Source organism: Corylus avellana, chromosome 2 (assembly GCF_965113065.1).
Source record: "Corylus avellana chromosome 2, dhCorAvel1.hap1.2, whole genome shotgun sequence".
Lineage (NCBI taxonomy): Eukaryota > Viridiplantae > Streptophyta > Magnoliopsida > Fagales > Betulaceae > Corylus > Corylus avellana.
This window is the reverse complement of record NC_142491.1, coordinates 21477034-21597626: the sequence shown is the minus strand read 5'-3', so window position 1 is coordinate 21597626 and position 120593 is coordinate 21477034. Positions and strand designations below refer to the sequence as shown.

The window sequence follows — 120593 nt, the reverse complement described above, 5'->3', positions numbered from 1 at the left end:
GAAAACTGGAGCTGGTACACACGGATTTGTGGGGTCCCGCACCAGTGGCATCTCTTGGAGGCTCGCGGTATTACATCACATTTATTGATGACTCAAGGAGGAAGGTATGGGTTTATTTCTTGAAAACTAAATCTGATGTATTTGAGACTTTTAAGAAATGGAAGGCCATGGTTGAGACTGAAACGGGCTTGAAGCTCAAGCGTTTGAGATCAGACAATGGAGGAGAATACGAAGACATGGGGTTTAAACAGTTTTGTGCAGTGAATGAGATTAGAATGGAGAAAACTATCCCAGGAACGCCGTAGTAGAATGGCGTGGCTGAATGCATGAACAAGACTCTTAATGAGCGTCCCAGGAGTATGAGATTGCATGCTGGGTTACCAAAGACTTTCTGGGCTGATGCAGTTAGCACTGCTGCATACCTAATAAATAAGGGGTCTTCCGTTCCCCTGAGCCATAGACTACCGGAAGAAGTCTGGAGTGGAAAAGAGGTAAATCTTTCACATCTGAAAGTTTTTGGTTGTGCTTCGTATGTCCATGTTGAGTCTGATACTATGAGTAAACTAGATGGTAAATCTAGTAAGTGTTTCTTCATTGGATATGGAGATGAGGCCTTCGGTTATCGATTTTGGGATGATCAAAATCGGAAGATCATTAGAAGTCGGAATGTGACTTTTAATGAGTGTGCTATGTACAAGAATGAGTCAAGTGCAGAACCTGAAGTTACAGAGCATGAATCGAAGAAGTCTGAGTTTGTTAACTTAGATGAGCTTTCTGAAAGTACAGTACAGAAAGAGAAACAATTCGTGGAGGTGGAGCTTGATGAACATTGTTCACTCACAAATGAATGTGATGACAGAGAATCTTCAAGAGACTTACAGCACCGGGAAGAGTCTTATTCTTTAGTAAGAGGCAAAGAGAAACGTGATCAAAAAGCAACAAAGAGGTATGGCTTTGAGGATCTGGTATCTTTTGCTCTGACAGTTAGTAGTGGAGATCCATCGTCTATTCAAGATGGTATGCAGAAAAAGGTGGAGTCACTACAAAGTGGTAAAGCTTGGGAATCGACAGAATTACCCAAGGGAAAGAAGGCTAAAGGGTGCAGATGGGTCTACAAGAAGAAAGAGTCATCAGATAAAGCTGTATGGTTGACGGGGCTGATAGGGAGGCATGATGTAATGTCTAAATCAGGTCCTACACTCAAGATCAAGAGGCGCTTGGACTTGAGGGACACTTGTGAAGTGTGATTGCCCTTGGGGGCTGAGGCGGAGACATCCGAAGGAGACACGTTTTGTTAGACTTGATGGGATTCAAGTCAAGGTGGAGATTGTTAAGGGTGACATGAACCCATCTATTTGCTAGTGGGCCCGTGAGGTGGCTTCTCCTAGTTGGCTTTGTAGTAGGAGTATTGTTTCACCGACTCTTTCTCCAAGTCCTCCTAGGTGTAGGAGTTTGAGATTGACTTGGAGAAGGTTTTAGTCCACCTTGCTTTTGGATTTCCTTTGACCGACTTTGAGCCTTATAAAAGGCATGCTTCAGCTTGGTTTTAATGTGTGCCAAGCCAAATAGCTTTGTGTGTGCCAAAAACCTGAAGCACCAAAGGGAAGAGAAAAAAGAGAGAATTTGAGAGAAGGAGGTACAAGGGCAGCAAGAGTGTTTTCTTCTTGGTGGTTTTTTGGAGGAGCCAAAAACAAGTGATTAGAAGAAAAAAGGGTGCTGCAGAGTGAGAGAAGAAAATAGAGATCAGCCGCCATCTGTTCCAGCAAAAGAAGAGTTTGTACATCTGTCTTTTGTATTCTATTTTATGAATAATCTCTCTTGTGTGATAGTGAGATTTTGGTGTATTGGGGCTTTGGGATCTGAGTGATTTTCTCTCTACTATTTTTGTACTCCATCTTTTGATAGTGGATTTTTTCCGGGTCGTCTCCGCCAGTGGATGTAGGCTTGTTAAGCCGAACCACTTAAATCTTTGTGTCGTGTGTGATTGCTTATCTTTGTTATTCCGCATTCTTCTTATTTTTCGCATCTCACGGGTCTTGGGAAATAGGATTAATTTCCTAACACCATCTATATGTGACTTGGAGTTTTATGTCATGTACAGTCTTTGAAGCATTGACGTCTTTACCTGGTGTAGAAGGAGTACATCTTTATCTCTAGTCATGAGGCCCTCATCAATGGCCAACAGAACTTCAGCTGCAGATATGTCAAATGGGTTGCCTACCTTTAGGACTTCACCTTTTCCTTACGTACTTCTCATGTGTATATCATGTAAAAAGACTAAACAAGTATGAATATCAATTAGGAAGTCTACATCAAACCAAAAAATTCCTTAACAGCATCCACATACCGAATCCTGCATGCATAAAATCTACTTGTTTAATCAAATAGATCAAAATCTTTCCTTTATCCCACAAGCTTGTGTGATAAAGGCACATGATCTTAACAATTTCCCATTCAAATTACTAAAGACACATGATCTTAACAATTTGAGCGATAGCTTCCGATCACAGAGAGGAGAAATTAGGTAAATTAGATTATAGGAAAGAGAGATCCCATGAATTGATTATGGATATTTAGAGCTCGTTTGGGAGTGCGTTTTTAAAGAAATAATCTGCGTTTTTAAATCAAATCGCAATTTTGGAGTGTTTGAGATTGCGATTTTAAAAACGCAAATTTTAAAATCGTGAAAAAATTTTGTGCGATTTTAACATGTTTTATCTAACGCCTGTGCGATTTTAAAAAGTGACGATTTCAAAAACACAATTTTTAAAATCGCACTTATTGAAATTGCACTCCCAAACAAGCTCTTAATATTTTTCTCCTATTACGTACCAAAAGTGATGTCAGATTTTTCCTTGTCACTTTTGTTTCCTGCTTGCTCTTTCCATATTTTGATGTAGAAAAAAAGAAAAAAAGAAAAGGAATACGATATTCCTTTATTTCTGATCACATTTTTTTAAAAAAAACAAGTCCTATATATTTCTGACCCTAAATCTAAACAGGTAACGCCCCTGCTTCAAATACAAGGCGTAAGTGGGAAATGTCTGATTTTTCCACCCAACTCGATTATAAAATATACCAGAGTTTCTAAGTCATAACATTACTGTCAAAACAGGCCACATGAGGGATATATATATTCTAACATCTACAGTAAACTTTGCTCAAGTCAGCCCTTCCACAGGTAGGGGCCTGATGCTAGTCCCACGGAAAAAAAGTCCAAATACACTTGTTGGTTTTCATTTTCTTAAGTGACATTTGTTAAATTACCACAATTTTACTGGTAGACGTGTGAGTTATTTAGTAAATACTAGCACATAACCCACGCTATGCGCAGGATTCTTCATTGTAATTTAATTTAAAAACTTAAACGCATCCCATCTTACTTTTCATTATAAGTTAAAATAGGTGTATGAAAAAATCTATCACGTCTCTTTTAATGAAAATATATACTAAAAGTTATACACAAGTACATTACTGAACATGTACTTTTTTTCTTTTTTTTTGAAGTGTACTAAACATGTACTTAATGAAAAGTATAAAAGAAAAGAAAAATACCAAGAAGAAAACATGAATTCTGATTATCAAAATACTAACCTGAAACTTTGATATTGTTGATGAGATACTTATTATATTTCAATACAAATAAAACCCGTAAAGTTCTAATCATTTCAGAAAAATACCGAGTAAAACAAACAAAATCTTCTCCCTTCTTTGTAATACAAAATAAAACACATATTTCACTCAATATTTAATGCAATGCGCGGGGTGTTTTATCATTGTATTAATTTATATTTGATATCCACATAGAAGCACATTTGTATATATATATATATATATATATATATATAGCAACTGTCTAAATTCCAATTAATGGAAAAAAGAAAAAGAAAAAAATGACACTACAAAAAATTCATGCTTTAATGACTACCCATTAGTGACGTTTTTAGGCCAAAAAAACGTCACTAATAGGGTGGTGACATGGGAGTAATGTCGTTTTTAAAATGGCAAAAACTAAGAGATTGCGAATGGGGTTAATGATGTGTGGCACTATTCACACGTCACTAATTGGTGACGTGTAAAAATCATCACGTCACCTTTTGAAGGTGACGTGCCAAGCTTCACACGTGAACATTCTCAATCATGAGTGCATTAAAAAAATTCTTGAACATTCTCATGAGTGCCAAATTTTAATGTAAATTTGGTTATGACACTTGTCATTTCTTAATGTATTGAAGACTGGCTCATGTTTTGAAGCTTCTTATGCTCATATTTTGAAATTTTCTTATTCTTCAAATTACTATGTTAAGTATCTTGCTTTCGTTTGCAAATCAATTTGATTGGGATGTCATTATCATCTGATTTTACATCTTTAATAGGTGAAGAAGAATGTTGAGGGAAGATTTGTTCGTCTTCTATTTCCTGTAATTATTGAATTTAATTAGGAGATGCATCAAATTATGTAGGAAAATATTGTGTAGATATAAAGGAAAAAGAAAAAAAACACATATAATGAAATGTTACCTTTCGGATCTTAGCTTCATGTCAAACATGTGATCCAAAGATTCTTGTAACAGTATAATTCTCCAATCCTTTTTTCAAATTATAATCATTAAGTCGCAATTGGAATACATGTTCACAGGAAACTATAGTTTCGATTTCTCTTGGCATGATATTGTCGTCCAGTATAAAATAGAAAGAAAGAAAACAAAAAACATAATGTTATAAGAGATTAGTATATATATATATATACTAATCTCTTATAACATTATGTATATTACTTTATTTTGTAATAGTACTGTAAATTTTTTATGTATCCTATATCTTTTTCATTTCGTTTCTATTGTCCATCATACTCGGAGAAGTTGAATTCATTGGTTGAACCATGTTGTAATTTCTAAGTTGCTTAGACCTACTTCCACCACTCACACTAATGCCTCAATTTGTTGTCTTTCATAATACTGCATCTTCTCTGTCGTGAAATTGTTGCATTTTCCATTATGTTTCTATTGCAAAATGTTAAAGAAAAAAAAAAAAAATTAATGACAGATTTTTACATCCTTTCATTTAGTTCATCTAATTCAACTAAAATATATAACATTATTTCAGCTAAAGAGAGTATAATCAAAATAATGCAATAGGTAGAATATATACAAAATAAATTGTTAGCATCATATTTCAACTAAAGAAAAGAGTATTAATTATATAGCAATTCAATTCATGAATTAAAATATTGATATAGCAAGGAAATATATTGAGAAAATAGTAGACTCACAACATTAAGAAATTAATACTACAAAAAAAAAAAAATTAAATAAACTAAATAAAAAGTTAAGAAGACCAAAAATACCTCTACTCTTGTTGCAAATTATATCAGAAGTAGGCAAAAGCAATCACCTGTATTCAATATTTATAAACTTTAATTTGAGAAAAAAAAAAAGAGAGAAAAGAAAAATAAAAAACAAATAAGTGCATTAAAAAAATTTATGAACATTCTCAATCAATTTAATTCGTTTTAGAGATTTTTACTACATTGTTCAAATAAAATGTTTCTATTATCTAACAATGATTAATGGGTTTGGTAGCTTTCGAAGAAGCAAGGCCGATGCACTATCAAAGTTGCACCCAATCAATAGCTGCCGTCAAGAAGTATAGAAATAAAAGTTGAATGTGAAAACTATGGGTTCGCTTACCATTAGAAGGATTCGAAGAAATGGTATAAATATATACAATATGCCCAAAATGCCTACATATCAAACACATACATGCAAAGCTAATAACATTGTTTAGAGTAAACTATCACATGCGATTTCCCTTTGGTTGCCTCTTGAGAAACAGAGCAAGGATACGTAAGAAGAATTGTACCTGGAGAAGGATTAATGCAATCAACAAAAGCCGTCAACTTTCAGTTAAAAAAAAAACCCACCTTCAAAACCTCTATGAATCAAACACCTATAGAAACTTGTTTTTGATGACATATCTCGATGAGTAGGATCCTATTGAGCACTAACAGGAATATATGGTTGCTTCCAAATAAACTAAAATTATATAACCCATATATAGAATCAAGCATATTTAATACTCAAAGTGAACACAAATTTAATATCTGTAACAAAGAAAAGAGTGGGTACAAAGTGGTTCCAACTTTCAAGTCTTCCTAATTCTGATCGTAATCCCCATCAGCGTTTCTTTAATGAAAATCAAAGCCCAACCCATCTCTGAAACTTCATACATATATATTAAAAGTTGAAAAACTAAGAAGACTCCAATACACACTCAAATAGGAATAATATGAGTGTTCAACCAATATATGCGGAATTAAAATTATGCAATCAATCACCAAAATATGCAAAGCAGTAAATTAAGCAAACACATATTTTGGTGATGAAGAGGAAACCTTTTAGAAACCGTTCTAAAAGTAAAACCTCTCCGGGGCAGTAAAACTCAGGAAATCACTATTAAGAAAATATTCCAGAGATTACAGACACGGGGACACTTACAACTCTTTGCAATTCCTTGGCTTTGTAAGATCAACAAGCCTCCAACTTGTCTCCTAGATCACAATCTTCTTCATGTGATTCTCCTTTACTGGACCCTACCGATATACTTTTCAACCATAGTTTATCAAGGAACTACTTCGATCTAACAATCACACCAAGAGAGATGCTTTCTAGCTCACATAAATAAAACTCTCTTAGCTCAGCCTCTCATGAATTCTAAGACAGAAATTTATAACAATACAGATATGTAGAGATCTATTTAAATAGCCTAAAGACCCCTGGTCTAATTGAAACACAATTACATGGAATTACAGGCCGTCCGGATGGTAAGTGATCTCATCCGGACGGGGCTAGTTTAATATGGGAGAAACTAGTTTTGATCATGGCCCATCCAGACGGAAGTGTGCTACCTCGATAAAAACAACTGTTCTTATTAAAGACTCATTATGGTTAAAATTTCATAAAGTATAGTTTTGAAACAAAAGACCTAAGCCCTCACACAAAACCAAGATTTCCTAAAAAGCCTTTAAGCAAAACCTAAATTCCACCATTTCTGACTGTATGTACGCCCAATAGTACCCGTACGTACGCACCTGTCTTCAGTGAGGACGTACGCCAAGGGGACCACCCGTATGTACGTTGACTAGTCTTTGACCTAGTAGGCAATATCCCAGAACGTACGTCTGAACCCTTTTACCCAATTTGTAATTACCTGTATGTACGCTAACGCTCTGAAAAGGATTTTTAACTCATTATCCACTTTTCCAAAACACACCACGCCTCCATCCCCTATATAAGGTCCCCATTCGACCTTCAGTCACCCTTGCACTCAATAAACCCTAAAACCTAGTGTGATGAGTGATTTTGTGGAGAAAGGAGGAGATTGGATGAGTTGGCCATTTTCTAAGGTAACCCCTTGCCCATTTCCATAAATTTCATATTGTTTTTACTACCTTTCTTATGTTATAAGTTTTAAAGATACCATGACAAGCTTTTGTACTCATTTTCTTACAAAACTAAGAAATGTTTCCAAAAGACTTTAAAGCGCCCCTTTAATTCTTTGTGTCGCATGATATTGAGTTTTCTTACGATGTATGTGTTTGCTTGGTAGTCTAGGATGAGATGTATCAACCCTTATATGGAATAGAAGCTTCAAAACACAGTCAAGAGCTGTTGACCGAAATACCTAACTCACTGGCCGGACGTACGCTCTTGAGGCTGTACGTACAACCAGGGAGTAAGGTATCTGCCCCTTAGTTCCACTTGTGTAAACTTAGGGTCCAACAATCCCTTTCGTTAGATAGAACTTACCACCATTCTCGTAGAAGTCCTCTAGTACTGTGCATAACGTACAATGTGTCGTATTTTGTTATGACAGGGTTTTGTGACGTCAGAGGACTTAAGCAGGCGAATGAGGTAAGTAAACACTTACGAACACTTTCCTTAAAAACGTAGGATATGTCAATTGGCTGACCACGTGTATGATATAAGTATGTCTACATTTTTGTAATAACTTGGTAATTGCTTTAATAACTTGTTGATAAGATGCATTGTATGACATAGTACACCGGTACGTGCGATATAATGGCCATGGGCTTACTATATAGACTTGATTCTATAGTCAAATGTGTGCATTGTTATATTGGCCTGGATCCAATGGTTGTTTCGTGACCGGCTTAGCCTTAATGGGCGGTCACTACATGACGTACATCATTAGTAGCATGGGTCACCTGAGGTTGGACTCGATTGGGCTGCTATTGTTATAGACGGTAGCGTACAATGGTCAGGGCACCGGCATTGTATTACAGGTCCCTCGGGACAGTGCCAACCCTGCTGAGAATGAATAATATCTCGGGTAGACCATAGATGATAGTTACGACCTATAAGAATTAGTTTTTTTGCTTTAAAATGCTATGGCGATTGCCACCGGGAGTACACCACCTTTTATTAACCAAACAATACTGTTATGGTGTATTAACGGAGACTACACCTCTTTTCAATGATATCAGAATTGCATATTTATTTCCGTATAATAATAATGACCTTATTTTATACCCAATTGTGAGGTTTACTTACTAAGTCGTTAGACATACGCTGTTATTACTCTTATAGAAAGTTAGTTTCTAGAACCCAAGAGTGGTACGATTACCCTATAGACTTTGTTGTAAGACCTCTATGCTATCATCAGGCTTGTTTACTATTATTGTTAGTTGCTCAATGTCTTTTAATTTTAAGGATTATACTTGTGTCAGACTGGCCAAGGTTAGCATTGGGGGCATTACAGGAAGGAACACACGTCCGGACGGCACTAGGTCAATATCCCAAACTCTAGTTCTCTAGAGCGGAGCGTCCGGACGGCTTGCAGACGAAGCTCTGGGGAAAATTGATTTCGAGGGGCGTCCGGACGGCCTTGCGTTGGTGAAGAACTTTTTTCACTTCAAGGCATGGAAATGTACATTTTGATCACTGAATTTGGCCAACAAAAAAAACTAACAAAAGTGACTACAAATTTAATAGAACACAAACTTAATATGTAAAACCCATCTCTGAACACCATAAAATTTGATATATATATATATATTTCCCAGTTAAAAAAAAAAAAAAAAAAAAAAAAAAAAAAAAGATAAAAAGAAACTAACCTGCTGCAAGAAAGAAAGAGAGATACAAATCAAGAGACTGTGGAAAGTGGAAAAAACCTTATTTATAGGTTGAGTTATATAGAGATTGAGGTTGGTAGAGAAAATCCTAGAGAGGCTAGGATTGGAATTAGGGTTAAATAGATATTGAAGTCGATGGAGAAAATCCTAGAGAGGCTAGGCAATATAAAACAAATTGGTTAAATTTTAACAAACCAGTCCAAATCAGTGTTAAAAATTGCCCCTTTGTTGCAACACCAAGAATCAAAAATCAAGAAAACTCACCATGCCTTGGGGAAAGCAGGGGTTAGCGTCTCCAATCCAAAGGTAGTGTTTTCCAAAAGATCAGCAAACAACCTCCATCCTTTGGGATTGAAATCAAAATGCAGCTTATACTTGGAGAAAAATAGAGAGAGATAGAGAGTGAGAGAAAGAGAGAGAACGTGCCTTAGAGATAAAACATGGAGAGAGAGAGAGAGAGAGGGAGAGAGAGAGCATGCCTTAGAGGAAGAAGAGGAAAACAGAGAAGAAAGAATAAAGTGAGGAAGAGAGAACGTTGTTTCCGTCGTTAGAGAGAAGGAAGAGATGGCGTCAAACTGAACCGGTTCAGTTTTTAAAATAATGTATTAAAAATCTGGTTTTGACTTAAAAAATAAAAAAAGTTTATGTCACGTGTCGCAATTCTATACTACCTCTGAAGAGTGATTATGCTATATATATATATATATATATATGATAAGCATACTAACAATTTTTATAAATAAGCCCTCACCTAAAAAGACCTCTCATCAATATTTATAATAATAGATATCAATATACAGATTTTTTGGAACAAAGTTTGCTACCAAAGGACTTAACCCACTTGAACTTCCATCAGTTTTGCATGTTCCTCCAAAAAGTTCAAAAACTCTTAAAGTTAGTGTATTAAACTTCTAATTTTTTGCAACGTCATCCCTCTATTAGGGTTTTCATTTAAATCCTAAAGGAGGGGTGTGGAATTTACAAAACACCATTATTTTTATTTGTTTTGAAAAAATGAAGAATGGTCTGGGGGGGTCAAGAGATCCACCTTGTGATCCGTGGGTTAGTAGACCCATAGCGAGGTCATCACCAGGCCCTGCCGTCGGTCTGGTCGTGGAGCAAACCCACATCGGGGTCATCACCAGACCCAATCATGACCCAATCGTGCAATTGTTCTTTGTTAAGAAATTAATCCTATTTCCCAAGACCCGTGAGATGCGAAAAATAAGAAGAACCTGGAATAACAAAGATTAGGCAATCAACACACGACACCAAGATTTAAGTGGTTCAGCTTAACAACCCTACATTCACTGGCGGAAAGGACCAGGAAAAAATTTACTATCAAAATATAGAGTACAAAATAGTAGAGAGAAAATCACTCAGATCCCGAAGCTCCAATACACCCAAATCTCACTATTACACAAGAGAAATTATTTCCAAAATCGAATACAAAAGACAAATGTACAAACTCTTCTTTTTTGCTGAAACAGATGGCGGCTAATCTCTATTTTCTTCTCTCACTCCGCAGCACCTTTTTCTTCTAATCACTTGTTTTTAGCTCCTTCAAAAACCACCAAGAAGAAAAAACACTGCAGCACCCCTTTTACCCACTCTCTCAAATTCTCTCCTTTTTCTTTACCCTTCAATACTCACAGATATTCACGTTTGGCACACTCTAAAGCACAAGGCTCAATGCCTTTATATAAGTGCCCAAGGTCGGTCAACCACAAGAACTCCAAGTCCAAGTACAGATAGGAATCCCAAAACCAATAGTATAGGAATACAAGGAAAAACCGGTTGAAACAAGAACCTCTCCTACTTGGAAAAGGACTAATGCTGGGCCCACCGTATTACTGGGTTGAAAAAGTCACATACTTTAACTATCTCCACCTTGACTTGAAACGCATCAAGTCTAACAAAACGTGTCTCTTCCGGATGTCTCCACCTCAACCCCTAAGGGCAATCATACTCCACGAGTGTCACTCAAGTTCAAGCGCCTTTTGAACTTGAGCATAGGACCTGATTTAGACATTACACCTTGCCTCCTTATTAGCCCCGTCAACCATACAGCTTTCTTCGATGACTCTTTCTTCCTGTAGACCCACCTGCACCCTTTAGCCTTCTTTCCCTTGGGTAATTCTGCCGATTCCCAAGCTTTACCACTTCGGAGTGACTCCACCTGTTTCGGCATTCCATCCTGAGCAGACAATGGATCTCCACCACTAGCTATCGGAGCAAAAGAAACCATTTCCTCAAAGCTATACCTTTTTGTTGCTTTTCGATCACGTTTCTCTTTGCCTTTTGCTAAAGAATAAGACTCTTCCCGGTGCTGTAAGTCTCTTGAAGATTCTTTGCCATCACATTCATCTGTGAGTGAACACTGTTCATCAAGCTCTACCTCCACGAATTGTTTCTCTTTCTGTACTGTACTTTCAGAAAGCTCATCTAAGTTAACAAACTCAAACTTCTTCAGTTCATTCTCTGTAACTTCAGGTTCTGCACTTGACCCATCCTTGTACATAGCACACTCATTAAAAGTCACATTCCAACTTCTAATGATCTTCCAATTTTGATCATCCCAAAATCGATAACCGAAATGCCTCGTCTCCATATCTAATGAAGAAATACTTACTAGATTTACCATCTAGTTTATTCATAGCATGAGACTCAACATGGACATACGAAGCACAACCAAACACTTTCAAATGTGAAAGATTTACCTCTTTTCCACTTCAAACTTCTTCTAGTAGTCTGTGGCTTAGGGGAACAGAAGGCCCCCTATTTATTAAGTATGCAGCAGTGCTCACTACATCAGCCCAGAAAGTCTTTGGTAACCCAGCATGCAATCTCATACTCCTGGCACGCTCATTATAGTCTTGTTCATGCACTCAGCCACGCCATTCTGCTGCAGCGTTTTCGGGATAGTTTTTTCTATTCTAATCCCATTCATTGCGCAAAATTGTTTAAACCCCCTGTCTTCGTATTCTCCTCCATTGTCTGATCTCAAACGCTTGAGCTTCAAGCCCGTTTCAGTCTCAACCATGGCCTTCCATTTCTTAAAAGTCTCAAATACATCAGATTTACTTTTTAAGAAATAAACTCATACCTTCCTACTCGAGTCATCAATAAATGTAATGTAATATCGCGAGCCTCGAAGAGATGCCACTAGTGCGGGACCCCACAAATCCGTGTGTATCAGCTCCAACTTTACAAGCTTAGGTGCTTTGCCAACTTCCGTGAAACTCGCCTTCTTCTGTTTTCCTAGGATGCAGCCTTCACACAAATTAGACTCAACTGACTTCAACTCCGGTAGTTTCTCCTTTGACATAAGTACCTTCATCTATTTCTTACTCATGTGCCCAAGCCTTAGGTGTCATAGTTTTGAGTCAGCACCCATATCTGCAACAGCAACTGTATTCTTGCTGTTCATGGTCATATAAAGAATACCCGTCTTATGACCACGAGCCAAAATCCTAGCTTCCTTGCTAACGTTCCACTTTCCGCCGTGGAATTGAATTGAATGCCCTTCCTCATCAAGCTATCCCATTGAAATCAGATTCTTCTTCAACTCCGGAACATGCCTGACCTTCTGTAGCTTCCATACCGAGTCAATGTGAACTCTAATTAACATTGCCTAGGTCCATAACATCCATCGCCGTTCCGTCAGCCAAATACACCTTCCCGAAATCTCCATCAAGAGAATTTCACGGATCGCTGTCGTATGAAAAGATACTCCTGAGTCTAAGACCCCAAGAATCAAGGGGACTGTCAACAAAGAGAAGTAGGGCATCATATACTTCTTCTGTCACTACGTTTGCATAATCGTTCTCAGTCTCCTTCCTTGATTCCCTGCAATTCTTCTTGTAGTGGCCAGTCTTGCCACAATTTCAACACTTAGGTTGTTGGCCGAATCTAAATTTGCTTCTCCTTTTTTTGGAAGTTGATCTACCTTGACCAGAGTTTCTGTCTTGTCCTTTGCCCCGAGTCTCGAGCTTTAAAGCAACACCAGAACAAGAGGCTTCACCCGCATCTCTTCTTCGAACCTCTTCATTGAAAATCAAATCCCTGATGCCTTCATAGCTCAGTTTACTCTTTCCTACAGAGTTACTCACAGCCATCCTCACTGTTTCCCAGCTATTTGGCAAAGATGCCAAGACGATCAACGCACAAACCTCATCATCAAAATCAATTTCCACCGAGGACAATTGATTTGTGATAGTGTTGAACTCATTGAGATGATGTGCCACCGAAGCCCCTTCTGCCATCTTTAGGTTGAACAATTTCTTCATCAAATGCACCTTGTTGTTAGTCGACGATTTTTCATACATACTTGATAAAGCCGCCATTAGACCTGCTATGGTCTTCTTCTTTACAACGTTGTGTGCAACTGATTTTGACAGTGATAACCTGCTAACTGTTAGAGCTTTACAATCAAGCAGAGCCCACTCGCTATCATCCATTTCGTCGGGTTGTTCTTCCAAAAGAGGTTGATGAAGATCCTTCCCACAACGAATATCTTCAATCTGTACTTTCCAATACCCAAAATCTGTGCGGTTGAATTTTTCGATTCCTATCTTTCCTTCTTCACTTGCCATCGCTCCGACTCAAACCAAAAGCTCTGATACCAGTTGTTAGGAAATTAATCGTATTTTTCAAGACCCGTGAGATGCGACAAATAAGAAGAATGTGGAATAACAAAGATTAAGCAATAAACACACAACACCAAGGGTTAAGTGGTTCAACTTAGCAAGTCTACATCCACTGGCGGACACGACCCGAAGAAAATCCACTATCAAAATATGGAGTACAAAATAGTAGAAAGAAAATCACTCAGATCCCAAAGCCTCAATGCACCCAAATCTCACTATCATACCACAGAGACTATTCCCAAAATCGAAGACAAAAGATAGATTTACAAACTCTTATTTTACTGGAACAAATGGCGGCTAATCTCTATTTTCTTCTCTTACTCTGCTGCACCTTTTTCTTCTAATCACTTATTTTTGGCTCCTCCAAAAACCACTAAAGAGAAAAAACACTGCAGCAGCCCTTGTACCCACTCTCTCAAATTCTCTCCTTTTTCTCTACCCTTTAATACTCACAGATATTCACATTTGGCACACTCTAAAACACAAGGCTCAATGCCTTTATATAAGTGCTCAAGGTCGGTCAACCACAAGAACTCCAAGTCCAAGTACAAATAGGAATCCCAAAACCAATAGTGTAGGAATACAAGGAAAAACCGGTTGAAATAAAAACCTCTCCCACTTGGAAAAGGACTAATGCTAGGCCCACCATATTAATGGGTTGAAAAAGTCACATACTTTAACATTCTTCCACCATTATTATACAATGATAAAGAGAGAGAGAGAGAGAGAGAGAGAGAGTATATATAAAAAATAATCATTTTATTTCAATGAATTTATTGCTATGACGTTACAACAATGGAATTAAATAATGACAAACTAGATCCGAGCCATCTAATGATTCAATATTGGCTATTACACATATTTCTTTAATTATTGTCACTCTGGAATTTTTTCTGAAGATAATTGACCACATTCCTGTCGAGTTGGAAGGCCTTAGCAAGAACATCACGATTGACGGGAGGATTTGATCCAAATACTGCATTTGCTATGGTGATGAGCCCAGGATTCTGACTGCTGAGACCGGCAAAGGCAATAGCATTGGTTTTCCCCACATTAAATTGGAAGTGAATGAGACCAATTGGGAAGACAAAGACGTCTCCTGCGCTTAGAACTTTGGAGAAGAAGCGGTTATCTGGGTTGGATGTGACAAAGCCAACTAATAGAGTACCCTCTAGGACTACAAGAATCTCGGTACCACGAGGGTGAATGTGGGGAGGATTTAGGCCGTACGGTGCAAAGTCAATGCGAGCCAAGGATATGCCTAAGGTGTTGAGGCCTAGTATTTTGTCGACATTGAGGAGAGTGACATTCGATCCGAGTGGATTTGATGTGTCTCTGGGAGTGTCTAGCCCTGAGAAGAAGAAATCATTGGCACTAGCAAGCTTAAGGTCCTTGCAAAACTTTCCATTAATGAATACTGCAATAGGAAAAAAAAAAAAAAAAGAAAAGCAATTGTTATATATCGCAGATCACAAAGGGCTTCCAAATGATGAGTGGTTGAAATATATATATATATATATATTAGTATGTAGAGTCCTAAGATGAATGAGGGGAAAAGAAGAAGATCAAATGAGTGATGATATATACCAGCATGATCAGAAGAAGTATCGTTAATGGCAACACAGAAGTCTTGAAGAGGACTGGGGTCGAAGGCAGAGGTAAGGGAGAATGCCCAAGCCAACAAGGCCACAGTTAGTAGCAAAGTCTTAGGAACACCTTTCATCATTTTTGAGGTTATCTCGACCACCACCTTAATTTGAGTGTATATGCTAAGTATTATCTTGCTGTGAGAAATGTTGCATTGGAAGACGCCTATTTATAGATGGAGGGGAGTCACTGATATGAAGGAAGGGGTCTTATTTTTAACTTCAACGGAGATAGAAGATTTCTAATTGAGACTTGGTTCGTAAGTCTTCATCAATGGATATTTAATTAATTAATCGGTGAACCATTCTTTCAACCACTATTGACATTTTCTATTAAAAAGCCATTTCAAGCTTAAGAGAATGATAGCCCACGATTCGACATCTAAGAACTCAAGAGGATCATGCATGATCCAATTATTCAAATACTAGCATACTATTTTTGACCTTTTCTTTGCATCACACAAAATTTAATTGGCAAAGTTAAACAAAACGTACACTCCAAAATTTTGATATCGAATTAATGTGCGGTTGTAGGACAAAACTGTCATTTCCTGATGATGGGATCCTATTCCTAATGTTCTTTTACTTTTAGTGGCACCAATCCTAAATGGCCTATGGTTATTTGGTTCTTTAAGTTGTCAGCTTATAGACTTATTGTTGTAACTGCACTTATGAGTATTGAGTCATACACTAAAAAACTATAAAGAAAAATAATACTTAATATGCATAAGTGAAACTAAGTCTATTAGCTTCGGCTTTTGGGTTCGAGTGGATTTTTAGATTATGCATATATTATGTTTACTTACATTGTTTTAGATCTTTTTTTCTTCACAATTCACTCATTCTCTTGGTTAAAAAGGCAAAAATTATGTGAAATCAATATATTTTAAAAATATTTGGGCTTCAAAAAAAAAAATTAAAACAAGTCGAAAACACCAGAAACTTGCCTAAATTATTTTCAAAATTATTTAAAATATGTCGTAATAGAGACCAAAAAAAGTAAGTAGGCCAATTACTTAAAATGCTGATAATGGATAACTGCATTTAATAATCGCAATAACCGCGCGGATACGGATGTAGATATCTAAAAAGTGATATCTACATTTTGCGAATAAGGGCGAGGATATTGCAAATAACTGCATCCGCATCTGCATGTACACTCCTAGTCAGCGTATACAATACATTGAGAAATTATTTCAGCATTTTTTTGCTATTTCTCGATGTTGCCGGATGATGGTCGGTGATATATTCTCTTCTTATGAGTGTCCACTAATGGAGTACAACCTTAGCTGGGGGTGATGCTGAATCCTTCGCATATTGGTAGGTTAGGTTGTAGCTAGATTCTGTATAAAAATCTACGCTTCCAATTACTAGTTAATGTTGATTTCGCCAGAATTAATTTTTGTTGAAACGTTGTCTCTAGGACTCCATTGAAGTGTTCAACCTACGCATTAACTTTTGTTGAAACGTACGCCACATACACGCATATTGGGTCAATTACATATATATATATAATATGAGCTCTTCAGCCATTTCAGTTTCAAAGAGATGCATCAATGTTAATTGATATGTGCATTTTTTGAATTGGCAAACGAAAAAGAGCTACAGTAGAAGAGCTGAACTATTCCAATATTAACCAAAGCCGTCAAATTGGGCTGCATCTTCTCTTAATTAGTATATATGTATGCATATGTGCGTTCAGTAGTGGTTAAAGAATGGTTCACCCATTAATTAATTAAACAGCCAATATTAATTACGTACCAAGTCTTAATTAGAAATCTTCTATCTCCGTGGAAGTTAAAAACATAAGACCCCTCCATCTATAAATAGGCATCCTCCAATGAAACATTAATTCTCACAGCAAGATCAAATACACAGCAGACATACTCAAGTTAATTAAGGTGGTGGTGGAGATCTATAACCTCAAACATGATGAAAGGTGTTCCTAAGACGTTGCTTGTAAGTGTGGCCTTGTTGGCTTGGGCATGCTCCCTTGCCTTTGCCTATGACCCCAGTCCTCTCCAAGACTTCTGTATTGCCATTAACGATACTTCTTCTGATCATGCAGGTAAATATCGTCACTCATTTGATTTTCATCCTTTCTCCTCATGCATGTTAGCGAGGACTCTACATACTAATATATATTTTCTGCATCACATGTTAGATATCAACCTTTCATTTGGCAGCCCTTTGTCTGTGATATAACCAATTGCTTTTATTCCTTTTGCAGTATTTGTTAATGGAAAGTTTTGCAAGGACCCTAAGCTTGCTACGGCCAATGATTTCTTCTTCTCCGGACTAAACACACCGAGAGACACCTCAAATCCACTTGGATCAAATGTCACTCTCCTTAATGTCGACAAAATACTAGGCCTTAACACCTTAGGCATATCCTTGGCTCGCATTGACTTTGCCCCGTATGGCCTAAATCCTCCTCACATTCACCCTCGTGGAACTGAGATTCTTGTAGTCCAAGAGGGTACTCTATTAGTTGGCTTCGTCACATCCAACCCAGACAACCGCCTATTCTCCAAAGTTCTAAATGCAGGAGACGTCTTTGTCTTCCCAATTGGTCTCATTCACTTCCAATTTAATGTAGGGAAAACCAATGCTGTTGCTTTTGCCGGTCTCAGCAGCCAGAATCCTGGGCTCATCACCATAGCAAATGCTGTCTTTGGATCTAATCCTCCCATCAATCCAAATGTTCTCGCCAAGGCCTTCCAACTCGACAGGAATGTGGTCAATTATCTTCAGAAAAAATTCTAATGGAAAAATAATTAGAGAAATATTTGTAATAGCCAATAATGAATCATTAGATGGTTGGGATCAAGTTTGTCATTATTTAATTCCCTTGTTGTAAAGTCATAGCAATAAATTCATTGAAATAAAATGATAATTTCTTATATGTACTCTCTCTCTCTCTCTCTCTCTCTTTGTCATAGAGTAATAATGGGCGAAGCACAGTTTTCAAGATTAAAGTTAGGTAGAATTTGAATCCACAATGTTTGAGATATAACTTCAAACGTAAAGCCCTCAAATCTGGCCTTGACCAATTTGGTAGGATTACTTGTAATTACCTATATTCAACTAACCGGTAGCTAACTGGGGAACCGTCCCTCTAAGTATAATTAGAGTAAATACATGAGAATGTGAAATAAATATGAGAAATCTAATCATCATAATAATAATATACATTATCCTCGTTTATAGACATGGAGTAACTAATAGAAATACAGATAATCTGATTAAACCTGATAACAACAAGTGGGTCTCTGCTTCAACTTAATAAATTCGAAGTGGCAATATCACTACTATCCTCTTACTAGAAAGAGATTTCCTACAAAATATCACTATTATCTCATTTTGTAACTTCTAGATTTTGTAGCTCCTTAGTGCTATGTTGTAGGGTGGTTGATTAGTTTGACAATTATAGCCATCCCTTTCGGAATTTGTAACCATAACATTGAATGCTATGATGACTTTGTATTAAGGGATATGTGTATACGGTGATTAACAAAAAGAAAGTGTGAAGAGTTGATAGTCCTTTTCTATAATAAATTAATCTTGCTTTAAAGAAAGTGCATATTCTTTGAGAGTGTCAAAAGTGTTTGTATTTGTGTGATATAGTTTGAAAATTTACTTCTTAACAAATTTACTCCTTTCTTCGATTCTTTTAGAGTGTCAAAAGTGTTTGTGTGAGAGGTGTAAGTGATATAGTTTGTAAACTTATCACGCTTATTTATTTTGGTATTAGTTTGTAAACCCACTACCAACACTGTAGTGTATCGATCTTTTGATTTTTCAATTACCCCCTTCGTTAGGATTTAACAGATTTAATAATTTTTTGTTAAATCCTAACGGAGGGAAGCGAAATTCTAAAAATACACTCATTTTCTATTAAAAAAAAAAAAATTCAAAAAAAAACTCCTGACCTATAGGTTCACGGGTGGATCTAACTCACCCGCCTTGTGACCCACGGATCATAATATTATTATTATTATTATTATTTATATATATATATATATATATATATATATTAAAAAGGGACCCATCGTGGGTCGCAAGTGACCCAACAGGGAGTCACGTGGCTCATCTTGGTGATCCATGACGGGTCACTTTTTTTTCTTTATCTCTTGTTTTTTTTTTTTTTAAAAAAATAATAATTTTTATTATTATTATTAATATAATAATAATAATAATAATTTTTTATTTGTAAATAGGGTAAATTTGAAATTTTTAAAAATTTTAGGCGTATAAAAGTCTTTTTACCCCTTCTATCATCTGATTTAACCCCAATCTCTAGCCGAATGGGGGTAATTGGAAAAAAAACAAAAGATCAATACTCCAAAATAAGATTTTTTAAACTTTGAAGGGGTGTTTGCAAAAGATGTAACATTTCAAGGAGTAAGTGAAGTTACCAAAAAATAAAAACACGAAATTAATGTTTATTTCGTCATATGAGACACATATATATAGGATATGCTTAAATGATGTTTGTTCCAAACTTCCACGCAAAGAGTACTTAATACTCTTACATGCTTGAGTGCTCTATAATTAAATTATGCAAATTAAGGATTAGGGAGGCGTTTTAAAAAATGTTAACAGTGGAATCCCGAATCATTAAGAGACTTTGAAGAAAATAGTAACATCCCCGGTTATCCGTTGGGACTTGATCATCGTATGTCCGGATCGAAAACCTCATTCTAAATACGTTTTAAATATAAGTAAACCTCATTCGAAAACCTGTTCGGACTCTTTCAGACTAGGGCAATCACATAATGGTTCGTTAGGAAACATGAATGTATTTTGATGTATTTTACATGTTCCAAAAATAAAATATGTTTTCAAAGAAAATGATTTTTGAGAAGTAGCTAGTTAAGCTTTGGAAGGAAAACTTAATTTGCTAAAAAGAACAATGTTACGTGAAATTATATGTAGGTAAAAATAAAAAAAAACAGATATGCATGCAAAAGACACGGAATTAATATTGATTTCGTCAGATGAGACATATATATATATATATATATATATATATATATATATATGTTGTCTCAAGGACTCCACTGACGTGTTCAATTAACCCATGCATCAATTTTTGTTTAAACGTACGTCACGACTCACAAGTGTATTGGATCAATGATGAGGGACAGGGTCAATTATATATATATATATACCAACGTTAATTGATATATATGTGCATTTTTTATGAGTGAGGGACAAGGGCAAATAAAAGAGCTGAACTAGTCCATTAATTGAAGCCGTCAAATTTGGCTGCATCTTCAATTCTGCGTGCAGTAGTGGTTGAAAGAATGGTTCACCCATTAATTAAATAAATATCTATTGATGAAGACTTAATTACCAAGTCTTAATTAGAAATCTTCTATCTCCGTGCGTGGAAGTTAAAACATAAGACCCCTTCCTCCATATCAGTGACTCCCTTCCATCTATAAATAGGCGTCCTCCAATGCAACATCAATTCTCACAGCAAGAATTAATACAAAGCTTATACACTCAAATTAAGGTGGTGGTCGAGATAACCTCAAAAATGATGAAAGGCGTTCCTAAGATGTTGCTACTAACTGTGGCCTTGTTGGCTTGGGCATTCTCCCTTGCCTCTGCCTACGACCCAAGTCCTCTCCAAGACTTCTGTGTTGCCATTAACGATACCTCTTCTGATCATGCTGGTATATATCATCACTCATTTGATCTTCTTCTTTTCTCTTCATGCATGTTAGGACTCTACATACTAATATATATATTGCAACCTTTCATCATTTGGAAGCTGTTTGTGATCTGCGATATATAACAATTGCTATTTTTCCTATTGCAGTATTTGTTAATGGAAAGTTTTGCAAGGACCCCAAGCTTGCCACTGCCAATGATTTCTTCTTTTCAGGGCTAGACACTCCTAGAGACACCTCAAATCCACTCGGATCAAATGTCACTCTCCTCAATGTCGACAAAATACTAGGCCTCAACACCTTAGGCATATCCTTGGCTCGGATTGACTTTGCACCATACGGCCTAAATCCTCCTCACATTCACCCTCGTGGAACCGAGATTCTTGTAGTCCTAGAGGGTACTCTATTAGTTGGCTTTGTCACATCCAACCCAGACAACCGCCTTTTCTCCAAAGTTCTAAATGCAGGAGATGTCTTTGTCTTCCCAATTGGTCTCATTCACTTCCAGTTTAATGTGGAGAAAACCAATGCTGTTGCCTTTGCCGGTCTTAGCAGCCAAAATCCTGGGCTCATCATCATAGCAAATGCAGTCTTTGGATCAAATCCTCCCATCAATCCTGATGTTCTCACAAAAGCCTTCCAACTTGACAAGAACGTGGTCAATTATCTTCAGAAAAAATTCTAGTGGGACAATAATTAGATAAATATATGTAATAGCCAATAATGAATCATTAGATGGTTCGGATCAAGTTTGTCATTTTTTAATTCCCTTGTTGTGACGTCATAGCAATAAATTCAATGAAATAAAACGATAATTTCATATATTTATCCTCTCTCTCTCTCTCTCTCTCTCTCTCTCTCACTCTCTCTCATTGAGTAATTGTGGATGAAGAATAAATGTACGACTCAGTCACGACTTGACCCATGGCAGGGTCTGGTGGTGACCCCAATGTGGGTCTACTTCACAACCAGACCTACGGAGGGGCCTAGTGGTGACCTTGTTTTACGTGGGTCTACTAACCCATGGGTAACACTACAAGAATTTAGGTCTTTAGTGGCGACATTATTTTGACGCTAAAAGTCCTAAAGTGAACGTTACTGACAACAGCGTCAACTTCTGGACCCTAATCGTCCGACCCTAATGATCAATTGTGTGAATATCAGAGTCCACTTATAACTGGAAGCTGATGATCACTTTTAGCGTCGACAATGTGGACACTAAAAGTCGTGGATTTTTGTCGCTGAAGCTGGAGTCAACAGAAGGCAAAATCGACGCTAGTGCTCCACTATCAGCGTCCACTCTAAGTGGACGCTAATGGTGGACTATTAGCGTCCCCATGGACTGGACGCTAATAGATAACTATTAGCGTCCACTTGGTCCTAAAAAAAAAAAAGAATCAACCATCAACGTCCAAAGTATAGTGGACGCTGATGGTTAACGATTAGCGTCGACTAAAGTAGACGCTAATGCTCCCAAAAAAAAAAATCAACTATCAGCGTCCAAACTGGAGTAGACGCTGATGGTGAACCATTAGCGTCCACCTGATCCCAAAAAAATTAAAAAAAAAAAATCAACCATTAGCGTCCAAACTGGAGTGGACGCTGATGGTGAACTATTAGCATCCATTAAGGTAGACACTAATAGTTCACCATCACCGTCCAAACTGGAGTGGACGCCGACGGTTGCACTATTAGCGTCCAAACTAAAGTGGACGCTAATGGGTCTGACATTCTAAAAAAAATAAAACAGTATTAGGGTTAATTCGACCCTAATATTGTTTTATTATTATTATTATTTTTTTAAAAAAAAAAATACAATTTTAAAAGATGAGGTCATATTCAAAAGATATATAAATGATCATAATGAAAATAAACAATAAAAAAGTCATGACAAAAGAATACAAAAAAGGCAACCAAAAGTTTCTAGCCATGAATATTGCTTATCAAATTGAAAAATCTAAAGTGAAATGATTACAAATACAAAAATTTAGTTTGCCGATAAGAGAAATATGAACATTACAATTCACAATGTCCAAAAGAACTTAACCAAAACACCAAAAGGAAGATTTTCTAATTTGTAAAGGATAAATATGAAGATGCACACAATAACGCCATTACCAAGTTACTTTTCCACTTATCAAGAATAACTCTTTCAAATCAACCATGTCAAAGCTGTAACAGTACATATAAAAGTGAAGAAATGCAAGAGAAATTAGCAAAAGAACAAACATAGTTGTGGTAGTTAAGCTTATTTCCTAGAAAGCAATTTTGTGGTAGTTTCAGTACTAAACCTTGGACTAAAACCTAGGATCTGATTAGCACTAATGAGTAATGACTATTGTTTTAGTTAATTAAATGAATGTTAGGTGTCAAATAATTTGTTCACCATTTGGTGGGAAGGTACATTGGAAGGAGAGAGACCAGGAGGAAAGAGAACCTACTTTCCCTCCATGTGCTCAACTGCATAAGGAGAAAGGAGAGAAAGAAAACCAAATGGTGAGCTTAGGTTGGGAGAAAATATTAAATTCATCATATACATTTTTGTACTAATAGCACCATTGTTAGAATAATCTCTAAACCTTTAAGCAAAATGGCAAGTTGTTTAACATACTAAAGGACACATGATCGTAGGTGATCAAGCCATACCAAATTAAATGCAATAGACAAGGAAATCTCAAGGAAAATCATAAACTAGACCCATTCGAATCAAAACATATCGTAGAGGTTACATTTGAATTACGAACCTCTCTTTAGAGTGGATTCAACTAGCTTATTAACAGTCATTTACTTACAGATATAAAATCTCATATGTTGTATAAAATACCATCGTCCAAAAGTAGTTTAATGAGTCAGATTGCAAACTTCTTCCTCTCTCTTCTTATTTCTCTTCTGATGCACTCTACTTTATTTTCTATGTTATTGCTAACTGTTTTGCTCTCTAAACAACAATTCTAATAACCGTGTAAACAGCCCCATAGATCCCTAATTTTACTTCCAAACTCTATTTTGTTGTGAACCCTAAGTACTCATAAGATCCTTCTCTCTACTAAAGATTAGTAATCATGTTTTAGAAGTTTGTAACAGCAAACTTTCCTAGATGCTACTAGTTGCATGTGATGGCCTAGACCTACACAAGAAAGAAAAGAAAAGTATGCCATGAGCTTATTTCTTGACCAACAAAAGAAAAAGACAAAAAGAAAAAAGATGACAAAGACCATAGAAAACTTGAGCTTAGGGCATTAGGCAGTTGAATCTGACAATGGTTTACAATATATTGGACATTCAAATGTGATTTTATAACTATAGGTACAACTTTATTATTTTTGTAGTAAAGAATTAGTAGAAAATGTAGGGGGCACTAATTCCTATTCTTTATACTCATTTCTTCAATAATTATTTCTTTTCTTTGAAGTATTTCTTCCATCATTATTTCTCCTTTGTTTATGAGATGCATACACTCAAAATGATAATATTAGGCACAACAACATAGAACTACAAGAGCAAATTTATGTATGTGACTCCAAATAGAATACCTCCATGACTATCTTATTGGCAAGTTCTCAATGGATAACACCCTTATGGTATAAACACTACAAAAAAAAGGCCATTTCTTCACGTGGCAAACAGTAAATTTTTTTGGCACGTCAGTAAATGCTGACGTGTGAAAAGTAGCACGTCAACAAATTATTTACTGACGTGTTAAAAGTTACACGTCAACATTTACTAACGTGTTGAAAACAACATGTCAGTATTTCCTGACGTGTTATAATTAACACGTCAGTAAATTTGAACCAAATTTAATCTGACATCATTTTAAATTTAATTATTAATTGATTGATTATTTACTGACGTGTCAAATACTGACACGTCAAGAATTATTGACGTGTCACGTTGACACGTCAATATTTATTGACGTGTCACTTTGACACGTCAAGAAATATTGACGTGTCACTTTGAAACGTCAACAAATATTGACGTGTCACTTTGGCACGTCAATAACTGTTGACGTGTTACTTTGACACGTCAGTAATATATATAGATATATATAGATAATAGGATTGATCCCAACATTATCAGATTAATTTAATATTGTACAATATGATCGAATTCCAACTAACATTTAATAAAATTAATTTTTAGAAAACAAACATCGGCCAGTACTTTAATATATACTTTTCTTTTATAACACGTACCGTAACCCATGCCATTTGAACATTCAAAACTTATAAAAAAAAAAAAAAAAAATTTCCAACTGTTAGCCATGTTTTCTCTCTTTCCCCTGCTTTTCCATCGCACGCACAGCTGCTCTTCTCTTCTCCCGCCATCCCTGCAGGTATTTTTCTTCTTCATTTTCTTCTATCTCCTCCCTCACTCTTCCTCATTTTCTTCTAGCTCCTCCTTCATTTTCTCTGTGATCAGCTTTATCTCTCTACTAGCGCGCAGTACGTAGCACTCTCTCTAGCTAGCTCACTCCCCATCTCCGGCGGCCACCTCCACTTCGCCGTTGCTGTCTCCGGCGATTCTCCGGCCGAATCTGCTCCGCCTCCTGCAGGTATATATATATATATATATATATTGTTTTATTTTATAACTATAAATATTGATTTATTTTATATATAATATTGTTTTAATATTGCAGAATATTGTTTTATTGCACAATATTGTGTTGTTTTATAAATTTTATGTTTTATTCTGTCATATATTTCAATAATGCACTGGATTGAGTATTTGTGAGCATCTAATTGAGGTGAAATTTTTTTTCTTTTTAGGAATATCTATTAATTAATTACTTATTGTACGTTGGATATGCACATGCATGCAAAATGATGTTTCTCATGCTAGCTAGGTTTTTGTTTGAAAATATAATTGCAAAAGGTTGGCTTATTAGTAAAGAATTTATAAAACATTATATGAATTTTAATCTATCATTCATTTCAATATCGTTTGACCTTCTAATTAAGTACGTGTAGTGCGTGGTGATATATAATATTTATAGAGATTTAGTTTAAGACTTTGTTTAATTAATATTCAACATTAATGAGTTTTTTAATATTCTTTTAACCATAAACGTTATGGATTAATTTGTAAGTTATAAAGTCACACAACGCGAGGATTCAATCCGAATTACATGGATTTAACGGGAAAAAGAGTTGGCAAAAGTGCAAACCTTGTCAAACTTAAAGAGACGTGCTATATTGAATAAGTAAAAAGTCATGACTTTGTTTTTTAGGCTATTTTTTCACACTTTTGTTTTGAGTTTTTTTAACAAATCTAATCATAATTAAACACATAACCTAAAACACTTGCAAAATATATTCAATTTGATTCTTACTTAATTCTATCCCACATATATTATTTTTTCAAACAAAAAAAAACCATACAAAACGGATAAAATTTTGGTTGATTTGAGGAACTTATATAGCTTGTTCAAGTTGAAATATAACGCATTAAAATTTATATTACCTAAAAACTAGTTGGAATTTTGTTAAAATTGTGATTAATATGAAAGAAATTAATCTAATGTGTCAATAACCCAAGAAACGTCCGGACCAAAAATATATATTACCAAAACATTTGCCATATTTGCAATACACTCAAAATCCCTTTAACCTTTATATATATCATATACAAAATAAATAAATACACCAAACAAAAGAGTTGTATGACCCATGCATGTCATCACCTACTAATTAATGCCAAAGTCTAACGACATTGAACCTAGATTTATTGTATTTAGGGTCCTCATAACGAACCTAGCTCGGTAGATGTATTAGAACAACCTTATAAAATAACCTAGCTAGAATTAATTTGTTTAGGGTCTCCACCAAAGAAAATGCTTCATTTTGGATCAAGTATTGTTTTTTTTATTGGTTTTTCTGGATTAATTATAATAGATAAGTGTTATAAATACACACTTTGGTACGGATGAATGTAGATACGTTCGCATGAATATGTATATATTTTTGGACATAAACAATTTAATTAATCATATCTGAGAATATAGGTTTAAATTTTTTATGTGGTTCAAATATTTAGGTTTCGGTTTATGTTTATATATATGAATGTGCTTGAAATTAGGTATACAATTTTTAAGTCTTATATATTTATTCCTAATTTATGTACGTAGATAAAAATGGACAAGAGTTGGATGACAAAGTCTAGGGGTACGAGGGAATACAGAGACGGGTGTAGATTGTTTGTGGAGTTTGCAGTTAGTAACTGTAGAACCCCTGATGGATTCATCTATTGCCCTTGTAAGGTTTGTCGAAATAACCGGTGCCACCCGCCGGGTTTCATATTCGACCACTTGACAGGGGGAAAAGGAATGATGCCGGAATACACACTTTGGTTCTATCACGGTGAGAAGCATGTACAGGGTCTTGATACCGGGTCTAATTCCAATCGTCCGGCCTCAGATGCGGGTGCATGCGCAAATCAGGGTGGAGACATGCACGGAATGTTGCGTGATTTATTCGGCATGCATGAAGTAGTTAGGGAAGACAATTGTGAGCCTCAGGCCGTAGTGCAAGGGGGTGAGAAAATTGTGACCGAAGAAGCCGCTGAAGGCGATGCACTAAAGTACTATGGCCTTCTTAAAAAAGCGGAGAAGCCACTTCATACTGGGACAAAACATAGCAAACTAAGTGCCACTGTTCACCTGTACAACTTGAAGTGCATTGGTGGACTTAGTAACTCGATTTTCTCGGCTTTCCTAGAGTTCATCAATCAGTTGCTACCCGAGACTAGTGAAACTCTGCCAGTTAATACATATGAGGCGAAAAAGTTTTTACAAGACATGGGACTAGGGTATGAGAAGATTCCAGCATGCCGTAATGACTGTATACTATTCTGGAAGGGCAATAAAGAGTTGGATTCATGTACCGTATGTGGAAAATCTAAATGGATGGAAGCAATCAATTTAGATGAGGAGGGTCAACCCATATCATCGGACAAGAAACGTCCGGTGAAGGTGTTGCGGTGGTTTCCACTCATACCACGACTACAGAGGTTGTTTATGTCAGAACATACAGCACACTTTATGAGGTGGCATGCAGAAGGCCGCACTAAGGATGGCGTATTGAGGCATCCAGCCGACGGCTTAGCATGGAAGTCATTTGACAATTTACATCTGGAGTTTTCACCGGACAGTAGGAATGTAAGGCTCGGACTAACCTCTGATGGATTTAATCCATTTGGGAATATGAGTACATCTCACAGCATTTGGCCTGTAATGGTTGTACCCTACAACTTGCCTCCTTGGATGTGCATGAAACACACATCTTTTATACTATCATTGATTATCCCGGGCCCAAGTTCACCTGGAATGGATATAGATGTCTACCTTCAACCCTTAATTGAAGAGTTACAAGAACTATGGAATGTAGGGGTACGCACATATGACGTCTCAAAGAAAAATAATTTTGTTTTGCGAGCGCAGTTGATGTGGACAATTAATGACTTATGCAGATTTGTCTGGATGGTCTACCAAGGGTGAGAAGGCATGTCCTTGCTGTATGAACTCGACAAGGTCGAAATGGTTAAAACATGGCCATAAATGGTGTTATATGGGGCACAGGCGATACTTGCCCATGGATCATCCATGGAGACGAAACAAAAGCACATTTGACGGCAATGTAGAACTAGAATGTGCCCCTGATGTGCCAAGTGGAGATGAAGTCATAAGCCAATTAGAAGGGATGGTGTTTGGGGATGAGAACGCCGGTCAGGCAAGGGAGGCTGAGGAAAAAAAAAGAAAGAAGCAAAAGACGAATACTGGCCATGTAGTGTGGAAGAAGAAAAGTATTTTCTTTAGGTTGCTGTATTAGAAAGATAATTTATTGCGGCATAATCTTGATGTTATGCACATAGAGAAAAACGTCATGGACAACATACTTGGTACAATACTGGACATTCCAGGGAAAACGAAGGACAACCTCGCCGCCCGCTTAGATTTGCAAGAAATGGGCTTGAGACGTACACTTCATACATTTGTGGACCCGCAGGATGGTAAGACCTATTTTCAACAGGCTACCCACACGATGTCCAAGGATGATAAAACACATTTTTTGAAAGTGCTACGAAATGTAAGGGTGCCCGATGGATATGCCTCGAACATTTCTCGTTGTATACGACTTAAGGACCATACGATATCGGGGTTAAAGAGTCATGAGAGTCATGTACTGATGCAGCAGCTTCTACCTATTGCATTGCGTGGATCACTTCCAAGCAATGTGGTTAGACCTCTTGTTGAGATGTCCACATTCTTCAGGTGCCTATGTTCAACAACATTGACCGAACAGGATATTGACCGACTACAGTGTGACATCTGTATCACGTTGTGCAAGATGGAACAGGTTTTCTCCCCCAGCTTCTTTACGAGTATGGTTCATGTGGTCGTGCATCTTATCCGTGAATGCCGACTCGGTGGACCTGTACAGTATAGATGGATGTATCCGGCAGAAAGGAAAAATTTGTTTACGGATATTCTTCCATTTTTTGGTTTCAGGTGCCAATACATAACAAGTACTAACTAAACTGAAAATATGTATTGGTTCATATTTAGGAGCCTTGGAGTATTCAAATCTAATGTGCGCAACAAAGCGGCTCCTGAGCGCTGCATTGCGGAGGGCTACATAGCAACTGAGTTGGTGACGTTTTGTTCGAGATATTTAGAGAATACACCAACCTTTCACAATAGGATACAAAGAAATCTGGATGGTTCAAAGGGAAATGGAACACGAGTCCGATTCGACCGAATCACAATGACACAGATACACCGGTATATTATGTTCAACTTGGACGAGTTTCATCAATTGTGGACGTAAGTAGAGATCTTTTGTTAGCACATTGCATGCTCAATGAACTTGTGACAATATTGCTCGTATTGAATTATAATTAACATAATTTCGAATTGTAGGATGCACAAAGATACGCTTAGGCGATCATGCAATAGGGGACGAACAACAGAGGCTCAGTTGGAAACCCAACATTACGACTTGTTCTGCGAGTGGTACCGTGACTACGTAAGAATGATGTGATGTCTACCTGAAGCAATTGTCGGAGTTATTTGCGTGCTATTTTTAAAATCAACTAAAGCTAGTAACCATGCGTTTCCATTGTACGTAATATATTCACAGGTCGATCGGTTGGACGAGCGATCCAGGAATGAACTTGGTGACAAATTGGTAATGCATTGTAGAGGGCCGAGGGAGGCAGTAGTCAGATACAATAGATATGTGGTTAACGGCAAGCTGTTTCGCACTATTGCATCTGATGCCGGAAAGAGGACTCAGAACAGCGGGGTGTGTGTGCCGACTCTTGATGGCGACACGTACTACGGAAAGTTAACGGAAATAGTTGAGGTTGAGTATTACGACAGGACTAAGTACGTTATGTTTAGGTGTGATTGGGCAGACAACACGAGGGACAAGGGGTACAAGGTGGATGAGTATGGTATAGTACTTGTCAACTTCAAAAACCTTGTCCACACGGGAGAACTGGTTTCTGATGAGCCGTATGTGCTAACTTCACAAGTTGACCAGGTATTTTACGTACAAGATGATAGGTGCCCAGATTGGGCTTGCGCAGTAAGGACCAAGCCTAGAAACATATACGACGTTGGTCAGGGTGAAGGACATCAAGATTCATGTGCCAATTACCACGAGTGTGAGCCTCTTATATTGCCCAGAAATTTTGATCACGATCTACAAGATCATATCGAATACGTCAGACACGACTTAGATCCAACCGAAGCGTATGTATATATATTATTATAATTAATTTTATATTTATGTTTTGATTGGTAGTTGTTCACTACATGCACATTACATCAACACACTTAATTAAGCTGTGCATTTGCTAAAATCTTATATATATCTCATGTAGCACTATGATTCATGCATACTTAATGTAGTAAATATTTCATACATTGTATACGAAATTAATTGGGTTTGTGGTGTTTTTTACAGGGTACTATGAGTACAAGGGGGAAGAGGAAAGCACGCAGGGGCTCGTCCGCAGTGCGGCAGTCTACGTCGCCTGGGTCTCCGGCAGGCCAACTTGATGACAGCGAGCAACAAGACGTTGCTCAGCTTCTTGGGATGCAGGAAGGATATCGACCACTTCTTCCAGGTACGATGGAAGGGGAGACCCCTGTCCAAGCTCCATACACTCGGGCAGGCATGGCCCACATGGGGTATCGGGTTGATTCGTACCCGTACAGAGGGTTACGACAGAGTTCTGAGGGCGATGTCGAGCGGCTTTACACCCAGCATAGCGCAGGTATGCCCGACTGTTTTTTTAAAGATTCAAAAGATTGAAAGTTTCTAACTATATTGGTGCAATATCAATTATATTTAACTAAAAATACAACTTCATAGAATTCTAAACATTATTAAAAAATACAAAGCAGGTCTGGAGGACACTGAGACAGAGGCCCAGGAACACATGGTTGGTGGGGCACAGGCCACGGATGACCCGCAGCCCACCAACCCTGCTCCCGACGCCCGGTTAGGCCCTCGGCAGGTCAGGATCATAAGTAAGTAATGTCGTGCATATTTGGTTTTAATTTACTTGTTACCTAGTATTGAATTCGAAATAACTTACCTTTCTAATTTTTAATTTGTTAGGTACTGATTCTGAAGGAAACACCGTTATTGAGGTGTTTACCATTCTTGATTCGCACAGGCGGCCGGGAGCCCCCCCCGGCAAACCGATCATTTTGGAGTACAATGCATCATTCCAGCCCGTTAGATTTAGTGCCGTGCGGTTTAGACGGATGACCGGAGACATAGTTAGGAGCGGAAATTTTGTCCGAATACCGGACGATTGGACGAAGGTACCGGACCGTACCAAGGAGGATATTTGGGACGCCTTGATGGTATGTTTTTTAATAATAAGTTAAACACTAGTAATGTATATATGTATATATACGCTCTAAGTTGCAAATATATATGTGTGTTTATATCTATATGCATATACACATATTTTATGTTTTTTTTAATTTATCAATGTTGAACTTGTGCAGGCATTTAATTTATCAATGTTGAACTTGGAAGCAGTAAAAAATGAAGCATTTAAGGATATGGGCTCCAAGCTGCGGACTTGGAGGCATGATCTTAAAAAAATTTGTGCCATTACGGAGGAAGATACTCCGGACACTGTACGGGCAAGACTGGGGGGACAGACGCTAGGCGAGTACAATGCCGTCGACTTGGATATCTTATTGGAGAGATGGTGTACCCAGGAGAATAGGGTAGGTCATGAGTTAAATTCTTAGTGTTGTGTAGTGTCATTTATTGTAATTGTATTGGTATTAACATATTAAAAGTGTTAACTATGTAGGAGTATGCGGCGAAAATGATGAGCTTGCGAGCATTAAATGATTCACCACATTGCACCGGATCAAAGAGCTATGCCAGGTTGACACATGAGGACGTAAGTGTGTAATTTATCCTATATATATCTAACATTATATCATTTGATATATTTAAAAATAAATGTATGTCCTATTTTATATGCAGGCCGAACGTTTGGGTCATCAACCTACTCGTGCACAAAATTATGTCAAGTCACACACGAAGAAGAGCGGTGGATATCCGAATGATATTGTGAAGGAGAGATGTGTATGCTATTCACTTTTCATATGTTGTTTAGCTTGTATATTTGATAAATTATTTGCGATTAACAGTTGTGCGACCCACTGACTCAATAATTAATGTGACATTCAGGAAAAGATGAATGAGCTTATACCCACCGACCCTGCAGCATCATCTAGCATCACAGAGGGAACGGTCAGGTGGGCGCCAAACGACGCATTCGCCCAGGCAATGGGAAATAAGCCTGAGTATGCCGGTAGGGTTCGGATGGCTGGACCAAATATTCTGCCTGTGCGGGGGACCATACACTCATACTATACACCGTCACAGGCACGGTCAGGAAACGCCAGGCACTCCACGATATCACAAGACACACTTGATAGAGCGCTTGACGCGGAGAGGGCGAAGCACAAGGAAGAGATGGATGCGTTGTTGGCCGAGAACAATGCGCGGGTAGCCCAGCAAGTGGCGGAGCAGATGGCTGAGAACAATGCGCGGGTAGCGCGACAGGCAGCTGAACAGGAGGCTGAACGTCAGGCAAGGTTTGACGCCCGTTTTCGCCAACTTGAGGAAATGATCCTGTTTCACACCCCACCAGATGGTGCGATCGTCGGTCGACAGTGGATCAGGTACTGACTTTTTTTAATAGTCAATTTAGTTTTATAACTGTCCCTATATATATATTTAGAATTTGGATATGTTGTAGTCATTCTAAATAATTAATGATGTTGTAAATCTTGCTTAAATTTGGTTTATATATCATGGTTGGTTTGGTGATGGATGTGGGTTAGGGTTTTGCATTTGAAGTGTTTATTTGTATTATGAGATGAACCACTATGGTCCTTGTAGAATATTAAGAATCTAGTGTATGTGATTGCATGAGAGTATGAAACGATCAAGTCCACAGTAGATGAATATCATAATTTTATGTAGTTAATTTATTTTGATTTGAATATATATAAACTCCTATGTGTTAATATCATCAACAAATTAAAATATTACGGGAAGATTATCAAAATGCTGCATGCATTATAAATATAATTCAAATTGTTGGCTTCAATTTGGTCTACTATGAAATAGTGTTGGTTGAGATAATTATTTAGAGTTATTCATGCACGTATAAATGGATATAACTGCATGGCACGAACCAATACATGCATATCAATATCATCAAGACCAGTTCTTCATAAACTTAATTTTGTAACTCTAAATATAAATAGATATAAATGCACTCAATGCTAGAGATGGTGCTTTTCCTTTGTGTTTATCATCTCTTCCATTGAACCCCCAACATTAATAACCTATATGGAAGTTCTATAATTGCAATGGAAAAAAGAAGAAGATCATATGTCTCACATAATTGCCATGGGAAAAACGAAGTTCATTTTCTCATGTCTATATATTATTGATTGCTCTATGACCATGCATATATATATATTGACTTAATTTTGTTCTATTTTTTTTTTATATGAATTTTCTGCTAACTTCAACGTTTTACCTATTTTAGTTATATCATTTACTGTGGAATAATTAACAACTGAGTTAGGTGAATATTCGGGCATTTTTCTTTCACTTTACCGACGTGATTGTTTGTATTCGGGCTCAATGATTGTTTGTATTATCATCTGCCGTTAGTGGATTTTATTTGTTTGGTGGTTGTTTTATTGGTGAATATTGTTTGTTTTATCATTTGCAGGTAATGGACATCGTCGAGAGGATGCTATGGATGTCAATGATCGATAGTCTGGTTGAGAATTTGAGGCTATTCACTGTTGTGTATAAGTTGATGTAATTGTATTTGTGATTGGTGTATATTATGTTAGTATGTGACATTTTTGGTGTGTTGAAGTTAGTTTTGGTGGATAGTTTGTGATTGGTGTATATTATGTTAGTATGTGCCATTTTGTGTGTGTTAAAGTTAGTTTTGGTGGATAGTTTGTGATTGGTGTATATTATGTTATTTGCGTCATTTTTGTGTGTTGAAGTTAGTTTTGGTGGATAGTTTGTGATTGGTGTATATTATGTTATTTGCGTCATTTTGGTGTGTTGAAGTTAGTTTTGGTGGATAGTTTGTGATTGGTGTATATATATTATGTTATTTGTGTCATTATGGTGTGTTGAAGTTAGTTTTGGTGGATAGTTTGTGATTGATTTTAATGGATATGATGTATGTTATTTGATGGAAAAATTGTATATTATTTGCGTGGATTTGATGGATAGATTGAATATCAGGTGAACCGTAACACAAAAATCGGGTATAGTCCTGAAATAAATCACAAAAAATATAGAGGGGAGGGAAAAAAAAATTCAAAACGAACCAAATTTGCCGACGTGTCAAATTGCGACACGTCAGTAATTATTGACGTGTCGTAATTTGACACGTCGGCAAATTTGGTTCGTTTTGAACCAAATTCTTGACGTGTCAATTTTTGACATGTCAAGAATTACTGACGTGTTAGTTATTGACACGTCAGTAATTCTTGACGTGTCAGTAGTTGACACGTGAGGAATTTCCTGACGTGTCAAAAATTGACACGTCAAAAATTCTTGACATGCCAGTTTTTGACACGTGAGGAATTTTCTGACGTGTCAATTTTGACACGTCAGAAAATTCCTCACGCGCCATTTTGGCACGTCAAAAAATTTCCTAACGTGTCAACAATTGACACGTCAGGAATTATTTTTGACGTGTTAAATTGAACACGTCAAAATTTCTTGACGTGTTGGATTTAGCACGTCAGTAATTTCTGACGTGCCAAAAATGACACGTCAGGAATTCCCATTTCCTGACACCCACATTCTTCACGACCAAAACACGTCAGGATGGCCCCGTCAGGAGGGTTTACTGACGTGTCAGACGACCTGACACGTCAGTAAACCTATGTCAATAAAAATTCTGTTTTTTGTAGTGAAAGTTATAGTTTTTATAGGAGTTTCACTCTTTATAGATAAGGTAGGTTTCTCAACATAAATATAATGACAATATATTAAAATAATTCTATTGTGTTAGAGCATTATTTCTTTGTCGAGTCATTTAGACATGCTCTTAGTCATAATTGGCCAAATCCAATTATGACTAAGAGCATGTCATCAAATCCAATCAAGTATATGCCACAAATAGTTATTTTATAACATTTCTCAATCCAAGTGAATGAAAAGTCATACCAAGAAGATATTAAATGCAAGTTAGTAAATTAAGAATCTAAAACCAATTTCCCTATATATATAGTTTTGACTATTGATGCTGATTATCTAAAAATGTATGTTGTGGTTAGGTGATAGTTAGTATACTGATTATCTAAAAATGTATAAAATCTTAGTAGATAATCTTTGAGTTTGGTATTGTTACCCTATATATGTAGTTTTGACTATTGATGCATGGAAAAAAGGATATGCGAGGCACCCTTTGCTAATTACATAGGGTAAACTAAGACATTAAGCAACTTTTTACAATGAACAGAGATTGTTTCAAACAAGAAACAGAAATACCAAGCATCAACCGCGATCGTCCTTCTCTCCACAAGAAACCAGATGGCAAAACATATTCTGAGCTACAAGGCTCAATATCAAAGGTCCTAGTTAAAGATCGAGTGGCCGTGGCCTTCACTCCTGGACTTGTCAGCCTACGGAACAAGAGAAAAAAATACATTAAACCAGCTCCCAAAAGCATTAGTCATTAATTGCACTAATTGCAGGAACACACACGCGCATTTGCATCATTTACCAATATAGTCTCAAAAGCTATACTATTTTCCTTAACAATTATGGCTGATGAGAATGCCATGTTAATAATATGCTGAAATTGTTCTGTCCCATTCTCAGCAATATATTTTTTTTGCAGCAGTAAGAATGTCATCTACATCTTATTTTGCTGCAAATAGAAAAACCACAAGTGAATGCCAAGGAAAAAAATGATTAAGAACATTTATGAATAGGGTCCCCAAAATAAAATCCCATATCAAGAAACACACAAAATCAAATCAAGAAATTATCCAAAAATCAAAACAACACCCACCATTAGCGTTGACCCAATAATCCTCAAATTCCATATACTAGGGGCATCTACAAAAAAACAAATAGGGGCGAGCTTCTACAATTTTTCATCCCCAAATCCAAAATAAGCAAATACTCTCAAATCATCCATAGGTATGCCAACATGAAGCGTAAGTTTTAGAAATATGCACCAGGATTCGACATTAAACCAAAGCATGAGAAAACAGGGTTCCGAAGAGAGAGAATTTCGGACAATAACGAAAAGAGAGAAGACAAAGAGAAAGAAAATTTACCTAAAGCTCTTCTTTCTTCCTTGCTCGGCAACTAGGGAAAGACAAATGTTCATTAGTGAGAGAGACAAAGAGATATATATCATATCACAGACCAAAAGTCAGATCTGAGATTAACGTAAAAAAATTGAATAAAACCTAAGAAAACAAAATATAGAGAGAGAGAGAGAGAGGAGAGCGAGAAAGAGGATCGAATGAGAGAGAACCTAGCTGTGCGTCTGCAACTAGAGGGAGAAAATACATGGTTGTGCGTCTACAACTTTGAATCGCATCTCTCTTGCTTGCGGTCTCATCTGTCTCTCTCCGTTTGTCCGTCACTCTCTCTCTCTCTCTTGTGTCGATCTCTCTCTCTCTAGCACTAGCTCTCTCTCCTGGTATTGTGCAGAACTGCAGAAGGGGGATAACATGAGAAGAATGGGTTAGAGAGGCGAAGAAGAAAAAAGGGGGAGATACAAAAAAAATTTCCGAAAATTTCACCCACCGCGCCAATGGATCCCGTCTTTTAATTTGTACCAAATTGACATAGTTTTCTATCAGCATCGACCCATATGAGTCGACGCTGATAACCATACTATCAACGTCAACCTATAATGTTGACGCTGATTGTCCACTTTTTAATTTTTTTTGTTATTTGAACTTATTAAGACAATTATATTAGCTTATTAATTTTTTTTTAAGTGAAAATTTATTGAAAAAAAAAATTTAATTTTTTGGGTCATAATTAGTAAAGTTTTCTATTTTTTATTCGTTAATATATATACATCATTCTGTAGTTTTCTCACACACACACACATATATTTGACAAAGTTTTTCTCCAAACTGGGTTGGAAGAATTTCTTTTAACCTAATCTATAAAAGTTATATGTATTTATTGAACATGTAAGATGCACATGTTCGATTGAACCTTCAATTGTATCCAGTTGGATCGATCAATTGATCTTATCATGATCAATTAAACTAATTCACTAGGATCGATCAGATGTTCGATCGATCCATCAATTTTTTCAAGTTTGATTGATCATTTGATCATATCACAATCAATCAAACCAATTCACTAGGATCGATTAGATGTTCGATCGAACCATCAATTTTTTCAAGTTTGATTGATCATTTGATCATATCATAATCAATCGAACCAATTCACTAGGATCGATTAGATTAGATTGATACTTCGATTTTATCACAATTGATTCGACTAATGCACTGCAATTGATCGCACATTTGATCGAATTTTCAATGTGTCAAGTTCGATTGATTATTTTATCCTAGCACGATATATCAGACTAATGCACTATGATCGATCGGATGATTGGTCGAACCTACAATCGTATAAAGTTTGCTTGAACATTTGATTGTATCACTATCGATTAGACTAATTTATGTAGACTACAATGCATGGGAGTATATGAGGAAGACCCAAAGGGATAAAGGTGTGAAGAAGCCCCGGAAGATGGTGACACGATCCTAGACTTGCGCAGCAAAAGAGGCAGTCCTTGGAACTGCGATCGATCGCACCTTGACTGCAATCGAGCGCAGTTCCCCTGTTTTGGAGAAGGAAGTCCCTGGAACTATGACCAATACTCCCCTGTTTCTGCGATCGAGCACATGATTGAGCGCACAAGCCCCTGAAACTGCGACTGAACCTGTGATCGAGCGCACAAGTCCCTAGTAGTGTGATCGATTGCACTCTACCTACGATTAAGCGCACTTGAGGCCTTCTATGTTATTTTTTCCGCTGTTATTTGTTTTAAACCAACTTAGTTTACTTTTTTTACTAGGATTAGAGTTGTGGGAGCCCTAATTTTGTTCTTTATTAGTTCTAGGGTTTTGGGGCTATAAATATACAATTATAGCCTCTTGAAAAGACAATTTTATGTTATTTGATCAGTTTTCTTTCAATAAGAATTACTCAGAGGATTTTTCTTCATACTTTCCTTGAAACCCTAGATAGACTCTATAGTGTTGAGAAGAATTCTCAGATCCTTGATAGACTCAGGATCTCAGAATTATTTATCCTTCTTCTTGTATTGTTTTACTCACTTCCACTTAATCAGGCTGCATCAGCTTGTATCAGAGCTCAGTCACTTTCCATGGCTCCAAACACAAGAGGGAGGAAGGGCAACCGCTTTGCAACCTTGCATGACGTGTATGAACGCGATGATTCAGTTCATGAAGAACATGAGGTGACACTGGGAAGGCGCGAGGAAGGGCAAATTGCGGCTATGAGGGATCAAATTGAAGCCCTCACCACCCAACTAGCCGACACACGCCTCCATGACTGGCATCTACGTCGACTCCCACCACACATGCCGGAGGCGGAAGACGAAGACGACGACGGGTATGGATCTAAAAACCCTTTTGCGGAGCGGCGAACGCAGGGCCGTCGACCCCCTGCGCAAGCTCATGCTAATCGGTGGGAGAGCAGGTTCAAACTTGAGATTCCAGAATTCCATGGGAGTCTTCAACCCGAAGAATTTTTGGATTGGGTAGCGGCAGTTAAAGAGATTCTTGACTTTAAGGAGCTACTGGAAGATCGACGAGTTTCTTTAGTCGCAACCAAATTTTGGGGAGAGGCTACGGCATGGTGGCAGCAATTGAAGCAATCTAGGGCACGCAAGGGAAAGAGAAAGCTCGACAATTGGGAGCAATTGTTGGGAAAGATGCGACCACCTTTTTGCCCCACAATTACCTACGAACCATGTATCAATGGCTGCAAAATTGGAGTCAAGTTTCAAAATCCGTAGATGAATTAAGGAGGAGTTCTACAAATTCTTGACACAAGTTGCTTTGTATGAGACGGAGGAACAATTAGTGTCCTGGTATACTGGGGGTTTCCGGCCACAAATTCAAGACACATTGAACCTATTTGACCCCGCCAAAGTGTCGGAGGCTCACCAAAGGGCGTTGTTAATTGAGAAGGCATCGACACGTGGGTCATTCAACTCATTTGGACGTAATGGCGGTGGAAGCTACAACCGGTCAAGGGTTCCATTCACAACTCGGAAGGCTCCTTCCCAAATGACCGGCCTAAGTAAAAACCCCACACCCATGGGACAGCCAAGCTGACCCGGGGCTGCAACCGGGCCCAAGTGTTTTCGTTGTGGAGAGATGGGCCACCAGATGGCGGATTGTCGCAAGGAAGAGAAGTATAGAAAGGCCCTACTCATAGATTCGGGAGAAGCCTTCAATGAGCAAGGCGATAGGGAACAGCAAGAAGCAAATTTTGACGACTTCGATGGCGTCGAAGAAGAATTTGCCATTAGAGATTACAGTCCTTTATTGATGGTGAGACGGATATGTTATACACCACGGAAAGTGGAGGGAGACGACGGGCACCACCATAATCTTTTCCACACAATTTGCACAATTGGAGGCAAATGGTGCAAACTTGTGATTGATGGGGGCAGCTGTGAGAATGTCATGGCTGAAGAGGCAGTTCGGAAGTTGGGCCTTGCCACGAAGAAGAACCCTACACCATATCGCTTGGAGTGGCTCAAGAAAGGAGACGAGGTGATTGTGTCTAAACGTTGCCTTATGAGTTTTTCAATTGGGAAGAGATATAAGGATAAGGTGTGGTGTGACGTGGTGGCAATGGATGCGTGCCATATACTACTCGGGACACCATGGCAATATGATCGGAATGCGCATCATGACGGAAGGAAGAATACATCCAGTTTCTTGGTTGACAATGTGAAGCTAACTCTCCTACCCGATCCGGCCGAAAGGCCCAAACCTTCAACCGGGACGGGTCAAACATTGTTAGCTAGACATGAGTTCGTTTAAGGAGATGCTAGAAGCGGATTGTGGATACTTACTAGTGGGTAAAGAAGGCAAGAAGATAGAAGAGGTACCGGAAGAAGCCAAGGGTTAGTTGAAGAATTTGCAAATGTATTTCCGGTTGAATTACCCGATGAGCTACCTCCTCTTCGTGACATACAACACCAAATTGATTTGGTGCCTGGATCGAGTCTACCCAACCGACCACACTACCGCATGAATGAAGAGCTAAGGCGACAAGCAGAGGGTTATTAGCCAAAGGACACATTCAAGAGAGCTTGAGTCCTTGTGCAGTACCGGCTTTACTCACCCCTAAGAAGGATGGTTCATGGAGGATGTGCGTGGATAGTAGGGTCATAAACAAGATCACCGTGAGATATCGGTTCCCTATTCCCTAGTTGGATGCTTTGTTAGATCAATTGAGTGGGGCAACGATATTCACCAAGCTGGACCTAAGGAGTGGGTACCCGAATTCGGGTGCGACCAAGTGATAAGTGGAAAGCAGCATTTAAAATGCTGGAGGGACTCTTTGAACGGTTGGTAATGCCGTTCGGATTATCTAATACACCTAGCACATTCATAAGGGTGATGAACCAAGCTTTTCGGTCTTTTATTGGAAGGTTTGTTGTAGTGTACTTTGATGATATATTCATTTACAACCCCAATAAAGAGATGCACCTTCTACATGTGAGGGAAGTACTTCAAGTGCTCCAGAAAGAGAAGTTCTACGCATCACCAGCCAAGTGCTCATTCATGACAGATTTCGTGCTTTTCTTGGCTATGTGGTGTCTAAGGACCGGTTGGCAAAAGTGGCGGCTGTTCAGGATTGGCCCACTCCTACAACATTACACGAGGTACGAAGTTTCCATGGATTGGTGTCCTTTTATAGGCATTTCATTCATAATTTTAGCACCATCATGGCACCAATCACGGAGTGCATGAAGGCGGGGAAATTCTCTTGGAGTGAGGCGGCTACCGAAGCATTTGAGTTAATTAAACTCAAGTTGATGACGGCTCCACTACTTGTCCTTCCAGATTTTGAAATGCCATTTGAGTTGCATTGTGATGCTTCCAAGGTCGGCATTGGAGTGGTTCTGAGTCAAGGTGGAAGGTCGGTGGCATTCTTTAGTGAAAAGTTAAGTGGTTCAAGGCTCAACTATAGCACCTATGACATGGAGTTTTACGCATTAGTGCAATCATTGAGGCATTGGAGTTCCTACCTCACCTACAATGACTTTATCTTGTACTCGGATCATGAGGCGTTGAAGCACCTCAATAGTCAAGATAAACTCTCCTCCCGGCATGCAAAGTGGGCTATATATATGCAACAATTCTCCTTCACCATCAAACACAAGTCGGGAGCTTTGAACAAAGTGGCCGACGCCCTTAGCCAGAAGTCGACACTCTTGACCACCATGGCAAATGAGGTACTTGGTTTTGACCTTTTAAAGGATTCTTTATCAATTGACCCTCTTTTTGGCCCAATTGTTGATGATGTATTGTTGGGCAATCGGAGTGATTTTGGGCTGCATAATGGGTTTTTCTTCAAGGGCACTCAGCTATGCATCCCCAAGGGTAGTCTCAGGTTGCAGATTATTCAAGAGCGCCACAATGAAAGGCACATGGGGCGGGACAAAACTTTCCAGTTGGTGGCGGAGAAGTTTTATTGGCCAAGTATGAGAAAGGAGGTAGAGAAGTTGGTGCACTACTGTAATGTGTGCCAAGTATCCATAGGAGTGGCTACAAATGCCGGTTTATATATGTCACTACCTATTCCGAAGGGTCCATGGACTAATGTGAGCATGGACTTTGTGTTGGGTTTACCATGGACCCAAAAAGGTAATGATTCAATCTTTGTCGTAGCTGATCGATTCTCTAAGATGGTTCATTTTATTGCGTGTAAAAAGACTGCCGATGCTGTGAACGTGGCGCAATTATATTTTTGAGAAGTATACCGCCTCCACTGCCTTTCATTGTCTATAGTTTCTGATCACGACACGCGATTCTTTAGCCACTTTTTGCGGTGCTTATGGCAGTTATCTCACATAAGACTTGATTTCAATAGCGCTTACCATCCACAAACAAACGGACGAGAAGTATACCGCCTCCATTGCCTTTCATTAGGGCATTGCTTCGAAGCTTAGTGGGTGAACACCTCAAGTCATAGGACCAGCAATTGTACCAAACTGAGTTTGCCTACAACCGATCCGTCAACCGGAGCACCGGCCTTAGTCCGTTCACCATTATCTATGGGAGTATCCATGGGCACCACTGGATTTAGCACCTCTCCCTGATTTAAAGCGCATACACACGAAGGCAGAGGACCTTCTTGCTCATATATAAGAGGGCCACAAGTTAACCATCAAGAACCTCGAAGACTCCACAGCCAAGTACAAGGCAGATGCGAACAAAAAGCGACGTGCTGTGGAATTTGAAGAAGTTGATTTTGTATGGGCGGTGCTCACCAAAGATAGATTTCCTATTGGCGAGTACAATAAATTAGCGGCTCACAAGATTGGTCAGGTGGAGATTGTGAAGAAGATCAACCCCAATGCTTATCAGTTGAAATTGCCCAGCCATATCAGGACATCCGATGTCTTCAATGTCAAGCATCTTGGGCCCTTTATGGAAGATTCGTCGGAGGAGGATGCGAATTCTATTCAGCCTGGGGAGGATGATGTAGGCTACAATGTCTAGGAGTATATGAGGAAGATCCAAAGGGATAATGGTGTGAAGACGCCCCGGAAGATGGTGACACGATCCCAGACTCATGCAGCAAAAGAGGCAGTCCCTGGAACTGTGATCAATCGCACCTTGACTGCGATCAAGCGCAGTTCCCCTGTTTTGGAGAAGGAAGTCCCTGGAATTGCGACCGATACTCCCCTGTTTCTGCGATCGAGAGCATGATTGAGCACACAAGCCCCTGGAACTGCGACCGAACCTGCGATCGAGCGCAACATTGAGCGCACAAGTCCCTGGTAGTGAGATCGATCGCACTCTACCTGCGATCGAGCGCACTCGAGGCCTTCTATGTTTTTTTTTTTCCGCTGTTATTTGTTTTAAACCGACTTAGATTACTTGTTTTACTAGGATTAGGGTTGTGGGAGCCCTAATTCTGTTCTTTATTAGTACTAGGGGTTTTGGGGCTATAAATATATAATTATAGCCTCTTGAAAATACAGTTTTATGTTATTTAGTTAGTTTTCTTTCAATAAGAATTACTCAGAGGAGTTTTCTTCATACTTTCCTTGAAACCCTAGATAGACTCTATAGTTTTGAGAAGAATTCTCAAATCCTTGATAGACTCAAGATCTAAGAATTATTTATCCTTTTTCTTGTATTGTTTTACTCGCTTCCACTTAATTAGGCTGCATCACTAATCCACTTCGATCAATTAAACTAATTCACTAGGATCGATTGCATATTCGATTGAACCTTCAATTTCAATTGTGTTCAGTTTGATCGATAATTGATCCTATCACGATCAATCGAACTAATTCACTAGGATCGATCGGATGTTTGATCGAACCTTTAATTTGTTTGAAGTTTGATTGATCATTTGATCCTATCACGATTGATCAAATATTTGATAATTTATATAAAATAAATAATGACATATTATCGGAGGTAAATTTTTGGGAAATAACATTTTAACGCCAAATCCTAATGGAAAGAGATATTGCATCAAATTATATGTTCGATGAGTGAAATATTAAATATGTTGTTATTATTAAAATATTAACTACAAATTTAAAGTTAATAAATTTTTAGTATAAAAGATCGTTAATGTGATATTTATCTTATAATTAATTATTAGCTTAAATTTTTAAGATATGTAGTAATTTAACATTTTAACGCCAAACCCAGATGGGGGGGGGGGGGGGGATATTGCATCAAATTCGATGTTCGATGGGTGAAACTTTCTTGAACTTGTCACTATTGATCTAACTAATATATAAAGATAATACAAAATCCAAAGAGTTTAATAGATCATTTGATCGCATTACGATCGATCGGACTAATGTACTAGTATCGATCGGAATTGATCTTATCAGATGTTCGATTGAACTTTCAATCATGTCAAGTTCTATTAATTGTATCACGATCAACTAACTAATACACTAATATAATATAAAATGCTTAGAGTTAAATTGAATGTTCGATCGAACTAATTTTTCATTTTTTATTAGAGTTGAATTGAATGCTTAGAGTTTAATTTTTCATTTTTTAAAATTAATTTTAATTTCAAATTAAGAGAAAATTTATAATTTTATAAAAGTTTTGAGGGTATAAAGGACATTTTATCATTTTTAGATGTTCAAATGAACCTATAATCTTCTAGTTTTGTTTGTTTGTTTGTTTTTTTTTTTTTTTCTACAACACCATTAGCGTCCACTAAATTGGACGCTAATGATCAATCATCAGCGTCGACTGTCAAAGTGGACGCTAGAAATATATTATTAGCGTCCACCCAGAGTGGACGCTATTGAGCTTTTAGTTTAATTTGTTTTTTATTTATTCATTTTTTTGTACAAGCTCTTTAGCGTCCACTCTACTGGATGCTAATGATCAATTATCAACGTCCACTTTCTAAGTGGATGCTAATAATACATCATCAGCGTCCACGTTGAGTAGACGCTATTGAGCTTTTAATTTTATTTCATTTGTTTTTTATTTTTTTATTTTTATACATGCACTTTAGCATCCACACTGGTGGACGCTAATGCTCAATTATTAGCGTCCACTTTCGTAGTGGATGCAAATAATTTGAGTGGACATTATTGAGCTTTTAATTTAATTTGTTTTTTTTTTTTTTTTTTTGTACATGCACTTTAGCGTCCACTCTGGTGGACACTAATACTCAATTAGCAGCGTCCACTTTCGTACTAGACGCTAATAATACATCATCAGCGTCCACTCAAAGTGGACGCTATTGAGCTTTTCAATTTAATTTTATTTTTATTTTTTATTTTTGTACATGCACTTTAGAGTGGACGCTAATACTCAATTATCAGCGTCCACCTTCGTAGTGGACGCTAATAATACATCATCAGTGTCCACTCAAAGTGGACGCTATTGAGCTTTTAATTTAATTTGTTTTTTATTTTTTTATTTTTGTACATGTACTTCAGTGTCTACTCTGGTGGACGCTAATACTCACTTATCGTTGTCCACTTTTGTAGTGGACGCTAATAATACATCATCAGCGTCCACTTTGAGTGGACACTATTGAGCTTTTAATTTAATTTTTTTTTAATTTTTTTTTATTTTTGTACATGCACTTTAGCGTCCACTCTGGTGGGCGCTAATGCTCAATTATCAGCGTCCACTTAGAAAGTGGACGCTAATAATACATCATCAGCGTCCACTTTGAGTGGATGCTATTAAGCTTTTAATTTAATTTGTTTTTTATTTATTTTTTTATTTTCGTACAAGCTCTTTAGCGTCCACTATAGTGGACGCTAATGCTCAATTATCAGCGTCCACTTTCGAAGTGGACGCTATTGAGGACTGTTAATTTTTTTTTAATTGTTATATGGGACTATTAGCGTCCACCTTTTGTGGATGCTGATTGATAAGTGCTAAAATATTCATATTTTCAGCCCTTATCTTACATGTTTTAATCCTTTGGTTGTAGTTAATTAGGCCATTTTAATTCCTTTTTGTGTTTTTGATGTTTTTACAGGCTTTGGAAGAAAGTGAAGTAAAGCTGGGTGATTTAGGCTCAAAAAGACAAGATGGAAAAATTGGAGCTCCCTGGTACTTCGATCAATCGCAGGGTACCTGCGATCGAGCGCAATACCAGAGAAGATGCTGCACGAACCAGGCCAGGAGCAATCGAGTGCAGGCCAAAAGAAGGATCGATCGCAGACCTGCGATCGAGCGCTCACGGGCTGCGATCAAGCGCACCCGTGCGCAGGAGGCATTCCAAGTGGCAGCTATAATGTCTCTATTTCCATATTAGGGTTTTTCAAACTCAAAATTGTAATAAGATTGAAACCCTACAAAAACCCTAGGGTTTACTACTTTTCCAAGGACTTCTAAAGCCTATAAATAGACTCCTAAGCCTTTAGAATTAGCAGGCTTGGAGAAGGGAGAAGAATAGGAGCTCTCAAGTCAAGTCTCGGGTTTATTCTTTCCTTTCTTTTCGTTTATTTTATGAAGATGTTTAACATCAACTCTATGTGTAGCTAATTTACTTAGTAGGGTTAGATTGAAGCCCTAGTTATGTTAAATTAGTATTTAAATATTGGCGCCTTGTGACGATCATGTTGTGCTATTTAACTTGATTAATACCTGCTTGCATGAATTCCTCATATGTGTATGCCTGATCAACATGTTCATGTGGTATGGACTTGTTAGTTAGATCAATTTGGATGACCGAGTTCTGGGTTTAACTTAAGTAACAAAAGAATCCACACCGCGATTCTTGGGTTAATCAACATGGGGAACCAAGAGTATACACCCATGCCCTAGTCCCTGTGTGTTTGTCGATTTTCATAGAACATATGTTTTTCTAAAGAACAACTTAGTATATACCATGGTAAATCCTTTAGGAAAGAAAAGAGTTAGAGTATACACCCATGCCAAACTCGTTGCTTAGGGAAATCAATAGCATAAGGAGTATACACCTATGCCCTTAGGTTGGCAACCATTAAATATGCATAACTTGATCAAAGCATTGGCATATTGAAATACTAGTTTAATATAATTAGTGGTGGATATCAAAGCCCTACCCTTTGTTATTATCACATCAACAATCAATTTTTCTTTTGCTTTTGCTTAAGGAATCTATTTTTAAACATAAATTCAGCAATCCTCATGGGAATGACCCTGTACTTGCACCCTATACTACCATGTGGACTTTGTGCACTTGCAGGTAAAACGTACAATTATTTGCCTATTAATTTAGGTAGATTTTTGCACAACAAGTTTTTGGCGCCGTTGCCGGGGATTGAGGCGAATTTTATTTAAATTTATCTTCCTTTGGTTTTGTTATTTTCAATTTTTAAAAATCAAAAAGAATTTCTTCTTTCCATTCACTTTTCTGTTTTCTGTTGCAGGTTGCGGATTGGCATTCTGTGATTGCGATCAATCGTTAGCCAAATGCGATCGAACGCACCAACCTACGATTGAGCGCAGTTCCAGAGAGCATCTGGACCAGGCAGTGTTGAAGCTGCCAAGTTCATGCAAGGTCGTCGATCTCAAGCCTCAACCGTTTTTCCCCTCGATCCTGAAATTGAGCGGACAACTCAACAACGACCTAGAGACAAAGAAGGAGAAGAAGAAGTTGAAATGGAAGACTTGCAAGAAAATCCAATCGGGCCAAGACCCCTAGAAGCAAATCCACCACGAGTGAGGAGACCAATGAAGCAAGCATACGTGCCAACAAACCTCCATCATCCCTCATGCATAGCATGTCAACCAGAGGTGGATGGCAGTTATTATATCTCTCCCCAAATCCTCAATGCATTGACTCACTTCAGAGGCACAGCTACTGAGGATCCCAACTTGCATATTAAGGAATTCTTTGACTTAAGCAAGTTGCAGAATGTTCAAGGCCTAACTCAAGAGAGACTCAGGTTAGTTCTCTTTCCTTTTTCCTTGAAAGATAATGCTAAACTGTGGTACAATTCCTTGCCTGCAGAGTCCATTCATACACGACACGACCACCATTCAACTAGCTTTCACCAAATCCACTACATGACCACCATCTAAGACCCTTTTCCGGCCACCATACCACTATCTTTCACTGAAAACCACATCACATTCCAACCTCACCCCAACCCTCAAACATCACCGAACACTCATCCAATCTCAAAATTTTTTTCAATTTTTCTGCAATTGTGGGTGTTTATCCACCCACATTGCCTCTGTGTTGGATTTTTGTGTGTTTACAGGGAGTTTGGAGCATCCTTGGCCGAAGTTGTCATTGTAGTCAATCGGAGTGCACACTACGTGTTCGACAAAAGTCCCCAACCAAGTCCATGCCTAGAACACGTGCTTCATCTTCCAGAGGGTCAGGAGCTCATGATATTTCTCCCACAATAGCTTTTGAAGAGCGGGAGCTACTGGTTGAAACCACCTTCACCATAAGAGAAGATTTTCAACATAATGAGGCGACTCAATGGGCGGTTGCTGAGTTTAGGCGAAGGGGCCTCAAGAAGCTCTTTAAACCGGTCACTTCTACAGTCTACCGGAAGTTGGTCGTGGAATTCTATGCCAAGCTTTCTCATGACTATGACAATCCGGCTGCTCTCTCCTCCAAAGTTCAAGGCCAAATTGTTCATGTGACGAGGGCCGACATAGCCACTGCCTTGCAGTGCAATGATGAGCATCCTCCCGAAACTGCAAATCTTGCCGAGCAACCGGCCCGATATTATGTGGCGGAGATCATCGAAGATATGTGCCAAGGGGACTATGTAGATGCCCACCTCAATGCTGGCAGCTGGTCCAAGTTGCCGCGAAGGTTATGGTTCGTGGACTCGGTGCTTCATTGCAATGCCTTCCCCTTAGGACATAAAACTCAAAGGCGAGATCAATTTCTACAAACCTTTACGCCTTTCACAAGGATGTCTGGTATTCCATTCCTGAAATTATTTGGAATCAAATCCATAAATTTTGGAATGGAGTGCATGTTGGGGGAGCAGAGTCCACTCACTCGTGGGGGTTGCCATTCCCATACTTGATCACATATATTCTTCGAAATAAGGGCGTCAAGGGCACTGCAGCAAACGAACCAGTCACGACCACTCCCATATTTGGCATTCGCCAATGGAATAAGAGTTGCTCTCATATGCCCCAAGCACTTCCAGAAGAAGAGGAAGAGGCAGAGGAGGTCGAGCCAATGGCTGAAGATGAATTGGCAACTAAGCCGATAGCAGAAGCTGAAGAAGAGGCCTCAATTGATATTCGAGCCATCCAATACCGATCCCTTTGTGAGCAAATGGACTGTCTTCAGAGAGAGCTAGCTGATCAAAGAAGGGAAGCTAGGGAAGTAAGGTTGCCATGGACAAACGTTTAGCTGCACTGGAAAACTTGATGCGGTCCATCCTAGCTCGATTACCACCACCATCTAGAGCATCTACTTCTGGGCAACATTAAGAGGGGACTACAGTCTGGCTGAAGACGTAAAACTTAGCGCTCATGGGAGGCACCCCATATCATATCCTTTTATTTTATTTTTATTTTTATTTTGTTTCTGTTTGTTGTGTTTTATTTTGGTGTTTTTGTGTTTTAAGTCTTTTCTTACATTTTTGCATTCTGTTAATGCGATCGAACGCACCATGTGTGCGATCGAGCGCACTTGGCAGGATCCCATAATTATTTTTCTGCAAAAAAAAATTAATTCTTTTCAGTTTTGTTCCTTTTTACTTGTTTGTGTGTTTTATTATTTTGCAGGGACAATGTGTCATTTAAGTTTGGGGGTATGAGAAACGCTTTACACACACTTTTGTCCTAGTTTTATTTTATTTGTGAAAAAAAAAAGAAAAAAGAAAAAAAATATATGCATGTTCATGTTTGTCTTAAAATTTCAGTTGATCTTAAAAAATTGTGATTTGATTTCATTGGTGAGCTTAAAATTTTGAACACATGATCTAATAATTGAGTTTTTTTTTAGTTTGGTTACTTGCTTAGGACAGTTGAGAATTCACATGTTTGATCTAATCTTACACAAGCACATTAGCACATAATTTGTGGGGTATGACATGAAAGTTTAATGTCTGTGTTTCTATGTCTTAAGTGAAACTGAATGATTTATTAGATGGATACCTTGGCATATACATATATATGTGAGAAAAAAAAAAAAAAAACAAAAACAAAAATATGATCATTGATAAACTTTTCACTGAGTAACTGGACTTCTTGCCTCAAAGCATTGAATGTTCACGTCAAAAGGTGAAGAATTTTGATTTGGTTAATGTCATGGTTAGTTTGGTTTCGTAGCCTTTTTGACTCGAGTTAGTAAGTCCTTGGGGTGTCTCTACACCTAATGCCCTAAAACCATCTGGTTTGGGAGTCATTGACTTAACATTCGTTACATGGGACAATTAGAAAGCTTAAGGGGATCAAGCATTGCACAACCTGACGAAAAAAAAAAAAAGAAAAAAAAAGCCATTGTTGTTCATTCTAATAGGGATTTCAGTGAACTTTGAGATATTAAGACATTGCACATTAGAAACAATTGGAAGCTTCATATTTATGTGCTAGTTTGCTTTACCCTATTTTCAAACTTGTGATGTTTTAGCATGTCTTTTGTAAGTAATTAAATTTTAAAATTTCAATTCATTGTGAAGATGGAGTTTATCTTTTTAAGCTTGCTAATGAATGAGAATCATGGTTTTGAGTGATACCTTAATTTTCGGATAGCATAAACTCTTGCATGATGTTTGTGGGTAACATTTCTGGAAAACCCTCACGAGACTTTACACGTCCACTAGGAAATTTCTAGGGGTTTAAAAGGCTTGTTGCATACGCTAAATGCAATCGTACATCCCACGAAAGATGAGTTTATCTTTTTGTTTTCAGTTTTCATCTAGTTTTTAGTTTTGTATTGCTAAGGGACTAGCAATATGTAAGTTTGGGAGTGTGATAAGTGCTAAAATATTCATATTTTCAGCCCTTATCTTACATGTTTTAATCCTTTGGTTGTATTTAATTAGGTCATTTTAATTCATTTTTGTGTTTTTGATGTTTTTACAGGCTTTTGGAAGAAAGTGAAGTAAAACTGGGTGATTTAGACTCAAAAAGAGAAGATGAAAAAATTGGAGCTCCCTGGTACAAAGATCAATCGCAGGGTATACCTGTGATCGAGGGCAATACCAGAGAAGATACTGCACGAACCAGGCCAGGAGCGATCGAGCGCAGGCCAAACGAAGGATCGATCCCAGACCTGCGATCGAGCACACACGGGCTGCGATCGAGCGCACCCGTGCGCAGGAGGCATTCCAAGTGGCAGCTATAATGTCTCTATTTCCATATTAGGGTTTTTCAAACTCCAAATTGTAATAGGATTAAAACCCTACGAAAACCCTAGGGTTTACTACTTTTCCAAGGACTTCTAAAGCCTATAAATAGACTCCTAAGCCTTTAGAATAAGCAGGCTTGGAGAAGGGAGAAGAATAGGAGCTCTCAAGTCAAGTCTCGGGTTTATTCTTTTCTTTCTTTTCATTTATTTTATGAAGATGTTTAACATCAACTCTATATGTGGCTAATTTACTTTGTAGAGCTAGATTGAAGCCATAGTTATGTTAAATTAATATTTCAATATTGGCGCCTTGTGATGATCATGTTGTGCTATTTAACTTGATTAATACCTGCTTGCACGAATTCCTCATATGTGTATGCTTGGTCAACATGTGCATGTGGTATGGACTTGTTAGTTAGATCAATTTGGATGACCAAGTCCTGGGTTTAACTTAAATAACAAACGAATCCACATCGCGATTCTTGGGTTAATCAACATGGGGAACCGGGAGTACACACCCATGCCCTAGGCCCTGTGTGTTTGTCGATTTCCATAGAACATATGCTTTTCTAAAGAACAACTTAGTATATACCATGCTAAATCCTTTAGGAAAGAAAAGAGTTAGAGTATACACCCATGCCAAACTTGTTGCTTAGGGAAATCAATAGCATAAGGAGTATACACCCATGCCCTTAGGTTGACAAACATTAAATATGCATAACTTGATCAAAGCATTGGCATATTGAAATACTAGTTTAATATAATTAGTGGTGGATATCAAAGCCCTACCCTTTGTTATCATCACATCAACAATCAATTTTTATTTTGCTTTTGCTTAAGGAATCTATTTTTCAACATAACTTCAGCAATCCTCGTGAGAATGATCCTATACTTGCACCCTATACTATCATGTTGACCTTGTGCACTTGCAGGTAAAATGTACAATTATTTACCTATTAATTTTGGTAGATTTTTGCACAACACTGATACTAAACTATCAGCGTCAACATGTGTCGACAGTAATAGTTATTTTTGTCACCCCTAATAGCTTTTTTGCCTCTGGTATAATTCCCGCTAGTATATTAGCGTCGACTCATTAGTGTCCACTGTAAAGTGGATGCTAATATTTATCTTTTGGGTCGACTATTAAGATCCACTTCAAGGTGGATGCTAATACGCACCTATTTGGGGCGACTTTCAAAAGTCGACGCTAATAGGTAAGCATTAGCGTCGACTTCACAGTCGCCCCTAATAAGTCGCTCCTGATGAATTGATTTCTTGTAGTGTCACTAGGTGGATCACGTGACCCACCAAGCCATTTTTAATTTTTTAGAAAGGAAAATTAATGGTATTTTGTAAATTTTACATCCCTCTGCCTTGATTTAAACGAAAACCCTAACAGAGAGGTAACATGGTAAAAATTCGAAGTTTAAAACATTAAATTGAGAGTTTTTGAACTTTTGAGGGAACATGCAAAAGTGATAAAATTTCAAATTGGCTAAGTGCTTGGTAGCAAACTCTGTTCCAAAAATTCTGTAAAATGATAGCTGTTATTATCAACATTGATTAAAGGTATTTTTAAGCGAGGGCTCCTTTTTAAAAAATGTCACTTAAGAAAATGAAAACCAATAAGTGTATTTGGACTTTTGTCCTTGGGACTAGCATGAGGCCACTACCTTTGTAAGGGCTGACTTGAGCAAAGTTTTTTTTTTTTTTTTTTTCATAGATGTGAGAATATACTCTCCAAGCATTTAGGTCATTAGCCTCCATATTATTAGTGGCGACAGTAAAGTCACCGCTAATAATGGTCATTACCGGCAACTACAAATATTAGATGTTAAAGAAAAAATATTTTATCCACAAGGTAATAATACTGGTAATAATATTATGCTAATAATATTAGCATAATATTAGTAATGTATAGTACCTTTGGCATAATATGGGTGCAAATTTTATTTAAAATATATATATATATTATTTTTTTTAATAATCTCGGACCATTAGCGGCGACTATAGATGTCACCGCTAATGGTAACCAATAGTAGCAGCGTGTTGTTTATTTGATCCCTTTTGCATCGACCAATTATATCATTAGTAGTGACATTTTACCGTCGCTATTGAGTGATCTTTAGCAGCGACAATTTTGTCACTGCTATTGAGTGATCATTAGCGGCGACCCACTCAAGTCACCGCTATTGATCATTAGTGTTGGACCATTTGCATCGACCACATTAGTGGCGACAAAAGTTTTGTCGCTGCTAATGAGTCAGATGCTTGCAGTAATATATGCCTCATGCGGTATGTTTTGATAGTTATGTATAAACAATAAGGTTTAATTTATGTAATAACATTATGTTATGAATTAGAAACTCTAATATATTTTATAAGTGAGTTTGTAGTGTCTAAAAGAAAAGAAAATTTTATTATATGATTTTTTCGGTCAGAAATATGTGACTTGTTTTTCTTATATAGGTGGTCAGAAATAAAGGAATATAGTGTTTTTCTTTCTACATCAAAATATGAAATTAGAGAACAAGCAGGAAACAAAAGATAAAAGGAAAAATATCTGACATCAGCTTTTGGTAATAGGGGCAAAATATAAAATATCGAGAATGAAACCAGGAGCTCTCTTTCCTGTATTCTAATTTGATCGGAAGCTGTTAAGGAATTTTTTGGTTTGATGTAGGCTTCCTAATTGATATACGTACTCGTTTGGTCTTTTTACATTACTGTTACGTACATCCATCTCTTACTCATAAATATACGTTTGAATCTGTGAGACTTACATGTTGTCTCAGATTTTCAATTAATGGTAGATTTGTCAATCTCTTTTATGTAGATTGTTAAATCACCACTTATCCTAAAAACTTGTTAAATCACCACTTATTCCAAAAACTTAAATTGATAGGAACAGCTAAATTTAATCACTTAATCATTACTTTAACACTCTTCCTCACCTGTGGGCTCAAACTCATTTTTAATAAGTGAGGCCTAGCATGTGAAATATTTAATTGAAATGAAAAATAAATGATACGAGTCAATGTTCAAACTCAGGATCTTTGGTTCTGATACTATCTTAAATTATTACTTATCCCATAAATTTAAAAACAAACATTTTTGTATATATAAGATTCTTACTACCCTAATTTTACAGGTTGGAGCTAGAAACTATTGCCAACTAATCGAGTAAAGCTAGGCCTGCGCCAAAAAGATTGAATATTGAGGAATTCATGTTTTGGCCGCAGAAGTTAAAGTATTAATGAGAAATATATTATAATCATAATTTGATGATGATGTATCACAAACATTAACTTCTGAACATTGTGCCATTTTTTCTTATGAAAAAATTAGGAGTAATTACATTTTCCTCCTATCAACTATAACGCATTATCACTTTGTCCCCATGAATTGACAACCCTACTGCCCTACCCTATTAAACTACAATTTTGTGCCCAAAACCTCCATTCCATCAATCAAAGGCATTAATTCAGACGGTCAACCCATCACGTGCGCCTCACATGCCATCTTGAAATGACAATACGTTGTAATTTATGTGGGGAAAAGGTGGGATAAAAAATTTCAAGATGGCATGTGGGGTGCACGTGACGGGTTGACCGTCCGAGTTAATGCCTTTGACTGACGAAAATGAGGTTTTGGGCACAAAATGGTAGTTTGATAGCTAAGGTAGGGCAGTAGGGTTGTGAGTTCATGGGGCAAAGTGACAATGCATTGTAGTTGATGGGGAGAAAAGGTAATTACCCCAAAAAAAGTAACTATTGTAGTTGGCTGTTCTTTAATCTACAAATAAATTTGTATGGTCACATTAGGTCTTAAGGTCAAAAAGAGAGAGATAAACGCAGATTAGCCGTAGATATACTCACACGGGGAACAATAAATTATAATACAATTTTAGGATGATTCTCAGGAAGATGCTGAACACATCAATTGTTAATAAAGTATGTTCCTTAATTAATGGGTCAATTGTATTTTTAAATATAAATCATTAAACTATATAAGAACTTCTAAATTTTATAAACAAAATAATTCTTAATCGAAACATTATGAATTAATTGACCGAGTGTTTGCGCGTAGAACAGATTAATTAACACCGGCAGGCAGCAACAGTAACATATATATATATATAAAACAGAACACAATCACAAGACAAACAACAAAAAAGGCTGAAATATCTTAAATTTTTTAATGACATATAACAGGGTGTATGACTCATCAATATTCATCAAATAAAAATTAATTAAACCAAAAGTCTAAAAAACATTCCGCGTATGGAGCATCATGACAGAAGATTTTAATTTATATTTCTGTCCCAAACCTGGTCGTTTGGAGGAATTTATCATGGTGTTATTGGAAGACTTTCCTGTAATTTATCAAAACGACAAGGATTTGTGGTTCTTAATTATATTTTAGTTTAAACCATATTTTTTCTTATAAAAGGTGTTTGTGGATTGAAGAAAGCAACATTAATAGAACTGCACTCTTCCATTAATTTAAGTAGCGGCCGGTTCACCCGCTAATAAAAAATCGATGGCTTACCAAGTCTTAGAGGCTCCATCTATTGAAAAACGTAGACCGGTTCATTCACTCCTGGCTATAAATACACATGTTCCCATGCTTCATCTCTCACTCCTCACAAAACCAAGAATTCACAGAATACAGAAGAAAGAGATTATAAACCAGAATAAGGATGAAACGGTTTCCTAATTACCTTTTAGCTTTGGCACTCATGGCTATGGCATGCTCCATTGCCTCTGCCTATGACCCGGCTCCTCTGCAAGACTTTTGTGTTGCAGCTAACTCTTCCACTGATGCTGGTATATACACATTCTTCTTCTTCTTCTTCTTGATTGTTTTTTCGCAATATCCTAGGGATCTACAAATCAATGTAATTATATATAAACCATTATTATGTAAGGTCTTGTGATATTAACAAACTTTTCTTTGTGCAGTATTTGTGAATGGAAAGTTCTGCAAGGACCCAAAGCTTGTCACCGCCGATGATTTCTTCTTTCAAGGGCTAAACACTCCTAGAAGTACTGCAAATCAACAAGGGTCGAATGTCACTCTTTTGACTGTGGACAAAATACAAGGCCTTAATACATTAGGGGTATCCTTGGCTCGCATTGACTTCGCACCAAATGGCTTGAATCCTCCCCATATTCATCCTCATGCCACTGAGATTTTTGTAGTCTTAAAGGGTACCTTGTATGTTGGCTTTGTTACATCCAACCCAAATAACCGCTTCTTCACAAAGGTTTTAAATACGGGAGACGTGTTCGTGTTCCCAATTGGTCTCATTCACTTCCAGTTCAATCTAGGAAGTACTGAAGCTCTTGCCTTTTCCGGTCTTGGTAGCCAGAATCCAGGTCGTATTACCATAGCAGACACAATATTTGGATCTAATCCTCTCATCAATGCTGACGTTCTGACCAAAGCCTTCCAATTGGACAAGAATGTGGTTAACTATCTTCAAAAACAGTTTTCTTCCAACAACATTTAGAGAAACATTTGTAATAGTAACGATGAATGGTTCATATAAAAAGTTTGCCTTGTTTTGCTTGTTGTAACATAGTGTTAGTAATTATAATTAAATGAAATGATTTCTTATGTACATGCACTTTCATTTCTTTTTGGTAGCATGTTTTGTTCTGTTTTTCTGCATGTATCATGTTGTTGCATGCAGACACTGATGTTTTTGGTTGTGTGGAGCTTTAGTTGGTTCTGTAGATGTTTGCAGTTTGGTTCAGCTTTATTCTTGGTTAGGGTTCATTTAGCATATTGGCTGACGTGTAATTATGTTAAGAATTTTGCTCGTTTGATATATACAAATTAAGTTACTCATTCATCCAATTGAATCGAATTAGATTATTAATCCTTATTAATGTCGAGATATTTGATCGCACCGGTGGGCCCAAGTATCGCTTTCTAATTTGGTTTAATTTAAAGGAAGTTGGGTGTGTGTAACACCACAAATTTTTATAGAATCTGACGTGGTTTTCTTAATGCATGGCACAATTCCCATAAATAAATAATAAAAAATAAAAGAAATGTTAAGAGTCACTACAAGAAATTTGCTCATTAGCGGCGACCCAAAGTCGCCGCTATTGATCAATAGCGGCGACCCTTGGCCGCTATTCAGTTGCTGGTATTAATCCGCCACTGATGATCTATAGCGGCGACATTTTGGGTCGCCGCTATTGAGGGGTCAATAGCGGCGACTTTTAGTCGTCGCTAATGACTTTTTCTTGTTGCCGCAAAAAAAAGTTAAAATGGGCCGTTTGTCGCCGCTGATGATGGTCAATAGCGGCGACAAGAATGTCGCCGCTACTGATGTTTTTAAATAGAGGTGACAAAAAAGTCGCCGCTATTGATGGACAGTAGCGGCGACCATAAAGTCGCCACTATTGACAGTCAGTAGCGGCGACTATAAGGTCGCCACTATTGACTGTCAGTAGCAGCGACCTTCTCGGTCGTCGCTATTGATGGATAGTAGCGGCGACCATAACGTCGCCGCTATTGATATTGACATCAGTAGCGGCGACATCTTGGTCGCCGCTATTGATAATCGTAAGGAAAAAAAATCATTAGCGGCGACCTAATGATAATTTTTTTTTAAAACAAAAAAAAAAAAAAAAAAAAAGCCTGCTTATAATAGATGTTGTTATATAGCAGTTATGAGAATTACATCAAGCCTATTTATAGTCAAATCGCTAGAGATAACTAAAGTTAATTGGTGCAAGCATTGCATATGTATGAAAGGACAAGTGGATTCAAGGATTCACTTCTTATCATGAAACAAAAAGTGAGGGAAACAATAACACAAAATAATGACATGTTGGGGACGTCCGAACAATAAGGTTATAATCAAAAGTAAACTCATGCCAAGTCAATCAAATTAAACCACCCAATCCAAGGCTTGCCTTTGAATTGTGGACCCCAAGAGCAACAAACCTTACATATATTGAAGGGTTTGAGTCCTCACCTATGAGCACAAACTATGTCCAAAAAAAAATAAAGGACTTCATCTCATCAAGCAAAGAAATAATAGCTAAACCATTAAAACAAGTTGGTGCAAGCATTGCATATGGAAGGACAAGTGGATTCAAGGATTCACTTCTTATCATGAAACAAAAAGTGAAAGAGAGAAACAATAACACAAAATAATGACATGTTGGGGACGTCCGGACAATAAGGTTATAATCAAAAGTAAACTCATGCCAAGTCAATCAAACTAAACCACCCAATCCAAGGCTTGCCTTTGAATTGTGGACCCTAAAAGCAACAAACCTTACATATATTGAAGGGTTAGTCCTCACCTATGAACAAACTATGTCCAAAAAAAAATAAAAGACTTCATCTCATCAAGCAAAGGAATAATAGCTAAACCATTAAAACAAGTTGGTGCAAGCATTGCATATGGAAGGACAAGTGGATTCAAGGATTCACTTCTTATCATGAAACAAAAAGGGAAAGAAGGAAACAATAACACAAAATAATGACATGTTGGGGACGTCCGGACAATAAAGTTATAATCAAAAGTAAACTCATGCCAAGTCAATCAAACTAAACCACCCAAAAAAAAAAACTATGAGCACAAACTATGTCCAAAAAAAAATAAAGGACTTCATCTCATCAAGCAAAGGAATAACACTATCTTTTATTCAAATGCTTCTAGTATTTGCTATTTACATGCTTGCAAATTCTTATAAAAATAAGAGCAACTCACATAACGGTGGAACATCTCTACAACCTTTACAGAAGTTGAGAGAAATCTTTGGCCGAGAAAGAAAGACAAAAGGGAATCTAATATACATGTAAAAAAACACAAGTAAAAAGCTCATAAAAGACAGACACCTCATACCAGTTTTCATCACAAAGCTAGCAAACAAACAACACACAATCGCTTCTTGGGGTGTCAAACTAGTTGTTAGATCTAACTATAAGCTGGGTCTAGCTCACTGATCTGAAACAAACAATCACATGAACAAACTAAAACAAAAATTAAAAAAAAAATAAAAAAAAATAAAAAAAAGAATTAACTAAGACTAAAAGCAATTCTTTTTTCCTGAAACAAATAAAATAAGACAAAAAAAAGATTGTCGGCCTTAATTACCACAATCAAACACAAACACAAACTTATATGATTAATGAGGTCACAAACGCAAACCAACAAACAAATATAATCAAAAACCAAACACTCCAATTCACATTCTACTCATCCTTATAACTCCATGCAAGCCTCCTGCTCGCTACATTTCACAGTACTTCCACCAACAAGTGAGTGACAATAGGTTTGAAATAACTATTCTTTTGAGAAGAGAAAACAAAAACATTCAAAAGATTGCAAACAAATGAACTTCCATAGCAATGTTCTCCATCAAATACGGCACCTCTCATCAAGTAACAAAGCAAGGGCTCTTTGCAGAATTTTTGGTTGGCTATAGAGGAATTAGATATATGCACATCAGAAACCAGTTGGCTATTCTATCATCATATGGGTATATAGACAACCCATGGCCATATGGCCCGAATGGATCAGAGATATGACTAATTAAACTCAGTATAATCATGCACAAAGTCAAAACCTTAGTCGCTAGGCTTTAATTCAATTAATTTCTCAATACCATTTCCGTAATGCTTTTTTTCTAAAAACAGAAAAGAAAATCCTCAAAACCCACAAAAAAAAAAAAAAAAAAGGGTAATAATAATAGGAAGGGAATCTGAAAGGCAAAAATTAGTAGTAATGGTTACAAAGGGCAATGCCTGAAAATGCAAATCCATAAGCCTCTAGAAATAAATCAGCTAGCACGCCACACAATTTGATGCATCTTTATCATCCAACTAGACCTAATTGAAAACTTGAAAGAATGGGCATAAAACCAATGTTTGAAACTTTGAGCTATCAGATCTCACACTCACAGCAATGCATAGTAAGTCAAACCCAGCAATGCATAGTAAGTCAAACCTTTTCTAGCTTAAAGAAGGTTCCTGCCAGAAGATGCACGAGATCCAAAGATGGTATCTGCAATTATATACACAGAATTTTTTTTTTTTTTTTTAAAAAAAAAAAAAAGGAAAAGGAAAGAGATATATAAAGAACCACATATTCACAAAAAGACAGAGATTAGGGAAAACTAATAAAGAAATAAATAAAAAGATGGTAATCCTGTCCATATTAAAAATGCAGAGTTATACATTGCCCTACATGGTATAAAAATGCAGAATGGGTGTTCGAACCACCAAACGGCCTTTGAGGTGGTTCGGCCACCCTCATATTTTGAGAATAGTCGAACCACCTTCACGACTATGGAAATAGTATGGCCACCCCAATAACGCAAACAAAAGATTTAGGTTGTTGTGCTCTAAAATCATGGCTCTATTTGTTAAAATTTTTGTTTTCCCTTCTCCAAACAAAAACATTAACAAACAACCAAAACACAAATATAGTTTTCACATTAGAAAACTTTGTCAAACAAAAAACACTCCCCAAATTGAGTTAACATAGAGTTTCTCTTCATGCATTCAGAAAGCTCCAAGCATGGAATTGCATACAGTGACCGCCATGAAGGTGGAAGAAAACTGAAGATGCCATATGGTATGATGGTTTAAATGAATGGTAGAAATTAGCAATAAAATAACCTGTATAGTATCATTTGGCTGTTTGGACAAGTAGAGCATCTAAATTAGAACTTCTAGTACTATAGTGGTAATTGGCACATTTCTAACTTTCTGATCGATCCCCAGCAGAAAGGATATTAGAAAGAAATAACCTACATCTATTTGTAAGGATATTAGAAATGCCTGTTCTTTAGATCTTCAGGGTTCTTATGCCAATGTATAAGCTCATATTACCTGCAGCTTAAGAAAAACAAGCGACCAGAAAATGACATACATAAGCTGCAAAACAGAAATTCATAAATAGTTCTTCAATGCAAAATGCTTTAGATTTAATGAAGCATACACAATTCCGGGAGTGTTAAAACAAAACAAATTCAAAGCTTAGTTTAGTTTAAGAGGAAGCGAAGCTTTCAAGCAGATATAGAAGATAAACCAAAATAAATCAATAAAAATTAATGGAAAATATTCCAAAACCCCTCTTGTGCTTTTTTGGATTTTGTAAATTGGGTTTATGCACGTTTTAAATCTAAGACTGCTATCAATTTTTTCCTCAAATAAATAGCAAAAACGACATGGAAATACTATTATGCCATTTTTATTGAAAATTTTCAAAAAAGTCCCAACCCTTTTCTGACTCCTGTGTTTACATTAACCAACATTAATTAAGTTCAATAACAAACCCCATATAAGAAGCAAAATTTTGTCTTTATTCTTAATAATCAGTTTAAATAAATTATTAGCAAGCAGAATGTTCATCATCTTACCTGAATAACAATTGAATAAGGGGGAGGCATGTGGAGAGCTGCCCCGCACTGTGAAAACGACAGTCAAACCTGCAAATTATCAACAGAGAAACAAGTTTCAATTTCTGGAAAAAAAATAATCCAACACAATGACAAACTCATTCAGGGAAGCTTGATTTATGTCGGCCAAAATCTTGCCGGTCAGTTTAAATTGCAGTTGCTCACCAGATACCTTGTGCAATACTGCAGGAGAGAGAAACGTGCGCGGCGTCGGAGTGAGAGAGAGAGAGAGAGAGTGAGAGTGAGAGAGTGATGAGGGGGGTGGGACTTTGGGGTTACGGGTTAGGGATTTGGGTCAAACAAAATGGTTTGAAATTTACAGAAAACATAAAAAATGGACTCAAAATTTCAGAAATTAGCGCCAATTTTAGAGATGGCGCTAATTTTATTTTGCCCAATCAATAGCGGCGACTTATAGTCGCCGCTATTGATCTCAAATAGCGGCCACCCCATATGTCGCCACTATTTGGGGTAATTTTTTTAAAAAAAAAATTATACTTACAATTTTTAAATTTTTATTTATTTATTTCTGTTTTTTTTTTTTTTTTTTTTTAATTTTTCTCTTGTCATATGTTTTTATTATTATAAGATTAACTAAAAATTTCTGTTTAATAATTTTTTATTATAAAGATCATTAAGTAGATATTTATCTTATAATTAATTATAAAATAATATAAAATCCAAAGATAATACAAGATCAATATAACTAAGGTACTAAGATAATATAAAAAGCTTACAGTTCAATTGAATATTCGATTGAACCATCAATTGTATCCAGTTTGATCTATCAATTGATCATATCACAATCAATCAAACTAATTCACTAGGATCGATCAGATGTTTGATCGAACATTTAATCCTATCACGATCAATCGAATTAATTCATTATGATCAATCGGATGTTTAATCGATCATTTGATCTTATCACGATCAATCGAATTAATTCACAAGGATCGATCAGATGTTTAATCGATCATTTGATCTTATCACAATCAATCGAACTAATTCACAAGGATCGATCAGATGTTTGACCAATCATTTGATCCTATCACGATCAATCGAACTAATTCCTTAGGATCGATCAGATGTTTGATCGATCGTTTGATCCTATCACGATCAATCGAACTAATTTACCTAGATCGATCGGATGTTTGAGCGCTCATTTTATCCTATCACGATCAATCTAACTAATTCATTGGGAGCGATCGAATGTCTGATCAATCATTTGATCCTATCACGATCAATCTAACTAATTCATTAGCAGCGATCGGATGTTTGATCAATCATTTGATCCTATCACGATCAATCGAATTAATTCAGTAGGATCAATCGGATGTTTGATCGATAATTTGATCATATCAAGATCAATCGAATTAATTCAGTAAGATTGATCGAACATTTGATTCTATCAAGATCAATCGAACTAATTCAGTAAGATTGATCGAACATTTGATTCTATCAAGATCAATCGAACTAATTCATTAGGATAGATCAGATGTTTGATCGAACATTTGATCCTATCACGATCAATCGAACTAATTCATTAGGATCGATCGGATGTTTGATCGATCATTTAAACATATTACGATCAATCGAACTAATTCATTTAGATCGATCGGATGTTTGACCGAACATTTGATCCTATCACGATCAATCGAACTAATTCATTAGAATCAATCGGATGTTCGATCAATAATTTGTTCTTATCACGACCAATCGAACTAATTCACCAAGATCGATTGGATGCTCGATCAAACATTTGATCATATCACTATCAATCGAACTAATTCATTAGGATCGATGTTTGATCGATCATTTGATCATATTACGATCAATCGAACTAATTCACCTGGATCGATCGGATGTTTGATCAACATTTGATCCTATCACAATCAATCGAATTAATTCACCAAGATCGGTCGATTGTTCGATCAAACGTTAAAATAAGAATAAGAAATAGAAAACTTCAATAATAATTAATAGGAGAATTTGTTTTCTTTAAAAGAAAAAAATAAATATTGATTTTTTATATAAAATAAGAATAGAAAATAGAAAAAAATTCACCAATAATTAATATAAAAGAAATAATGACAAATTATCGGAGGTGAATTTTTGGTAAATAATTTTTTCTATTATATATGTAGGGTCAATAGCATCGCCCCAATATATATATATATATTTTCCAGGGGTAAATAGCGGCGACTAAAAAGTCGCCACTATTAATGGGTCATTAGCTGCGACTTTCTTTAGTCACCGCTATTGAGTTTTTTAATTATTTTTTAAAATTTTTTCTTATGTCAATAGCGGCGACTCTTGACACTCATCAGCGGGGACTTCAGGGTCGCCGCTGCTTAATTTTTAATTATTTTTTCACATGTTAAGAGCGGCGACCCAAGAGGTGCCGCTATTGAGGGGTCATTAGCGGCGACTCAAAAGGTCGCCGCTAATGACCCATTATGGAGTCGCCGCTATTGAGTTTTTTAATTTTTTTTTTTTATTTTTTGTTATGTCAATAGCGGCAACTGCAAAGTCGTCGCTATTGACTACTCATTAGCGGCGACTCTTGAGAGTGGCCGCTGTTGACACTCATCAGCGGCAACTTTAGGGTCGCCGCTGCTTAATTTTTAATTACTTTTTCCCGTGTCAATAGCGGCGACCCAGGAGTTGCCGCTATTGAGGGGTCATTAGCGGCAACTCAAAAGGTCGCCGCTAATGACCCATTAATAGCGGCGACTTCATGGTCGCCACTATTGAATTTTTAATTATTTTTTTTAAATTGTTTCTTATGTCAATAGCGGCGACCGTAAAGTCGCCGCTATTGACTACACATTAGCGGCGACTCTTGACACTCATCAGCGGCGACTTTTGGGTGGCCGCTGTTTGGAGTATTATTAGCGGCGACCCCTGTCGCCACTATTGTTTCTTAATAGCGGCAACCCATTAGAGTCGCCGCTAATGATGGTTAGTAGCGGCGACTTTTGGTCGCCGCTATTGTTGTTGCTGCTAAATAATTTTTTTTTTTTCTTTTAAGCGTCCACTATTAGCGGCGACTCAAAAGTCGCCACTATTGATGTGTCACTAGCGGCGACTAAAAAAAGTCGCCGCTAATGACCCATCAATAGCGGCGACTTTTGAGTCGCCGCTATTTGTTTGGTCGCTAAAGACCATATTGCTTGTAGTGAGTATCAAAATGATGTAAAGCTTATTCATTGGTACCTGTAACATTCTTTTAATTAATTTTTTTCATCTTCTCCGATGAATAATTTAGTTCTACATCATTTTGATACCTATTTTTTAGTAGACGATTTGATACCCCTAATATTTTTCATAAAAAAAAAAAAAAAAAAAAAAAAAAAAAAACGTAATTAATGGAAATAGTACGAAAGGTTATAGCATTATTCTTTCAAAATACATGGCATGCAGCCTTGCCCGTACAACTTTCAAAAGTACTGCTAACGAGAAACAAAGTTCAACTTCAATTTTAATCTTACGCAATATCTATTTACAATGAAAATAATAATTATCATATTTTCAATCGGTACCATCAAAATAGTCATGAAAAAGTACCAACCTAATCGTGACTTATCAACTTTCTACTTCTTAGATTTTCGCTCAAATTTGAACAAAACTTATAAAATACACAATTTAACAAACTCTTTACTCAATGTTAAATCTAACTCTTATAAATAAATTCCAGTGAAAGTTATTTATTTTTTAAAGTTAAATGTAAAAAGTCAAATTAAAAAGTTTTATGCTTTGTACTTGGTAATTGATCATGGGAGAACTTTACTTGTACAAGATAACAAAACCCTTGAAAGTTGTTTCCCATCCATGCTGAGAGGACTTCACAAACGTGCCAACCCTACCCAATGTCGTCCTTCAACTATGAAAATTCTAAAACGACTCCAATTATACCTATTCACACGTCTAGGAGTTTTACAAAAATTATTCAGAAAATAGATCTAACTTAGCAGTTAAAAATCAACCAAATACTGAAAGGAAATTTGCAATCAAGAACACAGAAATTTGGTTACGAAGAGGAAACCATTTAGAGAACTCTCTAAATGTAAAACCTCTCCGGGGCAGCCAAACCCAGGAAATCAATCCACTAAATAGAAGAATAAGGAATACAAGAAGAATAACAAAACCTTTGACTCTTCCTTGTACACGACAAGTGACCCACTTGACTTCTACCTCAGTAGCCCTTTCCAGAACATCTGGCACGATTCTTCTGAAGGATTTCCTTTCACCGGAACTCCGATTGGCTTCACGTATTTTCTCTTCAAAAATAATCTAGAACAAATTCTCTCTCTCTAAGTACCCTGATTTTTCTTAATAAAATACGTAGGTTACAATAGCACACTCACGTAGCTTAAATAGAAAAATACCCAATATAATACTGCCGTGTCCGGACATGGTGAATCTGAGGTCCGGACATGGCTAGGTTTACTTATTCGTAACCTAGTGATGTCCGGACCTCCAATTTGTGTGTCCGGACATCTCAACAAGAATGTGTTCTCTGGAACTGATGTCCGGACCCAACTTCTGAAGGTCCGGACATCCCCTTCATATCTCACGTTCTGGATATCAGGTCCGGACCCAGCGTCTGGAGGTCCGGACCTGCTTCATCAAATGTTGCTTCTGGAAATCAGGTCCGGACCCAGCGTCTGGAGGTCCGGACCTGCCTCATCAAATGTTGCTTCTGGAAATCAGGTCCGGACACAGAGTCTGGAGGTCCGGACCTGCTCTTCAAAATGTCCTTGCTGGTTTTTGTGTCCGGACCCGTTTTCTGTAGGTCCGGACATGCCTCTAGAATTTTCTTCCTGAAACATTTTGAGGTGATAATTTTTACCAACATACATGCAAACCGAATGTGCCAAATCTAAACTAACAAACTCCCCCTTTGGCCATTCGGGAACAAAATTGACACATCAAAACAACTCCCCCTTTTTGTCTCGGAAGGGCAAAGGAAGCTAAAAAAATGTAAATTCTAGAGTTTAATCAAAATATCTCATGTAACCAAAAAAACATAAAGCCTAGCATTCAGAATGCAATGCAAGCAACAAACTTATTCTTGGTAAAGCCGGTCCTTGATAGATTTCACATCTTTTTCCAAGGTCGTCATGCGGGTGTGTAAATCTTCAATGCTTCGGCCTTGAGCTTGAAGTAAGGAGATTATTTGGTTGAATTGACTTGAAGCATCGGATGAGCCTGAGGAAGACGCAGCTGGAGGGTCTTGAAGAGGCGGAGGAGCATGAGCAGCTTGAGCTTGAAGCCTAAGTTGTGCATTTGACTTCAGCACAGTTCCTTTTCCAAAGTAGCCTTCAGGAGCTTCCATATGTTCATTTGCAGAAATCTTTGGCAAAGTGGCGTGCAAAATCTTTGTAATGAGTCCGCCATACGGTAATGCAATGGCGTGATCTTCATGGAGCTCGATCATGGTCAAAACCATATGAGTGCAGAGACAAAATTCAACACGTTTGATGATGCCATAAATCATCATTGCTCGTTCGATAGTTAAGTGACTATGGCGAGACATTGGCCAAATATTCTGCAATAAAATCCGAGTTAACAATCTCTCTGGAGCCCGAACATAGCCAATCGGAATTTTGTTCAGGTCTGCATCCCATACAAGCTGCTGACTTGGATTTAGAACGGCCATGATTTCAGCTTTTGTCGGTTGTGGATCATCATCCAGAAATGGGAGCGGCTTCTCATTTGTCAATGGAATTCCCGTAACTTCACTGATCAGCTCAGTAGTGATATTGAGAGTTTTCCCGGATACTTTGGTCTTGAATGACGGGGGACCAACTAAGTCAATGTCGTCGATGTTGTAGTAGAATTCCCGAACCAACCGAGTGTAGGCACTAACAGGAATGAACAAGGAGGTCCATTGATTTGCTTGGAAGATGTCATGAATGAATCGAAACGGTTCAACTCGAAGGTCATTTTGTTCTACTCCACGCTCGATCACAATTTTGCGAGTCAAAATCTTATCTTGTAGGGCAGATTTTTCTTCACGAGTGCGCTTTCTCCTGATTGTTGATTCTGAAATTGGATACACCATTTTCTGCAGTCATTTCAAGGAAAATAAACGAATATCTCAAATTATGGAGGAAATTATCATGGAAAATGATTTTTGAGATGAAACAAGTGATCCAAAGTGATCCCACAATCGAAAAAGATGCAACCTAGACAGATTTGAAATGTGGATTACATCAACCATGTAATGGGCAATGAGCTATTGATTATCACAAAAAAAATTCCATGTATATTGACCATACCTTTCCTAGAAACTTTGCAACCAACATCTAACAACTAACCACCTTGAAATAAAGCATGGTTATACAAACAAAATGGGACACAAGTTCAAAAATGAGTCTTTGAGACATTTTATCAAACATGTTATGGGCAAGACAAATCATCCGTGAACAAGTCATGGCAAAATGAGGAAACCATCCTTAAATACATGAGAGATGATGTTTTGTGCAACAATCAGATGAGATAGAAAGACTGAACAACTATATGGAATCAAATAGATAAGTATTTCGGAAATTTCACACTTGAACACAACCAGTCACATATTACGATTTGAAACCAAATAGAAGGAGAAAACTGTGATTTGAACAACAGAAATTAAAAAAGAGAATAAAAGAAAGCATACCTGTGATGATGGAAGTGTAGACAGGAAAGTGAAGCAAACAAAGAGAAAAAGAAAAAAAATTATCTGAGGAATAAGAGGTGCGGCCGAGGGAGTGAAGTATGGAAGAAAAAAATGAATGCAGGGGTTTTTAGAGCTGTCGATATACCCAATGTAGTGTGCGTGTCCGGACATGTAAATACAGTGTCCGGACCGCAACAATAACCAATGAGAAAGGAGAAGAAAAAAAATAGCAAAAAAATAAAAATAAGAAATAAAACATTAATTAATTGTGCGTGTCCGGACATGTAATCACAGTGTCCGGACCGCAACAAGAAACAATAACCAATAACCAAATTTTTTTTTTTTTTTTTTTTTTTTTTTTTTTTTTTTATAATAAAAAAATAGACAGAACTTGTTTAGATATCTAATAACCCATGTGTGTTTCTTATGAAATCTTAACAATTTGGAGTGGTCAAAAATATACACTTACACCATAAATGTTCCATATGCAAGACACAACCTTATTCTATGAATTCGGTTAAGTAAGCAATTGTCAGAGATCTCATGTGATGGTGTAGTGTGTGAATACTCCCATTAACTAAGATTTCATCAATGAAGGTAAATCTAGGTAGACATTTTGTAAAGTAAGACCAGCAGTCTGATTCAAACCACAGTAAAACCTTATAATGTTAGGACCTAGATTCCCTCATCCGATACACTCCCCCTGAGATTGATCATTTTCTTTTATCATGTCCTTTAGTAATCATCTATTTCCGCAATGATTTGATCACTGATTCTTTCTTTAGGGACAGACAGAAGCAAAATAGAATCATCTGAGCTTATTTTATGCCCCTTTTTTTTTTTTTTTTTTTTTTTTTATTATTAATGGAAAAATGGTGGAATTTTTAGGAGCTGGGTTCAACTAACGAGTTGGTCAAGTGGCAAGATTCTATACTGCCTATCTTCCAAACAAAATGTTTTCTCCAAATTTCCAAACACATAAAGAAATCTAAACCTAATGGGGGTAACAAGTGCACAATTTTGGACATGAGAAAAACTGACTTTTACTCCTTTAACAGTCTTCAGAAAAACAAAGAATATCAGAAACATATGGAGCAATAGATGTAAATTGCAGAAATATTGACCCCACTCATATGTGAAAACTTCATTTGAGCACAATACATGAGTAACTGAATATCTAACAATTAAAAAAAATGAAATAAAATAAAAGAAGTAAAGATAATAAAAGCAAAGCAGACAACACAAAAAAATTGCCCTAGAACAGCTATAGATAAGTATCAATATGTGCAATTTCTAGGCATGTTCTATGTATACAATCATGAGAGATCGCATACACCAATAGCATTCCTGAGATACTCAAACCTAGATCCATCTAGGGGTTTTGTAAACAGGTCAGCTAATTGGTGTTCAGTAGGCATAAATTCAAGAGATACCACCTGGGTCTCGACCAAGTCACGGATGAAATGATGACGAATGTCAATGTGTTTCGTGCGTGAATGTTGAACCGGATTCTTTGAGATGTTGATGGCACTCGTATTGTCACAGTAGACAATCATTTTTCCTTGATCAAATCCATAGTCGGCAAGAAGTTGCTTCATCCAGATGAGCTGTGTACAGCAGCTCCCAGCAGCTATATATTCGGCCTCAGCAGTAGAAAGAGAGATGGAGTTTTGTTTCTTACTCATCCAGGCGACCAGATTCGTTCCCACGTAAAAACATCCGCCTGATGTACTCTTTCGATCATCAGCATTTCCAGCCCAGTCAGCATCAGAATATCCTGCAAGTTCAAGATTTGTATTAGTAGAGAAATAAATTCCAAAATTGATTGTGCCATTTACATACCTGAGAATCCGTTTAACAGCTGTCAGATGGGATTCCTTTGGATTAGCTTGGAATCGAGCACATACACCCACACTGAAAGATATGTCTGGTCGACTAGCTGTAAGATAAAGGAGACAGCCTATCATGCTTCTGTATAAAGTTTGGTCAACGGATTTTCCAGCTACATCTGCACTTAGCTTAACACTCGTACTCATGGGTGTGCGAGCATGACTTTTTCCATCCAACCCAAATCTCTTCACAAGATCTTTGGCATACTTTGGTTGAGATACAAAAATGCCTTTGTTGGATTGTTGAACTTGAAAACCTAGAAAGTAGGTCAATTCACCAATCATACTCATTTCAAACTCTTGCTTCATTTCTGTAGAGAATTGATGAGCCTGTGAGTCAACTGTAGAGCCAAAGATAATGTCATCTACATAAATCTGGACAATGAGAAGGTGACTGCCTTTCCTACGAATGAACAATGTACGGTCAGCCTGTCCTCGGATGAACCCATGTGCAAGAAGATATGTTGTCAGACGTTCATACCAGGCTCTCGGAGCTTGTTTCAATCCATAAAGCGCCTTTTTCAACTTGTAAACATGATCCGGATAAGTTGGATCCTGAAACCCTTTTGGCTGAGCTACATATACTTCTTCTTGAAGAATGCCATTAAGAAAAGCACTCTTAACGTCCATCTGATACAATTTGATCTGAAGATGACATGAGATGCTCAACAAAATTCTGATAGATTCCAATCTGGCTACTGGTGCAAATGTCTCATCAAAATCCACTCCTTCAACCTGAGTGTATCCTTGAGCAACCAATCGAGCTTTGTTTCTTACCACTGTACCATGCTCGTCAGATTTATTCTTAAAGATCCATTTAGTGCCAATGATATTCTGATCTTTTGGTTTTGGAACCAATTGCCAGACATCATTCCTAACAAACTGATTGAGTTCTTCATGCATAGCTGACACCCAACTCTCATCTTCTAATGCCTCATTAACCTTCTTTGGTTCAAACTGAGAGAGATAACAAGAATAAGTGACTTGATTGACTACCCTGTTTCGCAGACGTAATCCTTCATTAACATTTCCCAGCAAATTTTCTCTAGGATGATTAAGTTTGACTCTGGAGGATGGTGCATGAGTGTTCAAGTGTGGAACTGGTGAAGGAGTCATGTCTTCAGTATCTGAAGGTATTGAAGTACGGACTGCTGAGCTGTTCGGACTAAGAGGTTCATGAGTTTTATCAGACATATCAACTTGCTCCCCCTCAACATGAGGCTCTTCTTCTGCAAAAAGCTCTTTGGTAGTTTCATCATCGATGACAACATTTACTGATTCCATTACTGTCTTGGTTCTTTTGTTATACACACGACTGGCTCGACTTGTATTAGAGTATCCAAGAAAAATTCCTTCGTCACTCTTCGCATCAAACTTCCCCAAGTTTTCTCTATCACGAAGAATGTAACATGTACTTCCAAACACCCTAAAATATTTGACAGTGGGTTTCTTTCCTCGCCATAGCTCATATGGTGTCTTGGTAGTAGTAGGTCTGAGAAAAACTCGATTAACAATATGGCATGCTGTATGGATTGCTTCTCCCCAAAAATGTTGTGCCAAATCCTTAGCATGTATCATAACTCTAGCCATTTCTTGTATGACTCGATTTTTCCGTTCAACTACTCCATTTTGTTGAGGAGTTATGGGAGATGAGAATTCTTGTTTGATACCTTGCTGAGAACAATAATCTTCAAAACTTGAATTCTCGAATTCTCTGCCATGATCGCTTCGGATCCGCTTGATGAGACAGTCTTGTTCATTTTGGATTTTCTGAAACAAGATCTGAGCTTGTGCAAAGGCTTCAGATTTTTCTCTTAACAGAACGACCCATGTGTATCGAGAGAAGTCATCAACGATCACCATAATGTATTTCTTGCCTCCCAAACTAGCTGTCCGTGTAGGGCCCATGAGATCCATATGAAGAAGCTCTAAGTTTCGAGAGGTAACAATACCTGAGATCTTTTTGTGAGGAGTTCTAGTTTGTTTCCCCAATTGGCATGGGCCACATTTTCCTTTATCTACCTGATGAATCTTTGGTAGATCAGCTATGGCTTCTGTCTTAGAAATTCTGACCAGATCATGAAAATTTAGATGCCCCAATCGTTGATGCCACAATTCTCCAGTGTCCAGAGTTGCCTTATTGCAATTTATTTGAGAATTTGAGGAGAGACAATAGCAATTGTCAGCAGTGCGCTTTCCTCCCATCAACCATTTTCCTTGAGAGTCAAATATGCTGCATTCTTTCTTGGAAAACTGGACCACTAAATCATAATCACAAAACTGACTGATGCTCAATAAATTTGCCCGGAGACCTTCAACATACAGTACTTCTTGTGGAGTAGGGGCACCGGTAATTTCCACAATTCCTTGACCAATCACCTTCGATTTGCTGCCATCTCCATAAGTGATGCTTCCACCTCCTTTGCCTTCTTTAAGCTCTTTGAATAGCGACTTATCACCTGTCATATGTTTTGAGCAACCACTATCCAGAAACCACAAACACGAGTTAAGCACACTTAAGGCAGTATGAGCAACAAGACATAGATGATCCTTCTTTTTAACCCAGACTTGTTCCTTTTGAGGAGGAACTTGCACATTTTTGTCAATTAAATTAGACACATCTTTTATATCAACAGAATTTGACAAAACAGCTAACTTTTCACTAATAAGTTTCACTTGAGCAGTTAAAACTTTTAGTTGATTTCCAATTCCAGGTTCATCTATTCTAGGGAAATTCTTCTGAGACCATGGTTGTTGAGCCCTAATTTGAAAACAGTTTGGTCGAGTATGACCTTTGACACCACAGTGAAAACAAGTAGGAATGAAGTTAGTCCTTACCGGAACTTTGAATTTCAATTTATTCTTCTTGGTCACATCTTCTGAACTTTCTTGAGGTAAGCAAGAATTCTCAATTTCCACATTTTTCATTTTAGGTTTCACAAACATGATTTTTGAAGTGGTTGCAACATTTGAAGAAGATGCATTAACATGTTTATTAAAACCCAATCCAGTCCTATCATGTGAATGTTTCTGATTTCCTAACATTTGATTCAATTTAGCACTCGAAAACTTCTTTAAATGATCATTCGAATCATTCAAGTTCTTTTCCAGAGATTTCACTTTAGCAATCAGCATGAGATTTTCAGAAGTCAAAGTGTTTCGAATAGCTAAACATTCATCCATAGATTTCATTAATCTTTCTTTCTCAAGTTCAGCTTCTTTCAGATTTTTCAGATTTTTCCTATTCAGCTTGTTCAATTTATCACATTCTACAAACAAGTTATTATAAGCAGTTTGTAAATCCACCTCATCATCAGATTCAATTTCAGATTCATTTATCATGTGAGGTGAGTTAACAGTCTCATAATAATTATCATAAGAAGCAGTAAAAGCTAAATAATTCACTCCTCCTTCAACATCTTCTTCGGATTTTTCATCATCTGATTCATCACTCTGAGTGACATTGAAAGCTTTACCTTTGGATTTTTTCAGATTAGCACATTCAATTCGAATATGACCCCTACCCCCACATTCATGACATTTTCGTCCACTAGTGAACTTATCTTTCTGATCATTCTCTAAGTTCTCACGTGGATTATTTCTAAACTCACCTTTCGGTTTCACAAGAGTTTTTGAGTCATGATTTTTAAACCTTCCATTCACGGGTCTAAAAAATTTTCTAAATTTTTTAGCAAACAGGGCAAATTCTTCATCATCCCCAGAATCCTCATCAGACGACCCACAAGAATTGACTTTAACATTTTTTGCTTTAAGAGCAATGTTTTTAGTTTTCTTGAGTTTGGGTAGAATTAGTTCAAAAGTCTGAAGGGAACCTACAAGTTCTTCTACTCTCATAGTATCTAAGTCCTTGCTCTGTTGTATAGCAGCAATTTGGGGAATAAACCTCTCAGGCAAAGATCTTAAGATTTTTTTTCACCACTTTAGCATCATCCATTTTCTTTCCCAAATTAATGGTAGAGTTTCTAATGGCACTAAGCTTTGAATAGAATTCATCCAAAGTTTCATCTTCCTGCATTCTAATCTCCTCAAACTGAGAAACCAACATTTGAATTTTTGAAGTTCTAACAACTTTGGTTCCTTCATGTGTGATTTCTAACGTTTCCCAAGCTTCCTTAGCTATTTCACATCTAGAAATCCTAGAAAATTCTTCATTTGAAACAGAGATGTAAATAGCATTTATAGCTTTGTCATTCGCAGTAGCACAATTTTTTTCTTCCGTTGTCCATTCAGCAATTGTTTTGTCTGGACGTGTCCATCCAGATTCAACAATATGCCAAACATTAATGGATTTAAAATAAGCTCTCATACGAATTTTCCAAAGCGTATAATTTGTTCCGTCAAAGACGGGAAGAGAATTAGGAGCAACCGTAAGAGACATTTGATATGGAGTCTCGGATCACACTCAGGAAATAAATCCTTCACAGAGTGAACCCGCTCTGATACCAATTGAAAATTCTAAAACGACTCCAATTATACCTATTCACACGTCTAGGAGTTTTACAAAAATTATTCAGAAAATAGATCTAACTTAGCAGTTAAAAATCAACCAAATACTGAAAGGAAATTTGCAATCAAGAACACAGAAATTTGGTTACGAAGAGGAAACCATTTAGAGAACTCTCTAAATGTAAAACCTCTCCGGGGCAGCCAAACCCAGGAAATCAATCCACTAAATAGAAGAATAAGGAATACAAGAAGAATAACAAAACCTTTGACTCTTCCTTGTACACGACAAGTGACCCACTTGACTTCTACCTCAGTAGCCCTTTCCAGAACATCTGGCACGATTCTTCTGAAGGATTTCCTTTCACCGGAACTCCGATTGGCTTCACGTATTTTCTCTTCAAAAATAATCTAGAACAAATTCTCTCTCTCTAAGTACCCTGATTTTTCTTAATAAAATACGTAGGTTACAATAGCACACTCACGTAGCTTAAATAGAAAAATACCCAATATAATACTGCCGTGTCCGGACATGGTGAATCTGAGGTCCGGACATGGCTAGGTTTACTTATTCGTAACCTAGTGATGTCCGGACCTCCAATTTGTGTGTCCGGACATCTCAACAAGAATGTGTTCTCTGGAACTGATGTCCGGACCCAACTTCTGAAGGTCCGGACATCCCCTTCATATCTCACGTTCTGGATATCAGGTCCGGACCCAGCGTCTGGAGGTCCGGACCTGCTTCATCAAATGTTGCTTCTGGAAATCAGGTCCGGACCCAGCGTCTGGAGGTCCGGACCTGCCTCATCAAATGTTGCTTCTGGAAATCAGGTCCGGACACAGAGTCTGGAGGTCCGGACCTGCTCTTCAAAATGTCCTTGCTGGTTTTTGTGTCCGGACCCGTTTTCTGTAGGTCCGGACATGCCTCTAGAATTTTCTTCCTGAAACATTTTGAGGTGATAATTTTTACCAACATACATGCAAACCGAATGTGCCAAATCTAAACTAACAAACTATGTCTAGTTACCTTTCTCTACCGCTTATGGCAGAAACAAGATGTTGGTAGGCATTCTTAAATGTCAACATATATCCATACGAATTAGTGAAAGAACTACCAACTGTTACACCTACTTAGTGGTTAGGTTGGTTATGTAAGGTTGTTATTAATTAGTCTGTCGAAGAAGAAAAACATGTTTCATTCACTCCCGGCTATAAATAGACATGTTCCCATGCAACATCTCTCACTCCTCACAAGACCAAGAATTCAGAGAATACAGAAGCTGAGAATCGTAGCCACAAGAAGAATGAAAGGGGTTCCTAATTGCCTTGTAGCTTTGGCACTCATGGCTTTGGCTTGCTCGGTTGCCTCTGCCTTTGACCCTTCTCCCCTGCAAGACTTTTGTGTTGCACTTAACACTTCCACTGATGCTGGTATGCACACTTCGTATTGTTATTATTATTTGCTTTTATCTGGATCTACATGTCAATCTAATTATGCTAGGAGGTATTACTTAAATGGGCCTTTTTAATTTCTGCATCACATGCTATAAACCATTATTATCAAGTGTCTTGTGCTATTAACAAAATTTCTTGTATGCAGTGTTTGTGAGTGGAAAGTTCTGTAAGGATCCAAAGCTTGCCAATGCTAATGATTTCTCCTTTCAGGGGCTAAACATTCCTAGAAATACTGAAAATGCACTCGGGTCGAATGTCACTCTTTTGAATGCAGACCAAATACCTGCCCTCAACACTCTTGGCACATCCTTAGCTCGCATCGACTATGCACCATACGGCCTAAATCCACCTCACACTCACCCTCGTTCCACAGAGATTCTACTAGTTGCAGAGGGGACCCTGTACGTTGGCTTCGTCACATCCAACCCAAATAACCGCCTCTTTACCAAAATTCTGAAGACGGGAGACGTCTTTGTATTCCCAATTGGTCTCATTCACTTCCAGTTTAATGTAGGAAAGACCAATGCTGTTGCTTTTTCAGGTTTTGGTAGCCAGAATCCTGGGCTCATCGTCATAGCAAATGCAGTCTTTGGATCCGATCCCCCCATCAATCCGGACGTTCTCGCCAAGGCATTCCAAGTGGACAAGAAAGTGATAGACGATCTTGAGAAACAGTTCAATTAAAGAACTACCTAATAGCCACGTACAATGAACTGTTTGATGGTTTAAATAAAGTTTGTCGTGCTTTCCTTGTTGTAATGTCCTAGCAATATATAATTATAATGAAATAAAATGTTTGCTTATGTACTCGATCTCTCCCTTGTTTTTTTTTTCGACATAGCATGCATGGTAACTAAGGTAGAGTGAGTGCAGGATTAAACTTACTAAAATTTTGAATCCACAAAGCGTACGTTTGGGATGGTATTTCTAACTTCTCTTGATCACATGGCCATCGCTTTCTAACTTTTCTAAAAAAATAAATTAATAAGCATTGGAATAAATAAACAGTAAATTCATGCAATTTCATGTTTCTGGTGTATCTCGTTTACAACAAAAGATGTAACTCCAATTCAAGATTTTTGTTCAGAAATGAAATCTACTCTTTCTATCTTAATTAACTGCAGCTTTCCCTTTAAAGGATTAGAAAATTAAACAAAACCATATTGGAATAGAAGATTTTAATTTCGAGCTATCTCCTATATATATCTATACGAATACTTTAACATTTGGAAAATGTGTCCTATATGTTTCATACTTAAGGACAATGTGTCCTACATGTACTATACCAATAAATTAACATTAGGACAAATTCCCTTTTGTCCTCTTAATCTACGAAATTTCAAGTTCTAGCTGTCATATGCCCTCTCTGATCAACTCTACACAACACCCTGCGTCCAATGTGCATTTTTTCCATCCATAATTATTGAAAATGACTAAATTACTTTAAGTTTGCTTTTGATTCGATTCTTTTTTTTAAAAAAAAAGGTAAAATTGTCGATTCACATTTTTTTGGACAATTTTCCCCTTTTGTTTAAAAAAACCGGCTCCTCTAGCCAGTTTATTTGAACTAGATAGGATATTCCAAATATGCTTTTGATTCCTTTGGCACCTTCTAACATTTTAATTGAAAAGTTTTGAAATTGGCTTACCTGAAAAGTTGTCTTATGTGAAGAGGAGAAGAAGTGTATAATAATTAATCCCTACATAGGGGGCGCTTGTCTCTTTTGAGCAAGAACTCTCGCAATTTTACTTGAAATGAAGATGAGCTTTGTAGTCATGATTTAATGTTATTGCATATGATGGTGTAAATGATGACATACCATTTATAATTTTTAAATGGCTTTACCATAGTATATATCATATAGCATCATCTGCATCGTTAGAAATGGAGAGGATCCTATTGTCTGTTTTAGGTTGGGAAGGGAAATCATTCCAGTCTCATTAATAGAAGAAGGATCACGAGTATAAAGCTCTTACATCGCAAAGCATAAAGCAACAAAGTAATTGTTATATATGAGTTACATAAATTTTTGAGTGGAAGGAGCACGGGGGTGGGGGGTGGCATTTCTAGCTCCATAATTGCTAATGCAAGGGAAGATACTGAGTTGTTAGATACTGTATTAATGGCATTGGAATATCTTGACAAAAAAGATCCAGAAAAAAGTAGAAAGAATCGGGCATAATATTTGAAGAATATTGTATAAATAAAGATCTGTATAAGAGTGAAAAGAATCATGCAAAATAGTTGAAGATTATTTCTTTGTCTACAAGTATTTTAGTGGGAGAATGCTCAAACCTTAGCCAATATAAATGCATGTCATTATTATTGTAAATCAAGTTTTGAATTATCGACTAAATTTCAGTCTTTCAGAGTTATTTTAATGTTTGCTTATTTGGAGCAATTATGGTCTTTTTCTCCCTTATTTGTTATTTTCTCTCTTCTTGAATTTCCTTTTAAATTTTCAATTATTAGTTTCTGCTGCTATCATACTTTGTCACAATAATCTTAGTTCTACCCGTCGTCAATTGTCCACTTTGGTTAAGTGAAATATTAACCATGTGCATATTAGCTCTTGGACACCATTTTCTTCCAAGCCGATTTTGAATGATATGTTCTACCTAAAGTTTGTTACAATTGGTATCATAAAAGAAATTATGTTACAAGTTCGAGTCACGAAGGAACGACCTATAAGTTGGATTAAGAAGTCTTAATATTATGTATGGCATGGGCACACCACCAGGTTAGCCTGAATAAAGTGAGCTGTCATGGATGTGGAATTTGAAAGAGTGATAATTAATGTTACAATTCCAAGTGTTCTATGTTGATTAAGTGCAATCTAAACCATATGTATATAAACTCTATCAACTCTTTAAAAAAAAAAAAAAAAAAAAAAATAGAGGAAACGTGGTGCACAATGGGAGAGAGAAGCAAAATGAGGTTGGCTAAGGTTAAGGTCATTGTCGAAAAATTTGGGATTTTTATATAATTATGTTGGGGAAATAAACGGTTAATATACATACTTGAACACCACTTTAACCCAAAAGCCTAAGCTTATGTGCTTGGGTCCGCTTAATTATATTAACTACTTTTTATTTTTAATTTTTTTTTATTTTTACTTTATACTTTATCAATGCAGGATTCAACACATACAAGTGTGCTCACAACAATCTTCCCTTCACTTGCGAATCTCTTCACATTGACCACTCGCTTGTGAGTTTTTGTACATTTCTAACAGTATCCCGTGTCAAGAGTTCCGAAAGCAGACACCAACTCCAAACCATGCGCATTCAGACACCCGTCCCCACGAAGCTAATCATGGCTTTGATACCACTTGTTGAGAAGATAAAGCAGTTTGAGAGTTTAACTAAAAGTACATTAATATACATATTTGGATGCCACACTAACCTTATGGGCTTGAGTTCACTTATGTATATTAACTACTCTTTTCCTTTTTACTTTTTCAATGTAAAACTCAACATTCACAAGTGCACTAACAACAAATTAAATTAATGGATTTCACTCCATCAGCACTTGTTCAATGGCATCTATAATTTATTAATTTTTTAATCGCAGAACCAAAATTCAAAACCTATGATCAGATACTGATCAATTTCGAGGGGTTTTCAGTTCGGTTCAAAACCTTAATTAGCTCACCCCTACGTGCTCTAGTTTAAATGATTCAATCCGAACACATTACTTAGTTGTATTTGTATTAATATGCTAGATAATATGTCTGTTGGTAGATAATATATTTTTCATGGTTGCTTAGATTTAAAGGTTTCCTAGAACTAACTACCATTCCAAAGTTTTTGGTATTTTCTTGTCTTTTCCATAATTTCTTTTCTTTGTTCGAGTTAGAGAGAAGTTAGAAGTAATATTTGAAACACGTACTTGGTGGATTCAATCGTTTAGTCGCTCTACCTTACATACCAAGCATGCTACGTTGAAAAAAACACAAGGAGTTCATAAGCAACCGTGTAATTTCATTATCATTATATATTGTTACAACAAGCCAAAAATAGAAAACTTTATTCAAACCATCTAACAGTTCGTTGTGGCTACAACATATAGTTCTCTAATTATTATCCCTCGAACTTTTTCTGTAGATAGTCAACCACATTCTTGTCCAATTGAAAAGCCTTGATGAGAACATCTGGATTGATAGCAGGATTGGCTCCAAAAACATTATTTGCTATGGTGATGAGCCCAGGATTTTGGCTGTTGAGACCGACAAAAGCAACAGCATTACTCTTTCCAACATTAAACTCAAAGTGAATGAGACCAATTGGGAACACAAAGACGTCTCCCACGTTTAGGATTTTACTAAAGAAGCGGTTATCAGGGTTGGATGTAATAAAGCCAACATACAGAGTACCCTCTAAGACTACTAGAATCTCGGAGGCACGAGGGTGAGTGTGGGGTGGAATCAGGCCGTATGGTGCCAAGTCTAAGCGAGCTAAGGATATGCCTAGTGTGTTGAGGCCAGGGATTTCGTCCACATTCAAAATAGTGACATTTGACCCGAGTAGATTTGCAGTGCTTCTAGGAATGTTTAACCCCTGAAAGAAGAAATCATTGGCAGTGACAAACTTTGGATCCTTGCAGAACTTTCCATTCACAAATACTGCATGCAAAAAAAGTTGGTTAGTATCACAAGATACGTACGTATTCAAGTAATCCCTCCTAGCATAATGACATTAATATGTAGATCCCAATAAGGATGAGAAAAAAACAATCCAGACTCTTCAAATGGCTCCAAAAGAACATCAATAATAACAACAACAATAATGTGCATATACCAGCATCAGTGGAAGAGTTAGCTGCAACACAAAAGTCTTGCAGAGGAGCAGGGTCATAGGCAGAGGCAATGGAGCATGCCAAGGCCATGAGTGCCAAAGCTACAAGGTAATTAGGAAACCCTTTCATCCTTCTTCTGGTTTATGATCCCTTTCTTCTGTATTCTCTGAATTCTTGGTTTTTTGAGGAGTGAGATATGTTGCATGGGAACATGTCTATTTATAGCCGAGAGGAATGAACTGGTCTACGTTTTTCACTAGATGAAGCCTGTAAGGTTGTAACACTTTGTAAGTTAACGATTTTTTATTAGCGTGTGAACCGGCTGTTATTTAACGACTTAATTTGCAGATATTAGAAATATTGCAGTCAAATCTGACCACTTCAATAAATGGAAGAGTGCAGATCCGATGTTGCTTTCTCCAATCCAAGCTTATCTTGCTTTGCCATGCTAGAAAAGCTTTCCCAGATAGTACCATGATAGGGCATTTGGTATATTCTTGTCTACTTGTCTTTGTTTTTTTCTCTTCTACTTATGGTTTCTCCGGATTTGAAATGTTTGTAGGTATTTGGTTGGGGGGTTTATCGAGACTGGATTCAGTCGGACCATTTCAATGCTCAAGTTGGTGTATATGGAGAGGGAATTTTTTTTTGAAAAATACGGAGAGGGAATTTTAGTAGTCTTGTTAAGGCAAAATGAGCGTATCTGAGTCAATATCATTTCTTTCTTTATATATATATAGGCCATTATCTCTACCCTTCCTCTTTAGGATTTTAGGGATTCATGCCAACAAGTTGTTATTATTGTTATTAATGTAGAGATTCCTCCCTAAATTTGTTTGCAAGGGGCATATGGCGGGAATAGGATCCTCTAGGGTATCCAGTTCATGGCTGGGATTTCTTTTTAGAAATCCTAGAGCCACAAATAACACGTCTCATTAACAAAAAATAATAATAAAATATTATTTAAGATAAAAAATAATAATAATAAATCAAATAATAAAAAAAAATAAGGCCACCGATCTTGGCCATAGCGGGTGGTTGGACCATCCCATTTTAGCTGGGGTGGCCTGAGCTTCACCCCAATGGCCGGCCAGGGGTGGTAGGGGGTGGCCGACCACCCCTTGTTTTTAAAAAATATTTTTTAATTTTTAATTATTTTAAAAATATATATAATATTTATATTATTATTTTTATTAGATATTCTACAATTCAAAATGAACTGAAGAAGATCTTACTCCCATATGACGTGGGTAAGCAATTAGCTGAGTTGGCAAAGTTAGGAATCAGTTGTTGAACGCTGCATCTTGGCATGGGTGAACTTGAATCCTTCATTGTTATTTGGACTATGGGCAGGTGGATCTTCTAGGCTCTTTGGTAGGTGGCTATTGGGAGGTCAATGGTAACTAGGCCCTCTAGTAGTCCCTTAATTGTCTTTAGCGATTATGCTGATAGTTGTTTATTATAATTTTGTCTATTAAGACCATCGATAACTAGACCCTCCAATCGTTCCTCAATTCCCTTGAGAGATTAGGCAATAGTCGTTAAGTTATGAGATTGGGTATACATTCGTTTTGTTTTTGCAATTAAACACGTCTTTGTAGTGCCCAAGACTTTTAAGATATCAGGTATAGGGGTGAGCAGATTAACCGTTTACCGATTACCGACTTTAACCGAACCGATATTAACCGTAACCGATAGTTATCGGTCGGTAATCGGTTAAAAATTTTATACCGATAAGCTTATCGGTCGGTAATCGGTCGGTTAAAATTTTTTTATCGGTTAACCAATATGACCGATATGACCGATAAGCTATTTTAATTTTTAATTTTTTAAAATTTTATATTTATTATTAAAAGTTAAAACCAAAACGACGTCGAATTTCCTTCCAATGAAGAATTTCAATTTTGCCATTTTGAATTAGATAAAGCTTGATTTTTTGGTTGACATATTTTGTTCATTGTAACGAAATGGGCTTCCAGAAACTAGAACAGTAGAACCGATTCTGCATTTCTGCTCATGGAGCAATCTCAGATGATGCTCCGAGTAAGAGAAAGAGTTTATTATACTAATATAAACTACAAAAAAAAAAAAAAAAAAAGCCTAATAAAAAGCCCACAAAACTCAATCTAACAATTCTCAAATTAATTTTTGGCCCAATTAGCAATTAGTAAAAAAGCCCAATAAAAAGCCCACAAAAGCCCAAACCGGTTTAACCGACCGATTAACCGATTACCGATATAACCGATAATTTTCAGTTAAGACTTCTTATCGGTCGGTAATCGGTTAAGATTTGATTAACCGATAGCTTATCGGTTAACCGACCGATAAGTCCATTAACCGGTCTTAACCGACCGATACCCAGTCCTAATCAGGTATGAGAAAATGGAGTTTTTGGAGGAACTAGGGTTATCACTAAAAACGAGGAAAGCTCCACGTAAAGAGTTAGTATTCTTAAATGCTTGAGTGCTCTATATGTTGAGCATATGTGTGAGTGTAAAAAGAATAGAATCTCACATTGAAAATATATAAGAAATGTGAGTGGTTAATATAGAATTGTTGGGCCCAAAGTTAAGTGGTTAATATATATATCATTGTTGGGCTCAAACCTATGAACTTAAGCTTTTGAGTTGTGTGGTATCTCAACATGCTATATTATATATGGACTCACAAAAGGACTTCCCAAATGCATTAATCTCCCAACAACGAATATCTGAGCCAAGTTTAGTTTCTTGGAAAAGGTGGTGCCGATTAATCACTCATACTTTTATATATTTTCAATGTGTGATTCTATTCTTTTTACACTATGTGATGGAATCGCATATAAGGAAGAGATTGTTGAGTAAATATGTCTATTCTTTTTACATTCACGTGAGTGTAAAAAGAATAGAAGCACACATTGAAAATATATAAAAAGTATGAGTGATTAATATAGTATTGTTGGGCCCAAATTCATGGGCTTAAGCTTTTATGCCGAGAAAGTACGGAGTTTGTCAAAAATTCATTTCAAGAGAATAAGCTGAAGTTTTAAGCATAAACCTATTGACCCTCCATTATTTTACAAAATCATGTCATTCATTACATGTATGAATGTACTTTGAGATATTTTACATATGTACTAAAAAGAAAATATGTTTTGCAAGAAAATGATTTTTGAGAAGCTGGTAATTAAGCTTTGGAAGGAAAACTTAATTCTCAAAAAATAACAATGTTAGGGGAAAAGAATGATATTATGTTTAAAGTTTGATATGCAAAAACACGGAATTAAGGGGTGACGTTGGCCAATATCGATTAATGTTGATTTAGTCAGATTATATATATAGAGGATAACTTCTATAAGGAGGTGGTGTGAAACACCTCCTTTGTTCCCACCAATGAGCATTTGACAACTAGGAAAATCACACACTTTCAAATGAGATGAGAAGCACTAGATTAAAATCCATTCTCCCATCATAAAAAAAAAAAAAAAAAAAAATTCTCCTCAAACGAGTCAAACCCATCATTTTCTCTCTTTCTCTCTCTCTCCTCACTTCTCCGTGCTCTGTCTTTCTCTCCCTCTCTCTCTCTCTCTCTCTCTAGCGGAAGCAGTGACCACCGCCAAGCCCAACCCAGAGCTGCCGGAGAAGACGCCGGAGCCCAGCCCAGAGTTGCCAGAGAAGATGCCGCAGACCAGACCTCTTCGGTGCTCTCTTTCTCTCTCTCTCTCTCCGATGCTCCATCTCTCTCTCTCTCCTTCTTACCGGCAAAGAAAAAAAATCTGGATTGGTTGAGGCAAAATTTTTGTTTTTGTAAAAGGCAAAAAAAAAAAAAAAAAAAAAAAGAACCACAACAATCAGTATTAATTAAGATCATGCAGGAAATTATAAGTTTTAGTACATAAATTCGTTCTTTTTAGATCTGGTTTTATTGTCAAATAATCTGGGCTCCGGCGTCTGGTCCAGCGTCGGGCTGGGCTCCGGCGTCTTCTCCGGCGAAATGTAAGCTGGACTTCGGTGTCTTCAACGGCAAGACCTTTGTTGCCGCCGGAGAGAGAGAGAGATGGAAGAGAGGGAGAGATCAGAGAGAGAGAAAGGGAGTGAGGGTCTGAGGGAGAGCTCGCCACTGGAGAGAGAGAGAGAGAAAGAAAGAGAGGGAGGGAGAGGGAAAAATGAGGGTTTTTGTGATTTTGGGAGAAAGAGTTTTTAATCAGGTGTTTTGCATCTTATTTTAATTGGTGTAATAATCCTAGTTGTCAAATGCTCATTGGTGGGCACAAAAGAGGAGATTTACACCGCCTCCTTATAGAAGTTATTCCCATTATATATATATATATATATATATAGGATATGTTGTCTCTAGAACTCCACTAACGTGTTCAACCCATGCATTAATTTTGTTTAAATTTAAACGCCACATACATATATATTAACCAATTAAAGCCGTCAAATTTGGCTGCATCTTCTCTTCTGGCAGGTTTGGGAGTACGTTTGAGGATCTAAAAGTGCGTTTAAGGATCAAAAAATTTGTTTGAAGAAAAAAGTATATGTTTGGTAAAAAAAAATTAAAAGCGCTTTTAAGGATCAAAAAGCCTAAGAATGACGAAAACACACTTTTGACAAAAATATAAAAATAAAGCTTTTGCCAAAAAGCGTTTTTTAACTTAAAAGCTCTATTTATCAAACATAATCTTAAAAAGCGTTTTTTTAACTTAAAAGTTTTTTTACCAAAAAAAAGTGTATATATCATGTATATGTGCGTGCAGTAGTGGTTAAAGAATGGTTCACCCATTAACAGAGACGGAGGGAGGGGGGGACCGGGGTGGGCCATGGTCCCCCCCCAAAATAAGGAAAAAAAAATATACGTAAAAAAATAATAAAAACCCCAAAATAAGGAGAAAAAAAATTATAAGTTAAAAAAATAATAAAAAAAAGTAAAATTAAAGTTTTAATTTTAGTCATTTAGCACCTTCAAAAAAAAAAAAAAAAGGCCCTATTTTTAAATTTTTTGGCCTTATCCAATAAAAATTTTTTGCCCTATTTTTAATTTTGTTGGCCTATACCCACTAAGTTTTTTTTATTTTTGGCCTTTACTTTCAAATATTCATTTTTTTTTGCCTTTACAGTAGTTTTTAGTTCATAAAAAACAACCAAAATAATTTTTTTTAATAAAAAAATTTTAAAGAACCAAAAAAAAAAAATTTGGCTGGCCCCCTTCCATAAAATTTCCTAACTCCGTCCCTGCCCATTAATTAATTAAATAACCATTGATGAAGAATTAATTACCAAGTCTTAATTCGAAATCTTCTCCGTGCGTGGAAGTCAAAACATAAGACGCCTCCTTCTATAAATAGGCGTCCTCGATCCAATGCAACATTAATTCTCACAGGAAGATCGAATACACAGCATATATACTCAAATTAAGATTGTACTTGGAGATAACCTCAAAGATGATGAAAGGAGTTCCTAAGACGTTGCTATTATGTATGGCCTTGTTGGCTTGGGCATGCTCCCTTGCCTCTTCGTCTGACCCCAGTCCTCTTCAAGACTTCTGTATTGCCATTAACGATACTTCTTCTGATCATGCTGGTATATCATCACTCACTTGATCTTCTTCTTTTCCCCTCATGCATCGTAGGACTCTACATACTAATATATATATTGCAACCACTCATCATTTGGAAGCCCTTTGTGATCTGCGATATATAACAATTACTTTTTTTCCTACTGCAGTATTTGTTAACGGAAAGTTTTGCAAGCACCCCAAGCTTGCCACTGCCAATGATTTCTTCTTCTCAGGGCTCGACACTGCTAGAGACACCTCAAATCCACTCGGATCCAATGTCACTCTCCTCAATGTCGACAAAATACTAGGCCTCAACACCTTGGGCATATCATTGGCTCGCATTGACTTTGCTCCTTACGGCCTAAATCCTCCCCACATTCACCCTCGTGGAACCGAGATTCTTGTAGTCCAAGAGGGTACTCTATTAGTTGGTTTTATCACATCCAACCCAGACAACCGCCTATTCTCCAAAGTTCTAAATGCAAGAGACGTCTTTGTCTTCCCAATTGGTCTCATTCACTTCCAATTTAATGTAGGGAAAACCAATGCCATTGCTTTTGCTGGTCTCAGCAGCCAGAACCCTGGGCTCATCACCATAGAAAATGCTGTCTTTGGATCTAATCCTCCCATCAATCCTGATGTTCTAGCCAAGGCCTTCCAACTTGACAGGAATGTGGTCAATTATCTTCAAAAAAAATTCTAGTGGGACAATAATTAGAGAAATATTTGTAATAACCAATAATGAATCATTAGATGGTTCGGATCAAGTTTGTCATTATTTAATTCCCTTATTGTAACGTCATAGCAATAAATTAATTGAAATAAAATGATAATTTCTTATATTTACTCTCTCACTCTCTCTCTCTCTCTCATTGAGTAATAATGGGGGAAGAACAATTGCACAATTGGGTCACAACCAGACCCATGGCAGGGTTTGGTGGTGACCCCGATGTGGTTCTGCTTCACGGCCAGACCTACAACGAGGCCTGGTGGTCACCTCAGTGTGGGTGTATTGAGCCACGAGTCGCAAGGTGGGAATGGTTACCCACCAGACCATTCTTTATTGTTTTTAAAAAAGAAAAATTAAGCGTATTTGTAAATTTCACACCCTCCATCAAAATTTTTTAAAAGTCCTTAACTGAGAGGTGACATTGCAAAAAATTAGAAGTGCGATACACTAAATTGAGAGTTTTTAAACTTTTTGGGGGAACATGCAAAATTGATGGAAGTTATGGCCGGTTAAGCGGATATTTTAATAGCTATGACATCTTGGTAGCAAACTCTTTTCCAAAAACTATGTATAATGACATTTGTTATTATAAACATTGATTAAAGGTATTTTTAAGTGAGGGCTTATTTATAAAAACTGTTAGTATACTTATATTTACTAAGTCATGGACTCACACATATATTTGTAAAATTGGGGTAATTTAACAAATGTCTCTTAAGAAAATGAAAAAGGCCACTATCTTTGAAAGGGCTGACTTGAGCAAAGTCAATTTTTACTATAGATGTGAGAATATATATTCCTCATGTGGCATATTTTGATGGTTATGTATAAACAGTATGGTTTAATATATGTTATGTATTAGAAACTTTGGTATATTTTATAAGTGAGTTTGTAGTGCCAAAAAGAAAAGAAATTTTTTTTACATGATTTTTTCTGTTGCGAGTATTTAGTAGGTAATAGAGTCACGTGGAAAAATCAGATATTTCCTACTTACGACTTGTATTTGAAGCTTTTGGTACGTAATAGGAGCAAAATATAAAATATCCACGGTCAAGCCGGGATCTCCCTTTCCTATATTCTAAAGTGTATCCAGATTCCTCCGATAGGTCTAAAAGGTGGTCTGTTTTTGGCTAGGAAGCATGGAATTGAGCTTGAGCTTATTGATGAGGACTCTCATCACATTTCTTCTTTAAATTATTCGAATCGTCTGCATTGCCCTTGGTTACTCTCGTTTATTTATGCTCCTCACCTGAGCCATAAGAGAGTGGAGTTTTGGGAGAAGATTACTGGGGTTGGCTTTTCCTTCTAGGGTCCACAACCCCTACTGGGGGATTTTAATTGCATCCTATCCCCATCGGAGCCCTTTTTGATGTAGGACAATCGTTACCATATTTTCAGTGAAAACGAAAATAAGAAAAATATCTAATTGGCTCATATACGGTGAATCACTTTACAAATCTGTTTTGAACTACTAATCATCCACGCTCCGGTGCGTTTGAACCACAACTGTCGCATGCCGACCGGAAGGAAAACATTTGTTGTCTACATGCATGACTCGTTGAAGCCGGAGAAGAATGTGTAATGACATGTCTAGGATTTGGACTGGTGGCAAAAACGTATATCTGCTTCGAAAAACACCGATCTAAGAATCCTTGCAAAAACTGACAAAGCCAAAAGATCGGGGAGGATGACAAACAGCTAGGTGGAGTAGGCGGCCAAAAAGGTAGAGGAGGCTGGGCACTGTTGCTGAAGTCTAAACAAAATTTAAAACAAAAACAAGAAAAAAAGGGGAAGCGAGGAAGGACTCCCTTTTGGATTGCACTGGAAGGGGGCTAGGGTTTGCAGGCAACATCAATCTCCAATGATCCAATCTTGCAATGATAAGCTTTTGAGAAAAGTTAAATTTAATCACTTACGCTCTGTTTACTTCGACGTAAAATGGTTTCTAGAAAATAATTTCCGCATTTTACGGTGTTTACTTCAACGTAAAACAGTGGTCAACGGAAAATATTTTCCTTTTGACCAAAAATTTTTCTTCAATTTTTGAAAAATTGTGTACGGTTTTGAAAACCGTAACCCAGCGAGATTCTGAGCGGGTCTTGGTAAGGTTCGTCGATTTAAGAATGAGATCCTCACATTTGGAAAATGGTTTATGGTTTTGAAATGTGAGCATCTCATTCTTAAATCAATGGACCTTACCAAGACCCATCCAAAATCTCGCCGGGACTTGCTTGGGACCTGCTCGGGACTTGACCGGGACTCACCCAAGACCCGCTAGGGACCGCGCCAGGACCTGCCCGGAACCTAACCGGACTTGAACGGGACCCGCCCAGACCTGCCCGGGACTTGCCTTGGACCTAACGGGGACCCGCTCGGGACCTGACCGGGACTCGACCGGGACCCCCTAGGACTTGCTCGGGACTTGCCCTAGACCTAACCGGGACTTGACCAGGTCCTGCCTGGGACTTGACTGGGACTTGACTGAGACCCACTCGAGACTTTCCCGGGACCCGCCCGGGACCTGATTGGACCTGCCCGAGACTTGACCAGGACTTGCCCGTAAACCATTTTCCGAATGTGAGAATCTCATTCTTAAATTGACGGACCTTACTAAGACCCATCGAGAATCTCGCCGAGACTTGCCCGGGACCTGCTCGGGACTTGACCGGGACTCGCCCAAGACCCGCTCAGGACCACGCCAGGACCTGCCTGGGACCTGACCGGACCTGCCCTAGACCCAACCGGGACCTGCCCGGGACTTGCCCTGGACCTGACGGGGACCCGCCCGGGACTTGACCGGGACTTGAGTAGGACTGGCCTAAGACTTTATCGAGACCTCCCTAGGACCAGCTCGGGACTTGCCCGGGACGGCGGGACCTACCCGGGACTTGACTCGGACCTGCTTGGGACCTGACCGGGATCCACCCGGGACTTGACCAGGACCTGCCTAGGACGTCGCCAGGACCTGCCCAGGACTTGACTAAGACCCCGCTGGGACTTGATCGGGACCCACCCGGAACTTGCTTGGGACTTGCTTGGGACCTGATCGGAACCCGCTTGGGACTTGACAGGGACTCGCCAAGGACTTGCCCACGACTTGATCGGGAGGTGACTGGGACCTGCTCGGGACTTGACTGGGACTCGCCTAGGACTTGCCTGGGGCCTGCTCGAGACTTGACCGGGATCCTAGCGAGACATGCCCAGGACTAGATCGGGACCCGCCCGGGACTTGTCCGATTGGGTCCCGGGAGGGTCCTGGTCAAGTCCCAGCAGGGTCCTGGGTGGGTCCCGATTAGGTTCTGGGTGGGTCCAGGGCAACTCCCGGGCAGGTTCCAGTCAAGTCCTGGGTGGCTCCCGTTCAAGTCTCGACGGGGTCCGGGGCAGTCCTGGTAGGGTCCTGGGCACGTGGCGAGTTCGGTCAAGTCCCGAGCGGGTCTTGATCAAGTCTTAGGCGGGTCCCGGCGAGGTCCCGGGCAAGTCCCGGGCATGTCCGGTCAAGTCCGAGCAGGTCCCGGTCAAGTCTTGGGCGGGTCCGGGCAGGTCCCGGTGGGGTCTCGGGCAAGTCTCACGCGGGTCCCGATGGCGTTCATGGCAAGTCCCTAGCGGGTTTGGCTGAGGTCCCGATCAAGTCTCGGGCGGGTCCCGGTGGAGTTTCGGGCAAGTCCCGAGCGGGGTTGGATGAGGTCCCGATCAAGTCCCAGGTGAGTACCAGTCAAGTCCTGGGCGGGTTCCATCGGGTCCCGGGCAGCTCTCGGCGGGGTCCTGGGCAAGTCCTAGGTGGGTCCCGATCAAGTTCCGGCTAGGTCCCGAACAAGTCTTGGCGGGATCCTTATTGGAAAAAAAACAATATTAAAAAAAATTATTTTCCATGCGCACGGTAAATGCCATAAATTGTTTTCGACAGAAAATATTTTCAGGGAAAATGGCTATCCTGAAAATATTTTCCGACGGAAACAATTTTACGTCGAAGTAAACGGGGCCTTAATCATTACTTTATCATTGATGAGGAAAATTATGTGTTATATATGTGCTATCCCTAATGAGGTTGAGATTTTCCAAGCCATTTCTTGAGGGAGGTAATTAAAGCATTAATGAGAAATATATTATAATCAAAGTTTGGCGATCATTTATCACAAGCATTAGCTTCCGAATTTTGTTCAATATTTTATTTTGAAAATGTCAACTATTAATGTAGTATGCTGTTCTATAGTCTACAAATAAAATTGAACGGTCACATTAAGTCTTGAGGTAAGAAAGAAAGAGATAGGCCCAAATTAGTAGCAGATATGCTCACACGAGGACAATAAAATATAGTGCGACCTTAGGATGATTCTGTGGAAGATGCTAAATCATTAAGTTGTTCCTGAATGGGTCAATTGTATTTTTAAATATCAAATCATTAAACTATGAACTTGTGAATTTTAAAAACAAAACATTTCTTAATGGAAACATCATGAATTGACTGAGTGTTTGCGTGTAGAACAGATTTAAGACCAGCAGACAGAAACAGTAACATATGTATAACTTATCATATTCGTCAAATAAAAATTCAACCTAAAGGAGCAAAAACTTTCCGTGTATGCAACATCATGACGGAATATTGTCAATTATATTTCTGTCTCAAACCTGGTCGTTGGAGGAATTTATCAAAACGACCAGGATTCGTGGCTCTTATATATATATATATATATATATATATATATATATATATATTCCAGTTTAAGTAATATTTTTTGTTATATATAAAAGGTTGGAGAAAGCAACATTAGAACAATAGAACTACACTGTTCCATTAATTGAAGTGGTCGGATTTGGCAGAATTTCGAAACGTGCAAATTAAATGGATAAATAAAAAATCGATAACTTACCAAGTTTTGCAGCCTTACAGGTTCCATCTGGTGAAAAACACAGACCGGTTCATTCACTAACTGATATAAATAGACATGTTCCCATGCTTCATCTCTCACTCCTCTCAAAATCAAGAATTCACAGAATACAGAGGAAAGAGATCATAAACCAGAAAAAGTATGAAAGGGTTTCCTAATTACCTTGTAGCTTTTGCACTCATGGCTATGGCATGCTCCATTGCCTCTGCCTATGACCCTGCTCCTCTGCAAGACTTTTGTGTTGCAGCTAGCACTTCCACTGATGCTGGTATATACACATTCTTGTTATTATTACTATTTTCTCTACAAGTCATTTGAAGCATCTGAGTTGTTTTTTTCTCAACCCATATCAATGTAATATTATAAACCATTATAATGTAATGTCTTGTGATATTAACAAACTTTTCTTTGTGCAGTATTTGTGAATGGAAAGTTCTGCAAGGACCCAAAGCTTGTCAATGCCAATGATTTCTTCTTCCAAGGGCTAAACATTCCAAGAAGCACTGCAAATCAACAAGGGTCGAATGTCACTCTTTTGACTGTGGACCAAATACAAGGCCTTAATACATTAGGCGTATCCTTGGCTCGCATTGACTTTGCACCAAATGGCCTAAATCCTCCCCACATTCACCCTCATGCCACTGAGATTTTTGTAGTCGTAAAGGGTACCTTGTATGTTGGCTTTGTTACATCTAACCCTGATAACCAATTTTTCACGAAGGTTTTAAATGTTGGAGATGTCTTCGTATTTCCAATTGGCCTCATTCACTTTCAATACAATGTAGGAAGTACTGATGCTCTTGCCTTTTCCGGTCTCGGTAGCCAGAATCCGGGGCGCATTAGCATAGCAGACACAATATTTGGATCTAATCCTCTCATCAATGCTGACGTTCTCACCAAAGCCTTCCAATTGGACAAGAATGTGGTTAACTATCTTCAAAAACAGTTTTCTTCCAACAACGTTTAGAGAAACATTTGTAATAGTAATTACGATGAACCATTAGATGGTTCATATAAAAAGTTTGCCTTGTTTTGCTAGTTTTAACATATATAGTTTTAGTAATTATAATTAAATGAAATGATTTCTTATGTACAAGCACTTTCTTTCCTTTTTCGTAGACAGGTTTTTAGGTTGTGTGGAGGTTTAGTTGGTACGTTCTGCAAATTTTTGCTGTTTAGGGATTTATGTATTTAGCCTTGGCTCAAGTGTAATTCTGTTTAGAATTTTGCTCACTTGATGATATATACAATATTGTTATTCATTCATCCGTCCTTTTTGTGTCACTTTTGTGTCCCTAACAAAATGAGCTGACTTTTAAAATTACAATTTCATTCATCAAACAAAAGCAAATGATTGATGATGAGATATTTGATCGCATCGGTGGGCCTAAGTATCGCTTACTAATTTGGTTTAAAAGAAGCTGAGTAATTTTAATTTAATAGTAATTCAAAAATTCATATCAATTTTTAAAATGATAACAAAATAGTCCATAGCGCTTTACTCCTCTTTAATTATTCATGATAATAAAAAATTGTTCATGTGCAATTACACTTATTTAAAACAGTAGCTGTTTTCTCTAGGAAACCATTAACTCTTACCAACTATCAAAAAATTACTAATACGTACGTACGCTGACACGCTTTTTCTAGCATAATAATAAAAAGGGATTAGCTAATTAGTTAGATAAGATCAAATTAAAAAAAAAATAATAATAATAATAATACCAATACACACAGTTAAATCACCATTTATCCTAAAACTTTAAACTGATAGAAAAAAAAAAAAAAAATTAATCATTTAATCATTATAACATATATAATCATAACAAAAGATAATTAAGCTGAATTAGTTAGGTAAGATCAAATCATTTGACGTAGGCATTATTGCGAATAATAGCTGAAATAAAATGTTTGCTTATGTACTCGATCTCTCCCCTTTTTTTTTCGACATAGCATGCATGCACTACAAAAAAAAGGACATTTTTTGACGTGGCTACAGTACTAGAATTGTTGCCACGTCAGAAAATTTCTGACGTTTGAATTTTAAAATGTCAGAAAATAATTTTCTAAAGTGTGAATAGTGACACGTCAGAAATTTTCTGACGTGTTACAACAGACACGTCAGAAAATTCTGACGTGGCAGTGTGCCACGTCAGAAAATTCTGACGTGGGAATGTCCCACGTCAGAATTTTCCTGACGTGGGACATTGCCACGTCAGAATTTTTCTGACGTGGCAGAAAACTGTACATATTATTTATATATATATATATATATATATGCAGATAATTATATATAGATATATAATTATGTAGAAATTTTTTTTTTTGGGAGACTTTTTTTGACGTGCCATGTGTGGCACGTCAAAAAATTTTCTGACGTGCCACACATGGCACGTCAGGAAACTTCCTGCTTGGGCGGGATTTTGAAAATTTTCCCACTTTTTTTTTCTTTTTATTCTTGTCTCTTCATTTATTCCCCACACTCTCTCTCTCTCCTCTCTCAATCTCCCTCTTCTGATCTGCACAGGACGGATCTCCTCTCTAGGGGAAGAAGAAAAGAAAATGTGAAGAGAAAAAGAAGACAAGCAGCAGATTGAAGAATAGCAAAAGAAGAAGAAGAAAAATGAAAGAAGAGAAGCAGATCTGCTTTTCTTCTAGAAGAAAAAAAAAATAAAAGGAGAAGAGAAGAAGAACAAGAACAAGAAGAAGAGAAGATAAGAAATTTTTTTGGGTTTTTGAAGATTTTTGTTGGGTTTTGAGGTTTGGGTTTTTGATTTTTGGAAGACTTTTTCGGTTTGGGTTTTTGTAAATGGAGAAAAGAAGAGAGCTAGAGACAGTGAGAAAATGGAGAAAAGGGAGAACATGGAGAAAAGAAGTAGATCAAAAACGAATTGAAGAGAAAAAAAGAGGAGAAAAGAAGCAGCTGGCATGGGGAGAAAAGATCTGCAGAGAAATTCGCAGAGAAATTTGCAGAGAAATTCGAATTTCTCTGCGTGAGGGAGCTGTGCCGTGCAGAGAGATTAAAAAAAAAAAAATTATTATTTTATCTATTTTTTAATTGGAAAAAAAAAATACCAGAAAAAATTTTTTTTTCAAAAAAAATTATTATTTTTTTAATTTCCTGACGTGTCAATCAGGAAATTTCTGACGTTTTTTATTTTAACACGTCAGAAAATTATTCTGACGTATAACACACCAAAACGTTAGAAAATTCTGACGTTCTACCCACTGACACGTCAGAAATTTTTTTTTCCTGACACCTATGCTTCTGACAATCAACACGCGTCAAAAACGCCACGTCAGAAAACGCTAGTCAGAAAAAAATTGTTTTTTTGTAGTGATGGTAACTATGGTAGAGTGAGTGCAGGATTAAACTTAATAAAATTTTGAATCCACAAAGCGTACGTTTGGGATGGTATTTCTAACTTCTCTTGATCGCATGCGCGATGGTCTTCGCTTCCTCTTTTCTAAAAGAGTAAATTAATACGCATTGGAATAAATAAATAGTAAAAAAGGAGAGAGAACATATTGAAAAAGTTGCAACTTGCAACTTACTTGTATGTCATATATGACTATTACGACCACTTTATTGTCTTCGACCGAGTTGTGAAATTGTTTAATGATTTGATGCATTCTACGCAAATTTAGATGTTCAAACTGCGTGGAAAGCTTCAAGTCAAATGATGTTATCTTATCTCATTAAGATTATCTTATTTTACGCAAATCTAGAAAAAGCTTTCCCAGATACTACCATTCTCTAAGGCATTTGGTAAAATTCTTGTCTACACTTTTTTCTTTTCTTTTTTTTTCTTTTTCGCTTTCTCTTCCAGTTATGGTTTATCCGGATTTTAAAGGTTTTTTTTTTTTTTCAGGTTTTTGGGTGAATAAATTCATGCAACAAAAGATGTAACTCCAATTAAAGATTTTTTGTTCTGAAATCAAATCTACTACTCTTTCTACCTTAGCTGCAGCTTTCCTTTAAAAGAACTAGAAAATTAAACAAAACCATATTGGAATAGAAGATTTTAATATCGAGCTATCTCCGATATATATGTACTATATCTATTCGAATACTTTAACATTTGGAAAATGTGTCCTACATATATGGACTATACCAATAAATTAACATTAGGATAAATTTCCTTTTGTTCTCTAAATCTACGAAATTTCAAGTTCTAGCTATCATATGCCCTCTCTAATCAACTAATCATATCACACACAACACCCTGCGTCCAATGTGCATTAATTTTTCCATCCAAAATTATTGAAAATGTGCTTTTGATTCGATTCTTTTAAAAAAAATGGCAAAATTGTCAATTCACATTTTTTTGGACCATTTTGCCCTTCTATTTAAAAGAACCAGCTTCTCTCTAGTTTATTTGAATTGGATACGATCCAAATTTGCTTTTGATTCCTTTGGCACCTTCTAACATTTTACTTCAAAAGTTTTAAAATTGACTTACCAGAAAAGTTGTCTTATGTGAAGATGGGAAGAAATGTATAATAATTAATCACTACATAGGGGGCGCTTGTCTCTTTTGGACAAGAATTCTCGCAATTTCACTTGAAATGGGGATGAGCCATTTTGTAGTCATCATTTAATGTTATTGCATATAATAGTGTAAATTAATGGTGACATATCATTTAAATTTTTTAAATGGCTTACCACAGTATTTTTCATATAGCATCATCTGCATTGTTATAAATGGAGAGGGTCCTATTTGTCTGTTTTAGGGTGGGCACTAGGCAACAAAGTAATTGTTATATATATATATGAGTTAAAAATATATGGGATACATAAATTTTTGAGTGGAGGGAGCCAGGGGGGTGGCATTTTCGCCCTCTCGCCTTCCTAGCTCCACCATTGATGTATTAATGACATTGGAATATCTTGACAAAAAATATCAAGACAAAAGTGGCAAGAATCAGGCATAATTTTTTGAAGAATATTGTATAAATAATTGACTACAAGTATTTTACGGGGAGAATACTCAAACCTTAGCCTATAAAAATGCAGTATCAATTAAATTTCAATCTTTTAGAGTTATTTTTATGTTTGCTTATTTGGGACAACTACAGTATTTTTCTTCCTTATTTGTTATTTTTTCTCTTCTTGAATTTCCCTTTAAATATTCAATTCTTAGTTTCTGTTTCTATCATACGCTGTTACAATAACCTTAGTTTTGCCCGGCGTCAATTGTTGTCCACATTGGTTAAGTGAAATATTAACCATATGTATATTAACTCTTGGACATCCTTTCCTTGCAAGCTAGTTTTTAATGATAAGTTCTGCCTAAGGTTTATTACAATTGGTATCAGAAAGAAACTATGTTACGAGTTCGAGTCACGAAGGAACGACCTATATATAAGTTGGATTAATGAGTCTTATGGGCATGGACATCGAATTTGAAAGCGTGATAATGTTACGATTACAAGTGTTCTATATTGATTAAGTGCAATCTAAACTATATGCATATAAGCTCTATCAACTCCGAAAAAAAAAAAAAAAAAAAAAAAAAAAAAGGAGAAGGAGGAGGAAGAAACGTGGTGTAAAAGTTGGCTAAGGTTTAGGTCATCGTTGAAAAAGTATGGATTTTTATATAATTATCTTGGGGAAATAAACTGTTCAAGAATTTTACCAAAAGTATATTAATATACATACTTAAACACAACTCTAGCCCAAAAACCTAAGCTTATAGGCTTAGGTCCACTTAGGTATATTAACTACTATTTTTCTTTATACTTTCTCAGTGTGGGACTCAACACTCACAAGTGCACTTACAAAAAAAAAAAAAAAAAAATTTCATTAGGGACATTTAATTTTAATGTGACATTTTAAGGCCAAAAAATGTCTTTATTTAATTAAGAACACTCAAATAGTGACATTTTACAAATTTCCCAAGGAAAGTGACTGGAATTAAAATTATGAATGTTTAAATAGTGAAAAATGTCCATAAAATGAGACATTTTTACTAACACGTCCCTTTTAAAAAGGGGACGTGTGAAGTGCACGTCCCCTTCTCGAAGGGGACGTGTTACAGTTCACAGTCCCCTTTTAAAAGGGGACACGTGAATAGTGCATGTCCCCATTGACCCAACTCTCTCTCACTTGTGAGATTTTTTACATTTTCAAAAGTGTCCTACATCAAGAGTTCCAAAAGCAAACATAACTCCAAACCATACGCGTTCAGACACCCGTCCCAGGAAGCTAACCATGGCTCTGATACCACGTGTTCGAAGATAAAGCAATTTGAGAGTTTAAGCAAAAGTACATTAATATACATATATATTTGGATACCACACTAATTACCGTATGGGCTTGAGTCCACTTATATATATATTAACTACTCTTTTTCTTTTTACTTTTTGAATATGAAACTCAACATTCATAAGTGCACTCACAATAAATTAATGGGTTTCACTCCTCAACACTTGTTCAGTGCTATCCGTTTTTTAAATCGCAGAACCAAAATTCAAAAACCTTTCATCAAATAATGACTAACTTTGATGGGTTTTCTGTAAGAATTTTATATATATTAAATGCTAATTACCAATAAAACTAGTAGCGGAAATAATTTAATATATATGTACCTCCGGCCATTGCTTTACTCAAGTAGGTTATTGAGAGATTTTTCAGACCTATGCCTACCAGTGAGTGTCAATTGATAGAATACACATGCCTTATTTATAGGTAGGTCAGGAACCCTCAATTAGAGCTATTACCTTAATTATTCATCCCATCAAGGAATAAAAAATCAAATAAATAATCAATACAACTAACTTATTCCACAAAATAAAATCAGTAATAAAATCAAATACTTGTTCCACAAGAATTAAATCAACAATTTAATTCAGAATATTTGATTTCACACAATAAGCTTTAATTGGAATAAATTACTGAACACCGTAATTATATATATTTTATAATTACAATAATATATGTGACATAAGGGACATACTTTAAATGGAATTTCTTACATTCTCCCACTTGGCCCTTATGACACATAAATTCCTTATGGTGTTCGGTTCTATGATATGGCCAATACTTTATTTATTCCAAGCATTCATGGAATCCTCCCACTCACTCAAGAAATACTACACACGAATCATGGTGGTAAAGCTTTTATATGATAAGCCGTCCCTTCCATGTATGACGATGTGTAATACCTCCTTAAACGAGTACTTTATGGATAATGTACTTTATGAATAAACTTCCTATAAGTCATACGGGTCCAACTTTAATTTTATCCCCACGGATAAGAATAATATATATGCGCACTAAAATATTTATAACATTACATTTATGTCTGTAGACCAATTAAAGAGAAACTAAGCACAAATGAATTAATGAATCTCATATATTGCACATGACTTTATACTTTCTTTACCGGTATACCTTTAGTCATAGGATCTGCTATCATTAATCCAATACTTATATACTCAATAGACACTTATTGTCACTTAATGTTCTCTTTCATAGTGATACTTTATGTTGATATACATACTTCTGCTTCTACTCAGTTTATTCTTAGAAAAGATAACTGTAGTAGAATTAACTCAGAAGATCTTTATGGGTCTAACTATAAAATCGACAATCTTGAGACCTTTAAAAAATGTCTCAACTATAATGCCTGTGTAACAAATTCACAGCATGTAATGACTTTTGCTTTCATGGTAGATATAGCAACTGTAGTCTGCTTATTGCATATTCAGTATATAGCCTTTTAACAATAAGAAAATATATATACTGAAGTTGATTATCTACTATCTACACATTTAGCAAAAATCAAACCTGAATAAACACCACCAAATGGTAAGTGTATCTTTAGGTTAAACTGTAGTTCTTGGTTCATTGCATATTCCACAATGCTATATTGACCCAATAGTTCAACTACTATTTCAATGTCAGGTCTAATGTAGACCTGTGCATACATATGGAATATTTTTCATCTGCCTTATAGTTCCAATACATTTTGAGACATTATCTCCTTTAATAATAGATGCTACTGAAGATTCATAGTTCTTCATTCTGAATCTCTCCCAAAACTTTAGTGAGATGAACTTTATGTAGCAAACCTAAGTTAGTGCTTGCAAGCAAAATATTATCTACATACAGGACTAAAAGAAATGTAACTTTACTCCCACTGACCTTAAGGTATATTCAATGATTAACAAGGTTCTCAATAAACCCATGTGATGTAATAACCTTGTAAAATTTTTGTATACCATTGATGAGAGACATATCTTAGTCCATTAATAGATTTCCTTAATTTGCAAGCTTTCTAAATGTTATCAATAAAACCCTTAAGTTGTCTTATGTACACCTCCTTCTTAAGATCTTCATTCAAGAAAAATTATTTTTCACATCCTTTTGATATAGCTCTAAACCAAAATGAGCTACTCATACCATGATAATCAATGCCTTCCTTTTGAGTAAGATCATTGGCTATAAGTCTAGCTTTATATCATTCAACATTACCCGGAAGCATTCTTTTAGGTTTTGTAAACCCATTTGCAGCCTATGGCTATATCTCCCTTTGGTAAGTCAACAAGATTGCAGACTTGAATTTTAACCAATGATTTCATCTCCTCGTTCATGACATTAAAACACAATGTGAAGTTATCTCCACCCAAAATGATGTGAAAACAATTTTTTGAGCGTCTTTAGGCCCAATGTCAAAATCAGACTCTTGGAATTATGCAACATAATCACTAGGGGTTGTTGGTCGCCTTATTCTAGATAATCTTCGTAATCCTACTTCATTTACTTTTGACAAAGTCTGAGTAGGTTCATTCTGAACTAGTTCCTTATGAGTAGACTGTTCTGAAACTGATTGTGGTTCAAGATAATCAATTTAATTTTCCTTAAGCACAATCAAACACCCTTCTTGTGAAGGAGCTTCAGTCTACTCTTGTGCTTCTTCTAATTCAATCCCTTGAGGATAAGCACTCCCACTAAGTTCAACGTCCTCTAGAAATTTTGAATATCCAGACTCAACAATTCTAGGACTAAATGAAGAACAGTAAAGCCAAAACCCCTTGGAGTTTACTTGATAACCTATAAAATTCCGCTAGTTGTCCTTGAATATTAGGAATATTGGAATTTGAATATTGTAATCATTTCTTATTATATATATATATATATATATATATATATATATATATATATATATATATATATTGACGTGTCAAACGGCGTGACACGTCAAAAAAACAATATGTATAAATTTTTGACGTGGCAGATTTGCCACGTCAAAAAAGGTTTTTGACGTTCTAAAAACTGACCCATCAAAAAAAATTTCCGACGTGGCTATGTTCATACGTCAAAAACTTTTGACGTGGCATTGTTGCCACGTCAAAAAAAAAAATTTTGACGTGTTGATCCCAACACGTCAAAAGTTTTTGACGTGGCACTGTAGACACGTCAAAAATCTTAAATTTTTGACACTCCCCTTTTAACCGTTGATAAACGTCAAAAACCCCACGTCAAAAACTCCTGGTCAAAAATTATCACCGTTTTTGTAGTGACTTTACAAATCTGTTTTAAACTACTAATCATCCACGCTCCGGTGTGTTTGAACCACAACTATCGCATGCTGACCAGAAGGAAAACGAATGTTGTCTACATGCATGACTCATTGGCACCGGAGAAGAATGTGTAATGACATGTATAGGATTTGGACTGGTGGCAAAAACGTAGATCTGCTTCGGAAAAAGCCGATCTAAGAACCCTTGCAAAAACTGACAAAGCCAAAAGATCGGGGAGGATGACGAACGGCGAGGTGGAGTAGGCGGCCAAAGCAGTGGAGGAGACTGGGCGCTGCTGCTGCTGGAGTCTAAACAAAATTTAAAAATAAAACAAGGGAAAAAGGGGGAGCAAGGAAGGATGGAAGAAGTTGCTAAATTAGTAGGGGGCGCACCAGAAGGGGGCTAGGGTCTGCAGGCAACATGAATCTCCAATGATCCAATCTTGCTATGATACCATGTTAAATCATCAATTTTTCAAAAGCTTAACTTTTGAAAAAAGTTAAATTTAATCACTTAATCAATATTTTATTATCGATGAGGAAAATTTTGTGTTACATATGTGCTATGCCTAATGTGGTTGAGATTTTCCAAGCCATTTCTTGAGGGAGGTAATTAAAGCATTAATGAGAAATATATTATAATCAAAGTTTGGCGAACATTTATCACAAGCATTAGCTTCCGAATTTTGTTCAATATTTTATTTTGAAAATGTCAACTATTAATGTAGTATGCTGTTCTATAATCTACAAATAAAATTGAACCGTCACATTAAGTCTTGAGGTAAGAAAGAAAGAGATATGCGCAAATAAGTAGTAGATATACTCACACGAGGACAATAAAATATAGAACGACCTTAGGATGATTCTGAGGACGATGCTAAATTATTTTGTTCCTGAATGGGTCAATTGTATTTTTAAATATCAAATCATTAAACTATGAACTTCTGAATTTTAAAAACAAGACATTTCTTAATCGAAACATCATGAATTGACTGAGTGTTTGCGTGTAGAACAGATTTAACACCAGCAGACAGAAACAGTAACATTTGTATAACTTATCATATTCATCAAATAAAAATTCAACCTAAAGTAGCAAAAACATTCCGTGTATGCAACATCATGACAGAATATTGTAAATTATATTTCTGTCTCAAACCTGGTCGTTGGAGGAATTTATCATGGTGTTATTGGAAGACTTCCCTGGAATTTATCAAAACGACAAGGATTCGTGGCTCTTATATATATATATATATATATATTCTAGTTTAAGTAATATTTTTTGTTATATATAAAAGGTTGGAGAAAGCAACATTAGAACAATAGAACTACACTGTTCCATTAATTGAAATGGTCGGATTTGGCAGAATTTGGAAACGTGCAAATTAAATGGATAAATAAAAAATCGATAACTTGCCAAGTCTTGCAGCCTTACAGGTTCCATCTGGTGAAAAACACAGACCGGTTCTTTCACTAACGGCTATAAATAGACAAGTTCCCATGCTTCATCTCTTACTCCTCACAAAATCAAGAATTCACAGAATACAGAGGAAAGAGATCATAAACCAGAATAAGGATGAAAGGGTTTCCTAATTACCTTGTAGCTTTTGCACTCATGGGTATGGCATGCTCCATTGCATCTGCCTATGACCCTGCTCCTCTGCAAGACTTTTGTGTTGCAGCTAGCACTTCCACTGATGCTGGTATATACACATTCTTGTTATTATTACTATTTTCTCTACAAGTCATTTGAAGCATCTGAGTTGTTTTTTTCTCAACCCATATCAATGTAATATTATAAACCATTATAATGTAATGTCTTGTGATATTAACAAACTTTTCTTTGTGCAGTATTTGTGAATGGAAAGTTCTGCAAGGACCCAAAGCTTGTCAATGCCAATGATTTCTTCTTCCAAGGGCTAAACATTCCAAGAAGCACTGCAAATCAACCAGGGTCGAATGTCACTCTTTTGACCGTGGACGAAATACAAGGCCTTAATACATTAGGCGTATCCTTGGCTCGCATTGACTTTGCACCAAATGGCCTAAATCCTCCCCACATTCACCCTCATGCCACTGAGATTTTTGTAGTCGTAAAGGGTACCTTGTATGTTGGCTTTGTCACATCTAACCCTGATAACCGCTTCTTCACGAAGGTTTTAAATGCTGGAGATGTCTTCGTATTTCCAATTGGCCTCATTCACTTTCAGTACAATGTAGGAAGTACCAATGCTCTTGCCTTTTCCGGTCTCGGTAGCCAGAATCCGGGGCGCATTAGCATAGCAGACACAATATTTGGATCTAATCCTCCCATCAATGCTGGCATTCTCACCAAAGCCTTCCAGTTGGACAAGAATGTGGTTAACTATCTTCAAAAACAGTTTTCTTCCAACAACATTTAGAGAAACATTTGTAATAGTAACGATGATAGATGGTTCATATAAAAAGTTTGCCTTGTTTTGCTAGTTGTAACATAGTTTTAGTAATTATAGTTAAATGGAATGATTTCTTATGTACAAGCACTTTCTTTCCTTTTTCGTAGCATGCGTGTTTTGTTGTGTTTTTCTGCATCTGTCACGATGTTGCAGACACAGTTTTTTAGGTTGTGTGGAGGTTTAGTTGGTTCTGCAAATTTTTGCTGTTTAGGGGTTAATGTATTTAGCCTTGTCTGAAGTGTAATTCTGCTTAGAATTTTGCTCATTTGATATATACAATATTGTTATTCATTCATCCAAGTAATTTTATAAGTTCTTTTTGTGTCACTCTTGTGTCTATCAAAAAAGGAGCTGGCTTTTAAAATCACAATTTAATCAAAATCCAATTGTTGTGCAGAAACCACAATGACAATTATGGCTAAATAAAGTGAGAACAATCACACACAAGACAACACCAAGATTTAAGTGGTTCCCTCAATGTGAGATACGTCCATTGGCGGAAGCGATCACGAAGAAATTCACTATGAAAGATGGAGTACAAAAATATAGTAGAGAAAAAAAATCACTCAGACCCAAAACTCAATACACCCAAATCTCACTATCACACAATAGAGATTATTCTCAAAAAGAGAAAACAAAAGACAGAAATACTAACTCTTCTTCTTTTGCTGGGATACGATGGCGGTTGGTCTCTTTTATTTTTCTCTCACTGGCACAAGGCTTCTTTTTCTTTCTCTCTTGCTACTCTATGTTGCCAAGAAGAAAGAAAACAGAACCTCTATCTCTCAGCACCTCAACTCACCAGCTCTCTCAATTTTCTCTCTTGATTTGATCACTCAAAACCAAGAAGATCCCTTGCGGCTTATTTCTCTCTTGTAGTGCGGCAGACCCACATCATCCTTGAAAGGACACAAAAGTAATTTTTAGCATTACTCTATTCATCCAAACAAAAACAAACATTTGATGTTGAGATATTTGATCACAACGGTGGGCATAAGTATCGCTTACTATTTTGGTTTAAAAGAGGCTGAGTAGTTTTAATTTAATAGTAATTCGAAAATTCATATCAATTTTTAAAAGGATAACAAAATAGTCCATAGCGCTTTACTCCTCTTTAATTATTCATGATAATAAAAAATTGTTCATGTGCACAGTACAATTACACTTATTTAAAGAGTAGCTGGCTTTACTCCTCTTTAATTATTCATGATAATAAAAAAATTGTTCATGTGCACAGAGCAATTACACTCATTTAAAAGAGTAGCTGTTTGCTCTAGGAAACCATTAAATCTTACCAACTATCAAAAAATTACTAATACGTACGTACATTGACACGCTTTTTCTAGCATAATAAAAAGGGATTAGCTAATTAGTTAGATAAGATCAAATTAAAAATAAAAAATAAAATAAAATAATACCAATACGCACAATTAAATCACTATTTATCCAAAAAATTTAAGTTAATAGAAAGAAGAATATTTAATCATTTAATCATTGTAGCTAATGGAACAAACATAATTAACTCCACAAATCCTCACGTGGAAACCAAAGCAACGTCCATATTCTCTACAAGGCAAGTGCGTGACCTGCAAGACTACAATCCTCACAAGGAATATCAAGCAACGGCTACATCCAAAATAAGGCAAATGAAATCTTACAATTATAGCAAACCAAATCAGTCCAACGGCTAGTGCTCAACAAGAAAGGAAAACCAAGCAATTTGTCATTTATTTTCTAAAATACTTTCCTTTGTAAATCTCTCAAAGAATGTGTATAAATTCAGCATGCATCAATGGAAAATACAAGACAGCAATCACACAGAAATATCAAACTCTTCAGTAGCATGCATAATCATAACAAAAGATAATTAAGCTTAATTAGTTAGATAAGATCAAATTAATCATTTGACTTAGGCATTGGTGCGAGTAATAGTTATATTCCTCCCACTGTTTTAACATCTACATTTGCCTTGGCCTAAATCATCAAATGAATTCAGATCCGGAAACACTGCATATTTGAGGCAGTGCACATAATAATAGGCAAGAAATACAATCGCCTGATCAAGGTCCTCATTCTGGCCCACTACAATGGGCACCAAAATGTGGATATTGTTAAATCATCACTTCTTTCACAAGCTCATACTTACAAGAATTTATGAATTTGATTATTTAATTTATATTTTAACACTCTCGGTCATGGCATGGCAATTATACGAAAGGATATATTTGTGACAGCATTACAACTTTGACAGGTACTACCTTCCTTCTATTTTCAGCATACCATGTTGGTTCTGGCACTGCTGGGTAGCCTGGGTAGGCAACAAAGTCAAATTCTGATCAGTACCGGCTCTATGCGTTTAAATCTCAGGAAAGCTAACAACCCTAATCGTGACTTATCATCAACGTAAAAATGGAAGGCTTAGTTTTCTGTCTAGTTACAATTCTCTACCGCTTAAGGCCTAAACAAGATGTTGGTAGGCATTCTTAAATGTCAACATATATCCATACGAATTAGTGAAAGAACTACCAACTGTTACACCTACTTAGTGGTTAGGTTGGGTATGTAAGGTTGTTATTAGTCTGTCCAAGAAGAAAAACATGTTTCATTCACTCCCGGCTATAAATAGACATGTTCCCATGCAACATCTCTCACTCCTCACAAGACCAAGAATTCAGAGAATATAGAAGCTGAGAATCGTAGCCACAAGAAGGATGAAAGGGGTTCCTAAATGCCTTGTAGCTTTTGTACTCATGGCTTTGGCATGCTCTGTTGCCTCTGCCTATGACCCTTCTCCTCTGCAAGACTTTTGTGTTGCACTTAAAACTTCCACTGATGCTGGTATGTACACCTTCTTCATCTTCTTTTTCTTCTTATTCTTATTCGTATTTTCTTTTATCTGGGTTATTACCATGTTAATGTAATTATGCTCGGAGGTATTACTTAAATGGGCCTTTTTAATTTCTGAATCACATGCTATATATAAATCATTATAATCTAAGTGTCCTGTGATATTAACAAAATTTCCTTTGTGCAGTGTTTGTGAATGGAAAGTTCTGTAAGGATCCAAAGCTTGCCAATGCCAATGATTTCTCCTTTCAGGGGCTAAACATTCCTAGAAATACTGAAAATGCACTCGAGTCGAATGTCACTCTTTGAATGCAGACCAAATACCTGGCCTCAACACACTTGGCACATCCTTAGCTCGCATCGACTATGCACCGTATGGCCTAAATCCACCCCATTCACCCTCGTTCCATAGAGATTCTACTAGTTGCAGAGGGGACCCTATACGTTAGCTTCGTCACATCTAACCCAGATAACCGCCTCTTTACCAAAATTCTGAACGTGGGAGACGTCTTTGCATTTCCAATTGGTCTTATTCACTTCCAGTTTAATGTAGGAAAGACCAATGCTATTGCTTTTTCAGGTTTTGGTAGCTAGAATCCTGGGCTCGTCATCATAGCAAATGCTGTCTTGGGATCCAATCCTCCCATCAATCTTGACGTTCTCACTAAGGCCTTCCAAGTGGACAAGAATGTGATTGAAGAGCTTGAGAAACAGTTCAATTAAAGAACTACATGTTTTCCTTGTTGTAATGTCCTAGCAATATATAGTTTTATATGAAATAAAGTGTGGCATGTTTTCCTTGTTGTAATGTCCTAACAATATATAGTTATAATGAAATAAAATGGTTGCTTATAGTGAGTGCACGTGCACGATTAAACTTAATAAAATTTTGAATTCACAAAGCATTTGGGATCGCACTTCTGATTTCTCTTGGCAGATGCCCAAGGGCATCTTCTTTTCTAAAAAAGTAGATTAATAAACATTGGAAAAAATAAATAATAAAAAAGGAGAGAAAGCATATTGGAAAGGTTGTCGTCTGATATCTGTACATATTATTTATTGAGTAATGTTATCAACTACATTTTTATCCAAAATTATCCAATAATGTTGACTTCATGACAGTCTCAACCAATACTTCAATCTATTATTGTTTAAAAAATATATAAATAAATTGTGGTCTTAATGGACTGGCAAGGATGGATAATGAAGGTAACTGAAGAAAAGGAGAAAAAGAGAAAACATGTTTGTACATGTGGGAGAGAGAGGTAAATTAAAGATTGTTAATTAATTTGGCCAATTTCTGAATTTGAACTTTGACTCTATAGTTTTTTCATCTTTCTTCTCGATCTCCCTTTGCCTTATATATTGCACGTGTTGGGTTTTCGAGAGATTTAGAATATTAATTTAAATAATTAAAGTTATATATATATGTTTTTATAAACTTAAGCTTTTGGAGCAAATAATAATTTTATGGTTGATTAGACATGAAACCTATTATTTACATCATATATAGCAATATTCATTCCAAAAATTAGATAAAAAAAAATGGTAAATAGAAACATAAATACCAAATTAAAACCACACTTGCATGCTTTTCAAAAGTTTTGGTCATATACAACCCACCTATTATGATATTGCGCAGGAAAAGCGAAGAAAAATGAACAACACAACTTCATGGAGCTTCTGGAAGGAAATAAAGATTATGTAGAGATATTGGACCTTATAAATACTAGCAACCTTTTGAATCCTTTTTTATTATATATTTATTTCAATGTTTGTTAATTTATTTTTCTAGAAAAGACGAAGGTGAAGGGCATGTATCAAGAAAAGATAAAAGTGAAATCTCAAACACTGCGAATTCAATAATTTTTTTTTTTTTTTTTTATCAAGGTGATCATGGCTTCACCTATGGCAGTACCCTGGCTCCGTCCCAGTTTACGTGTCAGTTGCGAACCAACTGTAGAGGTCCAACTAGGATCCATTAGACTAATCCCTGCTCTAATATATACTCCGCACCACTCAGAGCATTGAACATTGAATTGTTGGTTTTGTCCGAGTCACTACAAGAAACTGACTCATCAGGGGCGACTTTATTGTCGCCCCTAATACTCAACTACTAGGGGCGACTTTTAAAAGTCGCACCTAATAGTCAAGTCGCCCCTAATAGTCAATTATTAGCGTCCACATAAAAGTGGACGCTAATAATGGGTCGAAAGGTTGACTATTAGCGTCCACTTTACAGTGGACGCTAATAAGTCGACCCTAATATACACGCGGGAATTATTAAAGGGGCGCGAAAAATTTAAGGGGCCAAGAAAAAACTTTTAGCGTCCACAATAGTCGACCCTGATAGTACACCAATAGCGTCCACTTAAAGCTTAAAAAATAAAAATAAAAATAAAATAAAAATAAAATAAAAAAAAATAAAATAAAAGACCAATAGGGTCGACTCTCAAAGTCGACCCTAAAGGGTACGTAGAAAAAATTTTAAAAAAAAAAAATTAAAAATTAAAATTGATGAGCAATAGCGTCCACTTTTAGTGGACGCTGAAGACGCATCATTAGGGTCGACGACCCTAATGCTTAACTATTAGGGGCGGCTTTATCGCCCCTAAAGAGTAGGTAAAAAAAATTAAAAATTAAAATTGATGAGCAATAGCGTCCACTAAAAGTGGACGCTGAAGATGCATCATTAGGGTCGACTTTCAAATGCTTAACTATTAGGGGCGACTTTATCGCCCCTAAAGAGTCGGTAAAAAAAATTAAAAAAAAAAATTAAAAATTAAAATTGATGAGCAATAGCGTCAACTAAAAGTGGACGCTGAAGATGCATCATTAGGGTCGACTTTCAATGCGTAACTATTAGGGGCGACTTTATCACCCCTAAAGAGTAGGTAAAAAACAATTAAAAAAAATTAAAAATTAAAATTGATGAGTAATAGCGTCCAGTACTAAAGACGCATCATTAGGGTCGACTTTGAAAGTCGACCCTAATGCGTAACTATTAGGGGCGACTTTATCGCCCCTAAAGAGTAGGTAAAAAACAATTAAAAAAAATAAAAAATTAAAATTGATGAGTAATAGCGTCCACTAAAAGTGGACGCTGAAGATGCATCATTAGGGTCGACTTTCTAAGTCGACCCTAATGCTTAACTATTAGGGGCGACTTTATTGCCCCTAAAGAGTAGGTAAAAAAAATTAAAAAAAAAATTAAAAATTAAAATTGATGAGCAATAGTGTCCACTAAAAGTGGACGCTGAAGACGCATCATTAGGGTCAACTTTCTAATGCGTAACTATTAGGGGCGACTTTATCGCCCCTAAAGAGTAGGAAAAAAAAATTAAAAAAAAATAAAAATAAAATTGATGAGATGTGCTTGAATCTTCTGTTGTTGAGATCGATCGCACCCAAGATGCGATCGATCGTAGTAACAGAAGGTTCAAACCCAATATTCGAGTACTAAAATTGTGTACGCATCATTAGGGTCGACTTTGAAAGTCGACCCTAATGCGTAACTATTAGGGGCGACTCTAATAAGTCGACCCTAATATACACGCGGGAATTATTAAAGGGGGGCGAAAAATTTAAGGGGCCAAGAAAAAACTTTTAGCGTCCACAATAGTCGACCCTGATAGTATACCAATAGCGTCCACTTAAAGCTTAAAAAATAAAAATAAAAATAAAATAAAATAAAATAAAATAAAATAAAAGACCAATAGGGTCGACTCTCAAAGTCGACCCTAAAGGGTACGTAGAAAAAATTAAAAAAAAAAATTAAAAATTAAAATTGATGAGAAATAGCGTCCACTTTTAGTGGACGCTGAAGACGCATCATTAGGGTCGACTTTAAAAGTCGACCCTAATGCTTAACTATTAGGGGCGACTTTATCGCCCCTAAAGAGTAGGTAAAAAAAATTAAAAAAAAATTAAAAATTAAAATTGATGAGCAATAGCGTCCACTAAAAGTGGACGCTGAAGATGCATCATTAGGGCCGACTTTGAAAGTCGACCCTAATGCTTAACTATTAGGGGCGACTTTATCGCCCCTAAAGAGTAGGTAAAAAAAATTAAAAATTAAAATTGATGAGCAATAGCGTCCACTAAAAGTGGACGCTGAAGATGCATCATTAGGGTCAACTTTGAAAGTCGACCCTAATGCTTAACTATTAGGGGCGACTTTATCGCCCCTAAAGAGTAGGTAAAAAAAAAAAAAAAAATTAAAAATTAAAATTGATGAGCAATAGCGTCCACTAAAAGTGGACGCTGAAGATGCATCATTAGGGTCGACTTTCAATGCGTAACTATTAGGGGCGACTTTATCGCCCCTAAAGAATAGGTAAAAAACAATTAAAAAAATTTAAAAAAATTAAAATTGATGAGCAATAGCGTCCACTAAAAGTGGATGCTGAAGATGCATCATTAAGGTCGACTTTGAAAGTCGACCCTAATGCTTAACTATTAGGGGCGACTTTATCGCCCCTAAAGAGTAGGTAAAAAACAATTAAAAAAAATTAAAAATTAAAATTGATGAGCAATAGCGTCCACTAAAAGTGGACGCTGAAGATGCATCATTAGGGTCGACTTTCTAAGTCGACCCTAATGCTTAACTATTAGGGGCGACTTTATCGCCCCTAAAGAGTAGGTAAAAAAAATTAAAAAAAAATAATAATAATAAAATTGATGAGATGTGCTTGAATTTTCTGTTACTGCGATCGATCGCACCCAAGGTGCGATCGATCGTAGTAACAGAACGTTCAAACCCAATATTTGAGTACTAAAATTGTGTATATATCACTGCATTATTTAAAATTTTCAAATAAAGTGACACAATATGCACCGTCAATTCCATCCTCCTAAAGAAAGATTTTAATTTGTATATATTTGCCATTTGGTTAGAAGTTACATTTGGACTAATTTGAAGAGTTAATTCCCATTTCATAATTCATATTAAATTTTACAAATCTAATAGTGTATATATATTATATGATGAATATATTGATACCTTATGGAAAGATTTTACACTGTTAAATATAACAAAATAAAATCTAAACCGTAAAATAATTCCTCTCAGTTGTAAGTGAAACAATTGAAATTGAAAGATTGATCGAATATCCGATCAATCATAATTAATTAGTTCGATTGATCGTGATAGGATCAAATATTCGATCAAACATCCGATCGAACCTAATGAATTAGTTCGATTGATCGTGATAAGATCAAATGTTTGATCAAACATCCGATCGATCCTAATGAATTAGTTCGATTGATCATGATAGGATCAAATGTTAGATGAAACATCTGATCGAACCTAATGAATTAGTTCGATTGATCGTGATAGGATCAAATGTTCGATTAAACATCCGATCGATCCTAATGAATTAGTTCAATTGATCGTGATAGGATCAAATGTTCGATCAAACATCCGATCGAACCTAATGAATTAGTTCGATTGATCGTGACAGGATCAAATGTTGGATCAAACATCCGATCGATCCTAATGAATTAGTTGGATTGATCGTGATAGGATCAAATGTTGGATCAAACATCCGATCGATCCTAATGAATTAGTTGGATTGATCGTGATAGCATCAAATGTTGGATCAAACATCCGATCGAACCTAATGAATTAGTTCGATTGATCGTGATAGAATCAAATGTTCGATCAAACATCCGATCGATCCTAATGAAGTAGTTCGATTGATCATGATAGGATCAAGTGATCGATCAAACATTCGATCTATTCTAATTAATTAGTTTGATTGAGATTGATCTTAATGAATTAGTTCGATTAATCGTAATATGATCAAATGATCGATCAAACATCCGATTGATCTTAATGAATTAGTTCAATTGATCGTGATAGGATCAAATGATCAATCAAATGTTGGATCGAAAATCCGATCGATCAAACATCCAATCGATCCTAGTGAGTTAGTTCGATTGATTGTGATAAGATCAAATATCTGATCGAAAATCCAATCAATCCTAGTGAATTAGTTCGATTGATCGTAATATAATCAATTGATCGATCAAATATCCGATAGATCCTAGTGAATTAATTATATTGACCATGATAAGATCAATTGATTGATCAGACTGGATACAATTGAAGGTTCAATCGAACATTCAATTGAACTATAAGCTTTTTATATTATCTTAGTGCATTAGTTATATTAATCTTATATTATCTTTGGATTTTGTATTGATCTTATAATTAATTATAAGATAAATATCAACTTAATGATCTTTATCATAAAAATTTATTAAATGGAAATTATTAGTTAATATTATAATAATAAAAAAACATATTACAAGAGAAAATAAAGAAAAACAAAAATAAATAAAATAAATAAAAATTAAAAAATTGTAAGTATAATTTTTTTTTTTTTTTTTTAAAAAAATTACCCTCAATAGCGGCGACTCTAGGGTCGCCGCTATTTGAGGCAGTGCGAAAAATATAGCGCCATCCAATGGCGGGGTTTCTGAAATTTTCGAACCAAAAATTTCATAAACCGCGTCTTTTTTCCCCAAACCTCCAAAACACCAAAATCCCTAACACCCCTCTCACTCACCTCCCTCATCACTCTCACTCTCGATCTCTCTCCCGCTGCTCTCCCAACTTTCGTTCCCGCTGCTCTCCCTCCCTCCCATGATGGATCCAATGGCTTTCAAGCCTGAAAACGCTGCGTTTGAAGCTCTGGTTTTCGAGTGATCTTTGTGAGTGGAGTTCGTAAAGATAGAGAGGTAAGAGTGTGAAAAAGTTTGCGTCTTGTGTTTGTTTGGTTTCTAAGAAATTGAGGAAAAACGAAAAGGCTGGATCCAGTGGTTTTTTTGTTGCTAAGAAATTTCGAACTCTAATGACTGTTTGGTAATAGTGTGAATTTTTGGGTTCTACTTTTTTTTTTTGGTTGCTGAGAAAATGAAATTTTGATTTTTAGTGATATTGTATTTAGTTGTGAATGCGGGTTTTTAACGGCGTCGCGTGCTATGTCTTATTGGCAATATTATATTAGTTTCTTCTAATATTATCACTCAAGATATTATTAATCTTGATCGTTTGGATGTCTATAAGAATTCTTAGGTAATGAAATGAGAATCATTCTTTATTTCATCTGTTTTACTGATTCCATTTGCCTTTTGGATTGAAGGGACTCCTTGCATCACTGATTGTGTGATGGCAGAGCTTGAGAAGCAAGGTCAGAAATATCGAGTTGCTTTGAGGTATCCTCCCTCTCATGTTTACTCTGAAACGTTTCCCAAGACGTTTTGTGATTGTTGTTCACATTCTTCTCTTCTATGTTAGTTTGAAGAGGTTCGAGATTGTTGGATGCATGTGTTAGTGAGGTTTGTAGGAATCGGATCAGTTGTGATCTTATAGTACCTTTTCCCAAAAACTTAATCATTTTCACAGAACTTTTTAAATCCTCCAAATATATGTGTGATCCATATGATAAGATGCATGGTTGTACCTTCTCCTTTTTGACAGTGATGCTGTATGTTGTCCATTATCGTTAATAGTGAAATATGATGTATATATTTGTCTTTCTATTGGGTTGTATACGATTCAGAAGTAGCATACAAGATGAAAACTTCTTGAACGATAATTCTTGTAAACCAAAGAACCTTGACTGCAAATGTTTGTAATGTCTATCCAAAAGAAATAACAAAAAAGGAAAAGTGAATTATCATAGCCTTTACTTATGCAACAATGTGAACAAAACATCTTGTTGCTCCTCTTGGAAGGGTTTATTAAAAATTAGAGAATTGTAATTTGAAACACAAGTTGATCTATTTTTCGAAGCACAGTACATCTATAGAAAATTACAGTAAAGGTGTTGAATAAATGTAACAGTCCCCAATATTCTTACCTAAATGTACACTGAACAAGTGATTCTGAACCCCAAGACGAAGGGGCTTTTCATCAATGATTTTTTTTTTTTTTTGGGGGGGGGGGGGGGGGGGGGGATGCCTTTTAGTCTAGGTGACCATTGACAATATTGTTTACATTGTCTTTGTAGCATGTTGTATATTTTGTGGCTTTTATGATTGTTTGTGTGGCAATGATCTCTCTTTTGTTATTCAATTGGTGAGAGAAGCACATATTTGTCATTCAACTAGAGAGAGGAACAATTGTAATTGATGTAACTGATATCAACCTAGCTAGAGGAACTACATATTTAATTATTTGGTATCAAAGAATGTTTGTGGTCATACCATAAAAGTGTGGCATTAGGAGTGCTGATGGTTCTTACAAGTGGCTTTGTTTGCAATGCAGGACGGATAGTTCCTTGAGGTTCGGTTGGTTTTTCCTGTTCTACTTGGTAGGTGCCATATGTTCTATCATCTTATCCTAGCAATGCTCCTCATGAATAGGTGGTATGCTTTTCTTTCTATTAATCAATTTGGCATAATGCAGATTCACATTGGGTTTTGTATTTTCGCTGCTATTGCGCCGCCACTTGTCTTTCATGGGAAGTCATTGACATAAGTTAATTGATTTATGAGCTGTGTGGACTGAAGTTTCAAACGGGTTTGATTTCCATATTAATATAGCATATAATTATATTTGTAATGAAGCCTGTTGTGGAAGTAGATTTGACGAAAAATAATGCTCGAGCACTTTAGTTGTTTTTCACATGTTTAGTGGTGGTAGCATACAAATTGTAGTAAAGCAATATAATGTTTTAATTATGTCTACAATAAATTTGTCCTTGCTATTTCTGAGCTGTATGAACTTAAGTTTCAAACAGGGTTGATTACCATATTAATATAGTATAGACAAGCTGTTTGTTGTGGAAGAACATTTGACGAAAATAATGCTCGGGGATTTTGGTTGTTTGTGACGTGTAGTGACGGGTATATGAAAGTTGTAGTCGAACACTATAATTTTATAATTATGTCTACAGTGAACTTGTTCTTGGTGGGAAAGATCCTTAAGAATGAACATATAGTAAAGTACATGGTAAAGGAGCTAGATTGTCTTATGGAATTTTCAGGGTCTCTTTGTCATTTTTCTTTTTGTATTTTATAGCTGATTCTGCTACCCCACACCACAGAACCTTTTTTTCTATAAAAGATAGTAAAGGAATTGGATTATATTTTTTTTGGGAAATTGCTATTATCCGATTGTTGACTTGCATAAAGTAAATGAGACAGCTTGGTGCTACAGTGAACCTATTTTCAATGATTCAGAAATTGTTGTGTATAGAGTACAGTAGACAACTTTCTTGTAACTTTTCCATAGCATATTCAGGCTTGTTGAAAAGCAATGTGGCTTGCAACTGTTGTTATAAATTTTTTATTTATTTAAATTTCATACGTTTATAGTTAATTCATATAAATTTTTCTTCTTTTTCTAATTCAGGGGAATCCTTGCAGCAATCGATGTCTTCAATGACCATGTATTGGTTGGGGTACGTTGTTCCGTTAATGGCTCTTATTACTGCCTATTTTGATATGAAACTGCAGAGTCATGGATGTTCGTGCAGTTGGTGGGGGTAGTTATCAATGAATTTTAGGTTGATTTATTCTACTTCTTATGTTCATAGTATAAAGCTGTCTAATAGGAGATATGTAATGGTGTAGAATGTGCTGCAAAAGGAAAAGAGTGCTTTTATTTTTCTTTTTTAAATCACATTGATGTAAATGATTCAACATTACAAAAAATGAATGCGTAGAGTGCTTAGTGGGAAAACAGACCCATGTACCTAGAAGATGTCATAATAAATATGGCCAGGGTTATTTGCCTTTTTTCTAGGGGTGTCAACCCGGTCCGGTTTCCCGGTTTTTGGCCAAAACCGGAACCGGAACCGGGACCCCGGTTAACCGGGGTCCCGGTTTCCGGCCGGTTCCGGTTTTACCCGGTCCGGTACCCGGTTTTTGAAAATAATTAGTGTTTGGGGTTTATTTTAGGTATTGGGCCTAAAATAAGCCCATTATTTTTTTCATAAGTTAGCTCATTTAAAAAAAAAAACTATTAATCTTTTTGTCTAAATTAAAGAGGCTTGATTGTGATTGTTTCAAATAATTAAAAAATAAACCTAAAAAAGCATAAAAATCCTAAATAATCAATGTTTTTGCCTATATGAGCCTTAGAAATAAAAATTCAAATTTTTTAAAATACCCTAAACATAATTTTAAATTAAATACATAAAGAAAACATTAAAACAATAAAAAGTAAAAACAAATATGTAAACAAACCAACATGCACAAGAAATAAATACCCCTTATTACAACAATTCAAAACCCAAAAAAATAAAAGAATTAAAATAATAAAATATATATATATATATATATATATATATATATATATATATATATATAAACACCGAAAGGCGAAAACCTTCAAAAGACGCATTGGCAGTATTGCGTAATACTAAGAGTAAAAGAATTAAAAAATATATATATATATAATTTAATAAAATAATACCCGGTTCCGGTTTTCCCGGTTTTGACCGGGTGCCAAAAACCGGGACCGGAACCGGGGTCCCGGTTTTTTTTTTTTTTTGAACCGGAACCGGAATCGGGTCCCGGTTTTCCGGTTTCCGGTTTCCCGGTTTTCCGGTCCCGGTTCCGGTTTCCCGGTTTTTTTTGACACCCCTACTTTTTTCTCATAATGCTAGCTTTCTAACACCTCTTACTTTTAAAAGCAAATTTACTAGCTTTGACCTTTTGCGATCGATCGCACTTGGAGTGCTATCAATCACAAAATATCAAAAACCTACTATTCTGTGATCGAGCGCATGCCCAATGTGCGTTCGAGCGCAAACTGTTGAAAACCCACTGGTACTGCGATCGATCGCACGCCAAGTGCGATCGATCGCAAAAGGTCAAAAAACTACTGGTACTGCGATTGATCGCAGATTTTTTTATTTTTTTATTTTTATTTTTTTAAGACCATTAGGGTCCACTTTGTGGACGCTAATGGTTAACTATCAGTGTCCACTTTGAGTGGACGCTAATGGTTAACCATTAGCGTTGACTTTGGCTTCCGTTTACATCACCTTTAGGGTAAAAAATTGTGACTTTTAGGGTCGATAAAGTGGACGCTAAAAGTTATCATTAGGGTCGACTTTAAGTGGACGCTGATAGTTAATTTTTTTTAAAAAATTTTTTTTAGGACCATTAGGGTCCACTTTGTGGACGCTAATGGTTAACTATCAGCGTCCACTTTGATTTGGACGCTGATAGTTAATTTTTATTTTTTATTTTTTTAGGACCATTAGGGTCTACTTTGTGGACGCTATTGGTTAACTATTAGCGTCCACTTTAAGTCAACGCTAATGGTTAACCATTAGCGTCGACTATGGCTTTCGTTTACATCACCTTTAGGGTCAAAACATTGTGACTTTTAGGGTCGATAAAGTGGACGCTAAAAGTTATTATTAGGGTCGATTTTAAATGGACGCTGATAATCACACATTTGATCATTAGGGTCGGACTATTAGCGTCGACACTTTTAGGGTCCAAAAGTCGATGCTGTTGTCAACAACGTCCACTTTAGGACTTTTAGGGTCGACTCCAAGTCGCCCCTAAAGACCTAAATTCTTGTAGTGTCACACGGAGCTTGTTAACCAATATGCCTTCCAAATTAAAAAAACAAATGATAATTAATATATTTTCATATCACACTTGCTAATCATTTTGCCAATAAATTTTCATCAGATATATTATTTAATATTTAGCTTCTAATAAATCTATAGTTGGTGACAAGAAAAAAAAATTAAAAAAATAATAAGAATAAAAGAAGAACATATAAGACAATTAATCAGAACAAATCTGGGAGTGGGGTATTTTTTACTATTTTTTTGATTCTGTATATTTTGTTTTTTGCTTCTAACTAAGATAAGTATGATGTTGCTCTGGCTGCAATAGATCATGGATTTGTAGTTTTATTAGGTTTTGCTAAAGAATAACGGAATGGTTTCCAGTAGGTTTTCGTTTTCTTCTAGTTCTTTTATGGGAGCAAATTATTGGCTGATGACGGAAGAGTTATCAAGTTTATAAAAGAATTGTCATTGATGAAAGAGAGAGCGACCAAAGACGTGATTCGTCAGTTTATGCTGCAGATCTATATGCTGATTGTGATGATGACATTTCTAGAGGCTATTGTGTATATCATAAATAGTATAGGGCTGTAGAGTTTTCAACTTATATCTTTGGCATTGTATGATAGAGCAATTCGCTCCAATTTATTTTATATCAATGCAGATAACTCGTTTGTTAAAAATAATAAATAAATAATTAAGTAATTACTCTACGACAAAACTCTCTAACATTAATTTTAATTGTTCAGAGATATGACACCGGGGAAGTAAATAAGAGCACGCAATGTTAGTAATACAAAGGAAGGATGAAGTTCATATAGTTTTTTTTTGTTTTTTGGCAACGCGAGGGTTTAGGGATACTTACATTGATAAATGATTTGTGAGTATAGTCCAAGGTGGCTACCACTTCTGAAGTTGGAAGGGTTGCTCGCTAGTAGATGGAGAGGTGTGAATCCTTGCTGATTGACCATATTTACTAGCGTCGGGTACAAGTAAATTATTTGAAATGCCAAATCTGTCAAGTGCAAAATTAAACTTGTTTTAGCATACACAACGTGCTTCATGACTAGATATATTTCTTCCCACTCTATTTAATTTGTTGCAGCCAACATGTTTTACATGTATAATGGTTGGTTTGTGTTTAATCACCACTTTTCTAATAAGCTTAAGCCGATAAGAAGAGAGAAATTTAATTACTTCAGCAGTTTGAAATTTTGAAAACAAAATGAAAAATCAAACCATTTTGAAATTTTGCCATAAATCATTTCACTGATGTTCTTTAAGAATCAAAACACAAATTAAAGGACCATAATTCAGAAGAATGGTATGTAAATAAAAACTTTTGCTTGGAATGGTTCAGAAACCTTTCAATCTTATTTCCTATTTCTCTATATTGCGTAGCCTAGAGAGAGTGGGCTCGATCCCTTTCTTTTCTCTCTTTCTCACGTATATGAAAGTAGAAAAATATATTCTTTTTCTTTTCTCTCAATGCATTTCAAATGTACTAACATATTAATTAAGAGTTTCCATATATATATCAAAGGCGAAGACAAATCATTCTATTATATAGTAATTAATATGTATACAGTCTTGGCATATAAAAAACTAATTTTATGTGCAAT

The 120593-nt window shown here is 36.7% G+C and overlaps 10 protein-coding genes, 2 long non-coding RNA genes and 3 pseudogenes across 14 annotated transcripts in view; 11 read left to right on the top strand and 4 right to left on the bottom strand.

Moving 5' to 3' along the window:
- Nucleotides 1-14669: 14669 nt before the first annotated feature.
- LOC132167161 (germin-like protein subfamily 1 member 13) lies at nt 14670-15529 on the bottom strand. Its single transcript, XM_059578062.1, has 2 exons — nt 15391-15529; nt 14670-15220 (listed from the first exon to the last, which is right to left on the bottom strand). The coding sequence occupies exons 1-2, from the start codon at nt 15527-15529 to the stop codon at nt 14670-14672; spliced, it is 690 nt and encodes a 229-aa protein (XP_059434045.1).
- Nucleotides 15530-17378: 1849 nt separating this feature from the next.
- LOC132164013 (germin-like protein subfamily 1 member 11) lies at nt 17379-18297 on the top strand. Its single transcript, XM_059574425.1, has 2 exons — nt 17379-17517; nt 17680-18297. The coding sequence occupies exons 1-2, from the start codon at nt 17379-17381 to the stop codon at nt 18213-18215; spliced, it is 675 nt and encodes a 224-aa protein (XP_059430408.1). The 3' UTR covers nt 18216-18297.
- Nucleotides 18298-20994: 2697 nt separating this feature from the next.
- On the top strand, nt 20995-21841 carry LOC132163617 (germin-like protein subfamily 1 member 7). Its single transcript, XM_059573972.2, has 2 exons — nt 20995-21133; nt 21280-21841. The coding sequence occupies exons 1-2, from the start codon at nt 20995-20997 to the stop codon at nt 21813-21815; spliced, it is 675 nt and encodes a 224-aa protein (XP_059429955.2). The 3' UTR covers nt 21816-21841.
- Nucleotides 21842-29169: 7328 nt separating this feature from the next.
- On the top strand, nt 29170-39754 carry LOC148587477 (uncharacterized). Its single transcript, XM_088512636.1, has 8 exons — nt 29170-29603; nt 29694-29951; nt 30048-30153; nt 30268-30888; nt 31099-31149; nt 31237-31411; nt 31542-31654; nt 39065-39754. Exons 1-8 carry the CDS (start codon nt 29170-29172, stop codon nt 39752-39754), a joined length of 2448 nt encoding a protein of 815 aa, XP_088368762.1.
- A 364-nt stretch (nt 39755-40118) lies between these two features.
- LOC148587476 (uncharacterized) lies at nt 40119-43484 on the top strand. The gene is made up of 3 exons (XM_088512635.1): nt 40119-40768; nt 41458-42626; nt 43132-43484. The coding sequence occupies exons 1-3, from the start codon at nt 40119-40121 to the stop codon at nt 43482-43484; spliced, it is 2172 nt and encodes a 723-aa protein (XP_088368761.1).
- Nucleotides 43485-56174: 12690 nt separating this feature from the next.
- On the top strand, nt 56175-58122 carry LOC132169126 (germin-like protein subfamily 1 member 7). Its single transcript, XM_088514028.1, has 2 exons — nt 56175-56588; nt 56724-58122. Exons 1-2 carry the CDS (start codon nt 56462-56464, stop codon nt 57272-57274), a joined length of 678 nt encoding a protein of 225 aa, XP_088370154.1. The 5' UTR covers nt 56175-56461; the 3' UTR covers nt 57275-58122.
- LOC148587475 (uncharacterized) lies at nt 57141-62497 on the bottom strand. 3 transcript variants are annotated; one of them, XR_015911608.1, is made up of 5 exons: nt 62361-62497; nt 62157-62225; nt 61549-61626; nt 60740-60796; nt 57141-57210 (listed from the first exon to the last, which is right to left on the bottom strand). It is a non-coding gene; the product is annotated as an uncharacterized LOC148587475 (long non-coding RNA). The 3 variants fall into 3 exon arrangements; XR_015911607.1 differs by lacking the exon at nt 57141-57210 and having other exon boundaries at nt 60478-60796; XR_015911609.1 differs by lacking the exons at nt 57141-57210; nt 61549-61626 and having other exon boundaries at nt 60478-60796.
- A 14004-nt stretch (nt 62498-76501) lies between these two features.
- On the top strand, nt 76502-77364 carry LOC132167373 (germin-like protein subfamily 1 member 13). Its single transcript, XM_059578325.2, has 2 exons — nt 76502-76643; nt 76813-77364. Exons 1-2 carry the CDS (start codon nt 76517-76519, stop codon nt 77349-77351), a joined length of 666 nt encoding a protein of 221 aa, XP_059434308.2. The 5' UTR covers nt 76502-76516; the 3' UTR covers nt 77352-77364.
- Nucleotides 77365-80750: 3386 nt separating this feature from the next.
- On the bottom strand, nt 80751-81678 carry LOC132167504 (germin-like protein subfamily 1 member 7). The gene is made up of 2 exons (XM_059578499.2): nt 81468-81678; nt 80751-81292 (listed from the first exon to the last, which is right to left on the bottom strand). The coding sequence occupies exons 1-2, from the start codon at nt 81592-81594 to the stop codon at nt 80751-80753; spliced, it is 669 nt and encodes a 222-aa protein (XP_059434482.2). The 5' UTR covers nt 81595-81678.
- A 5209-nt stretch (nt 81679-86887) lies between these two features.
- Nucleotides 86888-87706, top strand: LOC132167320 (germin-like protein subfamily 1 member 11). The gene is made up of 2 exons (XM_059578256.2): nt 86888-87026; nt 87171-87706. Exons 1-2 carry the CDS (start codon nt 86888-86890, stop codon nt 87704-87706), a joined length of 675 nt encoding a protein of 224 aa, XP_059434239.1.
- Nucleotides 87707-92760: 5054 nt separating this feature from the next.
- LOC132169135 (germin-like protein subfamily 1 member 7 pseudogene) lies at nt 92761-93586 on the top strand (annotated as a pseudogene).
- A 10080-nt stretch (nt 93587-103666) lies between these two features.
- On the top strand, nt 103667-104545 carry LOC132169144 (germin-like protein subfamily 1 member 7 pseudogene; annotated as a pseudogene).
- Nucleotides 104546-107289: 2744 nt separating this feature from the next.
- On the top strand, nt 107290-108148 carry LOC132169153 (germin-like protein subfamily 1 member 13 pseudogene; annotated as a pseudogene).
- A 5782-nt stretch (nt 108149-113930) lies between these two features.
- Nucleotides 113931-116262, top strand: LOC132190633 (uncharacterized). The gene is made up of 4 exons (XR_009441177.2): nt 113931-114169; nt 114574-114646; nt 115701-115746; nt 115842-116262. It is a non-coding gene; the product is annotated as an uncharacterized LOC132190633 (long non-coding RNA).
- A 3560-nt stretch (nt 116263-119822) lies between these two features.
- The window catches only part of LOC148587474 (uncharacterized), a 1391-nt gene continuing 620 nt past the window's right edge, over nt 119823-120593 (bottom strand). The window contains exon 2 of the mRNA XM_088512634.1: nt 119823-119986. Within this exon, the coding sequence (XP_088368760.1) occupies nt 119823-119986 (164 nt within the window). The remainder of the gene's footprint in view (nt 119987-120593) is intronic.

Bases quoted from the DNA above. Each gene is read 5' to 3' on its own strand.
- LOC132167320 (XM_059578256.2), top strand. From the start codon at position 86,888: ATGATGAAAGGAGTTCCTAAGACGTTGCTATTATGTATGGCCTTGTTG. The intron at 87,027-87,170 runs GTATATCATCAC...TTCCTACTGCAG, and splicing joins TACTTCTTCTGATCATGCTG to TATTTGTTAACGGAAAGTTT.
- LOC132163617 (XM_059573972.2), top strand. From the start codon at position 20,995: ATGATGAAAGGCGTTCCTAAGATGTTGCTACTAACTGTGGCCTTGTTG. The intron at 21,134-21,279 runs GTATATATCATC...TTCCTATTGCAG, and splicing joins TACCTCTTCTGATCATGCTG to TATTTGTTAATGGAAAGTTT.
- LOC148587477 (XM_088512636.1), top strand. From the start codon at position 29,170: ATGTCCAAGGATGATAAAACACATTTTTTGAAAGTGCTACGAAATGTA. The intron at 31,412-31,541 runs GTATGCCCGACT...AATACAAAGCAG, and splicing joins TTACACCCAGCATAGCGCAG to GTCTGGAGGACACTGAGACA. The intron at 31,655-39,064 runs GTCAGGATCATA...CCACTTAATCAG, and splicing joins CCCGGTTAGGCCCTCGGCAG to GCTGCATCAGCTTGTATCAG.
- LOC132167504 (XM_059578499.2), bottom strand. From the start codon at position 81,594: ATGAAAGGGTTTCCTAATTACCTTGTAGCTTTGGCACTCATGGCCTTG. The intron at 81,293-81,467 runs GTATATGCACAT...TTTTGCATGCAG, and splicing joins TAACTCTTCCACTGATGCTG to TATTTGTGAATGGAAAGTTC.
- LOC132167161 (XM_059578062.1), bottom strand. From the start codon at position 15,529: ATGATGAAAGGTGTTCCTAAGACTTTGCTACTAACTGTGGCCTTGTTG. The intron at 15,221-15,390 runs GTATATATCATC...TTCCTATTGCAG, and splicing joins TACTTCTTCTGATCATGCTG to TATTCATTAATGGAAAGTTT.
- LOC132169126 (XM_088514028.1), top strand. From the start codon at position 56,462: ATGAAACGGTTTCCTAATTACCTTTTAGCTTTGGCACTCATGGCTATG. The intron at 56,589-56,723 runs GTATATACACAT...TTCTTTGTGCAG, and splicing joins TAACTCTTCCACTGATGCTG to TATTTGTGAATGGAAAGTTC.
- LOC132167373 (XM_059578325.2), top strand. From the start codon at position 76,517: ATGAAAGGGGTTCCTAATTGCCTTGTAGCTTTGGCACTCATGGCTTTG. The intron at 76,644-76,812 runs GTATGCACACTT...TCTTGTATGCAG, and splicing joins TAACACTTCCACTGATGCTG to TGTTTGTGAGTGGAAAGTTC.
- LOC132164013 (XM_059574425.1), top strand. From the start codon at position 17,379: ATGATGAAAGGTGTTCCTAAGACGTTGCTTGTAAGTGTGGCCTTGTTG. The intron at 17,518-17,679 runs GTAAATATCGTC...TTCCTTTTGCAG, and splicing joins TACTTCTTCTGATCATGCAG to TATTTGTTAATGGAAAGTTT.
- LOC148587476 (XM_088512635.1), top strand. From the start codon at position 40,119: ATGGGCCACCAGATGGCGGATTGTCGCAAGGAAGAGAAGTATAGAAAG. The intron at 40,769-41,457 runs GTTAGCTAGACA...ACCCCAATAAAG, and splicing joins ACCGGGACGGGTCAAACATT to AGATGCACCTTCTACATGTG. The intron at 42,627-43,131 runs GTAATGATTCAA...CTCATATATAAG, and splicing joins TTTACCATGGACCCAAAAAG to AGGGCCACAAGTTAACCATC.